Below are 140,801 nucleotides of genomic sequence, written 5' to 3'. Positions count from 1 at the left end.
GGAGCATGTAGCCCAGGGGTGTAGGTAGGTAAAGAACTGGGTTTTGAGGGAAAGTTTGAAGCTTAACACTGGGAAAGATGCAATGAAAAAGAACTGCCATTCCTTTCTGGAACTCCCAGAATTACTACACTTGTATTAATTCAGTTTACACTGTACCTAAGGATTAATGGCACATTTGTCCAAATCTTAGGAGAAGTGCAGTGTGGTCTCACTGAGCTTTACTCTCAAGAAAATATGTATAGGTGTATAGGATTGCAGCCTAAAGTTACTATATGTACTTCTCCAGCTGGCACCTATCACTATATTATACAAAGAGAAAATATGGAGTGACATTTACACAATGAAAACCTTGTATGTACTATTTATGAATAAAGAGAGGGAAACGATTCCATTTACTCTTGCCACAGAGAGTTGGACACAGGAACTCCTAAGTCAATATCAAACTCTTGCTTCTCTGTGTGTGCACAGTAACAGCTAATCTGTGGAGTAATGTAAACCTATGAGGCCCAGAATTTCCTGGTTTTGCCAGGATTCTGGTTTTGCGCTCTTCCTTATTTGATATCTGAATAGCAGCCATCTAATCACACCTTTGTGTATTGTGTCAGGGAATTTCTATTTGGCAGGGAGGAGTAGAGGAGGCTGAAGATGTATCACATGTTTTACAGGTTACAGCCTGACTCTCTACATTGCCTCTTTGAAAGGTTTTCCCACACAGTTAGGTTGTACTATTTCCAGAAGTATTAAAAGCACGGTGAAACAGGTTTCTCATAGCCTCCCTGGTAATTGAAATTTGGTGGCGGGGGGAGACAGTGATCTTGGAAAGTATCCTAAAATATCTGTGTCTTTGTAGAAATACTATTGAAGGGAAACTGGAGGATTAATAAATTGAATTTGATTTTTGATTGTTGAGCAAGAACTAGAAAACATAACAGGAGGGTGAAAGAGGATGTCAACTGGGAGATAATAAATAACTTGGTGGCTTACAAAAGGAAGGCAGTGGTACGGTTAAAAAAGGGTGAGGTAGACAGAGGGCATATTGGGATCTTGTGTGAGTTGCAGTAGATCTGCATGGGTTTCCAATTCCCAATTGTTTAACGATAGCAACAGCAAAATGACTTTTCCAGCTCAGTTAGACTGCTGAAATGAAGAAAAGTTGTAGTAACTAGGAGTGGACTCTGGTGCAAAAGAAAGTAAGCTCTTTTCTAGTAGTCCTGTGCATGCAAACAACCGTTTTATGTCTCTTGCACCTGACTCTGGTTGGTAATCTTTTGATTCTAGGAAGAGACAAAATAGTTCAGCAAGCCTGAACTCTGCCCACCTCTGAGTTAATCAAGCTAATAATTTCCTACAAATGTTAGTACCACTGCTACTGTCATCAGTCTTTGAAAAACACATCTACCTTTGCCAAGTGCTTTGTTGAAATAACTATGGATGAGGTTGCATCACAGCTTAAGCTGTGTGAGATTTGCGTCACACCTTGAAATGGGTGGGATACCCTTTTCTGCTTTGAGCAGTGAATAAATCTTTATTTACATGGCTGGTGTGGTGCTTTTTAGATAGTTGTGAGTATTACTACTGCTGGAAGTGTGCGTTGATGTGATGTTTTGGACCACAACTCCCATCCTCTTGCAATTTAATTTAGGTGATAGCAAGTAGAACAGGAAAACTGAGGGCATTTATTCCTTCACAAATCCTGCTTTTCTGCTTGAAAAATTGCTCAAGGCACTTAACAATTGTGTTTGCGTGTTTTTAAGTGATTATACAACTTTTTTAAAAAAAAATACACAATCGAAACAGACAGGCAGCAGGGCAGATAAACAAGCCAAACATAACAGAATAATAAACTTGACTAGATTTCTTCTATCTTCACACTATGAGACTGGAACATCAGTCTTAATTAAAAAAAAAATGCATTCTGGTTCAGGAGAAGCTTTCGAAATAATTAAATAAGTGAAGGGTTCTGTTCTCAAAGAAATGGATACCCTGCCCCCCCCCCCCCGATTTTCTTTTATGGCCTGCTTCAACAACTTTTGACAATGTGAAGGGGAAAGTTGTAATTCTCTGCAAAGTACTTGCGAGTGAGGTCTGGCGTTGGAAACACTGAACTAGAGAGAGGTTTGAACAAACAGAACTATGTTTACATTGATGGGTGTAGACCATGGGTAGGTAAACTAAGGCCCGGGGGCCAGATCCGGCCCAATCGCCTTCTAAATCCGGCCCGCGGACAGTCCGGGAATCAGTGTGTTTTTACATGAGTAGACTGCCCTTTTATTTATAACGCATCTCTGGGTTTTTTGTAGGGCCTGCCTGGTGTTTTTACATGAGTAGAATGTGTGCTTCTATTTAAAATGCATCTCTGGGCTATTTGTGGGGCTTAGGAATTCGTTCGTATTTTTTCCCCAAAATATAGTGCGGCGCCCCACAAGGTCTGAGGGACAGTGGACCGGACTCCTGCTGAAAAAGTTTGCTGACCCTTGGTGTAGGCCAATGTGGTTGGTGCATGTGCTGACTAGCCTTTATTCATACCCTGAAGCATTGTGAGGAATTTAAATGGTGACTCCAAGCTGCCCCGAGGTTGGGGCAAAGTTTTTCAACCTTTTTTGGGTCCACAGCTCCCTTGACCAACTACATTCCTTCTGCAACACCCCTATGGGGCTCAGGAGCTCAGTTATGTCACCCCTTGCCTGCAGAGCCAGCAGCCCTCTCACCCATTTTCAAATACTCTCCCTTGTAGAGTGTTCCCTCAGCCTCCTCTCCTTGGGAGTCCTCTGGGCAGCCACTGCTGCCGCCCCCGGTCTCTGAGCTGCCTCCCCTGCCCCAAAGAGAGGTGCCTCCTCACATTGCCCCACAGAGGCCTGGAAAGTACCCCCTGGCCAGCCCCAGAGGCACCATTCGCCTGGGAAGCTTGTAGCCAGGGCTGCTGCAACAAACAGCCCCACAAGACTTTGGGAGGCAGAGACGCAAGAGGGCATCAGAGGAAGGGAGGGAAGAAAAGAGGGACAGAGACCAGGGTTGCCCGCAGCACCCTTGATCATCATTCAAGGCACCCCAGGGTGCCACAGCACCCTGGTTGAAAACCACTGGGTTAGGGGAGCACTGATGATACAGCTCACCACTAGGTAACTCCATTGGTTGGCTGGTGAGTGTTCAACTGATGTAGGATGGGCCCAGGGGCTGAAACCGTGCCAAAGACCCAGTCAATGCTGCAGCCAGCCCAGATTTAGCCTATTATTATAAGGTGGGCAAACACATGCACCGCACTCACAGTACCTTTACATTCAAGGTTTTATCTTCTAATCTGAATCATCACAGTTCCGATTTTAATTCCTAACCCATAAGGCTTAAATGTTTGTAGTGCAATCCTATGCATGCCTGCTCAGGAATAAGTTCTGTTGAGTTCAGTAGGACTAGCCATAAGTGTGTTCAAGGTTGCAGGCTTTCAGCCTTAGTTTTTTAAAAGTCTCCCTTGGCTAATTTGTTCTGTTGCCCAGTAGTTTCTACAAATAGGAAGGTTTCCAGCGTAAAACCCCTGTGTTAAAACCTGAGCCCATTGCTTTTTGCCATCATATCCACCCCCTCAAAAAACCATTGGTAAAATATTTCTTACATTGTTTTTGACAAGGTTATAGATATTTAATATTTACCCCCAAAATTATACTGCTGAATATAATAAAAGTGCACCACATCCTCTGCTGCTGAGCAAAACTCCATTCATTTTGGTCTTTCATGTACCATGCACTGTTCTAAAGGAGCAAATGAGGTTATCAACCTGCGTCTTAGAAACATTTTGTAGTTGTCCATTTCCACAGACACACAGCAGGGTTAAACCTTATGTTGAAAGTTTCTATGTTCGTAAATATTTAGCGTATATAAAGTGCTTCGTGAAATTCAGTCTCTGTTTTGAAGATCTTTCGCCTGAGATTTCTTATCTAGAGGAAACACGATATTTAAATAAATATCTCCAAACAGGCTGCGCTTTGCAGCGTGCTTAACAGTGAGTGGTTTATTGTTTCAGTGGAATGCGTAGAGTATTGCTAGTTACACAATTTCTGACACGTCACTTGTCTTATAGGCAGTGTTAGGTACAGCATAGCATTGAAGGTGCTTTTCTGTGTGCAAGGTACTTAAGTGTCCACATGAGGAATCAGTCTTTTGGAGTCACCTCTTTGACTTAGAAAAACGTTTTCCCTACAAGAAAATGAAATCATTTTGCATATGCTACAAAGCTTGGTGTTTGCTGAAGAAGAACGACAGCAAGCAAAATTGGCATATAGCAAGCTGATGCTACACAAAACTTGGAAATCTAGTGCTTTCTTCTAAGATAGCTTGGGAAGAAAATGTGGCATGGAACTTATCAACTGATACCTGATGGGTCATTCTTCTCCAGCAAGGTTGACTGAATAATTCTATGTGCCTAACATTTCAGTTTATGAAATGGCAGCTAACGGAGAGAAGATTATACTTGAAGTTAGTATATCTCTATGGTTTGTTTTGGTTTTTTTAACCATTTTCTACCGTATATGTTTTTATTAAGAATGCTCTTACGAAAATATATAACAGTGCTGAATATGTTGGGGTTTTCTTGTTGGCTGAACTCTTAATGGGGGTGAGGATCCAAAGAGCGACTTCTGGTATGCCAAAGGAATTAGGTATGTCAGATAAATTTTTTTGGGCCCACCCTTCAAATAATAGATCTGCATGCTATATTGCAAACCACTTTTGAAAATCCCCTTAGTTTCAAAAGTGGTTTGTATGTGGCATAGTTGTTTTTCTCTTTGATTACCATAAGCCCAAAATCTACTTGAACATGCAGAATTAGTCCTGAGCCATTTAAGGCTTTATAGGTCAAAACCAGCACTTTGAATTGGGCCCAGAGACTAATTGGTAGCCAGTGCAGTCGAACCAGGATCAGTGTAATATGCTCAAACCGTCTTGCTCCGGTGAGCAACCTGGCCGCTGAATTCTGCACCAGCTGAAGTTTCCGAACCATCTTCAGAGGCAGCCCTACGTATAACGCATTGCAGTAATCTAACCTTGAGGTTATCAGAGCATAGACAACAGTAGTTGGGCTATCCCTGTCCAGATAACTGGGCCATCAGCCGAAGCTGGTTTGACATAAAAGTTGAGAAACTTGTCGTTCAGGAGAAACAGCCACCTGTCTTCTGTTGGACTTGTTTATTAGGCCATAGTTAGCAGCTCGTATGTTAAGGTAGTTCATGAAAATTTAAATTGGTATTTCTTTCTGGCTTGTATTTTATTTAGTTGTTCAGATGTTATACAAATATAAAATGTGTGCAGGAGAATTCTAAGAACAGTTAGACGTGTCCTTTTCACTTCCAAGACATTTGTGCAAAACTAAAAATGCTGCTCAGTGTGAAATACGTCTGTCTTTGAATTGAAATGTTACAAATGTACAAATTCATTTATGCCTTGCCCCATCCCAGAGTGTCAGGATGCCTTACAATATTGTAACTCCTCCTTCCTGTGGGCTTATTCCTATCTTATTCCCTTACAGCTATTTCTTCTAATCCTTGAACAGTTTTTTTTAAATCGTTCTCATTCCCTTTTGTCCTAGTCAGATTAGCATTTCTTCACCTAAGTTTCCATAAGCAACTCATACAGTTTCATGAAATAACGCTTTCTGAGCTCTCCCGCTTTCATTTGACACTGAAATCAAGGCTGGGTCTGTTCCCAAATCACCCTCTTCTTGGGTACCAGGCATCCATTAGGTTCCTAAATGTGGCATCATCTACAATAGAAAAGGTGTAAAGAAAAGGTGAAATTGGTCACAGATGCAATGGAAAGTCACCTAGCTGTAAACTTCCTTCCTTCCTTCTAGTCTTAGTGACAGCTACTACCACTTTGTGGTATAATCCTCTATCCCAAACTTTGGTTTTCAGCTCTAAATCCACATTGCTCCGGAAAACTTAAGGCAAGAACCCATCAGATATTTTTCTTTGAAATGTCATTGGGAAATAAGCATTGTGGGACATTAAGTTCACATTTGACTAAGACTGCAGTATTCAGTTGATCGATATATTAATCAGTTTAAAAAAAACCTTTTGGTCAAGAAAAAAGTTGCTGGTTATCTGGGCAGCAGATTAAAAAAAACTTTATTATTTTAATATTTGCTTAGAAATACTGAGTTTTACATATATATCTCAAATCAATTTACAAAACTTAGTAAAAACCATTAAGAACAGTGTAAAAAAATAAGAAAAGATGGATTTAAAAGACAATACAAAACAGACAGCCCTGGCAGAGATCTGTTCAGCCAACTGGGAAAGCTTGTTGGAGCAAAAAGGCATTTTAATTGCTTCCGGAAAGTACAAATAGTGGGAGGCATTTATCGCATCTGGGATTTCTTCTCTGGGTTACCAAAATAAGAGGCTATTCAGCATCCTTGACTGGCTAGCAAGTAATAGGAGCTTGCTGAAGAGGTAGCACCTGACCTTTTTATGCCTTCATAATTTCCTGCCCTCCGAGCCAATGTGGACAGGGCAGGTTGAGGGGTTGAACAGCTTGGGCGAACATCTATTATTATTATTATTATTATTATTATTATTATTATTATTATTATTATTATATTTATACCCCACCCAATTGACTGGGTTGCCCCAGCCACTTCATGCGATGTTAACCATATAATTAGTTATATAATAACTTCCTGTGGCTTTATGGTATGGCTTTATGTTTTTGTTGCTGTAAACTGCTTTGCTGTATAAATATTTATGATACAACGGTATACATTTTTTTAAAAAAAGGAATACGTAAATACCTTTATGAGGGCCGACGAAAATGTCACAACATTTTGGCAAGCTTGCTCTTTGTAAGGTGAAAAAAGCTGGTTTAATGCTAAGTGAAGGATGTCAGCTGGAGACAAAATAAGAAAGGAAGCGGTATGGGAGGGGAAATTATGGACATATGTTGGCAACAGGAGCAGGAAACCTGATTTTAAGAAATTGTATTAAATTTAAGTAATTTGGTTTGATTTGTTATAATTTGGAAAAATAATTAAAATAATTAAAACCTTTTGGCAAGCTTGTGAGTTCTGCACAACTCTTCATCAAACATGGATGGGGGGGGGTGGAATGAGAAAAGTTTTGTGGGGTTTTTTTAAATACAAAAAATTGTGATATTAGAGCCATAAGGTCAGAGGTGTAAGCTCTGTTCCGAGATAAAGATGGCAGCCAGAATAAGTTTCTCTCAGGTGCTACACCCCAAAGAGCAATAGCTCTCTATTGTGGGATGATAAATCCTGACATGTAACTCAGATCTGCCCTGTACCTTGAACAAAACAATCAGATTCCAAGATAAGTAGAAAGCAGAAGTAAAGAAAAACAGGGGCGTCTTTATCTTGGTGAAATTGGAGATTAAGTTTGAATAATGTACTAGTTAAGAGAGAAGCAAAATAGTGCAGTATAGCCTAGTTGCCGATGAAGATGTAACCCTCAAAAGTCAAAGTGTTTGTATCCTGAATCAGGATACAAATACAAATCAGGTTGTGTCCAACTAAATTCTACTCAAATCAGACCCATTGAAATTAATTGGGAGTGGGTTCCTTTTATCATCTGATCATGCAGTTGTAAACATTAGCTAATTGGCACTGAAGGCAGCCAAGTTAGTGTTCCTGGCCTTCCAGGATAGTATCGCAGGTCTTTTCATTCCTTTGTGTACCATGTCTCCAAAGGCCTGCGTTGATCCCCAGAGAAACTTAAATTTTGTTCTGCTGCAACAGGACGCCAGCAAGGTCATTGTCAAAGTATAGATGCCTTTGACAACCTTTCGAGTAATCTGTAGAAGTTACCTCAGCAGACTGAGGGGCCTATTTGGCGAGCCTGAGAGTGGATTCCTCTCCCTCATTGATTCCAGCAGATTAAATTTGGATATAGTTGTCCATGGCCCCCAGCCTGGCTCCGACAATTTGTATAGCTTTATTGTGTATTAAGGGCACGATATTTGTATAGCTTTATTGTGTATTAATGGCAACCCTGATAAAGTCTACATTGGGGGGGGGGGGGAGTACGCTCCAAAATCTGCTAGTTTAACAGTATGCTCCTGTTAGTATGGAACTACATGAGACAACGTCAGGCCCAAATATTCATGCGCACACAGCACTCTAGTAAAGTTGTATGTCAGACCCTCAAAGTGTCCCTATTTTCCAGGGACAGTCCTGGATTTACAGAAGTTTTCTAATTTGATCCTGGAATGTCCTACTTTTCCTTAGGACATCCTTATGGAGGGTATGGATATGCCCCCCCCTCCCAGGAATAAGTAACCTTACAACCTTTAGAAGATATCTGAAGGTAGCCCTGTATAGAGATTATTTTTTTAAAAAAAAAAGTTTAATGTTTTATTATGTTTTCATATATGTTGGAAGCCTCCCAGAGTGGCTGGGGCAACCCAGTCAGATGGGTGGCGTATGATGATACTACTACTACTACTACTACTACTACTGATGATTGATGATGGAATAAGGTAAAGGTAAAGGGACCCCTGACCATTAGGTCCAGTCGTGGCCGACTCTGGGGTTGCGACGCTCATCTCACTTTCTTGGCCGAGGGAGCCGGTGTACAGCTTCCGGGTCATGTGGCCAGCAGCCTCTGGTGAACCAGAGCAGCGCACGGAAATGCCATTTACCTTCCCGCCGGAGCGGTACCTATTTATCTACTTGCACTTGATGTGCTTTCAAACTGCTAGGTTGGCAGGAGCAGGGACTGAGCAACGGGAGCTCACCCCGTCGTGGAGATTCGAACCGCTGACCTTCTGATCGGCAAGTCCTAGGCTCTGTGGTTTAACCCACAGAGTCACCCGCGTCCCTGATGATGGAATAGGGCACCTGTATTTTCAGTGGAGAAATGTTGGAGGGTATGGTATGTGTGTAAATGTGACTTCCAGTGGGGGGAAAGAAAGGCGCTGAAACCTTCAGATACAGAAGAATAGCCGCCAGCTCTTGAAAAATCATGATGAAATTCTAAAGGTGTGTAAAAGAGTAGGTTGGAGTTTCCTTTTACACAGTTCTGACTTTCTAAGCAGCTTTTGCTATGCCCCATTTTCAAATGGGGAACCTGTGGCCAGACCAATGTTCTTGGACTACAACTCACATCAGCCCCATAGGGAAGGATGATGGGAACTGTAGTCTAAGTTCCCTATTCCTGCTTTGACATTCAGTGCTTGGTCTTTTCCATAGCTTTCACCAGCAGTGGAATTCTTCACTGCCACACAGACTGTTTTGTTCCAGCAGGCTTTGTATTAGCGTTGGCATTTGAAGTGGACTCTGTTACTTCCTTGCTGTGCTACTTTGATTGTTTTATTGCATGATGAATGTTGTTGGCTGCACTGAATACTACTTTAGTAAGTGGAAAGGCAGGTTATAAATAAGAATCACCCATCTGTTAGTTAATTTGTAAAATAAACATCCCATGTAACATGGGGTGGTTTTTTAACTACCTGCTGATTTGTGAGTATTTAGTTTAAGAAGCCACATTTGTTTTTCTTAACTGTCTTCAAAATGCTTCCTGCTTTTGAGTAGCTTGAAGTTTTAATTGGGAATTGACAGGCGGCTCAAAGAAAAACCCACTGAGCAATAGTCCTTAAAGCAAGTGGCAACAGCCAAAGTAAGCAAAAACAAGGTATTGTTCTGTTGCATTGGCTCAGCACTGCCACTATAGACCATTTGTTCTACCTGTAATGCAGTGGCTTCATTTTAAAAAACTTGGTTCGTTACTCCTTGACTTCAGAGACTTCTTTTTGTACTGAAAGCAATTCCTAAACAGGCTTCAATATATTATTTTACTCAGTAGTCCCTGTTTTACATTTGATATATATGTTTTCTGTTCTTTTTTTCCTCAGGAAAGCGATAGTCAAGCGATGTCTACCAACTTAAAATACCTTTCCTTGGGGATTTTAGTCTTCCAGACAACTAGCTTGGTTTTGACCATGCGGTATTCAAGGACACTGAAAGAAGAAGGACCTCGTTATCTATCGTCGACTGCAGTGGTTATTGCTGAGCTTTTGAAGATCACAGCCTGTATTTTGTTGGTTTACAAAGACAGCAGTAGGTGTCTGCTATTTGTTTGTTTGTTTATAATGAGGGGGTTAATACTTTTTTCAATACAAGGTGGGACCTTTAGCAAAATATTGCATTGTATCCTCCCTCCTAAATGAAATGTTCCTGTTCAGTGTTGCAGGAACTCGTCTTCCTAAAAAAAGAAAACTCCACTCTTCTTCTCACACCTACCTATCTTTTGTTTCCCCAACTGTATTCCACAACTACTGAGCATGCTTAGACCTCATTGGGCTGGGGGTTTTTTTTTGGGGGGGGAGCAGTTTGACCTCTTAATCTTGTTTGTGCGTGTGTAAAAAAAACCAAAAAATTCCACGTCTTGTAAACCTTAGGTTTTCCCATCCACAATTATAATATTCTTCTTGTTTTTGCTACAATTCTGTTGCCACAATTCTGTTTTTGCTACAGTTCTGTTACCACTCATCACCTGAATTAACTATTAGAAATGTACGGAATTGTATTTTGGACACAGCAACAACTTCTTCATTTTGCTGCCAGTGTTCCTAGTGCTGAAGAGATGAGTTAGATGTCTTCATCAGCAGGAACTAGATATTGCTATATCTTAATCGGGACAAACCATTGTCAGCTTTGCACAGTTATGCAATGAAGACGCCGCAGAAAACCCATTGCTGTAAATGGACATTAACTACATAGCTATGCAAATTTTTGCTTAGGAATGTCATGTTTAAAAACAAAGCTCTAAAAGTTTTTAGCAAAAAAGCTCATTATAATTAATAGGCCACACTAATCTGTTTCTAAACTTACAAGGAATTTATTATCCTCTCTTTTTGCATAGAGTGCAATTTACGATCTCTGAACAGAGTGTTGCATGATGAAATCCTTAATAAGCCTATGGAGACACTTAAACTGGCTATTCCTTCTGGGATTTACACACTACAGAATAATCTCCTGTATGTTGCCTTGTCAAACCTAGATGCAGCCACTTACCAGGTATGGTATGCTTTTGAGGAGTTTGCTGTTGCTTGTTTGTCTGTTTGTTTTTAAAATTGTGCACACAAATAATGAATCATTAATCAAAAGTCATCTTGATTTGGTCTTTTCAGGTCACGTATCAGCTGAAAATTCTTACCACTGCGTTATTTTCTGTGTCCATGCTCAGTAAGAAATTAGGTGTGTATCAATGGCTTTCATTAGTGATTTTGATGGCTGGAGTTGCATTTGTACAGGTAAATATTAACATAAACATACTCCTGAATATTAAAAGTGTAGATCTTATTTGCTTTACTTCTTAATACCTGGGGTAATATCCAGTGCTTTAAAAAAATAAAAATGTTTAGGGGTACTTTCATTATCCTACTCATATTAAAATACTGCCCCTCAATGAGGCCAAATTTAGATTCACAAAATGTTTAGGGGTATGAGTACCCTTGCATCTCCGTAGAAAAAAAGCACTGGTAGTATCCAATGAAGGACTTTTGGCCTCACAGTGGAACATCCCTTCTTTCTCTCCCTCTGTGCCCCCTAAATCTGTTCTGGAAGGATTGTTTTTTTATTGATATGTATAAATGAGAGAATAGGGGTGGAATCCTTATTAAATGTTGATTCCCAGATCAGTTTATCCATTAACTGCAGATGCTGTCAGCTGAGAAATGAGACAATACAGAGTACAGTGGTACCTTGGGTTAAGAACTTAATTCATTCTGGAGGTCTGTTCTTAACCTGAAACTGTTCTTAACCTGAAGCACTACTTTAGCTAATGGGGCCTCCTGCTGCTACAGCGCCACCGCCACCACGCGATTTCTGTCCTCATCCTGAAGCAAAGTTCTTAACCTGAGGTACTATTTCTGGGTTAGCGGAGTCTGTAACTTGAAGCGTCTGTAACCCGAGGTACCACTGTACAAGACACAAAATCATAGCCCCAGTAAAATATCAAAGAAGATCCAAGAGACTTTAAAACATTTAAATATTTGGGCACTTGCTTGGTAATAAATGTATTGGTACCTTCTAGGAACATGTTCAGAAGGGTGTTTTAAGATTGGCCAGGAAGGAGTCTCATAATAAGATATATTGTGTGTTCTCTATTCTGCTGATAAAAACTGTTGTAAAAGAACACATGAAGGATAGTTTTGACATGTTGCCTACGGACTGAGCCCCACTAATAATGGTGTTTCTTTCCGGGATCATGCACATTTGCACAGTCTTCCTAAGCCAACGTTTGGCTTGGCGTGTTGTGTGAAGCAGATCAATAGGTGCAACAGAACCTCGGGATCCATTTCATGTGTTTGAACTTGGTTGCAGTGAAGTTGGGCAAACTCTTTTCTCTGTGTTCGTGTCAAAAAATCCATAATTGGATAGTAAAGGTAAAGGGACCCCTGACCATTAGGTCCAGTCGTGGCCGACTCTGGGGTTGCAGCGCTCATCTCGCTTTACTGGCTGAGGGAGCCGGCGTTTGTCCACAGACAGCTTCCGGGTCATGTGGCCAGCATGACTAAGCCGCTTCTGGCGAACCAGAGCAGCGCACGGAAACGCCGTTTACCTTCCCGCCAGGGCGGTACCTGTTTATCTACTTGCACTTTGACGTGTTTTCGAACTGCAAGGTTGGAAGGAGCTGGGACAGAGCAATGGGAGCTCACCCCGTCGCAGGATTTGAACCGCTGACCTTCTGATCGGCAAGTCCTAGGCTCTGTGGTTTAACCCACAGCGCCACCCGCATCCCCCATAATTGGATATTAAATGGCAAAAGAGGAATAAAGAAATAGAACACAATTGCAATCAGCTCTTTTGTCAATAAACGTCCCTCCCTGGATCTCTGCTTGTGATTCACTCATATATACCTTCAGGGTGCACTGAACTCCTGATTAATTGAACAGTGATAAGCAGATGGTGATGCTGCAGAGCAAAATGGGCCAAATGTTCACAACTCTTTTGGGCACTGTTTAATAATCTTGTTATTTTGGAAGGAAGTAGCAGAATAAATACTGTCCTAAACATATTTCACATGTTCAATTTATGCATGCTGTTCTGGGATACGATCCTGAGATATAGGCCATGTCACCAGTAAATGTACCTAGCTCTTTAGGGGCACCACTTACAAAACATAGAATTCAGTGCTCCCAGTGTTGAGCATCTGTTGAAGGACTTGCTGGATTAGTTTTTGTTGTTGTTGTTATTTCCTGCACATTTGGCTGGGGTTCCCCAGCAACTCTGGGCAGCTCACAGCATATATAAAACATTAAAAACTTCCTGATACAGGGCTGCCTTCAGATGTCTTCTAAAAGTTGTGTAGTTTTTTATGTCCTTGACATCTGAAGGGAGGGCATTCCACAGGGAGGGCGCCACTACTGAGAAGGCCCTCTACCTGGTTAGGTAACACACAAACAGCATTTAATAAAATAGTAAACCTGAAAAACCCCAAAATGCTTCAGAAGACTGGGTTAAGAACTAGATGTGTTTATTAGCATGCGTTATAGCACAGTTCTGTTTGTGTTTGTTTGGAAACATGGCTCTCTGTATTCAGTAAGGCTTAGTCTCAGGTAAACATGCTTAACGTTGCAAATGTGCAGCCCAGTCCAAAGCATGTTTTCTCGGAAGTCACAATTAAGTGTCCACAGGGATGCAACCTTGAACTACCAGCACATGCACACTTATATGAGAGTTTGTCTCACTGAGATACGTGGGACTGGCTTCTGCATAAACATCAGGGCAGCCTGAATATGTTTAGAGCCACAAACCAAAAAGTTGCCCAAACAAAATGGTGGGCATTAATTTGGGTGGAAATATTTATATTTTTTAAATGTGAAGGACTATGCCTAGGCATGGGATGCGGGTGGTGCTGTGGGTTAAACCAGAGCCTAGGACTTGCCGATCAGAAGGTTGGCGGTTCGAATCCCCGCGACGAGGTGAGCTCCTGTTGCTCAGTCCCTGCTCCTGCCAACCTAGCAGTTCGAAAGCACATCAAAGTGCAAGTAGATAAATAGGTACCGGTCCGGCGGGAAGGTAAACGGCGTTTCCGTGCGCTGCTCTGGTTCGCCAGAAGCGGCTTAGTCATGCTGGCCACATGATCCGGAAGCTGTACGCCGGTTCCCTTGGCCAATAAAGCGAGATGAGCGCTGCAAGCCCAGAGTCGGTCACGACTGGACCTAACGGTCAGGGGTCCCTTTACCTTTACCTTTATGCCTAGGCATGCAACTTTTAAAGGGACTTATTAAAAACCCAATTCTATTGTCAGTACAGTTTGATTCACTGCAAACTTGGAATGCCATCAATAGCTGCTCATGGGTATAAAGATGTGAATAAGGACTAAACAAGAGCTGGATGGGAAATGTTTCTGGTATTTCATTGCCTCTTTTCGCTTCTTGTCAGCAAGAACAAAGCACAAACTTCTGCCCTACGTTAAATTCTATTTGGCAACCTGTTGTACGATATTAATATACATGTTTTATTTTGCTCGTTTCGTTTAGTGGCCATCAGATTCACAAGAAGCAGCCACTAAAGAACTCTCAGCAGGATCACAATTTGTAGGCCTTATGGCAGTACTCATAGCCTGCTTTTCAAGTGGATTTGCTGGAGTATATTTTGAGAAAATCTTGAAAGAAACAAAACAGTCAGTATGGATCAGGAACATTCAGCTGGGTGAGTCTTGTTTCGAGAGAAACACAGAACGGAGATTCAGATTTCCAGCAGAATCTAATCAGAGTACCTCAACATGCTTTTGTGTAATTAAATTGTTACAGAAGCATATGCCAAATTTGCCATTAACTTTGCTAACAGGAACTCTATAAACGCTGCATCCTGTTCGGAATACAATTGTTGTTCATTTAACGTCTGAGTCAGCTTGTTTTGTTTGATTTGATATCATCTAATGGGTGCTAAATACGGTGGCTGAGATCCAAACCACAGTGCAACTAAAATTCTCTTTTAGGGGATTTTTTAATGCTTTGTCATTTTCCACGAGGGTCCTCTGTTTAAAGATTACAAAGTCAAACACTCCGTCTGAAGTGTCGCAAGTTCACAGGCAAAACTAAGATAAGACTTTGGATCCTGGCTCATGTATTGTACTAGAACTAGATTAAATTTGACTACGTGTTTCCAATTTAAAGCATAATCCTAATGTGGCAGTTATTTATGCTATGCCTTTATTTTAAAAATAAACTGGAAATATCAAGTTTCCCTGCAAACATTTTCTTGATGAATATTTAAATCCCTCCTCCTGTGTCTGTAACAGAATTGTGTAATAAAAACACACATGAATTCCTTTTGTTTAAAACAAAATATATCATTTCTCAACAACTGATTACAGGATTATGGACTGCCATTTTAAAAATATGATTGCATGTATATTTGTAGAGATATATTATGAACCTGTAGAAAAGCTCCTCTCCAGTTCATAGGTTAGATCTGAATTGACTGTACAATTGTGCTATGAGACCTCATGTTAGCAGTTGAATCCATCCTTATTAATTTTGCTAATTGCCTTTCTCCTAAATGCACTCAAGGCAGCATTGAAAAATCCAGTATTGGTTACACAATAAAATAACTATAACAGTAAAATGTAACTGCAATTTTTTTAAAAGCACAGGAAAATAGAAATGCATTTACAGTATGATTGCATTTTGCAAGAGGGTTTGGTTCCAAGGGTTCAGCGGACACAGAAAAACGCATATATATTGAAATTGTTAGAACTGACCCCACGCGAGCATCCCTGACATTCTGGAACCCATGCACCGAGAAAGACAGAGAATTTTAAAGCAGAGGCTCATATTTTTATTCTGTTTATTTATTTTAAACTGTATACGCCAGCTTTCTTCACAAGCAACAATTGGCGCACCACTTTCCTGTAACAAATTGCTCCCAAAGCAAATAATAATAATAATAATAATAATAATAATAATAATAATACCCTGCCCATCTCGCTGGAGTTCTCCAGCCACTCTGGGCAGCTTCCAACAAAGATTAAAAATACATTAAAACATTAGTCATTAAAAACTTCCCTAAACAGGGCTGCCTTCAGATGTCTTCTAAACGTCAGATAGTTGATTATCTCTTTGACATCTGATGGGAGGGCGTTCCACAGGGCGGGTGCCACTACCAAGAAGGCCCTCTGCCTGGTTCCCTGTAACTTCACTTCTTGCAGTGAGGGAACTGCTAGAAGGCCCTCAGCGCTGGACCTCAGTGTCTGGGCAGAATGATGGGGGTGAAGACGCTCCTTCGTGTATATAAAACAGAAAAGCAATGATTGATAAAATAGTTTGCAGCTAATAAAAATGCAAAAACGTAGGCTCAAAATGAAGAACTCCGTAGCTTCAGAGCAAAATAGTCTTTTCAAAAGGGGAAACTCTTAAAAGTGACAGACTCACAAATTAAAAGCTTGCTTTAATAAATACATTTTCAAATCTAAGGGGAAAGGCATTCCTTTTGACAGATAGGCTGTGAGCATGTTGTTTAGGGCTTTAAATATCATAATATCCTGCTCTGGGTGGGCGCCAGTTTCAACTGTCGCGGGCTGAACACCATGCCCAGGGTGGCGAGCAGTTATGTTCCAGCAGCCAGCTGGCATAAATTCCCTGGCAAGCCACATTGCAGGGCAGAACAGCCTACCAAGTCTAAAGCTCAAACTGCCCAATCATGGGCAATCAATAGGGTGACGCTTGGTTGGTGGACCTGGGCGAGGGAGTTCCCACTCTGGTCTGGCGGCTAAGGATAAAAAATCATAACAAAGGCCTTGAACAGGAGAGGCAGCCAGTTTACTTTCTACCTATGTCCAGCACCTGCCAGTAAACGGACAGAACTTTATACTAGTTGTAAACACCAGGACATGATTTGGGATTCCCCACATGGAGCACATTAATTGACGCAGGAGGGGACCAACCTGCGTTTCTACATTCAGGTGAATTAAGAGAGTTTCTTCTTTTATGTTTGCCGTTCATTTCACTGTGCTTTAAAAAATCCGTCTCGTCTTTTAAAGGATTTTTTGGCAGCATATTTGGCTTGATGGGCGTCTACATTTATGATGGGGAACTTGTATCGAAGAATGGATTTTTTCAAGGTTACAACCAGCTCACCTGGATAGTCGTCATTCTGCAGGTAATGCATCCAGAATTACATTTTACACAAAAACCAGCAGAGCTTATTCTCTCGCAGGATAAACATGTCAGTTTTCTGGGATAAGTACTGCTGCATCTTATTGAGGAGGGTCAATTATCTTTACAGTGGTACCTTGGGTTAAGTACTTAATTCGTTCCGGAGGTCCGTTTTTAACCTGAAACTGTTCTTAACCTGAAACACCACTTTAGCTAATGGAGCCTCCTGCTGCCGCCGTGCCGCTGGAGCACGATTTCTGTTCTTATTCTGAAGCAAAGTTCTTAACCTGAAGCACTATTTCTGGGTTAGCAGGGTATGTAACCTGAAGCGTATGTAACCTGAAGCATATGTAACCCGAGGTACCACTGTGTTCAGTTCAATTACTAGTTTAAAATACTTTGACTTATTAAACAGCCCCCCCCCAATCAGACATTATTTTTCCTAAACTGAAATATACGTAAGTTGGCAAATTCCACCACCAAATCAAACTTCTAACACAAAGCATAATGTCTCTTCTAAGACGGTGCCTTTTGTGACATGTGCAGGTGTCATCTTATAAGAGTTTCATTTTTTACTTCAGATTATTCATATGCAGATTTAATTGACAAAACCCCAATTAATCAACTAACTTTTCTTCATTCAGTTGACAGCCCTATTATTAATGTAATATAATTTTGAACTTCCTCACCCTACATTATGGGTAAGCAAACTAAGGCCCGGGGGCCGGGTGTGGCCCAATTGCCGCCTAAATCCGGCCTGTGGACGCTCTGGGGATCAACGTGTTTTTACATGAGTAGAATGTGTCCTTTTATTTAAAATGCATCTCTGAGTTATTTGTGGAGCATAGGAATTTGTCCTTCTCCCCCAAAATATAGTCCGGCCCCCCACAAGGTCTGAGGGACAGTGGACTGGCCCCCAGCTAAAAAAGTTTGCTGACCCCTGCCCTACATGTTAGTGTTAACAAATACCTATTTATTGCAATACTTACAAAAGCCCTAGGGGAGGTGCCGTCTTTGAAAAGACAGCCTTCCATTTTCTTTGCATGGTAAGGAAGGCCTCTTCTTTGAAGTTTTCAAATATGATGACAACTTACTTTTCAATGTTTTGTCAGGCACTTGGAGGCCTTGTCATAGCTGCTGTTATAAAATATGCAGACAACATTTTAAAAGGATTTGCAACATCTTTGTCTATTATACTGTCAACATTAATCTCATACTTCTGGCTGCAAGATTTTGTCCCTACAAGGTAAGAGTACGTTATATAAATAACTTGAAATTTGCGTCTCAATTGATTTTAAGTAAATTTAACTGCTTAGGTTAGTACACACTCTAAATACTTTGCAATAGGATGCAGCCTTTGTATTTTATCGTGGAGAATGGTGGTTGTTATGCGGATTACAAAATATAGATTCTAGGTATGTCTTTGAGTTAACATCTTACATCAAAAACCTGACAGTACCTAACTATCGAAGGCTTTTCACCAAAGCCAGACTGAATGTCTTCCCCTCTGCAGTGCTGGATGGTAGGTTGAGAGGAGTTCCCTACCAGGACAGACTTTGCTCGTGTGCTCAAGACATCGATTCCATAAATCATATTTTGTTACATTGTGCGAAGTATGAGCAGGCCAGGGCTGAACTGATACTACCCTTGCTGGTGCCTTTCCCGGGAAAGTCAGAGGCTCACTATGTCAGGTTCCTACTGGAAGACCGGACAAAAGCCAGAACGTTGGCAGTGGCAAAGTTTTTATCGGTGGTTGCAAGAACAAATGAGCCCTATAGTCCAAACAAAGTGCTTGATTAACCTGGAGGTAGGCTGTATGAACTCTGTATTGATTTGTAATGTTTTGTTGGTCTCTGGACCGTAATAAAGTTTGTTGTTGTTGTTGATTCTAGTCGGAGTCTATCAAAGGTTATAATATGCACATTTTTGGTCGCTTGTGTCACTATTTCAGTACCTTTTCACATGCTTCTTTCTAACCGACTCAGTTTTTATGCCTGAATTGCACTGATTTACTTCATTAAACTGACTAGACTGTTCTTGGTGTTAAGCTAGACATAAACTCTGCAGTTCTTGTGTAGTCTGGTGATGCACATTTTTTAAAAGTTAAGACCGAATTGCTGGGACATGAGTCTTATCATGACCACAGCCTTCAGGGAGAGGAGATATAACCCTTCTCTCCCCAGCAACATGACGAACCCCCTGCTCCTGCAAATGTCGCAACTCATTTCCCTCCATGTTGCGATTCCAATAAAAATTGCTCCCCCAGTTTATTATTAATTAGTTAATTTTTTTGAAAAAGAAAAACTCCAAGCATGGCTGTTAACTATGCAACTGAAATATTTTTTAATTTGGACCTTAATTTCAGTGGGTTTATTCTGAGCCAAACATACTACTTTTCGTTTCCGCTAAGATCAACATATGCAAAGAGTAATGGTCACAGTGTTTTACTTTTTAGGGAAGGAAATATGAAATTAAGGCATTTTAGACTACTTCCATATTAATCTGGACTCAAATATTTTTTCAGGGTGATTCTTTGAAATAGGTGGCATATATCTTTATGTAAAACCATACAGTGGTGCCTCGCAAGACAAAAAGAATCCGTCCCGCGAGTCTCTTCGTCTTGCATTTTTTTCGTCTTGCGAAGCAAGCCCATTAGCGGATTAGCGCTATTAGCGGCTTAGCGGGCTTAGCGGATCAGCTGATAAGCGGCTTAGCGGCTTAGCGGATCAGCTGTTAAGCGGCTTAGCGGCTTAGCGGCTTAGCGGATCAGCTGTTAAGCGGCTTAGCGGATCAGCTGATAAGCGGCTTAGCGGCTTGGGAAAAGGGGGGCGGAGGGAAAAAACCCTGCAGAAACTCGCAAGACAAAAATGAAGCAAGCCCATAGGAAATTCGTTTTGCGAAGCACCTCCAAAACGGAAAACCCTTTCGTCTAGCGGGTTTTCCGTCTTGCGAGGCATTCGTCTTGCGGGGCACCACTGTATTATGAATTTGTGTCCCCCCCCCCAAAAAAAACCTTCTTTGTGAGTTTCATTGAATACAGAGGAACTTGATTACAAGTACATATGGTTCAGATAGCAACTGTAAGACATTTAAAAGAGCTCTACCTCTTTCCCCCTCAAAAAAAATATCTCTGTATCTGCTGTTCCTGATTTTGTTTAGTGTTTAAATCTGAGGTGCTATCCGCAAGATCTACAATAAGTAAAGTTACAGTTCAACCAGAAGCCCATTATTAATAGCTCAAACATTAACTCAGATAAGGAAAATGATCAAATTCAGTATGCCAGAGTGCAAAACACCTAGCTGAGTCGGCTTTGGTTTGCTACTAATTTTCACTGGTATATAACATTCAAGTAACACAGTCATACCTTGGTTCTCGAACAGAATGCGTTCCGGGAGACCGTTCGACTCCCAGAACTGTTCGAAAACCAAGATGCGGCTTCTGATTGGCTGCAGGAGTATCTTGCAGCCAATCGGAAGCTGTGGAAGGCACACTGGACGTTCGGCTTCTGAAAATTGTTCGAAAACCTGAACACTCACTTCTGGTTTTTGATTGTTCGGGAGTTCCAAGGTGTTTGGCAACCAAGGTAGGACTGTATATATTTTTGAAACCAATATTCACCATCTGTTGCTGGACTAATGTTGGGCATCCTGAGTTCAAATTCAGTACATACTCAGGTACAGTGGTACCTCGGGTTAAGAACTTACAGTGGTGCCCCGCAAGACGAATGCCTCGCAAGACGAAAAACTCGCTAGACGAAAGGGTTTTCCGTTTTTTGAGTCGTTCCGCAAGACGAATTTCCCTATGGGCTTGCTTCGCAAGACGAAACGTCTTACGAGTTCTTGCGAGTTTGTTTCCTTTTTCTTAAAGCCGCTAAGCCGCTAATAGCCGTGCTTCGCAAGACGAAAAAACCGCAAGACGAAGAGACTCGCGGAACGGATTAATTTCGTCTTGCGAGGCACCACTGTAATTCGTTCTGGAGGTCCATTCTTAACCTGAAACTGTTCTTAACCTGAAGCACCACTTTAGCTAATGGGGCCTCCCGCTGCTGCTGCGCCGCTGCTGCACGATTTCTGTTCTCATCCTGAAGCAAAGTTCTTAACCCGAGGTACTATTTCTGGGTTAGCTGAATCTGTAACCTGAAGCGTCTGTAACCCGAGGTACTACTGTATCAGTATTTGCCTAGCAATTGTAATCAAACTGTAAACGAACTAAACAACTAAACTAAACAGTGGGGATTAGGTGTTTTTCAGAAAGTTTAATGGTGATTAGACACACAAATGGCATGCCCATTTAAAGCCCTCCAAAGCCTCACCCAGCAGGGTCAACATAGATTAGGCTTTTATTGATGGAGATTGTTGCCCATCTATCTGCTCCAAGTTCCATGGTCCAGCCACTTCTTGTGCAGATTCTTTTCCACTGCTGAACTGTGCCAGTTCTGTTCATCAGATGTGAAAAGCTCAATTTGATGTCATTCAGTGTGAGCAAGTCTGAGTCCTGTTTTTCCTCATGGAAAAGCAGTTCCTTCAGCAAAAGTGTTTTTGTGAAAACCTCTTTGGGGATTTTTGCAAGCCCCGAATCAGTGACTTTGTCTGCTTGTATGACTATCACTGGTGTGTCAGGATTTCTGTTTAGAGAACTGCTATGGCAACCAAACTGCTGCGCTATCCTTACAAGCATACAATATTGTCTCCCGTTTATGATGGAGGGAGGAAGATTTTGGGCCTAAAGTTTCTTGCTGCTCAGCTGCAATTTCATGTGCTCTATCAGGTAAGAACAGGGGCGATCGACACGTTACACCATCTGGTAGAATGAAGAAAAGATCTATCATCTTCTCCTTTAGAATGGGAGCCAGGGAACAAGGAGGGCACTATTGATAGTGCACCTGCAACGGTTTCCCTTGTTTGACACTCAGGATTGTAGCTCAGTAACAGAGTAGTACATGCTTTTGATGCAATGATCTCTATTACAATCCTTGATGGTGTAACGTGTTGATCACCCCTGTTCTTACCTGAAGGCTGTGCCAGTGGCGTAGCATGGGTTGTCAGCACCCGGGGCAAGGCAAGTAATTTGCGCCCCCTAACCCTCGCTCTCTCTCCGCACCGCATGGCACTCCTGGCACCCCCCCTCCACAGTGGGCGGCGACCCGCCGGCTCGGATCGGATTCGCACAGCCAGCACTGCAGTGAGAGAGAGAGAGAGAGAAAGAGAGAGAGAGAGAGAGAGAGAGAGAGAGCGCCAGGTAGGGGCAGAGAGCTGCGATTGCGAGCACCCCCCCCATGTTGCACCCGGTGCGGCCGGCCCCCCTGCACCCCCCACGCTACGCCACTGGGCTGTGCTACAGCACATGAAATTGCAGCTGAGGAGCAAGAAACTTTAGGCCAAAAATCTTCCTTCCTCCATCATAAACGGGAGCCAATATTGTACAGTGGTACCTCGGGTTACATACACTTCAGGTTACAGACTCTGCTAACCCATAAATAGTACCTTGGGTTAAGAACTTTGCTTCAGGATGAGAACAGAAATCGTGCTCCGGCAGCGTGGCGGCAGTGGGAGGCTCCATTAGCTAAAGTGGTGCTTCAGGTTAAGAACAGTTTCAGGTTAAGAACGGAACTCCGGAACGAATTAAGTACTTAACCCGAGGTACCACTGTATGCTTGTAAGGATAGCGCAGCAGTTTTGTTGCCATAGCAGTTCTCTACAGAAATCCTGACACGCCAGTGATAGTCATACAAGCAGACGAAGTCACTGATTTGGGGCTTGCAAAAATCCCCAATCCTCAGAGGTTTTCACAAAAACACTTTTGCTGAAGGAACTGCTTTTCCACCAGGAAAAACAGGACTCAGACTTGCTCACACTGAATGACATCAGATTGAGCTTTTCAGGTAGGATTCGGAAAAACCATTTATACCATTTATAAAACCCTGCTCCTGCCAGTCATTGATTGAGCTGGACGAGCCAACAGTTTGATTCTCCATTGAGCAGCTTCTTATGTTCCCAAGTTGAACATAAGTTGATTAGAATCTTTCCTTTCCTTATTTGCATACTTTTAAGAGAGAATATTAAAACACCAGCAGTGCGTTCAGTCAGAAACGGAAGAAAAATATTTAACTCCAATAGAAATATCTTAGAGCAGGTACATACTTGCCTGAATTTTGAAAGCCCACTCTTTTGATGGCCACAATTTTTTGATACCCTGAATTTTGATGCACACTTTTTCAGCCATTTTGAACCCCGCAGCCTACATATTGGACTTCTCAGTCTAAGCCACTGCCTTCCATGCCTGTGGAAGTATCCAAAGCAAAATAATGGCTTTTTTGTCCAATTCTCTCTCAGACAACATCATGAGACTTTAACAGTAACCATTTGCAAGCTGGGAAGTTCTGTCGTGTTGCCGTGCAAAAGTCTCATATTTGCTCACTGCATCTATTTAATAAGGCGCTATTTTATTTTATTGTTCCAGCTCCTTTGCAGACCTCTGTATGTGTCCTGGTGTTTCATTATATGACCAGGTTAAGAGAAAAGCCAGATATCTACTTGTAAAAAGAATGGGGAAATGGGAAAAGCAAAACTAACGAACATTTTGGTCATGAAATAAATACACTGAAGTAAATGATATCCAGTTTATGAATGTATATGGTCTTAAGTCTCTCTCTCCCCCCTCCCCTCTTTTTCACTTTCAGTGTTTTTTTCCTTGGAGCCGTTCTTGTAATAGCTGCTACATTCCTATACGGTTATGATCCAAAGCCTGCGGGGAATCCTATTAAAGCGTAGCAGATTCTTCAGTGCCAGCCCTTTTTTTTGCAAAAACTGTGCATTAAGGACCTCAAAATAATTATATGGAGGACCACCAAGCACTGGAATGGAAGAGTTTACATGGTATCTGAAGAATGACAACATATTAAAATAATGGTTTATGGGAGACCAAACTACAGAAAGACAGAAAACAGTATGTACCTCTGGAAACGAAGGAAGTCCTAGAACAAAACTTGAAGGGAACACGTTGCACCTAATACCTACAGTTAGAAATGCTTCCTGCTTGAACTCTGAGGTTAAATCAGAATTATTTACTGTATTTGACAGCTGCAGAAATTCCCTATGCACTCTTCTTGCAAGAGCACATGACATTTGTTGAATCATACCTTTTTTTCTTTTCTTTTTTTGCAAATTGACTGTTTCATCTTAGTATGTTTTTTTTTTAAACTTGCTGTATATTTGTAATGATCAAATCAAAGTGAAATAAGACTTGGTGCAACCATGGCGTTTCTGATTTGGTATTCCGATTTAAACCCCTGCAAAGTAGGATTGAATCGTTCTCATTTCAGACATTTTAAATAATTATATAGAAAGCTGAACAAGTAAACAGAAATTGGTGTTGGGAAACATATTTATACACATTTCTTACGGTCACGAGAAACCTTTTTGATAAGATTCCCAGAGAGGAAGAATTTGAATCCACAAATAATAAAAAGGATTAATCAGAAGTGTTGTAGGGTTCAGGTCACAACGTACGCTGCTGCAGCACTACCACTGAGTCTGACCAAAGGCTTCGTAAAATCAAATTGAAGAGGCATAGCTACCGTGCTTTCATTCAACAAAAGGCTATGATAGAGTGCCAGAGTTGGCACCAGATATGGATGTGTGTGTTCAAAGAGCAAATCCTTTTTATATAAAGATATAAAAGCAAAAAAAAAAAAAATCTTGTAATTACCTTACAGTGCATTTCATTGCTTCAAAATTTAATTTGAAAATATTTTAAACTGTATTTTTAAAATTAGCCATGGAAATGTTTAAAGGTATTATCGTTCCTTTTGGAGCCATGGTGATATCATGTGAATATACTGTATTATATTACAGAGCTTTAAAAAAACACACACACACTTAAGAATTATGTAACTGAGAGTGGTTTTTGTCCAGTCTTGTGAGGAATACATGCTAACTGTATTAATATTGATAACATTATTGTGCAATGGGTATAGGGCATCATTTCTTCTGGTACGAGGGATTGCCAAAGAATCTTCTTTCCTTCATCCTGGAATGGCTGGGCAAACCTTCTTGGAACACTTGTTACGGCTTAATATTGTGGGCAAATCTGGTGTTAAACTGCTTACGGTAACATATCAAAAGTAAGGAAATGTCTACAAAACACCCCACTTACACATCTGTGTAACAACCATGGTTCTTCTTGCCTTCTGCCCCAACATGTTTATAATAATAATAATAATAATAATAATAATAATAATAATAATAATAATAATTTATTATCTATACCCCGCCCATCTGGCTGGGTTTTCCCAGCCACTCTGGGCGGCTTCCAACAAAAGATTAAAAATACATTAAAACATCAGTCATTAAAAACTTCCCTAAACAGGGCTGCCTTTGGATGTCTTCTAAACGTCAGATAGTTGTTTATTTCTTTGACATCTGATGGGAGGGCGTTCCACAGATGTCAAAGAAATAAATGTCAAAGAAATGAATAGATGTTTCTGTGATGCTGCTAGGAGCCTCAGAGCACTCTTGTGATTCTCACAGCTACAATTCTATGGGTTCTTCGTGGGGAGCTATGAGTTACATTAATTTAATGTTCCTTTGCTCCAGAATTAGTCTATTAAAATATTTCAGAGCATAATCCCATGCATTTCTGCTCAGGTGCAAGTTCCCATTACATTCAGTGGGACTTTCTCCCAGGTAAGTGTGTATGGGATTGAAATCTCAAGTCCGTTAAGTCAAACCTAATCAAAGTGTCAGGTTAGTGCACAGCTTGCTTGCTTTTTTACGGTAAAGAATTAATTTACAGACGGTGCATTAATGATCGCTTTTCTGCAGCGTTTCCACTGGTAACGGTTCAAAGTGAAAGTAATTTATATTCCAAACATTGGCATTAGCAAAGAAATAAAGTGTTTATGAAAATAAAGGAGCTTTTATTTTTATTTTTTCAAAATTGTAATGGTGATTTGACCAACCATATTTAACAAAAAATGCTATATCATTTTGACTATCCACCCGCATTTGTTTACCAACCTTGAACCTTGTTGTTTTAGTGTTACAAGGAGAAAATGGGAAAGTTTATCAGACTGTTGTAATACTGGCCGAAACTTCTCTCGAGAATATGTTATGTTGTATTGTGATCATGATTTCAGGCAGCGGAACCATGCATGTTTTGAAGAAATTCAACCCATTTGTGCAAGAAATCCAGTGCACATATTGTGGGATCTGTCACACAGAGGAGGTAGGTGTCATACTAACAGATAAATCATGGGTAGGCAAACTAAGGCCCAGGGGCTGGATCCGGCCCAATCGCCTTCTCAATCCGGCCCGCAGACGGTCCAGGAATCAGCGTGTTTTTACATGAGTAGAATGTGTCCTTTTATTTAAAGTGCATCTCTGGGTTATTTGTGGGGCATAGGAATTTGTCCATTTCCCCCTTCAAAATATAGTCTGGCCCCCCACAAGGTCTGAGGGACAGTGGACTGGCCCCCTGCTGAATAAGTTTGCTGACCCCCGAGATAAATGCTTTCTGAACATGTCTTCTTATAAGCAGAAATCTAGGGCAGAGGAGAATCGGTGTTTGGGGGTGGAGAGGATGCCTAACCCTTTCTACATCTTATCTCACAATGCAAAAGCTGCTCTCTCCCAGTGCCATTTCCTCACATCCTAACTTCTTCCAACATCATAACCTGACTGGGGTTGGGATGGGGAGAGAATAGCTTCAGACCTTAAAAAACTAGAAACAAATGAGAAGTCATGAAAGTCTTGCAGTGTTCCCATTTCCTGTACCATGAGCAATTTTCTAACAGTCCATGTTAAGTTGTGGGTGAACATATCAGACGACACAGCGATTCTTCAAACAGCTCTTGTTTATTCACAGGCCAGGACAGAACCGAACTGAAAGGCTCAGTCAGCCTGCTTATATAGAGCTCCAGTACAATGTAACTGTAACAATTTTCTAAAACTATCCAATCACTGAACGTCACTTTCGATCCCTTATTTGCATAACTACAGTATCCCCCTGCTGGCCCAGGATGAGAACTTCAGTACATAACAGTCCATATGTTATTCGGCCCTGCACCAAAGGCTTTTTTAATTAATTATAACCCTGCCCTTCACCAAATACTCCCAAGGTGGGTGGATGTTGTTGCCATCATCACTAATGTTTTAATTGCCTTCTACACCATCATCTCAAGGCGAGGTACAGTACAAACTGCAAACCTTTGAACACCAAAAGTTTTGTTTGAAAGCAAAACTAAAACAACACAAAATAGACGCATTTATCTAGCTGAGAGAGAAGGCTGTTGGAACAAAAATGTCTTCTGCTGTTTCTGGAAAATGCAGAGAGTGGGTTTCTGTTGTATCTTGACAGGAACGCTGTTCCACAGAGCAGGGATATCCATACTGAAATTGTGCAGAATGCAATACTAAAACCAACAAATACAAAAAATAAACAGCTGGAAAGTACTAAATACAAATGGTCATATGATAAAAACAACCAAGCGTTGCATTCAGACTGGAATTCAATACCTGCTTTCCTGGAAACAGGAAACTCCATAGAATGTACTTCTGAGTAGCCTTTATAGGATCACACTGCAAGATTTTAGAACTAGAAAGAACTATAAACACAACTAACATTTTTAAAAAAACAACAACTGGCCATTGTGAAGAAAATTAATTATTGAAGTTTAATCATCTCTCATGTTGGTGCAAGAGAGCTCAGGTTGGAAGCCGATGTTTTCCCTTAAATTCTATTTTGTTGTTGTTTAGTCATTTAGTCGTGTCCTTCTCTTCGTGACCCCATGGACCAGAGCATGCCAGGCACTCCTGTCTTCCACTGCCTCCCGCAGTTTGGTCAAACTCATGCTGGTAGCTTTGAGAACACTGTCCAACCATCTCTTCCCCTGTCGTCCTCTTCTCCTTGTGCCCTCCATCTTTCCCAACATCAGGGTCTTTTCCAGGGAGTCTTCTCTTCTCATGAGGTGGCCAAAGTATTGGAGCCTCAGCTTCAGGATCTGTCCTATTTTACGTTTTGCTTATTACAATGCTGCACTTGGAATTCATTCGTTTTTCCTCCCATGCTTGTTTGGATAAAACTACTAAGGAATTTGAGCTATCCCTGAATTCAGCATGGGCATGGAACAGAGTTACAGTAGGCATGAATTTCCCAGTATTGTTAGGATTCTCTTTAGTTCTTTGGGGGCTCTTGAATTGGACAAATTCAGGCATTCTCAGAGACATATTCATTCAGTTGAAATGGTAGCTGGTTGATAACTGGATAAGTTTATTTATCAAGGGGGTGGGTTCCTATTGCCCCTGCCCCCAACACAGTATTTCTCAGGAGACATTCTACTAGTCTTGATCATTTTGGCTATCTCATCTTGAAAATTCTTTTCTGTTGGGCGAACAGAGTGCTTGTTTATTTAGCAACCCTAATTCAGAGGATTAGCAAATCACTTTATATATAAAAAATCAATACAGCATATTTTAATCATTTTGACAGTATCCGCACCCCTCCCCCCGAAGCCCTAGGATGAAATTGGGCCTGTGATTAACTGAAATGCAGGACTCAACAGTTTGAGATTAAGCTGTTATCATTTTTAATTACTTGAATGTGCTTCACTTACATGGGAGAAAGATCCATTGAACCCAATAGGATTAATTTCTGAGGAGACAAGGATTGCTCTGTGATACGATATCTGAATCCTGTAATCTGAGGAAATAATTGGTACTACGGTGTTGAACAACCTCTGTAAGTAAGAATAAAAGTTTGGAAATGCTAAAATTGGCTGATGGAGGTGGGGAGAAGAATGACCTTAAAGGGCAATGTTAACAGTTCGGTGTCCACTGAATGCTGTTTAGCTGTTCCAATTGTCTTCACAGCAACCTTGCAAATACCTTTCTCACTATTAAATTCCATTTTACAGATGGGGAAAGTTTTGCCTAAAGTCACACTGTGCCATCCTGACTGGCAAGTGAACTGAACCTAGATCCCAGAACAAAATAGAAAATAGCTATCCCACCGCCCCAAAAAGCGCCAATTAAAACTAGTTAAATATCTGAAGCAGGTGCTCAGAGAACATGGCAGCGACGGCTTCAGATTTTTAAAATGGCACAATTAGATTCATTTTTAAAATGGAACAATCAGATTCATTCCATACATTGCTACCCTGCTCTGTATCCCCAAGTTTCCAGAGCAGCTCACCAATCCAAAAGAAATTAAAACCTAAAAAACCCACTAATGCAGCAAGTAATTGAAAACCAATACACTTTTCTAATCGCAGATGTAACGACTGCAATCTTCCATGATTCCACACTTTACAGATTAATTGAAACTCTTAGAAAAGTTATTGAAAAAAATCTGATGCTCCTACTGAGGAGTTTTGCTTGCCCTTATTATTACCCTTGCGCAGACGTTATTGGAGAATCATGCAATGAAGGAGAGGGGAAATAGCAAACATATCACTGGTTGAGTAAGAATGGATCCTCAGGGGACGCAGGTGGCGCTGTGGTCTAAACCACTGAGACTCTTGGGCTTGCTGATTGGAAGGTCTGTGGTTCGAATCCCCGCAACGGGGTGAGCTCCCATTGCTCTGTCCCAGCTCCTGCCAACCTAGCAGTTCGAAAGCACGTCAAAGTACAAGTAGATAAATAGGTACCACTCTGGCAGGAAGGTAAACGGTGTTTCCATGCACTGCTCTGGTTCACCAGAAGCGGCTTAGTCATGCTGGCCACATGACCCAGAAGCTGTACGCCAGCTCCCTCGGCCAATAAAGCGAGAGGAGCGCCGCAACCCCAGAGTTGGTCACAACTGGACCTAACGGTCAGGGGTCCCTTTACCTTTTAGATAAATAAGTACCGCTGCGACGGGAAGGTAAACAGCGTTTCCGTGCGCTCTGGCACTCGTTACGGTCCTCCGTGCACGGGTAGCGGTTTAGTCAAGCTGGCCACATGACCCGGAAAACTGTGGACAAACACCGGGTCCTTTGGCCTGAAAGCGAGATGAGCGCCGCAACCCCATAGTCACCTTTGACTGGACTTAACCATCCAGGGGTCCTTTACCTATATCATACATTACAATTAGGGGAACTGATTTATGCTGTAACATTTAAAAGCTTGCCAACACATGGTGGGAGCTAGCTAAACCATTCTTGCATAGGTGGGACAGCAGCAATAATAGTGAGCTAAGGACCCTTTATATACAGTTCCTTCCCACATGCCGGCATGCCTTTAAATGCTACAGCAGCACCATCTATGGGATAAACCTGCAGAAGAACAGCTCTCACACCACTGAAACACCCAGACTACCCAAGATGCCCTTGTTTGTAGTTTCTGCAGCCAAGAATTCACTAGTGTATTTGAAAGTAGTTTTGATATACTTAAATCAACCTTGCCAATGAATACCTCACTATGTCACACCCACATTATTTATAATGAGTGCAAATTTATTTTGGAAGCGTGCATGCATGCAGTAGGAATATTTCACTGTTGTATCTGATCATCTTAGGAATATGTTTTCCATACATATTAAACAAGCCAGAGCAATGGCTAGAGAAACAAAACAATAGCTACCTGCTGTTGATGTGAAGAATTATTGTGAGTAAGTTTAAACCTGGCATATGCAGCAGTAGCAAAAACGGAACACAACCAGGTTTCTTGGCTCATCGTTAAAGAGACCCACTGATGCAAAACTGAATTTGCTAAGCAGATTCATTGATTTCACTTATGACTGCTACCAGTCATCAGTCTCCCCTGTCACTTCTTTCTTTTGACATAATACCTGTTGTCAAAGTCCATTTTGGCAGATTTAGCTCTGGCACTGATTTAAACGGATAGTGGATTTGGATAAACAATACTGTACATGAATTGTATGTACATATACACAAAACTGGATACAGAACTTCCTATGAAAATAAAATTGAATTGTATTTGCTTGTAGGTTTTCTTGCATTCTAGGCTTAGCCAAAGAATAATTGTTCCCCTGCCAGTCATTTGCACACAGAAAGATGAACAATTTTTTTGTCCTTGCTTGTAAAAAGTATATTTTTACTGTGACCTGCTGCTGCTGTTTTGTCTCCCTTTAGAAAGTGGCCAGAATATTTGCTTTTTACATACTAGGATTTTTATGATGCTGGAGTTGTAGAAATGTAATTTGATGGCTACCGTTTGGAAGAATTTAAAGGCCTGATTTTGTTCACTTTTTAAAATAGATAAATCTTCCCTGATATTTATAATGCTGGACTGATTTCATGTTAGCAGCTGCTTCTATGCGAAAGAATGTTTGGATGAAAGATTTCATGCATGTGCTCTTGCATCAATCAATGATGATCCTTTTACCCTGATGAAACCCAAAGCTCTATGCATACTGAAGGAAATTTTGTACCTGCCAAGTCAGAATCCACTTAGGAGAGTCCTAAGTTCACAACCTGTGGTGCAAGCCCGGCCCCAATACAGTGGTACCTCAGGTTACATACGCTTCAGGTTACACACTCCGCTAACCCAGAAATAGTGCTTCAGGTTAAGAACTTTACCTCAGGATGAGAACAGAAATTGTGCGGCAGTGGCAGCAGTGGGAGGCCCCATTAGCTAAAGTGGTGCTTCAGGTTAAGAACAGTTTCAGGTTAAGAACGGACCTCCGGAACGAATTAAGTACTTAATCTGAGATACCACTGTATTGGTGATGATCTGCGGGGGGAAACCATTGAATTGGTAAAGTTCCAGGGAGCCAAATGGAGCTCCCTCTTCCCTAGTCACTTTTTTAGCACTGTAGGCTTCCACTGACTCCAAAAAAGTGGTAAGAACTCCCTTCCTCTGCCTCCATAGCTGCAGCTTGCTGATACATACAGCCAACCTCATTTCTGTCTTTAGAGAGCTTCCCTGCTCTAGACGGTATTTCTTTGGCAGACAGTAGTAAACTGCAATTGCATGACTGTTCAGCTCCACAAGCTCATTTGCAAAACAGATCATTGGTGTCAAGTTTGGGGGATTGGGAGTAAAACAGGTAGAAAAAAGGGGAAGGGTGGTCTAAGCTTTTTAAAAAAGTTTTGAGAAATTATTACTTGGGTGCCTGACCGATCTATGGCCCAACCTACACCTTATTAGTCACCTCCTGAAGCATTAATTTTATTCTCTTCACTTCCTCACCAGTAGGTAAGAGCGTGGGCTGAGGTTTAATCTTGTTCAGCTTCCAAAAGACAGAACACCAGTCCTGCTTCCCCTCAGGCCTTTCAGTTTATAATATGCATACGCAGCCACCTTCTGGAAGCTGCAGACAGGTAAGCAGCCTCTTTGCTCTGTCAAAACCTGTTGCGGCAGGTGCCTGTTATGAACCTTTCCCCTTCCCAAGGTGTAATATAATCTCAAAAATACAATCTCAGCGGCAGAGCATTGTGAAATTGTTGTAGGCAACTCGACAAGGATTTCAGTTGGTAAGGTGAAAATGAGTTTTACATTTGGGTCCAAAACCTGATGGGATAAAGATGAAAAGAAGGGAGATAATTTGGTAGACATCCTGTTTTAGAACCACAAGTTATCGGAATAATGGATGCCCTTTTCAGACTATTTAAAGAAATATTTTATGATGAATTTGAACAGGAGGGCCAGAAGAAGTAAATGAAGGAAACCCTTGTGAGCTATGAGGTCTCGCTTCCAAAGCATGCTTTCTGCTAATCTCAGTGTGCGTTTTCTGCTCTTGGCTTGCCTTCTTCCAAATGCATAGGCTAGACTACCCTGAAGTTAAGAACGTAAGAAGAGATTTCTGGATCAGGCCAGAGCCCCATCTAGACCAGCATCCTATTCTCACAGCGACCAACTGGACACCTATGCAGAGCACCCAAGCAGGACTTTGTTTTGTCTCTCCAGAGCCTTCCAATGAAGCAGAACATTGGATGCCCATGGGTTCTTCTGCTGTGAAAGAGGGAGATTTCTTTGTGTTTATCCTTCTTCATCCCACACGTGCTGTTATGTGCTTCTGTTATGTCATCTCTTGCTCACCTTTTCTCTAAATTAAAAAGCCCCAAATGCTGCAACCATTCTTCATAAGGAAGTTGTTTCAGTCCTTTGATCATTTTGGCTGCCCTTTTCTGACACTACCAAATCCTTTTTGAGGTGAGACATCTAGAACTGGACACAGTATTCCTAATGTCACCACGGCATAGATTTGTATAACAGCAGAACAGCCGTGGCAGTTTTATTTTATATTCCTTTCCTAATGATCCCTATAATTTGCCTTTTTCCTGGCCTCCACACACCAGGTTGACATCTGACCTATCCACTATGACCTCAAGGTCTTCCTAGTTTGTTCTGGTTGGGCTGTTCTTTCTTTCTTTCTTTCTTTCTTTCTTTCTTTCTTTCTAACAAAAAATTAAAACAAACTGATACAAAACAACCACAATAATTCCAAGGATCACGTCAAGAGAGGGGGAAAACGTATGTGAACGATGTGTCCTCATTACATGTGTTTGGAAAGAATATATCTATAAATGCCAAACATATAGGATCAATTACAACAGCAGACTTACAAAGTTGAAAATAACCTTCTTTAAACCTTGGAGACAGTCAACATGATACCTAAATAAATAAAAATCAGGAAGTTCAGTAAATATCTCAAAATAAATATAGAATAGAAGGTGGTCCAGGTTCTTCTGTTGAGGAATTAATGAAAGAAATGAATGGAGACCGGTTATCATAAAATTTATCTCTGGTAATATCACCCCTGACTTCTCCACAATGTTGTGTTGGTCTGTCTACAAGCACAACCTTCCAAACCCTATCATAGCAGTTTTGCACAGCTGAGTCTTACTCTTTACACACACTAAAAGCAAATATTTAAGACTGTAAGAAGAAAGTGTCCTTCCAATTTAAATTCGGGCCAGGGAGTGGGGAGAAGCCTGCCAAAGTTTGCAGAAGCTCTTTGGGCAACTCTGGCCTGCATGAAAGGTGGTGATGGATGAGCTCCACTTGGCTTGCTGCAGAAGTCACTTAAAAAAGAAAAAAGCTTTTCTAATAAATGTTTTTAAAATAACAACCCAATTCTGAGTCGTTAAGAAACCAACATCTTGACTATCCTTGGCAAGGGAGGGAAATAAATGGAATTGAGAAGGGCTCGCTTCCAGTATGAGAATCGCTGTGCATGTTGGTGAATGCTGTTTCCTGCTGGAGAGCATGAGATCTGTAGTTTCCCCTGCCTCCCAATCAGAGTAGGGAAGCAGAGAAAACTTCAAATCTCAGGTTCCTCATCAGGAACCTGATGTTTCATCACATAGGAGCTCATTTCCATTCAAGAGTGAGGCTTACTCTTTTCCTGTCTTGATGAGAAGCAAGCCCTTCTCATCACCAGTTCCTTCCTTCCAATCCTTTTCAAGGGTATTATGTTTGGTTGGAGGAGGGTATGGTGATGTGGACAGGATTGCAGTGGAAATGGAGACCATCCCTAGAATAAACTCTAAATTCTGATGCATCATAACTGAGGCTTTCCAAACTGGCAGATTTTTGTATTTCAGACTCCTCCAATTCCCTATTTGCCCTCATTTGGCAAATGGCAAAGGGCATCTCATGAGTTGCAGGCTAGTAGCAAGTAAAGTCCTGTGTGAAATAGGGCAGCTGAGCTGTAGAACTGCATCCATCCGTCTCTGTTCTCTGAAGTTTAGCCAGTGAGTTAAGCTTCATAAAGGACATTTTTCTACGAGTCACAAAGTGTGACATCTGTGTCAAATTCATTCTGCTGCTCCGTGTATCAGTTAAAGATTTATACTGCCAGTGTCTTTCATTTAAATGACTCTGAAAGCAGTAGGGTTGCATAGGGCCTATGGGAGTTAGTGCATGTATTGACCAGGAGGGTCAATAAACCCAGTGTGCAAGAACTGGCTTAATGTGCCCCACTGTGAGAGAGGGGGAAAAATAATAATGGAAGAATGAAATACATTAATGTACACTTCGTAGTTCCCTTTTTATTGCACAATGTAAATATAACCCAATGTACTATATTTACCAGACAAAGTGTAAACATACAGTATCTTTAAAAAATAATAAAAAAGTGTTGTTACATTCATAGCAGAACAGGACATCTACACCTGAACCAAATGGGTGTGATTTGTATACTGTTGGATGCTCCCTTAATCTCCTAGTGGTGTGAGATTCCAGGAGCTTATACAGGGTTTGTATTTTGTTTTGGAATGAAACACAGTGAAGTGGTGTCTTTACAACCTGAGCCTTAACAGAGGGGTTCACAGCATTGACATCCCAAAAGGGTCTTGTTTCTCCCAGCCTTGGATTCAAGCACCAATTGAGTATTTTACCTCGTTGACATTCCAGCTTGCAACTTTACGTCGACTTTCTGGCTCACTTGGCACAAACTCAATTCTAAACTCTGGCTTCCCTCTGATTTGAAATTTTGTATCTAGCACGGAGCCCCCTTCGCTTTGCTCTCTTAATGGCCCATTCCCCTGGCTATTACCTGAACACAATAAGCCAGCCTGCCTTGATTAGCTCTGAACACTTGCTGAGTCCAGGGATTAGGTGTCGGGCAGTCAGTTTAACACCCCAAGCTTGATTCCAACACTTACTGGATCGAGGAATAGAGGGGTCTGGCACCCCCAAATGCATAACTTTAGGTTGTACCTAATTAAACCATTTAATTCAGTACTGTGTAGGTTGTACCCAATTAAGCCATACTTGGAATAGAGCTACTGAAATAACAGAATCATAGAATTAAGTCCAAATGAATAGATTTAAAGCCATTGGTTTTAAATGGGTCTACTTACAGGGCACTCCACCAAAATAGATATGATTATGATTTCAGATTATTGTTGTTTTATCTCATTTAAAGGCCTGCACATACCACCCACTTATAAAAAAGGCAGTTTATTATTATTTTAGGACATTGGTACTCCTGCTTTTCATCCAAAACATACAATCGCGGGAAAGCAAAATCAGGAACCAATTCTTCAAACTGGAACTCTGAATTATTATTTATTATTATGATTATCATTTGAATTTATATACCGCCCTATACCTAGAAGTCTGGCGGTTCACAGAAAAAGATCACAGTATATAAAATATAAAAGCAATAATAATGATAAAATAAGACCGCAGCCTCATTTTAACTTATGAAATCTTGGTACATTCTTGCCTACAGAGCTAGAAAAGGGAAGAGTGACGCGCCGCCCTCACGAGGCTCCTTCCTGTCACGCCCTGCTCCGCCAGTCACGTAGCCCCGCCCACCCCAGCGACGCTCGCGTCCCGTCGCGTGAACCTCTCGAAGGTTGGGCGGGGCTGGCTCGAAAATTAGCGTCGACGAAAGCGATTGGCTCCCTTCCGCCGCCCTGTGTTGGAAGGGGGTGGAGTTAGGGGCGAGGCCCCCGGGGCTCACGTGCAGGGTCCCCTGACCAATCGGGTGATCGCGTGATGTGAGTCTCTGTTGCCGGCGCCGCAGTTGTTGTTCCCCTTCCGCCCCGCCCTCCCCTCCTCCCTCCCCTCCTCCCCTCTCCAAGATGGCGGCGCCGGCGGGTGCCTGAGAGGGAGGCTTTCGCCGCGCGGAGGAAGCAAGGTCCCGGCCGCTGCCGGGAGAGGAAGACGCGACGCCTCCGCCCCGAGCCCCTCTCGCTGCCCAGCCCGCCCTTCCCTCGGCCCTCCAGGACGATGGTAAAATGACCCAGGCGGGGAAGAAGAAGAAAAGGGCCGCCAACCGCAGCATCCTGCTGGCCAAGAAGATCATCATTAAGGACGGCGGCACGGTGAGGGGGGGCGGCTCCGAGGGGCCCTGAGGGGAGCGCAGCCCTGAGGGGACCGGGGCGCGGGGGGGGGGTGCCCCGCGAGACCCCCTCAGTACCAGGCAGGCCTCCCGCCCGCGTGCTTCGGGCCCAGGTGCCGCCGCCTGCCCGCCCAACGAGTTTGGTGGGTCGCCTTGAACTGAAGGCGGAATGGGTCAACTGCCCCGGTTTGACCGAGGGCGGGGGGGGGGGGCTTTCTATTTTTGGTTCTGCTTGGTGAAATGTTCAGGGTGGCTTTTGAAAGGAGCTTGGTTGACTGCACTTTTCCTAGAGAGTGAGTTTGCCTTCCGCCGTCCTTTGGTCCCGAGTGGGTTTGGGGTTCCCGTTACACTAAACCAGCTTGTCACACAATAGGCTCCCTAAAAGGTGTGTCCCTCTTCAGGGACAAAATTTGTAATCGGGCCTCGTGAGGAAGGTGCATTTCAGGTGGGGAGAATGGGGGGAGGGGAGCACAGCTTCCTCGCTCTTTTCTCTGCTGTCCTGTATATCATTAGAGGGGCTTCTGGTTCAGAAATCTTTATAGATATACTATATGCTATACACACACACACACACACACACACACACACACACACACACTATTCTGGAAAGCGTGGAAGGAAAAGGGCATGTCCTTCTTTTGATTCACAAACATATGTTTTCTCTGAGATCTCCTGGCTGGTGCAGAAATCACTGGCTTTATTCTGGGCGGACCTGTTGTGCTTCCATAGTGATGGACACTTCTGAGCTGCTCGAATTCACTATTTGAAGGAAAGATCCACCCGGAGATTGCAAATTCTATTTAGCATAGTCAGGTGTTTTTGTTAAAGGAAACTGCTGTGGTTTCACCTGTGCATCACCTCCAGCTGGTGTAGGATGCCTGCTCTGTACTACGCTATATTAAATATATGGCTGTTTCAGCAATGTGTGCTGATGAAGTAATCTTGATTTGAATGTTTCACGGTATGCAGGCATGTCCCTGTTTTCATCCCTGAAACTTTTTTGGGGGGAGGGGAACGCAAAATTAATGTCTGTACAGCTTTCTCTGTCACAAGATGTAGAGCACTTTTCAAAGGCATTTGTAATTTTGCAAGGATGCTGAGGTTTCTGTGTAATAGATCATTTTCTTGGCAACTAGTATTTCTAGTTCAGTCTTGCCAGTCCCCCAGATGGTATGCTGGCACATCCACTTTTACCCTTGGATTGGCAGTTTGAACAAGAGCTTTGGCCTAGGGGGCTTCAATTGCTGAACTTAGTTTTAATTTCTATGCTTTGCCATTTACAGCATGTCACACCCATACCTTCACACACCCTGTTTATGAGCTACTTATGTACATCTCTTGCTAATGGATAGCTTCATGCTTTAAATGTATTTTCTGCGTGGAGATCATCTTGTCATAGACACATGAACACACACTGTGTTTCCTTCTCTAGAGCCATCAAGTAACAGATGCACAATTATCTTCTTGTACTCTACTGGTCAAGCTTGTGATTGCAATTTTTACATTTTTAACACTATGGTTGGAATCCAGCTTTGCCTGTTCTTGTTATGTATTTAAGGCAGGGGTGGTTAACCTGTGATCCCCTAAATGTTGTTAGACTTCTAAACTCATCAACCTTAGCCTGCATGACAGGTAACGGGGGATGGGAGGAGTTGAAGTCCAGCAGCAACTGGCTGGAAAGATTAGCCACCTATAGTTTATGGACTTGAGCAAAGAGAGAGTGAGTTTATGGCAGAGAACTGATAATAGCCTATTGATGTTTGATTTGAGTTTGGCTTGACTTTCCTGCTCGGTTATGAATTCAGAGTTGTTTTGCATTTAACACATTCTGTGGTCGCACCAATGTTTTCCATAATTCACACATAAAATGTGAACAGTACATATGTCAAACTGTAAAACGTGTAGAACCGTGAATAGATATGCTTCAAAAAGTTTTGGCCAATTAGGAACACACACATCAGGGAACCTGAGTCTTTGGGGACAGGCCTCTTGTTTACATTCTTCATGTCACCGCTCTTGGTGTGAGCAGCTATTCTGGATTCTGCTGTTGAGTTGGTTGGTTGGTTTTTGCAGATGTGCTCTTCACAGTTCTGCACATGAGAAAGTCATGCATGTTTCTTTATGTGCAGGAAAATGTTTTGTGCAAATTGACAATGAAGAGCTTTGACTCAGAGTTCTGAATACCATAATCCTGTTAGTCAAACTCATGTGTTATCAATTTACACAGTTATTTATGATGGTTCAAATGAATGACACTTTTCACTGAAGGAACAAAGCTTAGAAGATACATTTTCTTAAATGAATTCTGAGTTTCCCGTTTTTAAAGGGGGAATAATAGTACAGAATTGTTGAAGATAAAGCATTTCAATATTTTTGCAATTCCACACCACAATTCTTACTTGCAGTTAACTGTATTTTCAGCTTATCGCCATTGCCATGTTCATTTTATTTATATCCTATATATTTTCAGAAGATTACTCTTATGTTGTTAATAGTGCTTAAAGTAGGTAGAGCACCTGTTGCAGCCTCACTTGCTTGTAAAATTCACTGTCCTTTTTAAAAAACATGCTTGTCAATGCTCTGTCCATTTCTCTACTTAGGAAGGCACACAGTCTGTATATCTTGATTATTCTTGTTCAGGTAACTTGTTCCAATGTAGTTTAGCTTTTTTAAAATTGAGTGGGATCTGCTGTACCAATAGAAAAGGGACACAGGCGGAGACACTGTATTCATGTTATGGTAGAAACTATTAAAGCACAAAGCTACTCCCTTGAATGTTTAACACCACCTACATAATTATTGTTAAAATTGCTAAGTAGTCAGCACAGGTGGTGTGTTGTCTTGTGCTGCACTGTATAGAGCAGTTTTGAGAGAGTGGCCTTTGCTAACCTGGTGCCCCCCCCCCATGTTTTAGACTACTGCTGGCCACAGGAGGTGTATGTCCCAAACCTGTGGAGGGCACCAGGTTAGTGAAGACTGTGAATGGAGGGTTGACTTCTTATCCAACAGTTGTTCACTTTCTGGGGACTCCCTCTGCGAACTGCCTGTGCTTTCAAGGAGAGACTGCTTCATATTTTTGAGGTTGGTTATGTTGAAACTAAGTTGATAAAGGATGTATATTTCTTAGTAGCCTTGAGTTCTGATTTAATAGGTGATGTCTCATTTCCTGACTTTGATTCAGTGGGTATCTCCTTACAACTTAAAGTGAAACTTTTCTTCCTCCAGCTCTTGCTCAATTCCTCCCCTTTATTACAAATTACTCTTGCAAATGCTCACACTAGAAAACAAATATTTTAGGTTTCATAGTTGTCACTTTCACCCTCCTCATTGCAGGTCAGATTTCTAAGTTCCAGTTCAACATAAATGTATGTGAAACTTCAAAACATAGGGTGCCTTATAAATTACTCCAGAAATCTGTACTTGAAATCTTGTTGCCCTGGGGATTACTCCCCTTGATCCTTGAAGGCGCTTCAGTAATAGGTCAGTACTTGTGTGGCCTTTTTATTGCTAAGAAAGGAGTTGGCAATTGTGACCTAATGCTCTTCTCCAGCAGGAGAGTAGGTACGCTGTTGCAGACAAGTCACCTCTTTCATCCTTAAAGGGATGACTGAGACACCTGCAGCACTGCCTATTAGAAGACATGAGGCAGGGTTGTCACAGCTTCCCAAGGCACATGCCCTAGCTTGGCGATAGATTCAGACCCCTGAATCACTACTTAAAGAATCTCAGGTAGTAGAGGCAGGAAAATCCTCTGCCTTAGACTTTGGTAAGCTACTGATAGTGGTGGTTCACATGAATCACCAAATCATTTTGGGGCATTAGGTGGAAGAGATTATCTGAACCTTCAGGCTCACATTCTGCCGCAAAGCCAGGCAGTCAGTAAATCACACACTTCAAAACTGGAGAGAACTGTGTATTAGCAAAGCACTATTTTCACAGACTGTACAGTTTCAGCACAGCATCTTACTTCATGAAATGAGTTGCTGAGGCTAAAAGTTCCTCCCTCCCCACAGCCAACTATGTCTTCTCTCCAGTGCTTCTTGCAAGCAATTGGAGACTGCCCCTGTGTGCAGCTTGTCTTTCCTCCTCTTTCATGCCTCATCTGGTTCTGGAAGCCTGGGTGAAGAGAGGAGCTTGAGGAGGGGGAGACACCCGCGATTCTTCACCAGCCTGTCTCATCTCTGTCTCCTGGCCACCTTTCTGCCTCTGATTCTGGACTTTTCTCTGCCACAGACTCTCCCCGCTCACTAAACCCCATTTCCAGTTTCTGACACCACCTCCCTCTGACCGCTCATGTCACCCCACCACCATTCCCCATGCTTTGAGCCTTTTTCCCTTGGTGGTTCCCCAGTTGGTTCATCCTACCACTCCTTTGCGTCCAAGCAGTCCATGACACATGGTCCCTTCCATCATGCACCACAATTGCCTACTTCTATTCTTGGGTTAATCTCAAAGGAAGAGAGGTAATGGCCACACAGAAGAGTAGGAAGAAGCGTACAATACTGAGGCTTGTGCACGTAACGTCAAACCTTGGTTTAGCATGGGAATCGAACGGACTCCCAGAACGGATTAAGTTTGACAACCAACGTACCACTGTATGTATAGTCTAAAACATCTGGAGGACACCTGTTTGGAGAAAGCTGAACTAGACAGACGTGACGTTTTGACTCATGGCTTAACATGCATAGGCTATACACTCTACAAACCACAGCTACTGGGTTAATATTGCATCTGAACCAGGGATGGTGGTTTGTTTTGCTCCAAAAAAACATGGCGGATAAGCAAAAAACAAACTTTTTCTTATCCTTGTGGTTCGGATGGAACATGAAGGCAGGGCTCGTGGTTTGTTTCTCTCCAGTGCAAGTAGGGAGAGGGGCAAAATGAGCATGATCAGTGCACACATGGCAAATCATGGTTTAAAACACATATTAAGGCAACTTCATGTATTCATATGTAGGAAGAACAATATTGCTTCATCACAGTGCATTTTCCCCCTTGGATAAGGAGTGCTGTCGTGCTCTTTCCAGCCCAGAGTAAGATTGTTGTGAAGAATGAGGAGGTGCTGTTACTACTTTACACCCTCAAGGGAAGCATGTAATTGCCCTTCTGTGCTGATTGTACATAATGGTATAGTTGTTACGATGTGTTTGGTGCTCTGTGGTCTTCAGCTGCATATTTAATGCCCGGGTGCCTTCATGAGAAGTTGCAGAATTGCTTGTAAACATAGCTGACTTTTCTATCTGCATATAAAAGCAGTGTGGTCAGTCAGATGCTCTTATAAATGGATGTTTCTGTGTGGGTGTTTTCAAGCATCACTAAGAACTGTAAAATATGTCTGGAGGAAAACGTACATAAGTGACAAAGTTCTGACTTGTTTTCCTGTTCCATAATGTGAATTAACACTACTCAAGAAAATGTCAATGCAAAAAAGTTTAAGTAAGTAAAGAAAGGAATACTGCCCCCCCCAAAGGAAGTAACATTAATTCAGTGCCATTCATCTTTGTTGTACTTCCCCGTTTGTAATATTCAGTTGATTCCGACTCTGTTCATACCACCATTTTAAGGAAGCATGCTATACAGCTCCTGGGTGTGACAGGATGTGGTTAAGCATTTGATTGTATTTGAAAGTGCTCTAGAATTTTAGAAATGTGAAGTTGTGTGATGCTACTGCAGCTTGAGTACTGTTGTTTTTAAGAAGTTTCTACACTCCATGTTTTAATCCTTTGCAGCAGATTCTTAACTTTTTTCCAAGTCTGTTATGAGTAATTACCGTATTTTTCGCACCATAGGACGCACCGGACAATAGGACGCACCTTGTTTAAGAGGGGGGAAAACAAGAAAAAAAAATTCACCCCCTCTCTGCCCAGCGCCCCTTCAGCGAAGCGGCAGGAGGCGTTGCGCAGAGAGGGGGAGAATTTTCCCCTTTTGTTTTCCCCCTCTAAAACAAGTTGCCGTTTAAGGTGCGTTCAGTCGCCTTCAGGCGGCTACCTTGGAAGCCTGGAGAGGGGTCGGTGCACACCGACCCCTCTCCTCTCCAGGCTTCAGGTTCCTTTCGACCTGCTCCTTGGGGCTGGCGGGGGGGAAGCCCACCACCAGCCCCAAAGAGCAGGTTGAGGAGAAACGGAAAGGCGCACAGCGGAGAGGCTCCTACCATAGCCGCACGTCACCTCTCCAGTTGGGAGAGGGTCGCGGAGGGCTTCATTAGCCCCGCGCGCGCTCTCCCGGTTGGAGAGGTGACGCGCGGCTATAGAGGCTCCTGCCATAGCCGCGCGTCACCTCTCCAGCTGGGAGAGGGTCGCGGGGGGCTTCTTTGGCCCCGCGCGCGCTCTCCCGGTTGGAGAGGTGACGTGCGGCTATAGAGGCTCCTGCCATAGCCGCGCGTCACCTCTCCAGTTGGGAGAGGGTCGCGGAGGGCTTCTTTAGCCCCGCGCGCGCTCTCCCGGTTGGAGAGGTGACGCGCGGCTATAGAGGCTCCTGCCATAGCCGCGCGTCACCTCTCCAGCTGGGAGAGGGTCGCGGAGGGCTTCTTTAGCCCCGCGCGCGCTCTCCCGGTTGGAGAGGTGACGCGCGGCTATAGAGGCTCCTACCATAGCCGCGCGTCACCTCTCCAGCTGGGAGAGGGTCGTGGGGGGCTTCTTTAGTCCCACGCGCACTCTACCGTTTGGAGAGGTGACGCGCGGCTATAGAGGCTCCTGCCATAGCCGCGCGTCACCTCTCCAGTTGGGAGAGGGTCGCGGAGGGCTTCTTTAGCCCCGCGCACGCTCTCCCGGTTGGAGAGGTGACACGCGGCTATAGAGGCTCCTGCCATAGCCGCGCGTCACCTCTCCAGTTGGGAGAGGGTCGCGGAGGGCTTCTTTGGTGACGCGCGGCTATAGAGGCTCCTGCCATAGCCGCGCGTCACCTCTCCAGTTGGGAGAGGGTCGCGGAGGGCTTCTTTAGCCCCGCGCACGCTCTCCCGGTTGGAGAGGTGACGCGCGGCTATAGAGGCTCCTGCCATAGCCGCGCGTCACCTCTCCAGCTGGGAGAGGGTCGCGGGGGGCTTCTTTGGCCCCGCGCGTGCTCTCCCGGTTGGAGAGTTGACGTGCGGCTATAGAGGCTCCTGCCATAGCCGCCCGTCACCTCTCCAGCTGGGAGAGGGTCGCGGAGGGCTTCTTTAGCCCCGCGCGCGCGCTCTCCCGGTTGGAGAGGTGACGCACGGCTATAGAGGCTCCTGCCACAGCCGCGCGTTACCTCTCCAACTGGGAGAGGGTCGTGGGGCTATGGCTTCTTCGCTCCATAGGACGCACACACATTTCCCCTTCATTTTTGAAGGGGGAAAAGTGCGTCCTATAGAGCGAAAAATACGGTACAAGGAATTGAGGCACTGCTCCTGTTTATACCTTCCCTTTCCCCTCCATCTGCCACTGTTCCATCATGTCCTTATGGGAAAAGGATGAAATCCTGAAGGTAGCTGCAGATGAAATCTTCCCCTCTGTTGGCTTGGCTGGGAAAGCGTATCAGCATGAGTTGGCTGCTGCTGGTCTGAGTGCTATAGATGTGTCACAATGCCATAAAAGAGGCAGTGTACAGATGCAGGAGCCTTAACAATTTTATGTAAGGAAATGCCACAACACCTTGGCTGCTGCCACTCTCAGTGTGTGTACACTTGGGTGTCCAATTTTTTGGGGTGGCTTTGGTGTCTCACCAAAAACATTTCCTCTGAACATGCCCCTATTTTGGGGGAGTGGGAGATAGCCAGTGTGAAGGAATACAACTTGATCTATTTGAAGTGGGGTTTTTTAATGCCAGAGTGGTTGATTTCTGGTTTAAGTGGTGGTTCTGAACAAGAGGCTCAAAAATTCAGCCTAATAAACTCCAAGTACAAAATGAAACCCAAAGTTAAAGGGAGGAGAGACAAGAAAAGAAGAAAAATGGGGAATCAGAAACTGAAGCAACCAGCTACTCCCCTTCTAATTGGCTGAAAGGTTGGGAGGGAAAGTGAATCTTTTGCATATAAGTAAAGCTGCTAAATAGGAAATTATTGTTTGTGTGTGTGTGAGAGAGAGAGAGGGAGGGAGGGAGGGAGAGAGAGAGAGAGAGAGAGAGAGAGAGAGAGAGAGATGAAACAATATGAAAGTTAGAGATCATTTTTGGAGCTCAGTAAAAAATGGGGAAATGATTAATTTCCCTCCATTCTCTCTCACATTGCAGCTGGCAAGGGGTGGCGGAGGCATGCAGACTTTTTCTGCCTCCCAGCCAGGTGATCATCTATCTTAGCTTGATGAACAAGACTGTCAAACCCTCCAGTTACATTTCTTCCGCCTCCCCCAGCTTTCTGTAGTTACAGAAAGAATGCAAGCATAGATGCATCAGTGCCAGGAGCTCCTCTGGAGAAATGTTGAAGCATTCTGGCCGTTACAACTCTTGGCAGGGTATTGTTTTTCCACGCATGAGTTTTGATGCAAAATTCAGCTCAGTTTGGGACCAAAAAAAATATAAAATAAAATAGTGCTACACTAAAACATTCCTTTTTGGTTTTGTGTGTACTGTAGTACAAAGGTGTAAACTGTGCTGTAAGATTTGTACTCATTCTTGGCTTAATTCTGTTTGAGGAGTAATTGAATTCCTGTGGCAGTTAAGGTTTTTAGCATCGACCTTTCCATGCCCTCAAACACGTATTGCACTTGTAATCCCAATTAAATGTGGTCTCCTGCAGAGTTATTGGGAGAGAAATAGTAAGTAAGAGAACCAAAATGAGCCCACTACATGATTGTCTCTGGGTGTAGTGCCCAACAATTAAGCCGCTGGCTTAACAGTAGTATGCTCTATATTGAAGAGTTTTCGCTACAGTAAGGCATTTAACCTTAACATCCATTTTAGCAAAGGGCTGTGGCAGTTTTCCAATACATTTATGCAATTAATGGCCACACTTGAAAACTTGGATACTCTCATTTTGATTTGTTCAAGCAATACTATGGCTGCATGTTACTTTGTCATTGATACATTTTCATGGATAGTGGGTTTTGCATGAAGGTATGCAAATTCTTTGCAAAAGGAAGAACTAGCACACTTTTAAGTTGAGAGGATTAATTGGGGAAACACCGATCTAGTAATGTAAAAAGGTAAAGGTACCCCTGCCCGTACGGGCCAGTCGTGTCCGACTCTAGGGTTGTGCGCCCATCTCACTTAAGAGGCCAGGGGCCAGCGCTGTCCGGAGACACTTCCAGGTCACGTGGCCAGCGTGACAAGCTGCATCTGGCGAGCCAGCGCAGCACACGGAAACGCCGTTTACCTTCCCGCTAGTAAGCGGTCCCTATTTATCTACTTGCACCCAGGGGTGCTTTCGAACTGCTAGGTTGGCAGGCGCTGGGACCGAGCAACGGGAGCACACCCCGCCGCGGGGATTCAAACCGCCGACCTTTCGATCGGCAAGTCCTAGGCACTGAGGCTTTTACCCACAGCGCCACCCGCGTCCCTCTAGTAATGTAGGGATAGGTAACTGGAACATGTTTTATTGTCATGAATGTCACTTTACCTGAGAGAATAGAGGACCAGTATTCAAACCTATAGTGGAATCATATAAGAGTCAAAATAGATTTTCATAATGGAAATGAAAACACTTACTGAAAAATTGTATGACTAGTTTGATGCATTCAGACTGTGTTTTTTCCATTACATGCGCATGGAGAGTTGAGTCTTGGGCTCATGCACTTTCTCCACTCACACATGGGGGTTTCCTAAAGTGGCTTCCTGTTAGCCAGCAAGCCATCGGTTTTCCATTTTGTCTGAATACCTGTCCTTAATTTGCCCTTAATCAAGGATCCTAGCATACATTTTGTTCCTCCTTTAAGAGCAAACTATAATTGGCCCAACCCCAATATGTCCTTGTGCATGAATGTGACAAACTTTTATCTTGTCAACAAGCAAGGTCACTTTATAAATCTCTCCTGGTTGGGTGGGTGGGTAGAATACCTGAGACATAAGTTCTATGCATGCATGCAAGCAACTGCAAACTGTAATTTGCCATTATGTCTAAATGCAGTTTGGGTGTCTTTCATTCCCTTGAGTTGTAACATCTGTTTTCACCCCCTGTGGCAGGAGTGCCTCTCTGTATGCTGTCGAACTGCAAGTCTTATCTTCCCTAACCATTGGTACTGCTGGCTGGGGCTGATGAGAGTTAAAGTTCAGCAGCATCTGGGGCCACAGTTAACCACCTCTTCCCTATTGTTTGCTAGTGAGGAAATTATATGTGACTGGTTGGGCTATATGTAGTAACAATTATATTTCTTTCTTTCAGCCTCAAGGAATAGGCTCACCTAGTGTCTATCATGCTGTGATAGTAATATTTTTGGAATTCTTTGCATGGGGGCTTCTGACAGCACCTACCTTAGTGGTAAGTGATTTTTTTTTAAATTACTGTATTTTAACAAGGGATTAGACCTGACTCCCACTCCTCTCTCTGCTTCCTCCCTTCCTTGGCGCTTAAAGCTGGTTAGTAAACTGACATTAAATCACAGCTCCCTGTTTTGGAATAGCTGAGGTTTGATTGAATCAGCAAGCAAATATTTAGGAGGAGGCGGAGTGAGATGGGTTACTCATTCTTGCTGCTAAACTACAGTTTAGCAAGTTGGGGATTGTGCATCTGTATCATGCATAAAACAGTGCATGGTTATTTGGAAATACGCAACAGAGTAAACAGTTATTGACATCAGATCAATGTGTTCAGTCTTGGCATGACTGGCAGGTTATGTGCATGGCTGTATGAGAGAGCCCTTCCCCTTAAGCAGACATTAAGATGACTTAATGCACGCTAAAAGCAAATTCTGAATATATTCTTAAGTGTTCTATTGTGGTTTATTGCTATTTCTGTATCTGGCAAAATGCTGTTATTGATGGTAATATGTAACTGAAATGGGGCGGTTTGTGTTCAAGGGACATAGTGTGACTGGGATATTTGTTCTCAAGTAAATGTTCTGTTCTCAGTTAAATATTCATGTAATCCAAGTAAACTGGCTTGTCTTGCATTTGAAAGGTAAAAATAAACAGTCTTTGAACATACAATTTTAGCTTTGTAATAAGAGGAGGAAGTGATTGCATTATTTCATTGCTAACTTTCTGAAGTATGGAAAGCCTAAAACAATCCAGCAGAGGCTGTGTTTCTGTAAATTCAGTTTCAAAACACACACCCATTTAGAATTCCCTAGGGCAGCTCTGCTCTGATTTCTTTCACCTTCCCCTTTTTTGATGCAGTGTGAATCTGTCTTGGCCAGAAACATGCTAGCAACGTCTGGCTTGCATGTGGATAGGTGGCTTTGAATTTTGTGATATCTTCAGGGAAAGATTCCTTCGCCAGTTCTAACTCTGCAGCATGCACACTATCCATGCCTTCTGTCTCTTCAGACTTCTTTTCTCCTAGCTCACCCCTCAGTAAGAGTCAAACTTTCCTTCTCAGTGCCTCATGATATAAATGTGAGCACAATTCCAAATTCTCTATGCAGAAAAAGCAAACAACTGCAAATAGTGCAGTGTATGCAAATATGATAATGGAGGTAGTAAACAAATTGCTGACCATCAATGTTCCTGTGTTTGCATGGTCATTGTAGCTTATTGTGTGCTGTTATGTAATGACAGAAAAAAACTGCACTTGGTACCAGAATAATTTATACTAGCTCTCTAAAACCTTTGACTGATTACTTGCACTTTTTTTTAATTGTGTAAAAATGGAAATAGAAATTGGTGTTAAACATGATATAGGAAATTATTGGATATAATATTTCAAATACTCTTAAAACTGCTCTTCTGTGTATACTAAACTCAGAAGTAGTACTTACAGAAGTGCAGTTAGCTTGCCAGTCCATTAACATCTGGCAAGTTTATACATTGTCCAACCCTCAAAAGGAAAAATCTTTCAAAGAATGGACAGAATATATGGGAATTTTTCCTAATGACCAAATTAATGCATGAACTTTAAACAACCAGCAAACAGGCAGATTTAAAGAGAGAGACGCCTTTTTAAAAAATTAATATTTGGAATAACAAAATTAATTACAATTTAATACTACATAATTCTTTTCCACCATATGATGCTATATCATGATGTTCATGTTTCTTCAGGGTAATCATATTTTTTTCTTTTGATACATTAGATATTTATTTTCTTTAATATAATTAGAACCTTAAGAAAGTCGTAATCACATTTTATATTAGTTTGATACACTATTTGCATTTTTAAAAAAGTAAAGTATAAGTGTGTCTGCATTATCTCAATTCGCATATGCAGAAACCTAGAAACTGTCTCTTTAAAAAAAGAGGCATAGTATCTCAAAAGTCAGGGCAAAAGTAAGCTACTGATGGTAGTGTTGCCGCACTGCCAAGTAATACCATGTCACACTGGGATTTCTGACAAATGTGGGCATGGATACATCAGCAGTTGCAATGGTCTTTTATGGTAGAAACAGTTCCCATGTTGAGTGATACAGTTGTATCGCATCAGAACGCTGCAGGTATTGCAGGCCCTTAGCTGTAGAACGTCATTCTTCTCCCTCTTCCTTTTTTCTTAGAAAAATCACATAACAAATGGTGATTAGCTTTTTACAGTATTGGCAGTAGTGAGCATTTTCTGCTATGAAGGGAAGTGATTCTGTCTCAGTAAACTGTGGTGGTGGTAATGGAGGCTAAGGACTTTGAAACTTTTTAATGCTTAAATAGAGTATTCATACTCTTAGGTGTCCTTCATTAATATGTCACATGCATAATTGTTTCACAGGTTTTGCACGAAACCTTTCCCAAACATACATTTTTAATGAATGGCCTAATCCAAGGAGTAAAGGTAAGACCAGCCTAGTTTTTAAATGTTTTCTATTGAGGTGTATGATTCATTCATAAATCAAATGCCTGCAAATTAGACCTGAATGGTTCAATTATTCCACCTTGTTCTAGTCAAGTTCAGGATTATACCTGATGTTGTGAATTTAGGGTGAGATCAAACACGATAAGCCAAAAGTTAGACTGCATTTAATTCTTTGTTCCCTCTACGTATTTCATATCATTCCTTTAAGAATCCTCTCAAAACTCTAGGAAGATCATAGCCTTCAGTTCAAGATATGGTGTTACTAAATTCCTGTAGTGACAGGGATTCCTAATGTTCTAGTTCAATCTTGAAGTGAAGACATGTTATTAACCCAGGCCTTTTAAACAACTTGTGTGTGTAGAATATAGGCTCAGTTTTATGATTCCTGTTTTCTTTATCAAAAAGAAGAAGTCTGTAATGCATTTGTAATCATTTTTGTGAGCCACTCATATAACATATTTTTGAGCGAGTATTTATTTGGAACGTGCTGAAGTCCAAACAGTTTTTTCCTGCCTGGTTATCTGCTGGTGATTTGTTCTCACCTAGTAAACCACAGTGTATAAGCCTGCTTTATATCACACAAAAAGGCTTTTGCAATGCCGACCTCCAAAACTGGCACTGTAGGGCTGCCTGTGTTTTTGGTGGGCTAAGAGACATCCATATGAGCCCTATCCTGCACTTTGTGTCATATGCATCCTATTAACTGAATATGCTTGCTGTAGAGTACTGAGTCATTTCAAGGAAGGGGCAGATTATCTTTTTGTTTAAAAGTAGGCTTTAGATGAATGTATTTTTTTAAAAAAGGCTTTAGATCAGTGTTTCCTAAATTTGGGGTTTTTTCAGACTACAACTCCCATCATCCCTAGCTAGCAAGACCAGTGGTGAGGGGTGAGGGGAATTGTAGTCCGAAAACAGCTAGAGACCCAAGTTTGGGTAGCACTGCTTTAAATGAATGTATCAGGATGTGAAACCTTTCAGCTCTTCCTTTTGCCTTCAGTGTGTGCCTTGTCCTTCACTTAAGCATTTGTTTTCACTTCCCAGGGCTTACTGTCTTTCCTGAGCGCCCCTTTGATTGGGGCTCTGTCTGACGTTTGGGGCCGAAAATCCTTCCTGCTGCTAACAGTATTTTTTACCTGTGCACCAATTCCACTAATGAAGATCAGTCCATGGTTAGTGTCCCCTTTTAAAGTTTGTCTGTAAACGTCTCTCATGTTAGTCTTGTGTGCTTGGTTTTCATTATAAGGAAGGCACACTTGGCAAATCCACATTGTGATCGACTCCCGCCCAGAAACCAATGTCCCTACTGTGGAAGGACGTGTGGATCCAGAATTGGCCTCCACAGTCACTTACGGACTCATTGTTAAAACCGTGTTTATGGAAGACAATCTTTCTCGGCTACGAATGATCACCAAAGAAGAAGACGGCAAAATGTCAAAACTTGAACTGTGTTTTGTGCAAAGCTAGATGGTGCTTGTTAGCAGAGTGCCAGCTCACTTAGCAATGAATGCATTGTGAATGACATAGACAAGCTGTCCTTGGCTGCTCTCCTTGTTTTGCTCTCAGGCAGTGCTGGAGACCAACATTGCCTTTTGGTATGCTTTAGGCTTTCCTGCAGTCCCTAGGCTTTATTGAAGCAGAGATTTGGCTCATGGGACTCTGCAATTTCTTGTTCCTCAGGTTTTTAGACAAGAACGAGCCCTATAGAGTTTTTGGCGTAGAGCGTCTCTCTGGAATGACCAGTTATATGTCATTTTTTGCTTCTCCTTTTCTGCTGAAACATTCACTTTTTATGACTCGAGGACGTTCACTCTGACAAAGTATGCCAAATGCACCTATTCAATGTGCTTAACATAACCCATGTTTTTCTTTCTGTGTGCATTGTATGGGCTTAACTAAAAAGCAGTTTACAGATACTTTGAATAAATAAAACAAATATGAAAGCTTTTTAAATCTAATATATTGTGGAAAGGTTTGTCAAAAAATGCTGCCTTTTACTCAGTTGTTGTTGTTGTTCTTAGTAATTTAGTTGTGTCCGACTCTTTGTGACCCCATGGACCAGAGCACGCCAGGCACTCCTGTCTTCCACTGCCTCCCGCAGTTTGGTCAAATTTACTCAGTGGTCCTCTGTTTTAATATTTATTTGAAAAATTGGCTGTATTTCTCCAGCCCAGGCTAGGATTTTTCTTGTTAATTGCAACTACCTTTAAGAAACTATTACTGTGGTTTTTTGTATTCCTAGGTGGTACTTTGCTGTTATATCTGTCTCTGGAGTCTTTGCAGTGACCTTTTCAGTGGTGTTTGCCTATGTAGCAGATATAACCCAAGAACATGAAAGGAGCATGGCGTATGGCTTGGTATGTGTGTAGTTTATCTGAATGTTTTAAACACAACAGTCGTTAGTAATTAGAATTCTTTTAATGTGAGTTGTAACACGTTACAGGAAGTACATGCACCTAATTGGGTTCCTCTTGGTTAGCATCCTACAGTCCTGGCTTCCTGTTCCTATTTATCAGAAGAATCTTTATATCTTCTGTATTGCGAAAGAACTATCTATTGCTACTCTTACTCATAACTTTAAGTCATTCTTCCTTTACCTAACATCCAACAGTTGCTATAGGAAAATCATGATCATTAAGTCTATAAATTATCAAAACTTATGGTGATGTTTTGTGTTAAATGCTTTCTATTTCTCTGTCAACTTTCTTGAATCCTTCTTGGCATTAGAAAGAGAGGATGTGGTTACTCACCGAAAATATTATCCCTGTTATCATTCATAGGTTTCGGCAACTTTTGCTGCGAGTTTAGTTACCAGTCCTGCCATTGGTGCCTACCTGGGTCGTGTGTATGGAGACAGCCTGGTTGTGGTCCTGGCTACAGCTATTGCATTGCTGGATATTTGCTTTATCCTTGTTGCTGTACCTGAATCATTGCCAGAAAAGATGAGGCCTGCGTCGTGGGGAGCACCCATTTCTTGGGAACAAGCTGACCCATTTGCGGTAATAATGTATTTAAACGTTTGGTACAGAGGGTGCTGTGGTGTGCTTTGAAACTCCTGAGTTTTTATTAATGTGTAACAGTAAATGTTTTGTTGAGCATGTCTGTACCAGAATTTCACCCCACTGCTTTTTGCAATTGGTTGCTTAGCTAATGTTTTAGGAGGCTGTGGAGTGGCCCAATTTCAAAACACGCAAACACACTTGGTCTGCGGCTAGATGCCTGGCTGGTCTATATTTCCATACAATTTCCTTACTTAGTCTCTCTTTCCAGAGTCACACTTGTAGGTCTAGGCAGGATTCTTCTTTAGCCAGTTAGCTGTCCCCAACTGCCTTAAGAAACTACAGTCGTACCTTGGAAGTCAAAATGGAATCTGTTCTGCAAGTCTGTTTGACTTCCAAAATGTTCAGAAACCAAAGCACGGCTTCTGATTGGTTGCAGGAAGCTCCTGCAGCCAATTGGAAGCCGCAGAAGCCGTTCCGGGTTTGCGCCATTCGGGAGCCAAAACGTTTGACTTACAAGGCATTCGGGATCCAAGGTTCAACTTTACAGTCAAACCTCTTCTTACGTCCGCCTCCGCTTGTATCCATTTTGCCCAACGTCCTCAGCAAACCCGGAAGTAACCAGCGGATTTGCTGCCGTTAGCACATGCGCAGGAACGGCGATCGCCATTCGCACATGCACAGAAGCGGACAGTCGCCACCTGCGCACAACGGCGCCTCTCCCAGCAACCCGTTTCGACTTCAGGACAGGCCTCTGGAACGGATTGTGGTCATGAGTAGAGGTTCCACTGTATATGGAAGTTCCCATCCAAGTGGAACAGGCTCACTAACTACTCTAAAAATGTTTGGGGCAGTGTCAGGACACAAAAGAACTTGGGCTCCAACATGAGCACATTCTTGAAGAGGAATGAATAGCTATGGGGTGGGTACCGTGTGTCCCAGCTGAAGTGGCTACACCAGAACTGAATTCTGTCCATCTATTAAATGGGCAGGGAAAGAAATTCAGCTGTAGGAGAAAAGCTCAGTCCTTGCTGGCCTCCTTGCTTTTTATGAAGTTTCAGAATGGAGACATGAAAGTAATAAACCAATTTCTGAAAATCCCTTTCTTTGCTTCAGACTATATATGTCCATGTGATTAGAGAGGATTTAGCTTTGATGGGGATATAGCCCTTCAAAACCTTATTGTGTCCTGGAGAAATTGTAGAGAGAGGGAAAATACGGCTGGGTTGGGGGATGCACACATTCCCTACCCTAATTGCCCACCCAGGATAAGGCATTAGTTGTTCATCCAAGTCAGTTTTTCTCCGTCTCTGTTTATTTCAAACTCTCTTCAACATTCTGTGGCTCCTGAACGGCAGTGGACTTTCAAGTCTTTGTTGGGCGGTTTCAGGTTTTCTTTTCCTTTTAAAATTTACTCATCTTTTATCCTGCGTTCCTGGGGAGATCTCTTCATGTATGCAGAAATCCCTCCTTATTTGTGGCCCTGTTCACTGTCCTCCCACGAGGCAAGGAACATTTATTTATTTTATTGTGCTTGAATGCCATCTTTTTCTCCCAAGGAGCTCAAAGTGGCATGCATGGTTCTCCCCTTCCCCGGTCTCCTTTAAACCCCACAACAACCCTGTGAGGTAGGTGAGGCTGAGAGGCAGTAACTGGCTCAAAGTCACCCAGTGGCCTTCATGACCAAGTGGGGATTTGAACCCTCCTTTCCCAGGTCCCAGTCCAACACACTAACCACTACATCACATGGGCTCTATAAATGATACTTGACCATTTCCCTTTCCCCCTCTTGTTCTAGTCATTGAAGAAAGTTGGTCAGGATTCCATAGTGCTGCTAATCTGCATAACAGTCTTTCTCTCATACCTCCCTGAGGCAGGACAGTATTCCAGCTTTTTCTTGTACCTCAGACAGGTAAGCATTTGCCTAATTATTTTGAATGTGGAATATTAATTGACAGAAATGAGGGGTGATCAAGCCGGAACGACTTGATGATAGATTCATTTGCTAGGACTTGTCAGCTTTGCCCGAAGGGGGCAAATCACTTTTTATTCTGTGGTGTGTGGAATCATTTGCATTGCTTAAAAGCACATTCACTTTCTGCTGAAGAACTGACTGAAACTCAGGCCTCTGTACCATTGTAAAGTTAAAGGGACCCCTGACTGTTAAGTCCAGTCGCGGACAACTGGGGTTGTGGCTCTCATCTCGCTTTACAGGTCGAGGGAGTCGGCGTTTGTCCGCAGACACTTTTTGCTGGTCATGTGGGCAGCATAACTAAGCCGCTTCTGGTGAACCAGAGCAGCACACGGAAACGCCTTTTACCTTCCCGCCGGAGCAGTACCTATTTATCTACTTGCACTTTGACGTGCTTTTGAACTGCTAGGTTGGCAGGAGCTGGGACCGAACAACAGGGAGCGCTCACCCTGTCGCGGGGATTCGAACTGCTGACCTTCTGATTGGCAAGCCCTAGGCTCTGTGGTTTAGACCACAGCACACCTGTACCATTGTAGGGACATTTTTAAAAATTGCCCTGCCTTGAAATTGAGTTGGCTAGCTAGTTTCAGTATTTTATTAAATGAAAGATTTTAGTTAGGTAACATTATGTGAACTGAGCACAGTTCGACACGCTCATCTATGCTTAAAGTAAAAATGATCCAATGATTTTTTATTTATCCTTTAGATAATGAGATTTTCACCAGAAAGTGTTGCAGCATTTATAGCAGTCCTTGGGATTCTCTCCATTGTTGCCCAGGTAACTATAACTGACAATCATGGTTTGCTGCAGAGATTCTGTTAGCAGAATATCTTCAAGAACAGAGGTGGTTGGGCTGTCACTGGTGATTAGCTAAGTAAGGCACTAAAGTTTTCATGTTAGGGCACTGATGTTTAAACTATAATCTGTGGAGCCACAGCAAAAATAAGATGAAAACGAAGGGCTTCCCAGTACAAATGATACATAAAGTTCAACTTCTACACTCCAGTACAACTTTACTAAATGTGTGTGATGAAAGCAAACAATAGTTGTTACTTTTATTTTCCACTTGCCCCCCCCCCCCATCATGTTCCCAGTCTCCTGCTTTGTAGAAATCAGATGCCTGGGTCACTGAGAACTAACCCAGGATTTTCTGTAGCTAGTGCTTTTTTAAATCTCTGAGGTGTCCTGGGTGTTTCGAATAACCATATACTGCATTAACTAAAATATTGGCATTTTCCTCCCCTCAGACAATAGTTTTGAGTTTACTTATGAGGTCAATTGGAAACAAAAACACCATCCTGTTGGGCCTGGGATTTCAAATACTGCAACTTGCGTGGTATGGCTTTGGCTCAGAACCTTGGTAAGTAACGTTTTCAATCTGTTGCTTTTTTGTTTATTTATTGGCAGAATCCTGTTCTTTATTTAGAAGACTCCTTAAAATATATGCTATGTGACTCATAAATCTCTCTCTCTTTTTGCTTTCATTCACAGTATTGGAAAGTGTATGTTCTAAAGATGTGCAATGATGATTGTCATAATGCCTCTGTTCTGAGCTACACATTTAGGGAGATATACAGTGGTTAAAGGGACGAGGGTGGCACTGTGGGTTAAACCATAGAGCCTAGGACTTGCCAATCAGAAGGTCGGTGGTTCAAATCCCCGCGACGGGGTGAGCTCCCATTGCTCGGTCCCTGCTCCTGCCAACCTAGCAGTTCGAAAGCACGTCAAAGTGCAAGTAGATAAATAGGTACCGCTCTGGCAGGAAGGTAAACGGCGTTTCCGTGCGCTGCTCTGGTTCGCCAGAAGCGGCTTAGTCATGCTGGCCACGACCCGGAAGCTATACGCCGGCTCCCTCAGCCAATAAAGCGAGATGAGCGCCGCAACCCGAGTCGGTCATGACTGGACCTAATGGTCAGGGGTCCCTTTACCTTTACCTTTACAATGGTTAAATCTGAGTACACCCATCCAAATGCATGGGTTGTATCTGATTAAATCATATTGTAATGCTAGAACCCGTGGCCATGCACTAAAGCTGAAGGTGGCACAATTCAATACAGACAAAAGAAGGTATAGAACCATAGAATTGTAGAGTTGGAAGGGATCCTAAGGATCATCCAACCGTCTGCATTGCAGGAATCTCAACACGCAGTTGCCCATCCAATTTGAAACCATGCAAGACCCTGCTTAGTTTGCAAATATACTAGCAGTTTCACACCGCAGTTAAACAGCCACAGTACTGTAGTGATGATCGTCAACTTGCACAGCTTTAGAAGGGGTTTAGACAAATTCATGGAAGATAAGGCTGTCACTGACTACTAGGCATGGGTATATATATTTCAGGATCAGAGGCAGTATTCCTCCGAATTCCATTGCTCATAACTTGCTTGTGGGCTTCTCAAAGGCATCTGATTGTGGGAAGAGGAGGTGGACTAGATGGAACTTTGATCTGATCCAGGAAGGCTGTTCTTTGAAAGCAATGGGTTGTCATGACTTAAGCCTTTTGATTTGATGTGGTCTACTGAGAGTATGACTTTCTGGGGCTGCAGCCTTTAATGACTGCAGAGAAGTGTAACAAGCTGTTGTTTTCCGATGTCTTCTATGTAGATTTTACATACATTATTCAAGCTATTTTGTTGCTCGTTTTTGCAGTATTAGCACTGATGACATCTTTTTGCTAATAATAATAATAATAAGGCACGTTCTTGTCATACAAATGGCTGATTTCTCTGCAGTATTATGTGATTTCGAGCTGAAATTCTCAGAGGTGATTCTGACAAATTTATCCATTCCAATTTCAACTTTTTTCCAGGATGATGTGGGCAGCAGGGGCTGTTGCTGCCATGTCTAGCATCACGTTTCCAGCCGTCAGTGCACTTGTTTCGCGAACTGCTGATGCTGATCAACAGGGTAGGCACTTCATAAGACAAGACACATGAAGTGGAAAATTCTTGGAACCAATAAATGGCTTTATTTTTTTAGAAGTACATTGAGTACTAGTAAAAAGTGATCAAAATATCTTTAGCAGTCTCGGGATTGTGGGGAGACAGTTTCCAGATAAGGCAGGCAAATATTTGTTAAGCACACAGTAGCCTTTTTTTTTTATCATGGCCCCAGTAGAGAAAACTGTTAGCCTGTAGCTGATTCTTTTCTTGTTTTCTAGGTGTCGTTCAAGGAATGATAACAGGAATTAGAGGCCTCTGCAATGGCTTGGGACCAGCACTTTATGGTTTTATATTCTACATTTTCCATGTAGAATTGAATGAAATTCCAGTGACTCAGAATGATCTGGGAGATAATGTAGCCACACAGCACCATTCGCAGCAGGTATTGTCTTCAGCATTTCTGTATATTTTAACAGGGGAGGGCAGACACTTCACTGCTTGCATACAAGTACCTCTTAGGTGTATATGTGGTGGTAGACTTTGCTTAATGTGTGACTTGTCCTAAAGAGTCATTTCAGAAACAGAATTTGTGACGGTTGCTCTAAAAAGTATCTTCTCTGGTACATGATAGCAGAGGTTGCGAGTTCCAAGCTTACAGCATGGGTAGCCTGTGTGATACCATACAGGTGTCATCATCCCTGTCCATCGTTCATGCTGACTGGACTGATGGGAGCTGGGAGTCCACAACATTTAGAATGTACTGTACCTTGTACCTGGCTTAGAATATCTGATCCTCAAAATGGCTTAATATATCACTACATGGAATTCATCACTACATGGAAATACTAAAGGCTATTTGTTTCACCATTCTTGAGTTAAAAAAATAATACTTCACATCTGTCCACAGCTGGAAAATCATTTTGTTAACTGTGTCATACCTTGCCTGCTGCAGTTTTGGCTGTTGGAAAGGGGAGTGAGGCGCAAGTGCATAGTGCTTTTGCAGTATCTGGAGAAAACCCATATGCAGCTTAAGACCGATTTCTGATTGATAAATGCAATGGCATTCAAGGGTAAATCCAGAATTTTGCCAACAAAGATTTTGTATTACTTTTGCCAGCAAACTACTGTGTGAACATTTTATTCTTGCAAGTCCAATGCTTGGTGCAGAATAATAATAATAATAATAATAATAATAATAATAATAATAATAATAATAATAATGCATAGAGTAGCCATCATCTCTACTTCGAATGATATATATGGGATTACCTGTTGTGTTTGGCATTCTCAAATATCTGGAGCAGTTTTGTAGTTTGGTTTTAAATATGCCACACAGCCGGGGGTGAAATGATAGGTTATTGTTTGCGTTTAGTGGTTCAAAGTCCAGTGCCCTCTAATCGTTTAGGGAGGAAGGGTGGGGAAAAAACTTTGCAACTCTGTTGGCCCAGTGTCCAGTCTTTGCTGCACTAACATCTGGCGTAAGATAATCTAAAGGGGAAACGCAATTCAAACTAAAAGTGGTGGTTTCTTTTGTTAAGCTTCTCTTGTGCTTTTCCTTGCAGAACTCCATCATTCCTGGTCCCCCATTCCTGTTTGGAGCATGCTCTGTATTACTGGCTCTGCTTGTTGCCTTGTTTATTCCCGAACACACCAACTTAAATGGTCGATCGAGCAACTGGAAAAAGCACTGCGGTGGCCACGGTCACCCGCACAGTCCACAGGCCCCTGGAGAGGCCAAGGAACCTTTATTACAAGACACAAATGTATGACAACAAAACTCAAGGACTCCTAGAGCGAGTTTCTTACTCTCTTTTCCCCCCCACCTGCAGTTCTGGATGCACATTCCATTTCCATTGAAAGTGTCGTTTCTTAAGGTGGTCTTAAGAAATTTTATCTCTTTGCATGAAAATTGTAAGAACCACAAACAGGAAGTGGAAAATCCTCCAAAGAAGTTACAACTTAAATTATTTGATTTTTGATTTTTTTTTTTTTACCCTCTAGGATTTTTTGCCATAATGTCCTAGTGAAAAAAAACAAAAACTTATTAAATCTTTTCATCTTAATTTTGAAACTAAATTATATATATTCAAGGTATCGGCATGTGTTCTTGCATCAGTTTCTGGAAGGTGTTAAGCTTTATTCTCTTCATGTTGGTCTCAATGAGACATACTAGCAGGACTTGGGTACCCATTTATTTTAACTGTAAAATCTTGGGTCAGACGAATTCAAAGCCTTAATGTAGATGCACTTGACCAAGAAAAGTGAACTGGGTTGACCTTGGACTGTCAAATCAGTGTCTGGCAGGCTTTCCTTATTTTTACTAACACAATCATGTGTTGAACACACATCCTGAACAGTACACACTCCTTTAAGTGCATTATTCTGCTAATTCTTTCATTCTTTTAATTAAGTATATATCAGTATGTAGTACTTAAAACTAGTGGGTAGCGTGAGCCTAAAAGATTTTATTACTGGCTCCAGAACTCTACCTTCCTAAATACAATTTGATACCACTATGCTTTGGATGTTTTGCATAAGGACCTCAACACTTGAACACACAAACTCAACTCTAAGCTGATAGCCTTGAAGACGTTGGTGTGGTCTATGCTGGATTGCCACTTCTGTTACTGGTCAGCGACGGTAGCTTTTTAAGTACAGAGCTAAAGCCAAATGGCAGTTGATCTGCCTTCTCTGGCTCTGTTGTTATTTGTGAATGAAGTCTGCGGAGAGAGAGAGTGAGTGGCGACTGGTAAGTAGCCCTGCCTAGTAATAGAGGTGGCAATCCTTGCGCTATAGTGGCCTTTCAGGACTGTCACAAGTAACACTTCAGAGCCAAGGATTAGTCCTGCCGTTTCAGGACCACAGTACAGGAGAGAGCTTTATACAATTACTGATGTGAATTTCTCTAAAAATGTATATTTTTGTGTCCGGTTGTATTATTTAAGTGTTCCTTTGTATAAAACGTGTATAAAGTATTGTATAGTTCAAAATGTTTTCATCTTGTACTGTGGTTATTGCTTAGCTTTTTTAATGCACCACGGTTGACTAAAAGCTGGAAAAAATATGTAAATACACTGTTAATAAAGTTGAATATTTTAGTGATTTTTTAAAAAAACAAATTACTTGAAACAAGACTATATGCCATGTGTGTAGATGAGCTTATGCCTTTCTCATGGTAACACTGCTTCTTCTATGTACTCACAGATATTCTTTACTACTTAAAGGCATCACCAGCCTGTGCTTTGTATGAGACACCAGGAAGAGGTAAACATATTCTATAAGGTGTAGTATCCAGTGGTGACTATGTATTAATAGAAAATAATCTGCCAGCAGAATTGGGGGGGGGGGGATTTGGCAATCCCCTCTTAAATCTGCTTTAGACGGTTGTCGGAGCACTTGGTGAGGGGATAGATGGAATACTGTAGAAATAATTCCTTACTGGCTAAATAAAAGGGTGTTTTTCGAATTTGGCTCTTGTAAAACTTCTATAGGAGCAAAATATATCTACATAGCACCAACTGGATTTAGCTTTTAAGATTTCTGCCTTTGGCTATATAAAGAATTAATCAACATAGTTCCAGAAGGCAATCTTATTAGGTAATGTTCAGTTTTTTGGCCTTGGCTTCAGCCAGTAATGTCAGTAACAATTTTCTTTCTATACAGTTAGTGGAGGAGTTATAGGAGTAAGACAATTTCGTATAAGATAACTGTAGAATTGAAACTTGAAATGCTTTTAGTGGGCAGCTCCTCCACTTGAGACAGTAGTGGGAAAGCACTAGCGTAGTACTGCAAGCACACAACTGGGCATTTATATTTACACCTTTGCTGTAGTTGTTTGGTCCTAGGCAGGACTGGTGCATCTTGCCAGTTACTCTTAGCCTCATTTTGTAATTTCCCTGTGGAAAAACTTAACAGTTGAATGGGTAGAATTATGGAGGTAGATAAGGCTTAAGGAGGTGACTTGGGGGAAAGGCTCATCTGCCTGGCAATCCCTGGTGTTTCCAGTACAGCTGGAAAAAGCTATCTCAAACTCTCGGGGATGGAGCAGTGATCTGACTCAATAAGGCATTTAAGCTTAAAAATTGACAGTGCTGCTCCCTTGCCCTATAACATCTGAGAAAAGACATGCTTTCTCTACTGGCAGAAAAACTGCAAAATTTCTGTTCTGGAATACAAGGAGTAGGGCAGAAATCAAATGCACTGATGTAAGATCTAAAAATCCGTGTCCTTCAAGTGAAGGCTAGGCAAATCTTGCCTATTGGACTGGTGTTATCTCCTGTTTCTGTGTACCCCAGGCTCTGAGCTTTCATTTAGAAAGCAAGGTATGGGGCAAAATGTGCAGGTACCTATGAAGTGAGAATGAGTGTGTTATGGCTGCCTTGTATATTTTTCCTGGTACTGAGGAATGCATGCTGTTGCTATTAGCAACATGTCACGATGCATGAAGGTAAAAATCCATGTTGTATTGATCTCCCACAATCAGGACCAACAGGATATAGCTGTCTTCCCAGGGTAACAAAGTTGCTAGAAGTAGCTCTTTCATACTGTGTTTTGCCATGTCCCCACCCCATGGCAGCCCCAGCACTCTCAAAGTTGGAAATGTGCCCACTAGTTCAAAAAAAGGTTAGTGACCCGTCTTCTATAGCATGGAACAGATGTAATATGGGCAGATGCTGATTTTCTGCAACAGTCTCTTTTAAGAACATTCGCTATCCTGTGTCATATTTGTTGAGAAGTCAGACCCATGTAAGCCTTTGTAGGACTGTAGCCTTAATACCATGCAACCCTTAGCTTTTGTCAGTTGACAAAATTAAATGTTTGCATCTTCTCTTAAGAGTCAAAATTTATAGATTAATTCCACCAGCAATATTTGTTTCATTTTATTTGAAAATTTACTGAAACGAGCATTTAGATACATGTGAACATGCATTCTGATTAAAAGACAAATGTACAAATTTTACACTGCAAGGAATGATTCTGCCATACATGTTCAAATAATTTGTATTTACACACCTGTAACAATATACAAAAAGCCCATGTGCTAAAAAAGCAAGCCACTCATAAGTGGGTAACAACCTACTATATTAGCCACCTTTAAGAGACTTGAATATCATGACTGCTAACAGCTAAAGAAATGACACTTCAATTTTGAAATCACGCATGTAGAGTTTCCAATATAAATCAGTGAGACTGATAAAAAATAACATGCTTTGCAAAAATCTTACACTGCTGCTATTTAGAATAGAGAAGTGTAATCACAACCCACTGATATTAATAGGTCTTGCACTGGGCATTAATCACCCACCATCAAGTATTCTGAAATTCCATAGCTTTTGGGAGAATCAGAATAGTGCTTATATATCGTACTGATTGCAGTAGCAATGTAAAGGCCTCAAAATCATTTTGAAGGATTGCTGATTTTCATTGATTTTACAAAAGTTGTTTGTTATAGGTATGCACCAGTTTTATGTAATGTAAGACTTCTTAAATCATGCCACTATACATTGACTGCAACATTTTACAACTTAAAAACTGACATCCTAAGATTAAAATAATTTGAAAAGCAGCAAAATTATCCTTTGTTGTGATTCAAATGTTGAACAGTCACTTAGAATGTTAAAGATACTCTGATATTATACTACAGACCATTAAGATATAAAAAGTTGATATATTTCAAAATTAAATGAAAATAAGAGTTTGCTGTAAGGCTGAATTCACCTGGCAAATCTAATTTAAGACTGCTGCATTTGGTATTCAACCATGTCCAGTAATGCCTCCTGAACCCTGGTAAGAACTAGACACACTTGCTTACTATTAGGAATCTTGGTGGATTTTTGCACTGCTCAATGTCCCACTGAAATTAGTGGAACGCTACCAAATTACTTCTATTTAGGAGCAATGAAAAATAAATTTGCAAGATTGCAAAATAAACCTGGAGCAGCTTATTTACTTTTCTCCCTGTAAAGTTAGGAAAGGTTCAAAACGTTTATAAAGAGTGCCACCATCTGGTCAAATAAGCAACAGACAATATTTAGTTTGACATGGTAAGTAGGACATTTTGGCACTTCCGAAAGCCTCAAAAGTGTTGCATAGAATGACTGGATGAGCTCATCCTTGGTAAAATTTGAATTTAAATGTAACCAGGAGCTGGTAGCGATGACCTGAAGAGTCACAGCTGAAGTGCATAGTAACTTTGACAAGCTTTAAAATAAAGAAAAGGCTCCAAGGCTTCAAAGATGAGTTTTTACCTCTGAGGTCCATATCCAAGAAGAAACATGTAGCGCAGAGAATTCAGCCTGGGAGAGAAATTGCAAACCTTTCTTCCCGTTAGTGCACTTTGATAATAATTGATACAAAATTGCTCAATCACTCATTTGGGTCCTTACAATGTTGGAAGTCTTGTTAGGAAATTTCTGTAATTCACATTACAATGTAAGCAGACCAAAAAACTAGCTCTTGTTATCTCTCAGATATTTCATTGCTTACTAAATGAGTTTATGTTGACGCTTTACAGGGGAGATAATCATAAAAAGAATTGCAACTGCTGATAAGCGTTTTACCATGGCAAATATGTTGTCCACTACCCAGGGAAGTAAGCAGAGGGTCTGGAAGGTGCTGCAGATTTGGCTGGTATTTGTGTTTTTATCAAGGCAGTTGACTTCAGGTGTCCTAATAATGGGGAAAAGAATCTTAAATGAACAGCTTCAGAAGATTTCAAAAAGTTTTAGAGCAACTTCTCACATTTTAAGTTTAATGCACATGCATGCTTGCCCACCTGTGTTGTGAGATGTGTTTTGGCTGAGCCTTCGTAAAGGAATGCTGTCTTCTCTTTTCTTCAAATATTTTGCTTCCAATCCCATGTTTTCACCACTAAATCAGAAGAAAGATACTTAATAAGAAGAAACCATTTCAGTTTGCCACACTCAAAGAATGTTTCTAAGTTCACTAAGCTGGGGTTTCATAAGATCTTCAAATAATACATTTTATGGTCTCCTAAAATACTGCTTTCTTTAGAAGAAGTCAAAACTCTCCAGATGGTGTTGGGGATGGTCAGAGTTGTAGTCCAACCTGCTGGCTGGTGCTGATGGGAGTCCCAACAACATATTGAGGGCCACAAGTTAGACATTTCTTCAGGAACACTCAGACATGTAGCCTGTTTTGGACTGCCTTAGTCAAAGAAGTATTATTTGTACCTTGCCTTTCCACCAAGGAACTAAAGATAAGGGTCATGGCTCTTCTATGTTTTATCTACCGGGACATAACAGCCCAGTGAGGTAGATTAGGCTGTGAGAGACTGACTAGCCCAAGGTCACCCAGTAAGCTTGGCCAAGTGGAGATTTGAACCTGGGTCTCCCCAGCCAGCGTCCAAGGTCTGCAATGCCTAGGCAACACGATGACCATGTACATACGCAATAAATACTGTATTTTTTGCCCTATAGGACGCACTTTTCCCCCTCCAAAAGTGAGGGGGAAATGTGTGTGCGTCCTATGGGGCGAATGCAGGCTTTCGCTGAAGCCTGGAGAGCGAGAGGGGCCCGTGCGCACCAACCCCTCTCGCTCTCCAGGCTTCAGGAAGCTATCCGCAAGCCTTGGAGCCCGCGGGAGTTCCCGCCGGGCTCCCAAGGCTTGCGGATAGCAGCCTTTTCTGGGGGCTGGGGGAAGCTCGGGCTTCCCCCACCCCAGCCCCACACCTGGGGTGGAAATAAATTTTTTTTTTCTTTATTCCCCCCCCCAAAAAAACACCTAGGTGCGCCCTATGGGCCGGTGCGCCCTATAGGGTGAAAAATACGGTAATCTTTATAGAATTCCTTCAAACCATAACAAGTACAAAATCTTTAGTCTCAAAGTCTATGAAAATCTTTAAATGAAGCGAGGTACCAGACTTTGTACGATGAAAGGTAAGCTGTGAAGCTTTGTGTATTCAGCAAATATGATGTCCAACACTGAACAGTGCTTCCGGATATTGACTACTGTTTCATAGAATTCTTCATCGGCGTGGTGGGAGGATATAGAATTGCTTCATAAACCCATCTTTCGAATGCATGTATGTAAATATCAAATGCTGTGGAACAGTGCTCATGTAATAGTTTCCATGGTCCGGCAGCAGCTTTTGGGTTCTACTCAAATCAAGCCCATTGTCAGGGAGGGGCTACAGCTGGGAAGAGTCATATTGCTCACTGCTAGAGCATATGCTTTCCATGCAGAAAATCCCTGGTTCAGTTCCTGGGTATTTCCACTTAAAGGGATCAGGTAGCAACTGATAGGAAAGGCATCTGATGGAGAACCAGTGCCAGACATAGTAAGTAGATCAATGATTCACATAACACAGTATTAATTCCGCATAAAGCAGCTATACATGTTTAAGGGAAGTCAGATTGAATTCCGCAAGGGATTCATCTCATTCAGCTGATAATTAAAAAGTATGCATATCAAAATGACTGCATGTACGCAGCTTCACCTATACTTTGGATTCAAGTAGCATCACAGAATACTTTTGCATCCTCTCTGAACATCACATTCACTTGCTGGATCCCGCCACTTTTGATATGCCCAGTGTGGCCAGAGGAAAACAGACCAATGCATCGCCATGTTGCCCTTTAGTCTCTGTCACTCTGTTATGGACGGTATTTTGATAGTTATCATAAATGGGTTCAGTCATACTGAATAGCTTCTCCACGAAAAGGAATCAGATGAAAAAGATCAGGCATACCTGTGTATAAAATCCCAAGAGATTTATCTCAAGGGTCCCTTGTGCACATTCCTCCCACTCAAAATTAAAAATAATACTGCTGGTGTTACTCTTGGGGTGTGGGCAGGAGAATACTTTCGTTTTTTTCTAATCGGTCATCTAAAACATGTCTGAGGATCCGTTTTCAGTCAAAGGCCACATTCCTTCAGGGATAATATGATGGGAGACACATTCAGGATGTAGATTCCTGCTTTCCTTCCTTCCTTCCTTGCCACTCCTTTTCTCTCCCCACATCCTGCAGACTGCCAGCAGAAGGACAATCACTCTTGCCAAAGGACTTTGTGCCATCCATTTTGGCACCCCTTTCCTCTCTTCTGGCAACCTCCACCCATGCATAATTAGGCCAGGGCCACCGATGGACCACTCCTCAACTAAAAGCACAAGTACTCACTTCTCTTTATTCGTTGGGTGATTTGTCATCAGAGGAATCCCTGGCTGCGAATCCGAACATCTGTTGGTCTCTTGAGGCTGCACATTGAACTGAACCTGCTGGAGACAGAAATTTTTTCACACACTCACATTTCTATGTCTAGGCTTTAATTATACATTAAAGAATGCCAAGAAGAGTTATCCTAAAATCTGGTTCATACGCACAACACTAAAACTTAATTTAAGCCGCTAAGGCATAAACCTTAGGCTTCCACACTCCCAGTATTTTGTTGAAATTATAAAGGAGGGCAGTTGTGAAAATTAATTTCACTTTATATACCTGCAAAAAGGAGAGGCTAAGAGATTTCAACAACTTAAGAGGGGAAAGAGTTGTTCCTGAGGGATGAGGTTTGCCAAAACAGTGACAGGGTAATTTTTTTGTTCATTAAAAAGTACTTCTTTTAGTTCTGCTGCCAAAGGTAGCAGTTTCTCCATATGAGAACTTGAAGCTCAGTCCTTGTTACACATATTCTTAAAGCCTGTATTCTGGGTGCGCAGCAGCTTATAATGCTAACTTGGAAAGATGCAATAGAATATAAAATTATATATTTGGGTGCCTGCCTTTTGTCCTGAAGTTTGCTGGTTGATGCTTTTGACAGCCACTGTATCTGGGAAACTTTGAAAAGGCAGCAAAGGGGAAATGGGGTAGCCTAGTCCCGAGTTCAAAAATGGAATTCTGCTATCAACCTGCAAAAGAAAATTAAAATTATAAAGCCAGAGCAACAACAGCACACTATTAGTTCCAAAGCTCCTTTCATACCTTTCCTCTTTTTTGTATTTAAAAGCAAACACATCCAAAATTAAACTATACTAATAATTTATATAGTACTTCATAATTTGTACTGTACTCTTTCCATTTGAAAACAAATTCCTCTGTTTGTATCTTAATGGTAGTGGATATTGGGTATAAGCACTTCCTTCTCTCCCAGTATGTGTAGAAATTAACACTACAGGAGAAGGAAAGGACCAGAAGGACCATACAAAAATTCATAAGGACATTACTATTACCATACTGTGAGGCGAAATGCCAGTTCTTGGAGTGGTACCACTAGGACTAGTAGACGTTCCTGACACTTCTTGCTTCCTTGTCATCTGAATTTCATTCAGCTGCTTGTTTAGCCATGTGATGACTACAAAGAAAAAATGTGCACCAAGTATTTCACTTTTCAGGACTTTTATCGGCTCTTTTAAATCTAAACCATAGCTCAGTATACTGCTGGACAGCCATACACAAATAATTCACAGTGCTATCCTATGAATGTCTACACTGAAGTCAGTCCATCAAGTTCAACATGCTTGGGTGTAGGACTGCAGTCTCAGTTTTGTCGTATATTAACTTAGAGACTGAAAAACCTAGTCAGTACTCTGCGATAGCCTTACACAATAGATGGGAAGTGGGGAAATTACAATCAGGAATTATTTATTAAAAATTAAAATTACACATAATGAAGTTGCAGAAGAGAGAAGGAAACAAAAGGGGAGGAATAAATATGGCAGCTCCAGAAATTCTTCTTTAGGTTCCAGCTGCCAAACAGAATTCTTAGTCTTTGCACAATAATATTTACATGCTTGCACTTCCTTAACAGAAAGCTGATCAACTGCTACATATCTAAGAACATAGAATTTGTAGACCCACGAAAGTGAGATTATGTCTCAAACCACCATCAATTGTTAGGATTAGATATTAGTGGCTAATGCAAGAATCTCATATACACACACCGTTTTCATTGGTTTTGAGAAGATGCTTGCTTTCCTCCAGCTTCTGTACTGTTGCTTCCAATTGTTCCTGCAACTTGCACACCTGAAATGTTTTAACATAGGGGTCAGCAAAGTTTTTCAGCAGCGGGCCGGTCCACTGTCCCTCACACCTTGTGGGGGGCTGGACTATTTATTTATTTTTTTGGGGGGGGAGAAATGAACGAATTCCTATGCCCCACAAATATCCCAGAGATGCATATTTAATAAAAGGGCACATTCTACTCATGTAAAAACATGCTGATTCCTGCACGGCCCGCAGGCCAGATTTAGAAGGCGATTGGGCCAGATCCGACCCCCGGGCCTTAGTTTGCCTACCTATGTTTTAACACTATCAGTCCATAGCAGCTTAATCGGCAACGCCAAAGCTTACTTTAAAAGCAAAGTGTATTAAGTCTATTGAAAAGCTCGTACTGACGGTATTTCCACCACACCATAGAATTGGTCTGTCAATCGTATGTACAGGGATTATGCAAAATGGTTCAAGTCAGAGACCTAGCATGAACTGACATAGCATGACTTTAAAGTTAAGCATCTTTAAAAAAAACAAAAACAAAAAAACACACACACAAAAAACACTTTCTGGATAGAAACCTGACCCTTAAATTACCTCTTGCTCTTTTGCTCGGAGAGAACTTTCTGCTTCCTGTAGATCCTTTTGTTCTTTCTGCAGTTTTCCTTCTTTTTCAGCCAAGAGTTTTTCTTGCTGAATTGTTACTGTATTTTTCAGCTTCAATTTGCTCATTAGAGTCTTTACATCGCCTTGCAATTTCTTTATTATCTCATTGGCCTAATAAACAACCGCATAATTTTAAATTAAGAACACATGAAGTCAAATAATCATCAAAAAGGTCAATAACGTGTTTTGAACAAACCTTAAGGAGTTCAGATGATAGTGACTTTAGTGTTGTTTCCAGATTTCCTATTTGAATTTGTTTCTTTTCTATATTTTTTTCCAGGTTTACCTTTTAAAAGAGCATATAGTGTATTAGGGAGGTTTTGATTTGCCAAGAAATATTCACATGGATCAGTTGCTTAAAGTAACAAGAACACTAGTTCTGAAATTCCTATTCTGTAATGTAAAATGCTAGCAATTTCTGAAAAGCCCATCACATCCAAAAATGCTTATTTATATTACTATAGTTACTACAGCATGGTGAAATATATAACTTTTTAAAAAGTCAATACATTGTAGTATTGCCTACACTTTCTAAATATAGCCATACTCCAGAGATCTTTGTGTGCCCAGCAGCTTTTGGATTTGTTTCTCTAATGGGAATGTCCCATGTCACACAGCATATTGAGGAGCACAACACTTATGTTGTATCAAATAGGAAGTAAAGTAGATCGGGCATGAGGAACCCCTGCTATGCACCGATAAGCAGCTTTTTGGATTGTAGCTCATGTTCTTTCATTTCAGCATGCAATTCTCCATGTGTTAAAGTACTGCTGTATTCTAGAAAGTAAAATTAAGAACCTTTTGCTCATGTGTTGCATCCGATACTTCTTTTGCCCTAGTAACCAGATCCTCCTTGCTTTTGACCTCCTGTTCTAAAACAGCAACTCGAGTCTGCAGCTGATTGACTAGTTTTTCCTTTTCATGGCATTCAGCATCTAGGGTAGCATTCTCTCGACGTAGAGACAGAACTTCCTGGTTTGCTCTCTGGCATTCCTATGTGGTTGAAGAAATATTTTACAAGCATTTTAACAAAAATGTTGCTGGCAAAAATTCATGCTTTGTTTCATGCTTGACAGAAGTTAAGCATATTCTATAAAAACAAAACAAAAAACTTGTTTTCGATACATAACTGGCAATATTTAGTATATTTGTATGAGTGACTGGAAACTATCAAATTGTCTCCCAACATAGATCTTAATAGTTGAATATTACTTACATCTTCTATGCCAGACAATTTCGCTTTAAGTTCTCTGACTGTCGAATCGCCTTTGTATCTCCTTTCCATTAGCTCCTTGTTGACATTTTCCAATTCCTTCAACCTATTCTGCAGCTGCTGCACTGTTTTCTGATGCAAGCTTTCCAGATCCCTTTTCTGTTGCTCATTCTGTTGTTGATATTGTGCTTGTGCCTGCAAAGAAAAGCAATTACTTGAGCAACTACTAAAGGCATAAGGATTCTGCTAGATGTATATAGGCTTCTCTTTACACACCTGCAGAGCTTTCTCCTTCTCATTTGTCAGTTCCTGGGTATATTTGTTGGTTAGAGATGCTGTTTTGGATGCCAATTCATTTCTCAGCTTGTCCAATTCCCTGCTCTTTTCCGACAAGCTCTAAATATGAGAAAATAAAAATACTAAGATGGTCAGCTTGCATGTAATTGAAGGGTTTTAATCAATACTATGCCAGTGCTTTATAAAATGGTTACAGGCAGGTTATCCTATTACAAACACATCCCTCTGCAAAGACTAGCCTACAGAACATTTCCCACATCATAGCTATCCCAGAAAAAAAGTAATTGCTTTGCACTTTACATCCTTATATAGACACACATAATTCTTCTGTTTTTACAGAAGCCTATAGCACCTTAAACACTAAAACTTAAGTGTAATATGAGCTTTTACAGCTGAGCCTACCCTTAACCTCCCATGCATCTGGTGAAACAGGCTTTTGCCTATTTTAGCACAAGCTGCAATAAGTTTGTTACACTTCAAGGAGCCAGAGAACTCTGTCGATTTTGCTTCAGCCATCTAATGCAGCTATTCTTAAATCTTTTCCTCTCCTCCTGTACTGAATTCTCAGCAAGAAGGCATATCACAGATCCTAAATTTAGACACAGTATTTATACAATGAATTCAATAAAATAAAGACAATAATCTTCATTTTCTGTTAATCCCACCCCTCAAAACACAATTTCATAGGGAGCCTTTGGGCTTATTCTTTTAGCCCCAACACCTTAGTGCAACAAATTGAATTGCATGTTCTTTCCCTGCCCTGCCCACACCTCCATTTCCTCCCTTCCCTCTGTTGTTTGGCTATGTCTGACTTTGATTTGAGTGCCCCTTGGGGTAAGGATCTGTCAGACTTTCTCTCTCTAAAAGGGTCAGGTACAAAAAGGTCATTAAGTAAACACAATACAGTAATTAAATAATAGAAGGAGTCGAACACTGCTCAAGCAGACTTCGATTTGTGCAATGGGTTCCTATCCTCTCTGCAGCCCCCCAATGTACTCCAAAAATCTGTTCCAGAGGGGTTGTCATTTTAAAGACATGCAGGGGAGAGGGTAAAGAATCAGAGAATTGCAGAGGGTCATATAGTCCAAAGCAGGAATCTCAACTAGAGGAAGGTGATGCCCCAGTGCTTACAGTGGAAGTTTTGCTCACACAACAGATAACATTGTACACAACCCAACACAGGGTGGATTTTTTTAACATTAATTTTCTACCATTTGACCCACAGTGGAATTCTACTCTTACCTGCTGGGCATAGTTCAGCTGTCTTGTAAGGTCCTCGTCTGTTTTTCTAAGTTTCTGTTCCAGCAGCAATTTTTCTTCCTAGGTACAGTTGACAGCTTTGTCGGTCAATGCAACCCTTTCCAGTTCTTGAAATCATTAAACCTACAATCCTAAACATTCTCATGCGTAGGACTGCACTGCTATTCAGCACATCAGATACAAACTCACTCCTGTTACAGGAGTTGGGCTACTTAATTATTAGGTGCTTTTCCATAGGTCTGATTCTGAAAGATGCACTGGCCTCGTTTGCATATCACATTAAACCATAGTTAAAATGAAGTATGGTTTAATGTGAATGAACAGCATGTTGGTGCACACTGCTGAACTCACAAGTGCTTTGCTTTTACTCCGCTGCGCTACAAGGAAACAAACACAGGCCTGAGGCTTCTTTCCCTCAAACAAATCACGAGTGGTAAGCCAAGAACAAAGCTTGGATTCAATTCATAGTTTGGCTGGAGAGAAACAAACCAAAACCCAAGTCCAGATGACGATAAGCCAGAACGTAACTTGTTCCTGGCAGTGCAGCAGGAGCACCTGCAATTTCACATTAAACCGTACTTTATTTCAACATTGGTTTAATGTGATGTGTGAACTTTCAATTGTAAAATATAGAAAACTTATGTCAAGGTGGCCTTGTTACACCACTGTCATGAAAAGAAAAGCAGAGTATGCCAGACCACACAGCAGGACACACCCCACAACTTTGTATTTTGCTTCCTCATTTAGACAAAGTGACCCAAGCTAGTCGCTATGCCGAAAGATCCGAAAGTGTAACCCAAAACATACAACTGAAATCTTAGTTTTACCTTAACGCATTTCAAACAGGTTGCCAGAAACTTCTTGATTTCTGCATCATTTCCGGGTAGGAATTTCAGTGATAAGTGTGTGAGGTGTTTAAATGGGTTTGTCTCGACCACGTTTAAAAAAGCAGGAGTGTGATCTAAATTAGGGCCTGATGAAACCAGGTGCAGCAAAAACCTAAAAAGAATAAGAACACATTAAAAATTGACTTGCTAGCTGGGTCTCTCAGCACATGACACACATATCCTTATGGAAGGGTAGCCTGGTACAAAGGAAATAACTCTTCCAATTCCACTGCCATCCCATCAGTGTGTTAATCCACCGATCATTACAAATACTGGCTACTTCCTCTGCCCACTGGTAGCAGTGTGGATCAATGCAGGTGCAACAACCTTTTCCTAAGCAGTCTGCAAGCCTTATTTAAAAAGCCAGCAACCATCTTTTGGAAGTAGCTCATGAAAAGGCAAAGGAAATGGAATAAGGAAGCAGCTGGGGGGGGGGGGGGAGGCACACTGCACTATAACAGAGTATTAGATGGACTGGGCAGAGTTTGTACTTGGCCTCTAACTCTATTGCAGCAAGAGGTATGTGTTCTCCACTTAAAGGGTGTCAACAACCCCAACTAGCACTCCTAGAGTCAAGTCAAAGCAAAATATAATTGATAGATTTATATGGAATAATTCAACACAGAGCTAAGCAGATTGCTCTGGCAGCACAAACATTTCTCCTTGCCTAATAATAATAATAATAATTTATTTCTACCTCACTCATCTGGCTGGGTTTCCCCAGCCACTCCGGGCGGCTTCCAGCAAAAGATTAAAAATACATTAAAACATCAGTCATTAAAAACTTCCCTAAACAGGGCTGCCTTCAGATGACTTCTAAATGTCACAAGGTAAAGGGACCCCTGACCGTTAAGTCCAGTCATGGACGACTCTGGGGTTGCGGCGCTCATCTCGCTTTACAGGCCAAAGGAGCCGGTGTTTGTCTGCAGACAGTTTTTCTGGGTCATGTGGCCAGCATGACTAAGCCGCTTCTGGCAAACAAGAGCAGCACACGGAAATGCCATTTACCTTCCCGCCGGAGCAGTACCTATTTATCTACTTGCACTTGACGTCCTTTTGAACTGCTAGGTAGGCAGGTGCTGGGACCGAACAACGGGAGCTCACCCCGTTGCGGGGATTCGAAACGCCGACCTTCCGATTGGCAAACCCTAGGCTCAGTGGTTTAGACCACAGTGCCACCCACATCCCATATCAAAATGTCATAGTTGTTTATTTCTTTGACATCTGATGGGAGGGTGTTCCACAAGACAGGCGCCACTACTGAGAAGGCCCTCTGCCTGGTTCCCTATAACTTCGCTTCTCGCAGTGACAGGACCACCAGAAGGCCTTCGGCGCTGGACCTCAGTGTCTGGGCAGAACGATGGAGGTGGAGACGCTCCTTCAGGTATACTGGCCCGAGGCCGTTTAGGGCTTTAAAGGTCAGTACCAACACTTTGCGACAGAGGACGAGATGGATGGATAGTGTTTTCGAGGTTACCAGCATGAGTTTGACCAAACTGCGGGAGGTAGTGGAGGACAGAGGTGCCTGGTCCATGGGGTCACGAAGAGTCGGACACGACTAAACAACAACAACAACAACACCAACACTTTGAATTGTGCTCGGAACAATGGGACAGTCAGCTCTCTCCTCCTCCAGCTCACTGTTCTAGCAGATCTCCTGCCCCCTCCCCATGTCAATTTGGGAGAGGGCATGGGGACAGGAGAGTGGGTAAGCCCACTTGTGCAGGCTTCCATTAGCTGAATCCTGCCCATAGGTTTTGCATTGCCCATTTTTGTTGTTACCGAACGTGAGATTTCAAATGGTGCTAATAAAATAAATAAGTGCTTTAGACACAGTCTCCTTGAATCCTACTTTTGTTGTTTGTATTACTTGTTTTAAAGAAAACATAGACTACTGCTTAAGCGTTACTAACCTTGGGATGTCTTTATTTTGTTCTTGGATACAATGTTGAAGGAGGTCTATAAATCGCTGAGGAAAAGCAGAAAAATCTACCAGAAGGCTCTGCTGGAGTTTTAAACTAAATAAAAAGAAAGAGTATAATAAATATGTATTCTTATATACTATTTGTTACTAAAATCATAGAATTGTAGAGTTGGAAAGGACTTGAGGGTCATCTGGTCCAACACCAGGAATCTTAATTAGATCATACATGGCAGATGGCCATCCAACCTCTGCTTAAAAACCTCCAAGGAAGGAGAGCCCAACAGGTCTTGTGGGAGTCTGTTCCACTGTCAAACAGCTCTTAGTGTCAGAAAGATATTCTTGATGTTTAGTTGTAATCTCCTTTTTCCTTCTGAGATATGCAAGTCATTAGGCACATAGGAACAATGTTCATAATAATCATTAGCTAAAACGCAGCTACTCAAACTTTTATCTTAAGCATTTTCTAATCAGAACTTGGCAACTTACCTTTGAAAATCTTCCTCAGAAATAACAAGATTGTATAGAAAGAAGGGGTCAGAATCGTCAGTTAGACGAACAACTAAATCCTAGAAGACAATAGTTTGGAGAAATTTATTACAGCTTCACAATTCTTTCGGAGTCACGCATTCAGTGGCTTTGTCTGCACACTGCACTATATGTAACAGTTTGTTTTAACTATGGATTGCTTTCAATTTATTTAAATACTTCCATATCCCCTTTGATTAAGAAAATAATCTCAAGGTGGTTCACAATCAAACACTAAAAATACAATAAAAACAAAAAATTCAGGAGCAAAAAAAGTTAAGAAAAAAATCAATATGCTGATATTAATGGTTAGCAAAAACCTGAAGTAGTAGCATGTTTTCAGCAACCACTGCTAACCAAGAGTAGGTGTTTGCCTTATCTCAAGGGAGACTGTTTCACTGGCAGGGTACCACAACAAAAAGGCCTTTTTCTTGGCTGTCACAAGATGAGCTGCAAACCTAGTACAGTGGTGCCCCGCAAGACGAATGCCTCGCAAGACGAAAAACTCGCTAGACGAAAGGGTTTTCCGTTTTTGAGTCGTTCCGCAAGACGAATTTCCCTATGGGCTTGCTTTGCAAGACAAAACGTCTTGCGAGTTCTTGCGAGTTTGTTTCCTTTTTCTTAAAGCCGCTAAGCCGTTAATAGCCGCTAAGCCGGTAATAGCCGCTAAGCCGCTAATAGCAGTGCTTCGCAAGATGAAAAAACCGCAAAACGAAGAGACTCGCGGAACGGATTAATTTCGTCTTGCGAGGCACCACTGTAACAAACCTGGGTTACCACTCATAATTTGTCTGGAGAAAGACAAATAACAAGGCTGAGTTTAGATTACATGCTAAGCAAAACCATGGCTTAACTGACAGAAGGAAGAGGACAGCAGGAGGAACAAAGTGTGCACAATCCAATCTCCAGCAGTCTGCTTGTTCATCCTAAACCATTGTTCAGCTTAGCATTACATGCAAACCAGCTCAAAGTAGTAACAAAGTGGAAAACAATCCACGGGTACTCTGCTAGGCTTGGACATTCAAACAAACCATGCCTTAGTGTTACCCATGCATCTTGTAACTGCTGAATGCATCTATACAACAGATGATACCACAGCACAATAACATAGAAATATTAACCCTAAAAACAATGCTTATTCATAATGTTCCACAAGAAACTGTACAGCAGTGCCTACAAGAAGGATGGGGACTTGTGGACCTCCATATATTGTTGAACTACATCATCCCTGTCCATTGTCCATGCCCCAGCCTTTAGGGTATTGTTTATACTTAGGAAATGTCTCAGGAAACACAGTGTGTGTTTGGGGGCGGGGGGGGGGGAAGACTACTAATCCCCAGAAATCTATTACTTCTTACAAGGCTACTGTTCATGGAATCAAATCTGTTTGGTGCTAGCTGTTTTATCGATGAGCCTACTTTGTGTTAGTAAACATGATCATATGAAGAAGCAACTAAAGGAGTGCAAAACCAACACATGACAAGCAAAGTACAAACCTTTCTATGAATGGGATTTGTTGTTGATTGCAGCTCAATATTCACACGAACGTTTATTCGCCTGCAAAACAGACATGTGATTCCATCTTTATTCTTCATTTTACTAAATGAAATATTTTATACTTCAGGTAAAATTGCTATCTAAACCATTCATTTATACACACATCACTAATCCTAAAACCAATCCACTAATATGGAGTGGTATGCAACCAAGTTTTACTTACAGTAGACACATTGAAATTAATGGACTTTATAGTCATTTTTGTTACTTTCAATGGGTTTACTCTAAGTGAACCTTAGTTTCATACCACCCATTGTTTAGTTAATAACAACAAGCCCACTCATTGAGTGTGGATCCTTATGAAGCCAAAACAGTACAAGTTATTAGCAGGCTACATATCATTTCCAATAGGGATGCAGGGGAGGGGGGGGGGACGGGGACGACTCAAAACAGCCCAATGCAGATTGTGCATGATCAGTGAGCACAAGATGCCGAGCAACTGTTGCGGCAGCAGTGACGGTGAGGAGTGGTACCTTGGTTTACTAACTTAATCCGTTCCGGAAGTCCGTTCTTAAACCAAAGTGTTCTTAAACCAAGGTGTGTTTTCCCATAGTTGTGGGGACTCAATTTACAAATGGAACACACTCAGCAGAAAGCGGAACATGTTCTGCTTCCAAGGCAAAGTTCACAAACCAAAACACCTACTTCCGGGTTTGCAGTGTTCTTAATCCAAGTTGTTCATAAACTAATCTGTTCTTAAACCAAGGAACCACTGAATCCTGGAAAATGACAAGGCTGACTAGAATCCTGAACACAAGCACTCCACACTACAGCATTGTTACAGGTTCCATTTGTATAGACAATTTGCAGCACAAATAAGAAATAAACAGAAACTTACTAAGTCATGCTTGTTGCGTGCAATTCATTCTAGAATCTAAATTGATTAGTGCATGATCCCGTTTTTAATTCTAAAATGCTGTAACAAAATACTGATTCCATATAATATAGGCCAAAAAGGGCGGGGGGGGAGCTCTATCTATTCAAAAAATAGTTTGCACCAAGTTGCACAGCATTCTTAAAAATTATGGGCTTCCTGCACTTAATGACTCAGTAACAGTGTGATTTTTACTATGTATGTTTCCTTGGAACTTAAGTCCTACTGTATTGAACAGGACTTGCTTCCTAGCAATAGCTTTTTAGAATTGCAACGGGACTTACTTTTAAGCAAGCAAGCATGGCTCAAATTTTGCGCTCCACCAAGTTCAAATGCAGGTGTGCTCAAGTTTGAAAGGCCATCGGAGCTGGACCTCAGTGTCCGGGCTGAACAATGTGGGTGGAGACGCTCCTTCAGGTACACTGGGCCGAGGTCGCTTAGGGCTTTAAAGGTCAGCACCCAGCACTTTGCATTGCGCTCGGAAACGTACGTATTCTATTTACAAGTCAATAAAAAATACTTAACTAAAAGTAGAAAGCATCGAAAGATTTTGACAGATTTTTGTGAGAACTCGGGGTCGAAATGAAGTAATTTAAAACAACTGTTGTCTGGACGGTTTCATTCCCCATCTGCTAGACAGAGGATGATGACAGGTGGGGGGTGTCCTAAAAAAAGGTAAAGGTACCCCTGCCCATACGGGCCAGTCTTGACAGACTCTAGGGTTGTGCGCCCATCTCACTCTATAGGCCGGGGGCCAGCGCTGTCCGCAGACACTTCCGGGTCACGTGGCCAGCGTGACATCGCTGCTCTGGCGAGCCAGCGCAGCACACAGAACGCTGTTTACCTTCCCGCTAGTAAGCGGTCCCTATTTATCTACTTGCACCCGGGGGTGCTTTCAAACTGCTAGGTTGGCAGGCGCTGGGACCGAGCGACAGGAGCGCACCCTGCTGCGGGGATTCGAACTGCCGACCGCTCGATCGGCAAGTCCTAGGCGCTGAGGCTTTAACCCACAGCGCCACCCGCGTCCCAAGGGGAGTGTCCTACCCCCCCCAAAAAAACAAATCCTGGCTACGCCCATGCTCACAACCCTGTTAAAAGGTGCCAGTCTATATGCTCAAGGTTACCTTTATATGCTTTAAAGTTGGAAGTCTATATGCTCATGGTTACCTTTGCATGTATTTGCATACACACACACACACACACACACACACACACACACACACAGAGAGAGACGGATTTAGGTTTGATGAGACCCTAAGCTACTGAAAGTACTGTAATGGGGCCCTTTATATGTCCAGCTGTCCTTTGTCAACAACAAATTGTCGCTGTTTTTTGTGTTGAATATATGCTATATGGTAATTTATGGACCTGGTCCATGGGGTAACGAAGAGTCGGACACGACTAAACAACAGCAGATTTATGGACCTAATAGATATCTAAAGCCATTTGCGCATAACAAAATATGTACTTTATCAAAGCAATTGATACTAGAAATGGGCAAACCACTGATATTTTAGGGAGCAGGCTAGCAGGTGGGGCCCATTACTTACATCATAGGCGCCTACACTGTTGTTGATATATGTAGGTTTTATTTTATTTGTTTTTTATCTTATATTCTGGAAATGTACACCCAGGTTTTTTTCCCTTTAATTTTTTGGGGACCCCCAAGAGAGTGGGGCCCTAAGCTATAGCTTGTTTAGCTTATACGTAAATCCGACACAACACACACACACACACAATGATGGCGCCAACATGCTGGGAAGGGGATGAATTCGGGCAAAAGACCCCTAAGGCTCAGGTGCGGCGCCTGGCTCCTCCTCCCCACTGAACTCAGTTGGACCACAAACACACGCAGGTTCCCGAGTCCGTTGCTCCCGAGCCTCGCAGCGCTTTAACACCCGCAACGCACGACATTTATCTGCAAGCTCGAAAGGGGGTTGTTTGAAAAGCCTGACACGCGTCTTCCCAGCCCGCCAGAGTTCGTGTTACGACCAGTCTCTGAAAAAGCCCCCCCCCAAAAAAACCTTGATAAACCCCCTCAAAAGCGGCCAGACTACAGAAAGCCGGAGCATGTTAGGTCCGAGGGTCTTGCGCTGGAGAAGTGGGGGGCAAGCGGCCGGTTTTGCCCCCACCTCAAGGGCCCCTCCGTCTCCCCGGGTCCCGCCAGGGGACGAGCCAACCGCCCGCCTGCTGCGACGGAGATAGGGCGGCCCTTCAAGCAATGGAGGGAGTGGGGAGAAGAAAGCCCCCCCCCCCGTAGGCCATTGTGAGGGGAGACACGGAAAACGTCTCCCTTTGCGGGGAAGCCGCGCCTCGCCGCTCACCTCTCCTCGCAGCCCTGGCACTTGGCCTGCACCGGCACCAACTGACTGAACAGGCTCTCGGCGGCCGCCATCTTGCGCTTTGAGTTTGGCGCCGGCCTCCCGCGGGGCGGAGAAAAGAGGGAAGGAGGCCTCTCGGGGGCGAGCGGCGCAGGCGGAGGAGGAGGAGGCAAGATGGCGGCGGAGGCTGCCGCGCCGGTCTCCCCTCAGCCGGGCCGCTGCGCCTATTTCGTGGCGCGGAAAAGGCGCTTCTGCAAAATGGTGCCGGCCCGGGGCAAGCGCTTCTGCGGCGAGCACGGAGGCCGTGAGGTAGTCGCTTTGGAGGCGGAGGGCGGGGAGGAAAGAGAGAGAGAAATGGCCGCAGCTGGAGCTCGTTTCTCACCAGGCGACGTGGAGGCAGAGGGAGAGATTGGCAAATAGCTAGTTCGCTTTCGTTCTAATAAACAATGACAAAAAAAAAAACACCCCACCATCAAATGACCAAAATAAAAACCACGCCGTCAATAAGAACACCCTTCGTTCCAGAAACGAGGAAATGCGCTTTGCACGTGCTCAGAGGCACGGTGGTCTGTTGCGACAGATCCACCACATGTTCAGTAGTTGCAGATTCCTCGTGGCTTCGTTTATTTCCATGCTGGATGAAGTCGTCATCTGATGCAACACACACATATGCTTAGTTCTTCTTTAAATTAATATTTATAGTGGACGACTTGTAGGTAGTGTATCATTCCCAGGAGGAAAAACCCACACACGCCCTATAAAACTGAAATCTGAAATTCTGTGCAATGTAATCCTTTACTCAGTTGGGAAAGCAGGAGACTCTTAATCTCAGGGTTGTGTGTTGGAGTTGGGCAAAAGCTTCCCCGCATTATAGGGGGTTGGACTAGATGACCCTCAGGGTTCCTTCCAACTCTACAGTTCTATGATGGCATTTTACGCAAAATTAAGACCTATTGACTTCAATGGGACTTGCAGCCAGGTTAATGTGTATATAGGACAGCAGTCTGAAACAGGTCATAAAATAAAAAAGCTTTCTCTTTTACACATGCTTTTAAGTACAGTAAAACTTGTTCCCAGGTAATGTTTTAAGGGTTTGAGTGCAAACTGCACACCCCATTCTATGAAAGCCAGTTTTGATTTTGTATTCCGTAGCGGGGTGCTAAATGCAGTTTAGAGGACATGGTCAAGTCCACTGATCTCACTGGGGCCACTCTCTGTATAACATATAACAATACAATCCATTGACTGCTAAAGTAAACACACAGTTTTAAAGTTAAAACTTTTTTTGCCACCCAGGAAGAAAATGGCAGGAAAAGAATTCCATGCCCTTTGGATCCGAAACAGTAAGCATGCTTAATAGATGTTTGCACGCTAACTTTTTGTTTTGAGAACAGTGAACACTGCTGCTAGTTTTCTTTCTGTTTCTGCTTTTAGTACTGTATATGAAGATCAGCTACAAAAACACTTGAAAAAGTGTAATTCAAGAGAGAAGCCAAAACCTGTAAGTGTACATCTAATGAATTAAACAGGGTTTTTAATGGTGTCTCTTAAGCAAAACTGCCTTCTGCAGTGATGTTACTGCCATTCTTCCTTCTGATGGTTCTCCAGTAAGATAAAATCTATGTGGCTTTGTTTGGGTGGTGTTTTTATTACAGTTATGCAGACATGGTTTATGGAGTGCTGGGTTCTCTTCAAACTATGGATATAAAAGTCTAAGGCAGGATGCTCTAAAGAGGTGGCCACTAAAGTTTAAAACAGGGGAATAAGAAGAATGGCATCAAAAGAAAAATGGAAAGGGGATGGAGAAGGAAGTCTTTCAGTGAACCTTTTAATGAAAGGCTAGGTAAAACCATATAAACATACTGAAAAAGTATTGTATGTTGTCCTGCCATAATTAGATTTTAACATGATATTTGTTCCACAATTTAATTAAGGTCTACTATTCTCAAGATATTAATGCAGGACTGAAAGATACGACAGAGTTGCCAGAAGAGCAGGTGAATGATTAAATTTTAATATATGATGTTTGTTGCAAATGATAGTTGCAATATGTTCTCTGGTGCAAGGATACTGCCTCTTGTAAGTGCACATTTCCTTGTGTGTCAGTCATGGTTCTGCAGCAAGATTTATTAGCCTAGAAGACAATCCAAGGGGTTTAAACATTGATCTTAGCTTACCCGTATCTTAAACCTCAGTATAGAAAAAGCTGTTTCTTTGGTTTTGGACAGAATCATATGCTGCTGATCATTTGAGGCACCACACCCAAAGGGCCGTTGTTCAGATGACTGCATCCATCTTCTTATATGTGCTGTTATCTTCTTCATCCATTGTTGCTGTGGCTGCCTCTGCTGAAAAAGCCTAATCCTATGCCTTTTTGCTCAGGAATATATCCCTCTGAAATCATTGGAGCTTATTTCCGTGTAGATGCATGTAGGACAGGACTGCAGGTGCTTATGAATCACACCAGGCAGGATCCACTGATACCATAAACAGCTATATATACGGCATATTAAAAAAAGAGCACCAGATAGGATGTAACTGACAGTTGCCCAGACAACCAAGTTTCTAGATGTGTGTTCACATTTACTAGGTACAATGAGAAACATCAGGCTCTCCTCGAGGCTTTCCATTCACTTCAATTCTCCCAGACTGGGAGAATTGCACCATTATTGCTTCTGCATTCAATTTCCTTTTATTCTCCTTTGTCTAGTCACTACATTTCCTAATTGGAGAGAATTTGAGGATCATGCCCGGGGGATCCGTACATGATCCCTTCTTCTTGGTGATCAGCACCAGTCTAAGGGCAGGTTCACCTTGTTTGAATCAGATCAAATTTAATACTGTATGTGTGTGTGTGTGTGTGTGTGTGTGTGTAGGCTAACCTTTTCTTTTATAAACAGAGAAAAGAATAAACTTTGTATAAGTTTCCTTTTGTGTACCCTTCAGCAGGTACCGATTTCTGCGCTGTCTAAAGAAGAGTTGGAGGACTTAATTAGAAAGCTAAGAAGAGCAAGTAACTGTGAGTCTGTTTTATTTTTATAAGAGATTACGTTGGTTGTTGAGGAAATAGAGTAGAAATAATCCTAATGGTCAAAGCCTAATGTTTTTAGAATACAGTAGCACCTCGGCTTACATTACCCTTGGGTAATGTAAACTTCGGGTTGTGAAAGTGGCAAACCTGGAAGTGTTTCGCCGCGCACGCATGCACAGAACCACTCTACTGCGCACATGCACAGAAGCGGTCCTTCCGGTTGTGGAAACCTCGGGATCCGACCCGAGCTCCAGAACGGATCCCGTCCGCAACCAGAGGTACCACTGTATGTAAGAATGGAACTAGAAAACCTTTAAACACCGACTGTTTAAAATATTTTTGCTGTTCAAAATTGTGTACTCTCATATGGTTAGTAACTTGGTCACAGGAGGGGACAGTGTAGTGGGTTGATGGTGCTCACCTGGCACCTCTGGTCAGTTGTGTTGCTGCTGTTTGCAAGAGATGGAGGGGCAAGGAGGCGGGGGCATTGCTATGGTGCAACTGCATTGACAGGGGTGCAGGATGTGCTGCATAAATGAGTTGGGCCCATGTTTCCTCTTTCCCCCTCTCCATAAGCAGCAGTGGCACTACCTGTCGAGGTTGGGAGTTACAGAGCCCCATCATGCCATCCATTATCCTTGCGTCTACAAGATGTATTTACCTGGAAGGAGGTTCTTTGTGACTGCCTCAGTTGAAACTCAGGCAAGGGATAATAATGCTTTTCCTCTTCAGGTATAAATTATGTACTTAAGGACCAAATCCTCTCTCACCAAGCTTTACAAGAGGCCTTGAATGACCCCCAAAATGGAGATGTGGCTTTTAAGCATTTGAAACAACAGGTGAGTACTCTTACTGGTAAATAATGACTTTAGCAAAACTTTCTTTTAAGTTTCTGATTGATTTGTAGACTCTACAGTTTTTTCTTAAGATGTCGGGTTAAGCACTGGCAGCATTACCTGGAAATGTCTTGGAAGTGTTAGCAATTACAGATGTGTGTGTGTGTGTGTGTGTGTGTGTGTGTGTGTATGCATGTTATGTGCTTTATGGAGCTTTCATTCACATTTGTTTGTGCTGAGTTTGGACATGAAATGAATCCGTGAAATTCTTTAAAAAGTAGATGCCAAAAGAAAATGCTCATATATTAGGTAAGCAGCAATCAAAAATAGGTTTGGCTACAGTTTCACCAAGCTTTTTGGTCTGTGGGTATGCATTTGCAAAGCAAAGGAACTGTTGTGGGTGCAACACACACACCACAACCTGTTCTGTTGGCTACACTGCTTTCAAGCCTAATTTCAGCAAGAAGAAGGGTCTATGTGGATGGCAGGAAGGGTCTCTGTGGGTGCATGTGCCTGTGGGTGCCACATAGATGACCCCCCCCCCCCCGGCCTGGAATTATCAGAATATGCTCAAAATAACAAAATTAGAAGTAGCATTTTAGTAGGTGCTATGGAAAATTCTTCTGATTGTTACATTGATGATATTAGAGAGAATTGATTTTGCTGGGCTGATAAATAATCTTTCGACATCTATAGGCTTCTATATTAGGTAACATGGAAAGACTACATTTGCTTGAACCTGGCAACTGTTTTGTTGAATTTGGAGCGGGACGAGGAAAGCTGTCCCACTGGGTGGATATAGCCTTACAAGATTCTAAAGATGTGCATTTTCTTCTTGTTGAAAGAGCAACTACTAGGTTCAAGGTAAGGCAATATTACAAGCCTTATAACCCACCCACCCCCCAGGGGAAGCCAACTCATGGGTTTTTTGTTTCTGTTTTTTGTGTGTGTGTGTTTTACAAAAAATAAGTTTATCAATAAAAAAGTAAGGCCAAATCTAAACTTGTCTGTTTTAAAGTCTTGCCAATAACAACATTGCAGCAGGAAAAAAAATACTGAAATTGTTACTGAACATTTTTTATTTCATTTGTGAAATATAACTGGAATTTGCCAAGTAGCTTTTTTAGGAGGCAATTACTTCATAAAACTTTCTTGTTGTTTTTTCACAGGTAGATGGTAAGCATAGAAAAAATTGCTTTGAAAGGCTTCAAGTCGATATCCAGCATTTGTGTTTAAGTAAGTTGCTTATTCATTTAACATATGCTTCAGTTTGACAGTAATCATTCTTTATGAACTCTGTGAAAGACAGTGCAGAAAAAAACCCTGGTGATTTTAGAAACAGTTAAAGCAGGATCAGTCCTACTAAACTGAGATTTGAGAACAAGTGGTGCAAGAGCTAGAGAACAGGATTTCAGTGGCAAGATTTTATATACTGTTAGGTATATAAATACAACTTTTCAAATCCATTACTAGACACTCCCCATTTGTATTCCTTAAGAGTTAATAATCACAAAGCAGGTCAGATACACAAATCAATCAGAGTGTTTTGGTTTCATGTGCATTACTCTACACATTCGGATTGCCATCAGTGAACTAACTTCAGATTAGTCCTCTGTATATTATTTTTAGAATATTTGTTTGTGGCCAAATGCAATGCACTGAAAAACTTGAAGGCACTGTATCCAAGTGCAGTGGTACCTCGGTATTCAAACGCAATCCGTTCTGGAAGACCGTTCAACTTCCGAAACGTTCGAAAACTGAGGTGCAAAGAGCGGTCTGCCAATTAAATAGAGAAAATTGTGAAAAACAACAGATACACACAGCGGAAGCCGTTAGACTTCCAAGGCGCATTTGAAAACGGAAGCATTTACTTCCGGGTTTTTGGCGTTCGAAAACCGAAACGTTCAGCGACGGAGACGTCCGAAAACCGAGGTACCACTGTATAAAACTTGATACATTTGACTAGGAATGTGTGTTTGAATTGTTTGGCATTGGAAGAGGGCTATTGCCTTCACATCCTTATTTCTTATGGGTTTCCCAGAGCTGGCTTCAAAAGAGCTTGTGAGATGGGCTTTTGATTTGATTTACTTATGTTGTTAGATTTGATACTCTTATGTCCTACTGTGCTCTTTTTTTGGTAATCTTTCTTTTAAAAACCTTTCATCACAGTGTCTCTGGCTGCTCTGTGGTTGGACCAACATGTAATTTGTATGTAAAAGCGTACGATTTTCAGTTTTGATTTTCTTCTGATTGCTTGATGCACGTGTGTGTCTGCAGCAGTCAGAAACATGCTGGCTGGGGTTCTCTCTTTCAGATAAGGTCCCCGTTCTTGTGAAAGAGAAGCTGCCTGTGATAGGAATTGGAAAACATGTTTGTGGTGCGGCAACAGGTACAAGACTGTCCTAGTTGGTGAAGAGAGAGGTGTTTGAACTATACAGTGAGAAGTTATCGCTGATTAAAATCACACAAGCCCAAAGGGTCACATGACTTGGCGCAGGCTTTGACTTTATTCTGAGAATCAGTATGTCGTCATCTCTCCTTGGTATATAGCTGAACACGTTGCATCTGCTTAAAAATATTCACGGAAATACAATGTAAGGCCTTGTTTCCCAAACTTGGGTCTCCAACTGTTTTCGAACTACAATTCCCATTATCCCTATCTCGCTCGCTAGGGATGGTGAGAGTTGTCGTCCAAAAACAGCTGGGGACAAGTTTGGGAAACACTGCTAAGGTAACAAAATAAAGGAGATTAAGGCAAGTTAATAGAACTTACCAAACCCTTTCATAAATAATTGTTGTACTTATTAAGCTGCAAGCCTTCTTACACTTAACTTGGGAGTTGGAGTCCTATTTTGTTGGGCTTCTAAGTAGGAATATAGCTTGAAAATGTTGCACCATAAATATGGCACAGCGAACAAAGTTTTTTTAACTGTTGTGGATGGAATCAGGTGAAAAGATGGTGTAGACATCAGAAGAACATGACCAAGATGACATAAATGTTACAAGTTATACATTATTTCTATTGCTCTTTGAAGCAGCCAAAGTTCAAACAATACTTTTGTGTTCACAGATCTTGCTTTGAGATGCTTAGTTGAAACATACGCAAAACTCTGCAAAGGTGAGAAGGAGAGCCCTGCACCTAAACGCTTTAAGAGCAATGAAACCAGCATAACTTCTAATAATTCTGGTGAATTGCATAGCAAGCCTATAGCAGACAGCTGGAGCCCTGTGGCTGGGGTTGTTATTGCCCTGTGTTGCCATCATAGATGTGACTGGAAGCATTACGTAGGCCAAGACTTCTTCACAAAAGTAGGACTTGGGGCGATGGAATTCAATTATTTTAAAAGGATGACAAGCTGGGCCACTTGTGGCATGAGAGAAACTGAGAGGAAAAGCTATGCAACTCATACAAAGAATGAAGAACAGAGCAATGAGACAGAAGAAGATGACCAAGATGAATACAATGTGGATAGCCTGCAAGGGTATGTGATCCTTTTCAGCACAACAGATTATTGAAATAAATAGATTTTAACGTTCTGCATTTGATAGTCATTCAGATATGTAAATTAGGAGTATTATTTTCCCTTCCCAAATGTATTTTGTAATTTGTTGCAACCTACCACAGAGCCTAGGACTTGTCAATCAGAAGGTCGGCGGTTCGAATCCCCGCGACGGGGTGAGCTCCCGTTGCTCGGCCCCTGCTCCTGCCAACCTAGCAGTTCAAAAGCATGTCAAAGTGCAAGTAGATAAATAGGTACTGCTCCGGTGGGAAGGTAAACGGCGTTTCCGTGTGCTGCTCTGGTTCGCCAGAAGTGGCTTAGTCATGCTGGCCACATGACCCGGAAGCTGTACGCCGGCTCCCTCGGCCAATAAAGCGACATGAGCGGCACAACCCCAGAGTCGGCCACGACTGGACCTAATGGTCAGGGTTCCCTTTACCTTTACCTTACAAGATGTTAAAGTAGATCCAAGTCCACAAACGTAAATTTGTTGGTCTTTAAGGTACTGCATGACTTTTAAGGAATTCTTAAGTCACCCATTTACATTGCAATGTTCTAAATCTGATGTTCTGATGAGATGTTACAATTGCTGTATTTAAAAATATTTTTTCCTTCTGGTTTTAGGCTGTTAACCACTGAGGACCGAAAGCAGATAGGTCAGCTTTGCAAACTGTTGATTGATCATGGTCGGATCGAATATTTACAGCAGAGAGGCTATGAAGCTGTGTTGCAGCACTATACAGATCTCAGCGTGTCCTTAGAAAATGTACTTCTGACAGCTGTGCCATGTCAGTCTTCATTAACCCCCTCAACTGCTTAAAAGCGAGAGGACTTTAGAAAAAACTGGACACACAGTCTGCAGAACATGTCTCCTCTTCTAACATCCAGTATAGAGCTTACCAAATAGCTAGAGGTTTTTATACCCTCCTCTGGATCCAGAAGAAAGGAAACATCAACTTAGTCTTCTTCACTGAGAGAACTTCTGGCTTTGTTTGGAAGACATATTCTTGTGAACTTCCAGCAGCAGTGAAAACTCAGACTGGCAAAGATTTCTTTTTACTTTTCATTGACAGCAGCACCAGCTAGCATACCACCTTCCATGTTTTCTGAAAGAGAAAATATTTAATGGAAGAAATCTACATGCCAAGAAACTTACATTAAAAAAAATAATGCTGGCAACTTATTTATAATCCTGTCTGTTCACCATACCTTTTTGAAAGGTTTTTTAAAAACACGTTTTTATACTCTTTGCATTATGTGCTTGCATAGAATTAAAGTACTTAGCTGAAGCCTGTGGAGTATTCTATTTTCCTGCTAATGGACTGTAAATTAAATTATACCTTATATGTAACACATAGTTTACTTTTTCATATGTTTATGGTTTTTTCTTCTTCTTTTAAAATAGCAGCTAGAGGCTCCCACATCAGAACTGGGATTTCATTGCACTGAGAGTGAGCATTGAACCCTTTCTCCTGTGCAGTGAAAACCCTTATTTCTGAAGCTGCAATTTGCCTCAAGAAGGGGTGATTTTTCACCAGAGCTTTCATAGCTGTTTCCCCTTAGAAAATCGTACGCTACAGGGGGGTGAGGCAGGAAAAATTAGATAGCACATGCAAACATGCTGACAAATCCAGTAATATATTAGTGTTTCCCAGCCTGCCTTGACAGCCCAGAGAGAAATGCCTTTGTTATTTGTTAAAAGTAGCGCCAACAATCTTAAGAAGGAATATATTTCCACCCTGAGGAAGAATAAAGATTAGAAAGCAAAAAAATTACAAGGTTGCATCACATGAAAATATGCCCTTAGCATTTGGTCACTGAATTCAAATATAACTTTTATTTTAATGGTATAAAGATACCTTTTCTGCTGAGCGACTCCTGAATGTATGCGTGCATGAACTGAATGCCATACAGTTCCTGTTCTTCTTCTTCTTCAGGATTCTCACAAGGGGGTAGTGTTACCTCCAGCTTCAGTGGATTGTCTCTGAAGTTGACGAATCTAGTAATGCATTAGAGAGAAATTCAAAAAGCAAGAGCTGTTTCAGGCCTTAAAATCTAATCCTCAGGTGAAATGGTTTGCAGCGAAGTTTACTGGAGTAGTATGTGCTCTTTGAAACCTTATTAGACCACTTCCTCCACAATATTAAGGCAGCAGTGTGGTTTTGTGTGTCTGCCTATGAATATGAACATTGCAGGCACAGCGATTGCTTTCCTCTCACCTCAGCTCCGTCATGTCCTTTAGGCAAGCAGGAATATCTTGGAGCTTGTTGCTGGTAAGGACAAGCGTGCTCAGATTTTTCAGGTTACAAATGGATTCGGGTAAATGAGTTATTTCATTCCTTTGGAGCCACAAAGTATGTAGGTTTTCAGCTCTGTGAAGTCAAGCAGATACCTTAATTATGAAGAAAACCACTTGGCTATATATACACATTTCTCTACCCCCTGTAATTTTTCATTGTGGTGGTAGTAATGAAGGCTGAGCATGGAGTGCTATGAGCAATTTCTCTGTGGTATTCAATTACGGAATCTCTGGCAGCTAGCTGAGGATAAACACTGTATTTTTCACTCCATAAGACACTTTTTTCTTCGTAAAAAGTAAGGGGAAATGTCTGTGCGTCTTATGGAGTGAATGCGTGGTCCCTGGAGCCAAATTGCCCAGGGGCAAAAAGCAGATCATGCTTGCTTTTTTTTTTTGCTTTTTTTTTTGAAAGAGGGAAGTGGGTGTTGAAACAAAGCCGCTGATCGGCAAGCGATCTGGAGTGAGATAAGGGACGCTAGCAATGAAGGAGGCTGCCTGGGAGTGGGGAGGTAAAGACAGCAAACTTGCAAGGAGAGGAGACAGGAAGACTAAAGCAATGAGGAGAGAAATTAGAAGAAAAGGAAGAGCAAAAAACTGTTCCAGCTCAGGAAAAGACACTAAGGCAAACAAGAGGAAAGGGAGTGTTGAAAGGAAGCAGCTGATCGGTAAGGGATTGGGGAGGGAGATAAGGGCGCTAGAGATAAAGGAGGCTGCCTGAGGCGGGGGAGGTAAAAGCCCATGGATCCTCAGGATTTTTACATTGGGTCACACCAAATTTACCATCAGATCACATAGCATGTCCATGGCTACAACCTGCACCAAAAAAAACGCGCACCCACTGTTTCATGGGGCTGCAATGGTGCAAAAACGTGGTTACAAAGCACGGATCCATATGGATCCCTAGGATTTTTGCATTAGGTAAAGGTAAAGGGACCCCTGACCATTAGGTCCAGTTGTGGCCGACTCTGGGGTTGCGATGCTCATCTCGCTTTATTGGCCGAGGGAGCCGGCGTATAGCTTCCGGGTCATGTGGCCAGCATGACCAAACCGCTTCTGGCGAACCAGAGCAGCGCACGGAAACGCCGTTTACTTTCCCACTGGAGCGGTACCTATTTATCTACTTGCACTTTGACATACTTTCGAACTGCTAGGTTGGCAGGAGCAGGGACCGAGCAACAGGAGCTCACCCCGTCGCGGGGATTCAAACCGCCGACCTTCTGATCGGCAAGTCCTAGCCTCTGTGGTTTAACCCACAGCGCCACCCGCGTCCCCTGGGTCACCCCAAATTCAGCATCAGATCACATAGCGTGTCCATGGCTACAGCCTGCACCAAAAAAATTACGCACCCACCGTTGCCTGGGGCCGCAATGGCGCAAAGACGTGGTTACAAAGCATGGATCCACATGGATTCTCAGGATTTTTGCATTGGGCTACCCCAAACTCACAATCAAATCACATGTCTGTCGCCACAGCATGAACCACAGAAATCATACATCCACGGTTTCGTTCAGAATATATTTTTTCCCTTGTTTTCCTCCTCTAAAAACTAGGTGCATCTTATGGTCAGGTGCGTCTTACGGAGCGAAAAATACAGTATCTGCCTGAGATCTTGAAGAGGTGGTGCTTGTCAGGGCTGACAATATCAAAGCATTATTTTGAATTGGTGGAGGGTAAACCCTTGCAATAGTAAATAACTATAGCATTTCCAGGGGAGAATATGGCCCCCCAAAGTCAGACAGTCATGCCAAAATGGTTTTGTCATTCACCTATGATCCTCATCAATGTATGAGCCTGAACTGCTAGCTTGGTTTGCACACCCTTATATTTAAGGACTCACCTGGTAGTCGTAGGCATTCAGAATTTAATGCATGTAACTGAATAGGCTGGTAGAGAAAGGATGGGCAACTTGGTTTCTCTGCTGGCTGCAGAGGAAACAAAGCCTGTTCTGTCCCACGACCAGCAAGGACTTGTTTGCTTTAGGATAAATGGTACAATAATACAGCTTGCCTATACTGCAATATATTTCAGTTTTTACTATCTGGGGAACAAGACATTTCATTTCAGTAAACTTTGATTGTTACCAATAAATACTGGAAAGCAGCAGGAATTTCCCCAAGGTTTGTTATTTACCTGTCCAGATCCCCAGGGATTTCTGTAATTTTGTTGCTCCCCAAGTCTAACCATTCCAGGTTTGGCATATCCAGGATGACTGATGGGAAGGTGGTGAACTGATTCATACTCAGATCTAGGTGATAAAGCTTCTTCATGTTGCTGAGCTGGTAAAAACGCATAAGTATCTCAGTGATAACAACTTTATGAAGCATGCCGTGGGCTATAAACACTGAGGAAGCGTTGGATCCAATTTTGGGCTCTCCTGTGCAATAAACCAGTAGTGCCTGTCCCTATCCCCCACCCCATGAGGTGGGAGAGATCACAGGAGATACCTGGACATAACTCATGTTGCTTCTGTCATCTTTAATCCATCCTCCCCATTGATCTTTGAAAGGAAAGCAGAAGTCTAGGGTCCTAAGCATTGTACCACGTGTGCAGGACTTAGCTCAGCAGGTATCGGGAGCGAGCAAGCAGTAAACCACACCATGCAAGTTGGAGTTAATGCTTTATTAGCAAGAACGCAGTCTGCACAGATGTGGCAGAGAGGCCTCATGAGCACAGCAGCTCATCCCTGGTATGTCTTGCCCCATGGTTCAGTTGCCAAGATTGAAAGTTCCTGCTTCCCCTCCTTTCTAGGGTTTTCCCAAGCAATTGGAGACTGCCTGTGTGAAGCAAATCTCTCCTCTGCCCTTTTCATGCCTCTCTTGGTTCTGGGAGAGGAGGGAGAGACTCTCCGAGGACCTTCTGGCAGTTCCCTCACTGCAAGAAGTGTGGTTACAGGGAAGAAGAAGAGTTTGGAATTGATATCCCGCTTTATCACTACCCGAAGGAGTCTCAAAGCGGTTAACATTGTCCTTTCCCTTCCTCCCCCACACCAAACACTCTGTGAGGTGAGTGAGGCTGAGAGACTTCAGAGAAGTGTGACTGGCCCAAGGTCACCCAGCAGCTGCATGTGGAGGAGCGGGGAAGCGAACCCAGTTCACCAGATTACAGTGGTGCCCCGCAAGACGAATGCCTTGCAAGACGAAAAACTCGCTAGACGAAAGGGTTTTCCGTTTTTTGAGTCGTTCCGCAAGACGAATTTCCCTATGGGCTTGCTTCGCAAGACGAAACGTCTTGCGAGTTCTTGCGAGTTTGTTTCCTTTTTCTTAAAGCCGCTAAGCCGTTAATAGCCGCTAAGCCGTTAATAGCCGCTAAGCCGCTAATAGCCGCTAAGCCGCTAATAGCCGCTAAGCCGCTAATAGCCGTGCTTCGCAAGACGAAAAAACCGCAAGACGAAGAGACTCGCGGAACGGATTAATTTCGTCTTGCGAGGCACCACTGTACGAGTCTAGCACTCTTAACCACTACACCACACTGGGAACCAGGCAGAGGGCCTTCTCGGTAGTAGCACCCGTGCTGTGGAACGCCCTCCCATCAGATGTCAAGGAAATAAACAACTATCTGACTTTTGGAAGACATCTGAAGGCAGCCCTGTTTAGGGAAGTTTTTTATTGTTGGATGTTTTATTGTGTTTTTAATATTCCGTTGGGAGCCTCCCAGAGTGGCTGGGAAAACCCAGCCAGATTGGCGGGGTATAAATAATTATTATTATTATTATTATTATTGTTGTTGTTGTTATTATGGCTCTTCACCAGCCTGACTCATCTCTGCATCTTGGACTCCTTCACTAGCTTCTTGATTCTGGACTTCTCTCTGACACAGACTCTCCCAGCTCACTAAACCCTGTTACCTCCTCAGCTTCCAACACCTCCTCTTCCCAGTCTTCTCCTTCAGCCCACTAAAACATCCTCCCACCACCACTCCCCGGGCTCTGAGCCTTCTTCCCTTGGTGGTTCCCCAACTGCTTCCTCCCACCTGTGTCCAACGAGGCCATAGACAAAGGTCTGACCTTACTTGTGCCATTGCCAGCTAAGCTCAGCCACCTACTTGAGAAGAATCATATCTAAATCAGTGGCACCAGGGCTATGTGTCGGATATAGTCAGGCAGGCAGCTTACTCTTGAATCTAGTCCAGTATACAATACTGTAAGAAAGATGAACCACAACAAAGGGCCTGCAGAGCAGGTGTCTGAGTGACCAGTGGGATATGCTTGTTCAATAAATAAATCGGCCCTGTTTCTATAGCAATGGCTCGTTTGTTCTCTTTCTCCGTTTGACTTTGTATAATAAGCACATAAGCCTGCGGGTGTTGTGCAAACAGTGTGAAAGGGCCAACACAGAGTCCCAAGATATTTTGGTAGAGTGACAAGGGAAAACCAAGCCTGAGAATTTCTGCAAGGAAATGTAACACACAAACGGCTGCAGAGCGAGCTAGGCAGAGCCCTGTCAAACATTACAAAACGGAACGAGGAAGTAGAAGCATGAGTAACCTCTCTGGAAATAATGAATCTCCTTGCAATAAAATCAAGAGGATAATAAACAAATCATTAGCGCTGCCCCCTTGAACCGCTTTGGCTGCAACATTTAGGATACTGTCCTAAGCATGCTTACTAAGGAAGAATCTCCATTCAACACAGTGGGGCTTACTCCCGAGTAAACGTGCATAGGCTCGTGCTGTTGTGTCCTATGCCATCTTATAACAGGCTTCCCACCGTCTCACAAATACAAAAGGAAAATCTCTTTCTACTGTGGAACATGCATGCATCATCTTTTAAAATTTTGTTTCTCCTTCAGAACTATTGTTCTACGTGGTGATGCATGCAGTTAAAAAAGGTAAAGGTACCCCTGCCCGTACGGGCCAGTCTTGACAGACTCTAGGGTTGTGCGCCCATCTCACTCAAGAGGCCGGGGGCCAGCGCTGTCCGGAGACACTTCCGGGTCACGTGGCCAGCGTGACATCGCTGCTCTGGCGAGCCAGAGCCGCACACGGAAACGCCGTTTACCTTCCCGCTAGTGAGCGGTCCCTATTTATCTACTTGCACCCGGGAGTGCTTTCGAACTGCTAGGTTGGCAGGCGCTGGGACCGAACAACGGGAGCGCACCCCGCCGCGGGGATTCGAACCGCCGACCTTTTGATCGGCAAGCCCTAGGCGCTGAGGCTTTTACCCACAGCGCCACCCACGTCCCGATGCATGCAGTTAACCAATGGTAAATCAGTTAATCAACCGATATTCCTTTAATCGGTCAACAGTCCTAATTGTACAATGGAATGTGATACTAGGGGATAGCTCAAAATGGCAGCCCTCGCACCAGATCTTTGGGATCTGTCGTTGAGCTAACTATTGTGCAGTAGTGTCTTTATGAGAACTGGCATACCCACATGGCGTTGTACATGCAGCTACTGCAATTTTGACCATTAAAAGGCTTCCGCAATTGGGTGAACTGTGACAGTTACATTAAATCCACTCTCACAAGTGGTGTCTCCATGTTGGTGCCACCTGGTTGCAAGGGAAGGGAAGGGCTAAGTTGGCACATGGTGAAGGAATAGATTCCACATTGGTTACACTGGTATAAAATGGTAATCGTAAGCAAGTCCCTTGTCCCCCTTGGGATCAAAGAAACAGAGAGAATATGGTCTTTCCAAACCTGATGGGGAAGGTCACAGATGTCTCTGTTCACTGCCAGCTCCAGTCTTTCTAAGCTGACACAGTTGCTTAGCTCTTTAGGAACAGATTTAATTTTATTGTAACTGAGGATCAGCTCTTGGAGATTTGACAACTGGCCTGCAAAAGTTACGAATGAAACAAAAATGGGTGATAATGTTCACTTGTTAAAAGCTTATTTTCCAACAAATAGCTCTCAGTTTGCATTTCTTAGTGCAGAAAGTATTGATCTGATGTGCAGATATCTTTCCTATTCTAATTCATTCAAGAGGGTTCTGGAAGCTTCTCCGTATGAAAGAAGCTTAATGTTGTTTGGGTTATACCTTCTGGGAAGCTGGTTTGAACTGCTTCTCTTATCTCTTCCAATTAAGGTCATGCTGACTATAAATATAGGCCAGAAGGAGCCTGGGTTTTACTTTCTTTCTCTTTCTATTTCTCTTCCTTCTGGTGTGGTGTTCTGTACATAGCATGCTTAGTGCTAAGGTTTAGCCTTATTATGAGTTAAGTTTATAAGGTTTTGTAAGCGCTGCAACTGGATTTCTTATGGACTGTGCCAATCCGGAATGTACTGGATTTGTGACCATTATGCTCATTTGCCGTCAGCACAAGTAAAGCTCTGCTGGATGAAGTACTATTGCCTCTGGTCTGGGGTTTTTTGGGAAATTCTGCTACATGTTTTAAGGCAGGCATGTCCAAAGTCTGTTTCGGGGGCCTAATTCAGCCCACCAGTCAATTTAATCCAGCCCCCATGGCAGTATCTGTCCTGGGGTAAAATCTTAAAAAACCTCAGGAACCTCAATCCTAAAAAAACCTCAATAACTTTGGGGGTAAAATTGTAAAAAAAGCTGAACAACTTTGGTCGGCCCTCACACATGTTCACTTCATCAAATCTGGCCCTCTTTGAAAAAAGTTCAGGCACCCCTGTTTTAAGGTTTTCCTCCACACGTACAACAATAGCATCCTCTGGAAAAAACCCAGATGAAGACATCAAGAAGGTGGATGCTTTGGAGGGGCCATCTCTGATAGATTTTGAAGGCTCTCTCAATTTTATCTTCAAGACTGTGGAAGTGTTGAGTTGGGTCCACCTCCACAGAGACCATACAGGAAGGCCCTCTCTGTAGGAAGCTATTCCAACAGGAATCCCAATTTATTATTACTTTATCTGACTTGTATACCACTTTATATTTCAAGCAACCTCAGAATTATTTACGTTTCAGCAAAAATCAACAGACGGTGCATTTTAAGCAAACAGTAGTACCTCGGGTTACAGACGCTTCAGGTTACAGACTCCGTTAACCCAGAAATAGTACCTCAGGTTAAGAACTTTGCTTCAGGATGAGAACAGAAATTGTGCAGCGGTGGCGGGAGGCCCCATTGGCTAAAGTGGTACCTCAGGTTAAGAATGGACCTCCAGAACGAATTAAGTTCTTAACCCGAGGTACCACTGTATTCTTTTTGACGGGATAAATGTTGCTGTGCAAATTCCTGCTTTCCTGATTCAGAAGCAACTACAAGATTTCATGGTTCAACTCACCGATTTCCCTAGGAATTTCTGCAATGGAATTTCGAGACAGATCTAGAACAATGAGACTCTGAAAGCGACCGATGAATTGAGGAATTTTAACCAGACCAGTTCTGTGAAGTTGCCATTCCTGGAGGTGGTTCAGTTTCAGTAAGCAAGAAGGCAGAGTCTAAATTTGCATGAGACGAAACAAGAGGGAGATGTCACTTATCATGCCAGATGAACAATGACAATAATCCAATCAGTTTGGTGCCAAATAAGACCAGGAACCAATGCAGAACATATATAGCAAATGAACGGGTACTAAGAGATTTTTGTTCATGCCTATGTAGTTTTGACACCTTTAATAATCCAGTAGAAAAAATATGGGTAAAAACACTGTTTACAATTTCCAAGATTCGGGGGCGGGGGGAATAAAAATAGTAAGCATTCAGTATGCTAACATAGACCGGATTTCAATACTGTATATTAAAGTCTATAAAATGCCAGAGAGCTCAACTTCAACCCAAACACTCATTACCCACCACTCTCTGTATAATAACTACACTTGTAGTCATTGTACATTGTTTGCCATATTTATTTATTTTATTTATTGGATTTATATGCCACCCTATAGGTTTCAGGACGGACGCAGGTGGCGCTGTGGGTTAAACCACAGTGCCTAGGACTTGCTGATCGGAAGGTCGGCAGTTCAAATCCCCGCAACGGGCTGAGCTCCTGTTGCTCGGTCCCTGCTTCTGCCAACCTAACAGTTCAAAAGCACGTCAAAGTGCAAGTAGATAAATAGGTACTGCTCCAGCGGGAAGGTAAACGGCGTTTCCGTGTGCTGCTCTGGTTCACCAGAAACGGCTTAGTCATGCTGGCCACATGACCTGGAAGTTGCACGCTGGCTCCCTCAGCCAATAAAGCGAGATGAGCGCCGCAACCCCAGAGTCGGTCATGACTGGACCTAATGGTCAGGGGTCCCTTTACCTTTACCTATAGGTCTCAGGGCAGCTCACAGAACAAAATCAGAATATAAAACCACATAGCATATTGTTATGAGTCCAGCAACTAATGGGCAACCAGTGGCTTAACGAAAGGGAAGAATTGTTATTTGATGGCTTAATCTCTCTCCCTCTTGCTCTTGGGCTGTCTCACCCATCAGGTTTTGGGGAAGGTGTTGTGATTCTGATTGTCACTTTCCTCTGGCTCAAGAGACTCCAGCTTAGAAGCCCAACTGCAACCCGTCTCCTCCATCCCATTGGACCCAATGACTGCCGAAGCAGGCTGAGAGGAAGGTATTCCTCACACCGAAGATGAGACTCGCTATTGAAACAGAGCGATGGCTCCTATTCCAGGCTGAGGGGGACTGTCGCTGAAGCAACATCAGAGCTCTGCTCTCATGAAGTCTTCAGCCTGAGCCTAGCATGGAGCTGTCTAGGGTACTCCTCTGCTTGGCTGAAGTCAGCATTCACAGCAGAATAGGACAGAGAGACCATTAGAAGCAATCTGCAGCTCGAGGGCATAAGATGGAGAGAGAATGAAACTGGAAGCTGGGTTAGGGAGCTGCGGGGAGCTCAGCGCTGTTGATGTGGGAATCTGATGCAGGATTAGTGACTGTGCTTCCTACTTTGGGAAGCCTGTGTATTTCTAATGTGCTGTGCTTCTGTATATAAAAAAATGATATTATAGAGACACACATCTCTAAGCATGCACACTAATCCAAAATAAAGGAAGCCTTTGTAGCATTGTCCCTGGAGCTCTTCTCCTCCAAGACAGGAGCATATAACAATAGAATAAATCAGTTTTACCCAACATGGCACCCTCTAGATGTTTTGGACTACAATTCCCATCAGGCTCATCCAGCATGGACAATTGTCAGGGATGATGGGAGTTGTAGTCCATAATATTGGCACAGCTTGGATTAAACTGATGAAGTGGAGCACTGAAGCCAGGATAACAATGTGAAATGTTTTGTTAGCAGCACCACGCAAACAATACCTTCCATTCTTCTTGTTCAATCTTTAAAACAGCCCTTCCATCTTCTGTGATAACTTTTTCTTTGAGCTTGGCCAAACTGACTCTCTCTTCCCAAACAAGCGTCAGCCTAGAAAAAGGTTGTAACATATTTAATATATAGAAGGGCTTTTTCTGTGATGAGGCCCTGGCTCTCTGTCTTCCATATTATTAGTTTTCAGACATCAACCGAAGATATTTTGAATTACCTAAAGTATTACAGTTTGATAACAAGATGCTTAATCCTCAGAAGCAATATGAGTTCCATTGTTTTTGAAATTTAATTTTTACCTCATACACGTTTTGATTGATGTTTGGTGCATTTTGCTTTGTGCTTGCTGTCTATTGCCATAAGCTCCTTTGGAGTATCAGGGTATTCATAAATACCCTAAATAAACCAGCAGATCAGGCCTTCAAAGGAGATAGTTCAACTTAATATGTTGCTCCCAATGAAGCTAGGAAATCAATTTCTAAATTGTTTTTTTTTTTTGAAAACTCAAGTCGTATTGACAACCTACCTCTCTGCAGACCTCTGACTGAATGCCTTTTGCTTTCGAAGCTCTTCGCTTATTTTCTGGATCCTGACTTCCCAAAGTGCCTTAACAGCTGTAAACGTGCCGACACAAACTGACGTTTCAGTCATGGCCCTTCCACCTCCCGGTTCAGTGTCTGGTTTCATTTTTCTGCATCACCGTCGCATACAGGGGCGTCACACATAAAAGAGGAAAACCTGGCGAGACCTTCAGTGTTAAGAATCGTTGATCCCTGCTAACTTTCAGTAATAATAATAAAAAACAATGCACAATGAAAGTGAGGGGGTTCCACAGCCTCCTTTGCAGGCCTATGTAGTCAAGCAGACCAAAAGAGGAGAGGCGAGTTATTTATTTATTTTGGACAAAGCCAATCTCACAATTGCTCAGCCGTTTCAAAAGCCTGCTCCCATTTTTAGCCACAAAGCAAACAGATCAACAAATCCGTTGGTAATGCATTCACCTCAGGCGTTTTAACGGAAGCATTTTGTAATGGCTTACCTCAATTATTTCCTGGTTTTCCATGACTCCCCGATTCCTGTGTGACAACAGAAGTCGGCCGCAAACCCTGAATGCTTTGCTAAAGCCATTTACAACCTTTGTACCAACTATGGAAGAGTGAAATGCAACGCCTGACGAGTTCTAATTTTAACCCACGACGCTGGCCGGGAATAGTAAGTATTGCTGTGACCAGGTGTCACAGCCCTCTGAAGTATTTCCCCAATTTTGAATCCCTTTCTGCTTTTCAGAACTTGTCGTTGTGTTCCTACGAGTCAAAGAAAACTCAGCTGCTTTGTACAAAAAAAGAGTTCTACTATATTGCTACTATAATACAGCTCTGATTATGATTGGGGACACGAATCTAAATCCATGAGGAATCCTGGATAGAAGAACTGACAATTTGGGTATATAACAGCAGCTATTTTTTTAGTAAACAATAATGGGGAACAGCCAGAAATGCTTGAGCAGTTTATTATAAAGTTCCTGGCAGTAACTTCTCTCTCTCAATCCGCCTTCTCCTTTCTTATCTTTGGCCAGAATTGGAGCAAGGTCACCCCTCCAGAGAGCGTGAACCCTGCCAGATTTCAGAAGGATAGCTGCAGAGACAAGGGTAGACATTATAGTTTTTGGATGAATGAAGAAGTAATCACTTAATCTTCCCTAGTGTACTGTGGGCAGTTCTGTGAGTATGAGAGGTGATCCTGCAAAATTGCAAATAAATCCAGAGGTTTATGTACTCAGCATCTTTAAAGGTGATTCTGGGATGAGAAGAACAATAAGGGGGGCACTTTTTACCAGCCAGGGCTGGCAGTCACAAAGGAGGTCTCTCTTCTCCCTCCACAATGAGGGAAAGTCCCTTAAGCTTAGAGATCTAAGTTTTGCTCTCTGTCCTAAGTACTGGGACTGAAATGCACAGGTAAAAAATTAGAACTGACCCTTCAGTCACAATGGGGCCCTTTATATGTCCAGCTGTCCTTTGTGAACAACAATTTGCCGCTGTTTTTTGTGTTGAATATATGCTATATGGGAATTTATGGACCTAATAGGTATCTAAAGCCATTTGCAAATAACAAAATATGCATTTTATCAGAGTAATTGTTGAACTGAAATACGATTAAGAAGTATATTAATAGTGAAATAATCATTAAGCTCTAACTTAAAATGATATTTTATTCATAACAAACTTAATAATGCAAACACATTGGCATTTGGCAATAAAAAAAGTTCCTTTAGAAACACAATTTACAAAGACTCATAATTTTTTGGGGGGGCAAGAGAGTGGGGCCCCAAGCTACAGCTTGTTTAGCTTATACGTAAATCCTGGCTGTTGTAAACATTATTATGATTTGCTGCAGTGAAAGGAAGTGAGGAGGGAAACAGAAAAATTGGCATTACCCAGCCAGATTCTTGCAAAATCTCTCGGTCTTCCACTACTTCTGATATTCCCACTCATTACTGTCCATTTCTTCCTGTAGCTTTATCTTGCCACAAAGCCACTTTTCCTCTGGGATCTGAATTTACATCCACTTTTTGATCCAGTCTATGTGTCAGCATGCAGGTAAAAAGGAGGCCGAATGCTGTTGGCACTACGGAAAATCTTTAAAGAAACAAGTTTCTGCGGATGAACTCAATCGGTTGCTTTCATGCGACGAGACAAATGGTGTGTATTCGGGACCTTGTGGATTTATGTTCTTGGTGGATTTAAAGCCACAAAATACCCTCAGATAAAAGTCTCAAATCACAAAGGTTGTAATAAAAGATTTATTCAAGAATAGAAAACAATTTAAAAGAAATGTTAAGACAGTATATAGTAATTGTTTTTTAATCGGAAAAGGTGAGTACAAAATTCCTCACAGATCTATATGAGACTTGAGTATTATTTCACATCTTTAGGTTTCTAAATCTCAGATATTTTACCTCAACTTTCTTCTCACAGATGACAAGAGTGTTTTTTTATTAAAAAATAAACATATACGATTTAAGAGTTTGTAGGGATGTTTAACCAAATAACTTTCACAATGAGGATACAGTACAATATTGTTTGAAAATATGCTGTGCGTGCAATACTAAGCTTCTGTCAAGCATCTTGAGCGTATGATCATTTCCCATATGATTTTTAGAAGCTTATTTTATTTTCTTTCTTTAAAGTGCCTTTTAGTTTCTGTCACGTACAGCCTTTAATCCGGCACGCTCACTTTTAAGGTCACTTTAAATCTCCCTAAACAGTTGTGCATTTGTGTATTGCTTGTTTCAAACCCCTTTCTGCTTGCATCTCAGGTTTTCGCTGTTCTGAAGTCCAGTCCACAATTGCACAATAGAGTTAGAATAGCCTTCCGAGCAGATTTGGGAGACGGTATGGGAGGCAATTCCTATGCACACAGCGACTTAACTGGATACAATTCTTCGGCTCTAAATGCACGTGCAGAAAAAGGGATCATGAACTCCAGCGGTGCTGTGGAAAATCCTCAGGCGAAACCACTTAACAGTTGATGCAGTGTCTCTTCAAAGTATTCATTTCATGTAAACGGGCAAACACCTTTCTGCTGTATGCCTTTACTTCCTACTTAACAGCCTCCTTTCCAAACCTAGGCATGCACTCATGTGGAGAAACTTAACGCAGGAATTGGCCATTGGCAAATTTTATTATTGCGCTGGCTCAAAATGTGCCTCTCTGATCACAGGAAGTGATGTCAGCTATGTCTATCTGTGGTTGCTTGCTTCATAAATTACATGTGTCCACACCAGAGGTGCCAGCTTGCGAGGGCGATGGGCTGATGTCACACATGATGTCAGAGCATCTGGAGGAACCGGGGCAGAGTAGGACATGGCAGCCACATGGCTTCAAGAGCCAGTGGCGGCTCCTCCTTCTCCCGCTGCCGTTAGCAGGGGGCTATTTGGACCCTCCTTCCCCTCCGTAGCAGGAAGAGGAGGAGGAACTGGTTACGGAAGCTGCACCACGCTCAGACCTCCTCCTGTTTTTTGGACATTGGGCCCCCCAAAATATTGGGGGGTGTCCCCCCAAAGGGCTGGGCCCCCAGGAGCCTGTGCCCCTGGTTCACAGCAGCATGCGGAGGACAGCGAAATAAACAAATGTATTGTGCAAACTATCCTTTGGGCACCTCTGTTACATTCCTTACATTCATTAGATTTCACACAAAATACCTTCCATACCATCTTGATACAGAGCACCAATAACTGTCCAAAGTCAACGTACTTGGGATTCTGAAGAAACTCCATTTTGCATGAGTTTCATTTATGGCTCCTTAGCTAAGCTGTGCCCTGTTATGAGCTTCAAACTTTACTCCTATTGGACATATTTCCATTTGCCGACAGTTCCTTCACATATTACAGAAATTAATTTAGGCAGAAGGGACATTTGGAAAAGAAACGTTAGCATCAATAACCAATGAAAGGCCATCCTCGTGTATTTAATAAAATAAGCAATAAAAGCATTTTATTTGAACATGATTTGTGCGTTTGTTGCATCAGAAACTTGGTAACATCCCTTTTATTTTGTGAAAGAGAAAACCCTGTTTCCAATCAAATTCTGAGAAAAGATTAATCTACCAACAGCAGAAGCAGTTAAAAAATAAATGCTAGTAACCTTCATCTGGCAATGTCAGTGTAGTGGAATACGGCCTGTTATCAACATAGATTTCTCAATGCCGCACCAAAGAGCCAAAGTATGACAGTCTGGTATGACGGTCTCTAGCCTAATAATTTACAAACTAACCTACTCAGCCCGACAAAATGTAACAGCTAATCAGTACACTGACCGGTGATCAGAAAGGCCTATTGATCACACCTTGTAAGTGATCACACAATTCACACACTGAATTGTGAAATGTAGTATTTAAGGACACTTGCTAGCATAGCTAGCTTGATAGCAGTTTCAAAATTTAAACGATGCATCCATGCATTAGTCCTCTTTATTTTAGATCCAGCAGCATGAAAGCAGGATTCTCCAAGTAAGATTTCCACAAGTTGGAAAAACGGGACATGGTAGCACCGTCGATAATTCTGTGATCGGCCGACCAGCTCACATTCATTATCTGTGCTTTAAATATTTCACCTTTCGCATTAAACCGAGGAAGGCCCTAAAAAATCCAGGAAGAAAAGGAGAGAATGCTAATGGAGTATTATTAATACATCAGAACTCTCTAACACCTTTGGCTATTGCCCTGGATACGCAAGAGGCCCTGAAATTAGTCGGATGAGAGAGTTTCCCCTCTTGACTCTGAAAGCTTGCCTCACAAAACTGAACTGAGCAGACAGCAAATCTGCAGTTGAGGAAAATGCTCGTATTTCAAGTTACTTTTACAGCACAATCCTGTGCATATTTGCTCAAAACCAATTCCTACTATGGGGCTTACGCCTTAGGAAGTATGTTTGGGGCTGTAGGCTTATTGAGCAATCCAAACCCCATCCCCTACTGTGGGGCTTTGTGGAGAAAGTGCTCATCCACAGCCCTGACTCTTCATGGTGACTGCAGCAGGACAATGCGCCTTTGTGAAACAGAAGCAAGACTGGTTCAAAATCTGGCCACTCCTCACAATCAGAACACTCTGTTTGAGTTTTCACTGCCCCTAGGTAAAAACCAACAAACGCTTGCAGAGCGTCGTGACCAGTGCTTTTTTTCTAAAAAAATGTTTAGGGGTACTCTCATTTTCCTCCTCGTATTGAAATACTGCACCTCAATGAGGCCAAACTTAAGATTCACAAAATGTTTAGGGGTATGCATACCCCTGCGTCCCCCAGAAAAAAAAGCACACCGGTCGTGACAATGCATTCAAAAACGTATGGGAGTGATCAATACTGAATCAATACTGAAATTGTAGGTTTATCATTCAGAATCAACATACTTGTATTTTCCCAAGAGCGCCAATAGCTACTTCAGGAGGAAGAATTACGGGTTTTGCATAGGTACCGCCAATCTGGAAAATAAAAAAATAAAATAAACAAGCATTTTTTCTGATGACATCTGTATTGGGTGATCTTTAATCTGGGGGAAACAATTCCCCCCTTCCCAGCCCATGGGTGAAGCTGTGCATGTTGAGTTGTTTGCTATGTGTGCTCGCACGTACAGCGGTACCTCGGGTTAAGAACTTAATTCGTTCTGGAGGTCTGTTCTTAACCTGAAACTGTTCTTAACCTGAAGCACCACTTTAGCTAATGGGGCCTCCTGCTGCCGTTGTGCCGCCGCTGCACGATTTCTGTTCTCATCCTGAAGCAAAGTTCTTAACCCGAGTTAATATTTCTGGGTTAGCGGAGTCTGTAAACTGAAGCATATGTAACCTGGGGTACCACTGTACATAACACCATTACTCTTCATGGGGGGGGGCCCATACCACTCTCTCATATTCCAAACGCCCTGCGAGGAAGAGAAGCAACAGCAGACTGCAAGGTCAATGGACGCCTTCGCCATCTCCACTTGTAGCTGTTTTCGCCACCCCTCCTCCACCCACCACAGAGACCATCAGGCCCACTGCCCTGTGATGAAGTCCAACAGGACTATCTACTTTGGCAGTGGTGGGTATCATCTAAGCCAGGCATGGGGAACCCAATCCCTCCCAGATGTTGTTGGGATTCCAGCTCCCCTCAGTCCTAAGCATGGCCGATGGGCCAGGGATGATGGGAGTTGCTAGCCTGATATAATTATCCATCTGTGGGAGCCTTTTTCAGCTTAAAAGTAGGGCATTTACATAACTGAATATTCATTCATCTAACCCCCTGTCCTCCCAGGGGCTTAGTCCCCAAAGCTAGACCAGTTTCTCCCTCCCCCTATGGGGTAATAGTTTGTGGTCTGGTTGTATTTAAAACAATATGGCTAGGTATGTTTCTAGAGTTGGATTTTAAAGGCTGTTCAAACTCACTGTGCCAATGTTGGAGAGTGTGAATGTTCCCCCGGTGAGGTCGCTTGTTCCCAGCTGATTCGCAGACCCCAGGCTCTGCAGGCGATTTAATTCTGAAGCGACCTCATATACACTGCAGGCCTGGACATTCTTCACATTTGGGACAACTAGGCCTTGCCCTGTATCCATAGCAACTCCAATGTTGTGAGAAGCCTAGAATGAATGAATATATAAAAAATATTCATCTTTGTTTTGGACCAAACAGAATTTCTCTTCAAGATGTAAGAAGGCATGACCAATATATTCTCCCTTTCCTGCTCCACAATTGGACTTCAATTCATGCAATGCTAGATGCAGCCCAGTACTGTCAACTGAGCCGGAAAGACATGGGTTCAAATTCCAAGTCTACCAGCAAAAGCTCAAAGGGTGGCTCTTGGGTGGATTGCTCTCTCCCTCAGGCTGACTTGCAGGGGTGTTGAGGAAAAGATGGGGTTGGGGGGGAACCACGTACGCTGCTCTGAACTCCTGAGAGATGTAACACTGGGATAAAATACAGGACTTTAATTTAAACCCCCCCCCCCAAAAAAAAACCCATGCAAGCTGCAAACTGCTGTTGACGTACTCCCATAAGCACCCTGCTTGCTTGCAGTACAAACTATAATTTCCTGTATCTTGTTGGCATCAATCATGAGAGACAATGGAGTGCGCCTCCACAGGTGAAGTCAAACCACTGCGTTAGCAGCACCCGAGTGAGCACCCTGGGATGCGAGCCTGGCTAGTGTGGATGGAGGTCCTGGGCTGCTCAGACAAGAAGATGTTGTTGCCTCACTGATGCAGTCCAAAGCAATACGTTTGGCACCAGCTTGGCTGCAGGGGTTGCCAAAAGGAGGCCTCTAAGACGCCATCCAACCGCCTTAGGAACTCTATTCCAGATTTGTGTTGGGTTTACTCCTTAGCCTTTTCTTCTCCTGAAGATATCCTGCAAGGCAGTGGAGGTTTAGGACCAGAGTTTTCCTTCATCATCATCATCATCATCATCATCATCATCATCATTTTTAATTTGTATACCGCCTTTCTATCTTACAATACTCAAGGGGGTTTACCAGTTGAAGAAACAAAAAATGTACATAACAATCTATTGCAATACAAAAATGTGATAATAAAACATAACTTTAAAATAGCCTATATCAAAAAAGTAACATTCAACAATCAATTAGAATAGTATAAAATAACAATATCAACATATAAAAGTTAAACAGAAATCCACTCAACAGTTACAATAATATCTAAACTATAATCAATAAAACAAGGGCAAGACACAGTACATAAAATAATACAATACACACTGAGAAGCAGAGGGTAGAGCAAGGCAGGTGCTTGCCTGATGGAGGCAGGTCTTGCCTGATGGAGTCTCTCCCCTCCTCAACGGGCTCCCTTTTTAGGTTGATGAGCCCCATCTGCCCCCCATGCAGAAACTGTCTTCTCATCCCCTATTGGTCTCGTCCGCTCAATCCACTGGAGCCTGTCTTTTCATGCAGGGGAAGTCTTTAACCTCAAGAGTCTGAGGCCTATCGGCTCCCCTCACCTGGTTTAGCCAGCCAGTCAAAGCCATTCCCAGGGTGTGGCTACTATCACATGCTGACAACTTTGAGGAGCCACAGGTGAGAGCCGAGTGTGTGGGAGGACCCCAAGGTGGACAAACTACCCCACAAGGAGCACAACATGTCCCCCACCAGAGGTACTACCCCTCCCCTAACACCCCCTCCCCGTATCTAATCATCATAAAACAGAGCTGGATCTCCCTTAAGAATGTGACAGGAATGTCAATGTACAAACCTTGTAAGTGATGTTTTGGCAGTTTTCATCCAGCGAAGCGTTGAGGATCGGATAATGTAATAAGGCTAAAGAAGCGGCCTGTTAAATATTTTTCAAGAAAGACAAATGTGATTATTCTAGTAGCCAGAGCCAAGAGGCCGCATGCTTCAGAAATTGTGCAACATAGCTTCTGCATACATGTACATAGGGAGATAGTGGTAGAGCATCCGTTTTTCATGTAGAAAGCTCCAGCATCTCCAGGTAACCCTGTGAGAGATACCTGTCCAAAACCCTGGAGAGACACTACCCATCGGTGCAGACTTTACTGAGCAAGATGGACCAATGGACTGACTCAGTTTAAAGAAGCTTCTTGTGTTCCCAAGGGCTTTTGATTGAACAGAGGTGCCTACTAATGCAAGAGGAGGGGATTTTATTTTTTTGCCAATTCTCCTTTCTCACTTCCGTCCTGTTCCGGCACGTCCCCCAACTCAGTGGAGCTGATGGGGGAAGAGGGAATGGGCAGAAATCATCTTCCCCTCCTCTTCCAATAGCAAATGCCTCTGCTGGATCAAATGCCCTTCTGTGAGCTGGATTCCACCACACACACACACACACACACACACACACACTCCTCATTTAAATAAATGTGCTTAAAAGCCCATCGGCTTTTCTTTATCTAGCATTTCACTGGAAATGTCTCCAGTCAGAGTAAGTAATTTCTGGTATTCGATGGAAAAAATTATTGGATGGAAGATCCTTTTTGTTAATTACAACATTATTGTGAACCATCCTGAGATCTTTTGATGAATTAAATACTAACATCAACAACTTCTGAGGCACCCCAACACAAAGAATTGCATTTTGAAAGAGGACCATGACTACGCCTCATACTTTTCAAAATATTTTGAGAAGCATGAAAAAAAAGCAAGTTTTTTTTTAAAAAAGGTCAGTCTATGGTTGCAGCCAAGCATACGTGCAAAACTAAATATGTTGTCGGTGTAACAGCCTGTAAGAAGGAGTGCTGTCTACCAATTAAAGGACTCTTATTATTTATTTTATAGATTTCTGTACTGACTGTCCACTAAAATCACCAGGACATATACATTAATTATCTCCCTTGAAACTTATTACAATTTGATGCATTTGCATCTTATCAAAACTACTGTACGGACAGCTTGAGCTTCTTACAAACCCCTCTCGTTTTGCACATTAGCAAAGCCTGCTGGTTCCGCCTCACCTTTAAGAAGAAAGGCATGAAGGTGAGCTTAATTCCACGTTCGAGCGCTACAGGTTTCAGCTCCTCTCTCAGCCGGACAAGTTGCGTGAGATCAATCTCGTCGCAATAACCGAAGTGAGGAATTTTCAGCGCTGCAGACATGGTTTTCACCATGACCTTCTGGAATCCTGGAAATAAGGGGGAGAAGAAGAAAAACGACGCCCAGTGATGTCCAGGTTTCCTGCCTTGCTTTCCATCTTCCTTCAAATTTATTTAACAAAATTTATATGCCACTTAACTGACGACGATGACAACCTCAGACATAGGCATCAAAACTATTAAAGGTAAAGGGTAAAGGGACCCCTGACCATTAGGTCCAGTCGTGGCCAACTCTGGAGTTGCGGCACTCATTTCGCTTTATTGGCCAAGGGAGCCGGTGTACAGCTTCCGGGTCATGTGGCCAGCATGACTAAGCTGCTTCTGGCAAATCAGAGCAGCGCATGAAAATGACGTTTACCTTCCCGCCGGAGCAGTACCTATTGATCTACTTGCACCGGCGTGCTTTCGAAATGCTAGGTTGGCAGGAGCAGGGCCCGAGCAACGGGAGCTCACCCCGTCGCAGGGATTCGAACCGCCAACCTTCTGATTGGCAAGTCCTAGGCTCTGTGCTTTAACCAACAGTGCCACCCGCGTCCTATCAAAACTATTAAAAAGGCTAAATATAGCAGATGGGACTACAGTAAGCCATAGGAGAAACTCGGGGGGGGGGGAGGGAACCTTATGAGAAAATACCTTCTTATTTATTTGCAGAAGACTGCAGTACAGTAAGAATGTATTTGCCCAATGAACAGATTACTGCATCCAAGGCTGTTGTACTGTTGAGGCTAAGTAGGTGCAGACTTTATCAATGCCTGGGTGGGAGACGTTTTGAGAATGATGTGTGGCCATATCTATGGTTTGGTTACCCAGAGTACCAGGGTAACCAGAAAATACACTATGTTGGCACTGCACCACAACAGGGTGTTGTTCTCCCCTGCCCTGTTGCATGGAGATGTCACTGGATGCCAAGGCTTAGAAGTCTTACCAAGACTGTGTCTGGATTAATTTTCCAGGAGTCAGGAAGATAATCTGGTGATTCCTGATTAATATAAGAATAGATGGGAGCGGGGAGCAGACCTGCCAGTCTTTGGAAGCTTCCATAAGTATCAGTGCCTGAATGAGCTCTCTCAAAAATTCTGCATTGCCATTTTCCTGGATTCATCTCTAATTGTAACAAAAAATTGCAGCACATTCCTCAACATCCTACTGGCATTACAAGTGGAAAAACACCAGCAGTGTGCTTCGCTATGAATGCAGAAACAAATATTCATGTTTTACTTGTTCAGTTGCCCTTTACAAATATTTTACACATGCTGCTCTATATTAGATCCTCAGGAGGTTTCATTAATGTATTTACCTGAAATGGCCACTGTTTTATCTTTCTGTGAAATTACGACGGGTTTGGAAATGGGCAGAGGGATTCTTGGCGTCTTTGGCTTATCTGCTGCAGCCTTCGGTGTTGGCGGCGGCGCGACAATTTCAGGTTTTGGCGATAGAGGTAAAATAGCTCCCGTCTGTTTGGCCAAGTAATTGAGAATGTCTTCTTTGAGGATACGGTTATCTTTTCCTGTTCCAACAACTTCACTCAGTTTAATCTGAAAGATAAGAGCACAAGCTAAAGAATTCTGGATATAGGGCATGAGTAGAGGAAACGCGTCGTTTTTATTGAAATGGCAAAAGAAAATGCGAGAGAAGGCAGGCAAGTTACCGTATTTTCCGCCCTATAGGACGCGCTTTTCCCCCTCCAAAAACGAAGGGGAAATGTGTGTGCGTCCTAAGGGGCGAATGCAGGCTTCAGGAAGCTATCCGCAAGCCTTGCAAGCCCGGTGGGAGTTCCTGGGCGTGCCCCGGGCTTCGGTTCCCCGGACCTGGTCTGAAGGCTGGCGGCGGGGAGAAGAGCGCTTCTCCCCTCTGCCAGCCCCACAAGCTCTGGGGACAGCGGGGAGGCGCAGCGCCATGGCAGGCTTTTCTGCTGTGCCGCAAGTTTGGGGGTGACCGAGCCAGCGAGACACTGAGGTGGCCGGCCAGCTCCGCCCTCCTGCGTGCCTGGGACTGGGCAACCTGGGGGGGGGGGGGCTGGGCGGATCTTTGCACCCCGAAGCTGCATATGCTTAAGACAGCCCTGTTTAGACCACAGCGCCACCTGCGTCCCTGTATTTCCTGTACTGGCAGTGGGCACCTTCCAAGTCTGATTCTACAGCAGATGGGACTAGGCTGCCTGCCTCAAACTTTAAACTCCCAGTTTGTGTTTCCAGGAACTTCTTGAGGATGGAGCAGGCTGCTTCGGGGCTTCTTCCAAGGTTCTCCCGATTGTGGGAGCGGCATGAGGGGTTTCTCCTGATGACATGGGACTCAGCACATCTCCCGCACAAAAGAGGCTCGCCATTGTGTGCCATTATGGGTAAGGGCGCCGGACTGTGTGCAAAGTCACACGTATCGTATATCACTAAGAGACTCTTGTGTTCTAACGGAACTATTCCGCACAAGAAGTGAATGGCTTCAAAATTCTTGACGCTAGCCATGCAAGCCACTTCATCAAGTCACGAGTGTTGCAACACAGTCCTTAGAAGCCTCTCCATGCTCCATGGTGTCTCTCAGCCCACATTAATCCCCAGCAAGCCTCTCCACTGCGTTTGACATAATATAGCATGTGGTGGGTGGAGCTTGCCGTAATGCCCAGCCCACAATATGGGAGATGGGGCAATAACATACAGGAAGGCAATGTACCACCTTCAGCCACCAAGAAGTTACCTACTCCTGACACGAAGCATCAAACCTTCTGGTCGGCCTTTACATTAGCACAATCACCGCGTTAGCCATTACGTTAGCACAGCTTGCGAATGCATTACACCGGGCCTTGCAAAAGAGATCAACCGCAAGGCAGCCCGCTTCAGTGAAAAGGGAACGCACATTGTTTTCCATGGCAAGGCGGCGGACGGCAGGAGTTGCCAAGGTTTTGTGGCCTTTGATCTCCTGGTGGGTCTGCTCTTCGTGAGACACGGCAGGGGTTTCGACCACGTCCTCTTCGGGAGCGACATCTGCAGGTTGGACGCAAAGGGGTTAACTTTAAAACGCAGCAGTGAAAGCGGCTTTCAAGGGAAAAGAGAATGTGGGTCCAGTGACAAAGCTGCCAGTTTATTTCGTTTAAGCTTTGGCACATGTGAGATGAAACCGTTTGCGTGTTTAGATTACGGCATGGTGGTTCCTTCCTTCACACATGGCTGGAGTGATGTGGGACAACACCCCAAGGGAGGGAGTTTCCAAGTTGCCCTCAGCCTGCCCTCGTCTCTGGCCAGGGTGCAAAGATATACAGTGGTACCTCGGGTTAAGTACTTAATTCGTTCTGGAGGTCCGTTCTTAACCTGAAACTGTTCTTAACCTGAGGTACCACTTTAGCTTATGGGGCCTCCTGCTGCCGCTGCGTCGTCGGAGCACGATTTCTGTTCTCATCCTGAAGCAAAGTTCTTAACCTGAGGTAATATTTCTGGGTTAGCGGAGTCTGTAACCTGAAGCATATGTAACCTGAAGCGTATATAACCCGAGGTACCACTGTATACAATTAGCTCCATGCATTCAATGGGACTTTAGGCTTGTGGCTCTGCAGCAACGGTGCATCATAGCAAAGCAGACAGCTAACGGCTTTTGAGACATCCCAAAGCAGTTTGCGACGTGGACTGGGTTTGTAGGTACAGGAATCCAGGGTTTCCCACTTTCAGAAGGAGCTGCAGTCTTGTGTGCGCCTAACTCCCCTCTCCTCGTCTTCTGCATGCCAGCAGGACAAGATCGGATGCTTCTGATTTTAAACCACTGTGACGTACAAATGGAGGGAACTATGCTTTTGGTTCTGAGAACAAGCTAGGACCTGAAAGTATGGTTTGAACCTGCCTTATTTTCACCAACCAGAATTTAACCAGGCCAGAATTTCCCAGGTTTCAGATGCCCTAGTGGTTTCTATAAAATGCAAGGCAGAAGCTTCCAACCTGCTCCTTTGGCCTGCAAAAGAGGAAGAAGGGGAGAAGATGCAAGCCCAAGACTTGTATATGGCCAACAAGAAATAAGAACCCGAGTCTGCTGCTCAAAGCCCTTGTACACACTTGAAATGGTTCTCTGAATCCTGACTTCTGTTTATAACGTAACTGAGTGACTAGGCTCTAAAAATGAATTGAGAAGTGCATAAAACTCCCCCCACCCCCCGCCTAGTGAAGAACCTCCTGCAACTTGCAAAGCACTTGGAAACAAGAACTGGTTTTATTTTTTTTAAATCCCCATTTACCTATTTCACATTTGATTCTATGAGACTAATACAGACATCCTGACAGAATGATGAAATCCATCGACGTTACCTTTCAAGGCAGCTGTTTCTATATCCACTAGTGGTTTCCCCACATGGGCAATTTCGTCTAAGTTGTAATGGAGTTTTCTAATGACGCCATCGTAACGGCTGGTGATGGTGACAGAGGCTTTATCACTTTGGACTTCACAGATGCTGTCAAACTGGGAGACGACATCGCCTTCTTTTACATACCTAAGAGAAAAGAAAGACCTGCGTAACATACATGGCAGAGAAGCCGGAGGGTTATCAAAGAACAATGGGACAATCGGCACCTATCCTTTTTTAATGCTATTCTTTCAATAAGACGGTGTGCTCCAAATAGGTGCTGCAGGTAGAACCATGGGAAATATGGCAGAAATGGGTTGGCAGCATTGAGTAAAATCACGGTTTGCTGATGTTTCAGGAAAGGAGCTGCTTTTCCTCACCTTCCATCCAATTGCTGTGGCAACCTTGATTTATGTGGGGCCCCTAGCATAGCTCAGCACCCCCCCCCCCCAAACTGCCAATGCACACTCAGTTTTATGTTTCCTGGCACAGTGTGTAGAAAGCCCCTCTGGTTGAAAGAGCTTGTTCAAGGAAGTGGTTAAGGTCCACCTTCTCATCCTTCTCTAATTCTAGCCAATTGGTTGGTTCCTTATGTCTCATTGTTATCTTCCATGGATACAGAAAGATATTTCCAAAGTTATGTGGAAGTATTCTTTAGTCAGGGATGCGGGTGGCGCTGTGGGTTAAACCACAGAGCCTAGGGTTTGCCGATCAGAAGGTCGGTGGTTTGAATCCCCGCAACGGGGTGAGCTCCCCTTGCCTGGTCCCTGCTCCTGCCAACCTAGCAGTTCAAAAGCACATCAAAGTGCAAGTAGATAAATAGGTACCGCTCCGGTGGGAAGGTAAACGGCGTTTCTGTGCACTGCTCCGGTTCACCAGAAGCAGCTTAGTCATGCTGGCTACATGACCGGGAAGCTGTACGCTGGCTCCCTCGGCCAATAAAGTGAGATGAGCACCGCAACCCCACAGTCGTCCGCAACTGGACCTAATGGTCAGGGGTCCCTTTACCTTTACTATTCTTTAGTCGGATGCATGCAGAATGTGACCTCAAATATGAGGGACCATTTCTCCCCATAATGGGCCATGTGCCAGTCACTGTCAGAAATGGGGCTCTGCTCTATATGGCTCAATCCTTGCCAGATGACAACAGTGATGGCTAGGAGCAGAACTTTAACCTGCAGACTGAAAGCTTTGGAGTGCTCTACCTATCAATGTCCTTTTCTTTGTATGTGTATTTTGTGAAGGGCCTCTTGACACAATGCGATTCCTGCCTTAACACAACTCGAACATCCTTTCCTACCCTATTCCAACTTGTCAGGAAATTGCAAGGCGAAGGGAGCCCTGTGGCACGAAGTGAGTGAACCTACCATTCTTTCACCGTCACCTCCGTAATCCCTTCTCCAATATCAGAGAGCTTGAACTGGACAATTTGGCCATGTGACACTTGGAGGGGGAAAGACAAGGGAACAAATGTCAAACAAAACAACAGAACAGCAGCATGGAGTAGCTCTATGTACAAACTATACAATTCTTACATTACATTAGAGTCAGGTCCCAACAACTGCTAATTAGAAGTGCAATACTATCCCCACTTTCTAACCTCTTTATTACATTTAAATCTCAATCTTCTTCACTTGTGGAATCAAGTTGGGGTACACAGGATTCTCAGGCAGTCTCCCATCAGCCTTGCTTAGTTCCAGGCGTTTATTTATGTAGATATTTATAAACCTCACTTTCCTAAAGTATATTAAAGGAGGCTCAATGCACACAAAACATAATAAACCCACTCCCATAAAACCCAAGCAGAAATATCAATAAAACATCATCAGCAGGTACTGGTGGGTTAAAATTCTGATTGTGAAGACCCATCTGAACAATTTTCAGAAGATGTGAAAAAAGGCAGGGACAGTGCCTGCCAAACCTTCAGTGGCAGGCAGTTCCGCAGGGCAGGGCTTGCTCCACGAAATACTTGGTCTCTAGTGAACGCATGGGGAACCACCAGCAGTGCCCCATCAGAGGATCTCAGTAATTTGAGGAGGAGTGAAAACTATCAGATGGTCCTTAAGATACTTTGGGTCCATGTTTTGGGCTCTGTGAATTAACTATGTATTGCTGCATCATTTACCTCAAGACTGTGTTCAGTGACGCTTACTGCAGAATGGAGTGCTTCAGGGTTTCAGCTACTCCATCCTATTCAAATTCCACTACCAGTTTTTCCCTCCTATCCTCTCTTAGTCAGCATTTCATGGCCACTGAGCACACCAGTCTTCTCTGAGCTATTTGGGACTCTTCCACCACGCATGAGGTTTGTTCCTCCTCACCTCTCTTTTAGGTTTTTTGGCTTTTTGCAAACCTTGGGATTTCCCCAAGTATGCTGATACCCAGTGGCTTCCACAACAGACTGAATTTGGGAGGGCAGTGCCCCATTTGCCCTAATGGGACACCATTCACTGTCCATGGCTCCATTTTGGCTGCCATTTTGGCTATGTAAGTCCTGGCACTTGGAGAATTGAGATTGCTCCAAGTATATGTGTTGATCCTTCCTTGTTTGCTTGCCTCTCTTTGGAGTGACAAGAACTCCTAATAAAATAAAACAATTTCATGTGTGAAAGAAACTCACCAATAGTTGTTCTGAACAATCGGTGTGGATTTCGATACCTCCATGAGGGCTTGTCAAGCCCACAATTGTATTTTGCCTTAAGCGAACGGAAGTTACTGTACAATCTAATATGGTGGACGCAGAGCTGGCAAAGGAAACAAAAAACAAGCCTTAGAGACAAGCACGACTGAAATCGCCACTTATTCTCTTCTTTCAATTTGTCAGAAGTGCACAGAAGCAACTTATTATTGGGGGAGAAAAATGACAATTAAAGTCAGCAGATGTTATCATTTGCATCTTACTCATTGTTATTAATTGCTTTGTTTCAGAAGGCAAATTCTGCCATATTGTGTGTTCATTGGAAGTTAACAAAAAAGTGAAGATTTGTCGTCAAAATCCTGAGGGGCCTGTATAGAAGAAATGTAAACAACCATATTAAAAACTACCATCAGATTCCCCTAGCTCTGGGCTGTGGGTTTTGGAGTCAACATGGAGCTCTGTATAAACAGAAGCTGCCCCCTTCTCTTCAGTTTTGGGCAATATCAGGAAACGTACGTCCGCAGTGCATCTATGGACCATGCTCCAGCACTGAAGAGGTAGCCATTTTGTATCTTACAAGCTCATCAGAGCTTTGAAGAGATGACCAAGAAAAAAACCACATCAGCAATCTGTCTGAGCTATGGTCCCAATCACTACAATATTGTTTACCAAAATCACAACTAGATTAATGCTGCAATTAGGTCAAAATCAGCAGTGAGAAGGTGCAACTGATTAGCTTCCATAGGTGCTTACTTACTTACTTAGGGCACAGATACGTAATCTTATTGTCAATGTTATTCTCACTGGATGTAAACTGCATGTATTTGCTTATTACTTTCTTAGTGAAATAGTGGGAAGGGAGGGAGAATTCCTATGCCGATGTTCTCAAGCTGTGGAGGAATGCAAAGGAGCAGGTGCGCTGCAGAAGATCTTCTTTTGAGAAGCTGGAAGGATGCTCAGCCACAGAAATGCATCAGGTCCCATCCACCCATCAATGGTGGGAGGAGTTACAGAGGGTGTCCTGCTCCCAAGTCCAGTTTTGAAGTCATTAGGACAGTGAGAGCGCATCTGCAGAATAATCTACAAGGCACCGTTTTTCCATTTCAAAAACGGCACAATACTCAAAGAGTTGTTCTTTTGCACAGCTTCCCAAAAGAGATCAAGATGCCTTAGAATCAACCAAAAATGGTTTAAAACAAAAGTTAACTCCTGGGATTCCTAATAAGGAAGTGTAGCAAGTCCCGCAAAGTACCTCAAGCATTTCACATAGTAAAAACTGAGCAATAATCTTCTTGGCAAGTCCAGGAAAGAGGAGACCTGTGTGGGAAAGTTGGTTTAAATGTGGTACCTTTAACTCCGATTAAGAATATTCAAACTCTCTTCCCTCCTATACTAGGAAGAAATTTACAGGACCATCAGAACGTCATTCCATGTTATTGCTTCTTCTGCAATGCTTCCCTAATGGTAGCCCATTATGGGGGAGGGGGGAGTATTGCCGGACAAAAAAACAGGCCTGAACATTTGGGGTATAAAGAGTTACAGGATTCCAGCAGGACGCTAAGGGACTTGCACTGACTAGAAATGGAGTAGTATGTCCACTCCAAAAACATTTGCAAGTGTAAACAGTATTGGTAGTGTGGTCATGTATAACCACCCCAATACCATCATTAGCACCCATGAATAAAGTACTGAAATTGGCAATTTCAGTGTCCATCATCAGCGTATTAACTACTTTCTGAAGTAAACTTCTGCCAAACTTTTTACACAATCTGAACTCAAAGTAGACTGCAGCAGCATCTCAACTCACAAATCCTGCAAACCGCACGCAAACTTGCACCAGACATTAAATGAAATCAAAACGCCGCACCAAGATCCACACAGCAGGGTTGTTCTCATTCCCAATCCTTTACACTGGGATTAGGTATCGGACTATCATAAATAGCCGCAGCTCACAGTGGAATTCAAGGGAATTATCAAAGAAGCTTAGACTTAACTAAGCACATGCATATCGTTTACCAATTCAAGTTATCAAGTTCTGACTGTATGCCAGATTAATCTGCATGTGCATAGATAAGAATCAAGTGAAGGATGTACTTGCAGTTAGTCCCCTGCGGCGCAGTGGGTCTGGCTGTTAACCAGGAGGTTGGTGGTTCGAGACCATCCAGGGATGGCTGCAGGCAGGACCCTACATTGCAGGGGTGGGACTGGATGACCTTCGGGGTCCCTTCCAACTCTATATCAGTTTAACAAAAGTTTGCTAGCTTGAATACGTTGTAAAATACCCGTTCAGTGTTCATCACAAATGGAGAAGACACACATAGAATCTAATCATCATCCACAAATGTCAGGTCAAGAGTCCCTCGGTGGGTTCACAAAGGACAGGCCACTAGACAAATGGCAGGAGGTCCTGTGACAAGATCTGAAGTTTGGACTTGGGTGGCAGGAGGGATATGGGTGGCGCTGTGGTCTAAACCACTGAGCCTAGGGCCTGCTGATCGGAAGGTTGGTGGTTCGAATTCCCATGACGGGGTGAGCTCCCGTCCCAGCTCCTGCCAACCTAGTAGTTCGAAGGCATGTCAAAGTACAAGTAGATAAATAGGTACCACTCCGGCGGGAAGCGTTTCCGTGCACTGCTCTGGTTTGGCCAGAAGCGGCTTAGTCATGCTGGCCACATGACCCGGAAAGTGTCTGCGGTCAAATGCCGGCTCCCTCGGCCAGTAAAGCGAGATGAGCGCCGCAACCCCAGAGTCGTTTGCAACTGGACTTAACTGTCAGGGGTCCTTTACCTTTTTTACTATATGTATAGACTACCTGGGGACCATACATAAGCTGCCCTGAGTTCTTCAGAGGACTAAGTGCAAAACATAAACAACTTGACATTTTTTGACAATAATTTCCTGGGTTTTTGTTTTTCACATTTCTAAATATTCATCATGTAACCTCAGGCAGCATACATGGGGCTTCCAAGATGTCTCTCAGACCTAAACTCAGTAGAATGGGGCCTTGCCTGTCTTCAAACCACCAGTATTTGTCCCAACATCTGAGACCTACCCAGAGGTATGCTGCCTTGGAAGCTCCCTCAAGCCACCAGCACTAACAGTGATTGGAAAACATCTTTCATTAACAAATCAGTTTAAAACTGCTGTTGTTTTCAAAAGCCTTATATACAAATAGGAATGTGGCAGAGCAGATTTTATACTGGGAAGTTTCAGAGAGCTAAGACTGCAAAAATGGGCAAGACAGCAGCAGCGGTAGGGGGTGTTGAATTCTTCAATTTCCAAAACCTGAGGAGTGCTTAACAAGTTGTAAGGCAAAAGATATTTCGGTTACATCAATATTTAGCTTTGTTGGCTAAGCAAAACGTGCAACAAATTGCGCAGAAACCATTAAAAAGGATTGGTGGTATATATGTTGTTATTCTTATTCCCTATCGCCTTACATTCTCAGATGGTAAGATTAACACGATTTCAGTTCTGCAAAACTAGTTTATGTGCTTTTTTAAAAAATGGGACGCAGATCTACCAAGCCAAATGCAGTCCAGTCACAAAAATAAGAGCAGATTTGAATCCCTCGCACCTCAAAAACGTATTTTAAAGACCCTGCTCATGGGAGAAATCTGCAAAATTTTAGTTCAACCTCCCTAATATGACACGCTCTACCTACTGCAGCAGCAGAGATCTCTTAAGGTGTTACCGACAGGGGCGCTTTTGGGAGGAGGAGGATCGACCACAGTTCCCCACTTTTGACGACCCTGATTCAGGTGACCCTTCAGATCCTTGCAAGCCGCCTTGAGCAACCATATGGCGGGCAACCAAGGCGCTCAAAGACCCGCAATCACTGGCAGATTTCAAGGCAAGGTCCTCTCAGATCTCTTGCTTTCCACAGAGGAGGATCGCTGGGGCGCGGGATCGACTGAGGAGCTGCTCTTAACCCACCCACCCCTAACCTCCCCCCACTCGCCCATTTCTCATGGGCTTCACTGCACTGCCCCCTTACCAGGCGCCCCGTCGCCTTGTAAAAGCTCCTCAGCCCCACGGCTGCCGCCATCTTATTCCGGGGGAGGGAAGACAAGAGAGAGGAGAGACCCTCGCCTCCCCACCCCTCCCACCTGGCAGCCAATGGGATCGCACGATTGGCGCCCGGTAGCCAATTAGACGTTGAAGGCTGCCCCCGCCCCCTTGAAGGTCTGTTTCTCTCTCTCTCCAATGAATGGTTGAGAGAGGGAGGTGCTTAGCTTGGAAGGTAAAGCGAGATTCCTCTATGGAGAGCCGCAAGCAGCCGAGCGGCACAGAGCTCTTCGGCAGCCCACGAAGCCGGGTATATATTTTAGAAATATATGGAAGGTTTTAACAACGCATTTGGATGGCATGCATACTTATGGTATGATAAGGTTAAGATTAATAAGGCCTTTAAGAACCATATTGTCAGGAAAGCAGTATTTAATGTCTGGACAAGATACAAAGACTTACTGGAGAATAAAACTCCGAGGTGGCTGTCACCCTTGGAGGCTAAGGCCAGAAAAAGAGCCAATATGGAGGCCAACTGGCCAAAGTATTGGGAGATATTAGAAAGAGATGGAGACAATTGGAAATTGCAGAGTTTAGAGAAAATGAAAGATAAAGTGCGAGACTGGTTACACTATGCTCAGATTAAAGAAGTGTTTAAGAATGATAAAAAGTTAGGATTCCAGGTGGAGAAATCGAAGTTGGAAACAGAACTGTTAGAACCTAAGACTAAAGTGCTTTCAAAAATGTATAATTTGCTGCTGAAATGGAACACACAAGACGAAATGGTTAAGTCGGCTATGATAAAGTGGGCACAGGATATTGGGCATAATATTATGTTTGAAGACTGGGAAAGGTTGTGGACCACTGGGCTGAACTTCACTGCATGTAATGCTTTGAAGGAAAATGTAATGAAAATGATATACAGATGGTACATGACCCCAGTTAAATTGGCCAAAATATACCATTCGTCTGATAATAAATGTTGGAAATGTAAGAAAAATGAAGGAACATTCTTTCACCTCTGGTGGACTTGCCCTAGAGTGAAGGCCTTCTGGGAGATGATTTATAATGAGTTGAAAAAGGTGTTTAAGTATACCTTTACCAAGAAACCAGAGGCCTTCCTCTTGGGCATTGTTGGCCAGAATGTGTTAAAGAAGGACAGAACATTTTTCATGTATGCAACAACGGCAGCAAGGATACTGATCGCCAAGAATTGGAAAACTCAAGATTTACCCACTCTGGAAGAATGGCAGATGCAGCTGATGGACTATATGCAACTAGCTGAGATGACTGGCAGAATCCGAGACCTGGGAGAAGAGAGGGTTGAAGAAGACTGGAAGAAATTTAAGACTTATTTACAAAAGTACTGTAACTTGGCTGAATGTTGACAGGGATGCAAGAGCAGAAATAATTGTCTATCACTAAATTAGATTTAAGTTCAACTATACTTCAATGATTGAATTTAAGATTACGAACAAAAAGATAATTTGCTTGGAAATAATTTTATAACGATGTAAGTGGGTGCGGGAGGTGTGAGGGAGTCCAAAGTAGTAATGAAAGGATGCTAAATAACCAATGTTGTTTTATTAAATATGCTTTTGTATTGAAAAACCTTTATAAAAATATATTTTAAATATATATATATATATTTTAGAAAAAACAGGCTTCTGCCTATGGCAGTGTTGTGGCATCACTAACACACACACACACACCCCTTGCTCATATGCAAATATACATATGTATGTCTCTGTTTAACCTACCTCACAGGGTTATTGTGGAGAGTGTGGGGGGAGAAAGAACCTCTTGCCAACAAAGGTCCGTATAGTTAAAGCCATGGTTTTCCCAGTAGTGATGTATGGAGGTGAGAGCTGGACCATAAAGAAGGCTGATCGCCGAAGAATTGATGCTTTTGAATTATGGTGCTGGAGGAGACTCTTGAGAGTCCCATGGACTGCAAGAAGATCAGACCTATCCATTCTGAAGGAAGTCAGCCCTGAGTGCTCACTGGAAGGACAGATCCTGAAGCTGAGGCTCCAATACTTTGGCCACCTCATGAGAAGAGAAGACTCCCTGGAAAAGACCCTGATGTTGGGAAAGATGGAGGGCACAAGGAGAAGGGGGCGACAGAGGACGAGATGGTTGGACGGTGTTCTCGAAGCTACCAGCATGAGTTTGACCAAACTGTGGGAGGCAGTGGAAGACAGGAGTGCCTGGCTTGCTCTGGTCCATGGGGTCACGAAGAGTCGGACACGACTAAAGGACAACAAAAATTAGAATCACAGAATTGTAGAGTTGGAAGGAACCACACGGATCATCTGATCTTGCAATGCAAGTAAGGAACAGTGTTTCCGCACTGCCGTATACCCTGTTCAGGGCTGGCCCAAGACATTTTGGCACCCGAGGCGAACCCCTCCCTGCCATGGGGAACAAGGGGTGAATCAAGATCTACATCGGGGAACAAAGATCTGCCTTGGGATCTGCTGCCCCTGTGGATTGTGCCACCCTTCTTGCCTTACCTTCTTGCCTCAAGAGTGGGGTCGGCCGGATCCTATTGCTGCTCAAACTGAATACTGTAAAAGATAGTCGAAGCACACTTAGGAAAGAGTACGCTGCGGTATTTGTTCTAGCATTTTAACCTTTTGCACGCACTGGTTGCAAATTGTTTTTGATCTTCCCGTTTTACCTTTTTGTGTGTGCAAATTTGTTTGTTCACAAGCGGCGTCTGGAATTTTATGGCACATAAATGAAATTACATGAAATTTATAAATGGAATTTATTCTACGGCGTTTTGACAAGCTGCCGTCTGTTTCCAGTGGCAGTTGCGCGGAGCTCATCATTCCAGTCCAAACCCCTTGCAGCACAGGAAACTTTCGCCCCGCGGTGCGGAACTCGAACCCACGACCCTGAGATCAAAAAAGAAAATAAATCCCCTGCGCTCTGGGAAGGATCTTACGCATTTTTCGGTTTCAATAAAAGCAAAAGGCCTGTCGGTAGATAAGAGAAGCCAAATCCCACCAGGGTGGGAGACGCGCTTCGTAAGCCGCTCCGCAGCTCCGCGGAAAGGGCGGCTGCGCTGCTTTCCCTGTGCGCCTGCTCCGCGCTCCTCCAACCCGAGCCCGGCGGAGGCGGCGCTTCAGCCGAGCCTGCGACTTCCCTTCCTCGCTGGCGGCGGCCTGGAGCAAAGGGCGGGTGTGCCGGCGTCTCCTCCTCGCTCAGGTCCGCAGGCTCCGGGGCTCAGATCCTCGACGGCGGCTTCCGATCATGGGCGATCCACAGCCGGTGGAGATCGACGGCGGCATCATGGAAGGGGTGAGCTGGGGATTACCCGCGGGGCCGGCTGCCTTTCTCGGGGTTCATAGCCGCCATGGACCTGAATGAATGGGTTTTTTTTTGGGGGGGGGGGACCGGACCGGCCTCCAGGTAGATCAGAGTTGCATTCTTGGATATTGTGGGGGGAGCGTCTCCCCTTCGATCCCCTGCCGTGGAGCCGCATAACCCCTTGCTTGGTTTCCCCAACGGGAATGCCAAACTGCTTGTGTTTACCTTTCTCCTTACCCCACCCAGGTTACTTATAATAGCTGCAGCCCCGCTCGGTGGGGCTTGCTTCTGAATAGAACTGTAGAGTTGGAAGGGGTCACTAGAGTCATCTAGCCCCCCCACCCTGCAATGCAGGAATCTCAGCGAAAGCAGCTGTGACAGATGGCCATCCAACCTCTGCTAAAAATACGTCCAGGAAAGGAGAGCCCACTACATGGGTAGGCAAACTAAGGCCCCGGGGGCCGGATCTGGCCCAAACGCCTTCTAAATCCAGCCCACGGACGATCCAGGAATCAGCGTGTTTTTACATGAGTAGAATGTGTCCTTTTATTTAATGCATCTCTGAGTTATTTCTGGGGCCTGCCTGGTGTTTTTTACATGAATAGAATGTGTGCTTTTATTTAAAATGCACCTCTGGGTTATTTGTGGGGCCATAGGAATTTGTTCATTCCCCCCACAAAAAATATAGTTTGGGCCCCCACAAGGTCTGAGGGACAATGAACCGGCCCCCTGTTGAAAAATTTGCTGACCCCTGGCCCACCACCTTCCGTTCCACTGTAGAACAGCTTCTTCCTCTCAAGAGAGTTTTTCCTGATGTTTAGTCTCCTTTCTTGTAACTTGAAGTTGCTGGTTCGAGTCCTGCTCTCCAGATCAGGAGAATACTGCCAAATTTTGCCCTTGCTCAGGGTGCCGTATTACCAAAGTCCGCCCCTGGTTAGTAGTCCACCTTGCAGGTGTGCTGCTGCAAGTCGTATTTATGACAAAAATCAGAAAGCGCTTTAAAAGCAAGGTGCAGTCAAAGGAATATAGGCGGCTGCCTTATAAGAAGCCAGACCATTGGCCATGTAGCTCTGAAGTGTTGGCACAGACTGGCAGTAGCGCTTCAGGGTTTCAGGCATGGATCTGTCCTAGGCCTACCCTGAGACCCCAGGGATTCAGCATGCGGTTGTTTGCATACAAAGCAGGTCTTCTGCCACTGACTTACGCAGCAATGAAACTGCTAGCACACTTGCAAAGCTAGACAGTATGGTTTCAAATTGGCCACATGTTGAGATTCCTGCCTTGCAGGGGGTTGGACTAGATGACCCTGGGGAGCCCTTCTGACTCCACAATTCTGTTATTCTATGGCCTTTCCCCGGAGACCTCTGCCTACCCACCTGGGTACCCAGTGGGACTTGTGTCCGCATGCATACAAATAGACTGGGTAACTGCAATATCAGGACAGTACTTAATTTCTGGAAAGAGGAGCAGGCTGCCTGGAAACAGAGTGACGAGGCTGTACCTGCATGACAGTCACTTCTATCTTTTTTTCCTTCAATTTTTTTAACTGATTTTCCAAAATTTAAAAACAAACATAAATCTTAACTGTACTTAATCCAATCTTAGTAACATTGTTAAGTGACTTCCTCGAATCCCCCCTGGCTGAGTTTCAGTGTATATCATTGTAACAGTTTTCCAAAACAAATTTCTCATAAAATTAACTTAATCACTTAACATCTTTCTTTCTTTTCATTTTAACTTTAAACATATTATTCTATAACATCACATATTCAAGTCCTAAGCCTATCGGGTATTTGCAAGTATTTGTATTTAAATTATCTTAGCATATTTAACTAAATAGTCTTTGAATTTCATCCATTCCTCCTGGTACTCCTCCTCCTTCTGGTCGCGGACTCTTCCGGTCAGGTCGGCTAGCTCCGAAAAATCCATCATCTTCATCTGCCATTCCTCCACTGTCGGGACTTCTTGTGTTTTCCAATTCTTGGCTAACAAAATTCTAGCTGCAGTTGTGGCATACAAAAACAATCTAACATCTTTCTTGGGCAATTCCAAACCTGTTATTCCAAGAAGAAAGGCCTATGGTTTCTTAATAAATGTATATTTCAACATTTTTTTCAATTCATTATAAATCTTCTCCCAGAAGTCTTTCACCTTGGGGGGCAGGTCCACCACATATGATAAAAGGTACCCTCTTTCTGGCATACATTTCTGGCATAAATTATCATTATTATGATATATCTTTGCTAATTTTACAGGGGTTATGTACCATCTATACATCATTTTCATAATGTTTGTATCTGTAGCAAGTATTTGATCCTCTCTTTTCCTTTCAGGGTGGCCAGATCCTGCGCGTCACCACAGCTCTGAGCTGCCTCTGCGGTACGCCCTTACATGTGAAAAATATCCGAGCCGGCAGGAGTCAGCCTGGCCTTAGGTAAGTCCAGGAGAACAGTTGTCAAAGCGGTTTGCTTTAGGAGAGGCGTTGGGGAACCTCGTTGCCCCCAACCTGGCAGGCCAACTTTGATAGGACAGCCCACCTGTCAATCACCTGACCCCAATCATCAAGGACCACCCTGCTGAGAGCCTGAGGGTCCTTCTCCTGCCTCTATCTACCTGACCCAGGGTGGGGCCTGACAGGCTTCATAAGGACTGGTGTTACTACCCAGCAGAGAGTACTGCTTTTTCTGTTAAATTGATTTTAAATTGGTTTTTTAAAATGTCCTTTTCAATCATTTTTAAAAGTGATTTAACTGTTTTTAACATACACCCTCTGCTGTTTTAAAATGTGTTTGGGGGGAGGGTTGTTGGGTTGTGGTTGTTTTTGTTTGATTGTGTGCTTCGTGGTTTTGTGTAGTGATTTTATCCTGTGAACTGCCCTGAGGCCAATGGGTATAGGACGGTATATAAATTCAAATAATAATAGATAACACTTGGGGAGATAACCTGTGACTCTTCAGCTATTTATTTTATTTATTGCTAGACTACAACTCCCATCCTCCCTGACCTTTAGCTGCACTGATGGTTGATTGGAATCCACAGTTTGGAAGCCCACAGAGTCCCCAGACCTTTTCTAGGGCAAGATTCTCCCCGACACGCTCGTTTTCTATGTGTAGGAATCTTTTGTTGTTCTTAAGTAAAGGTAAAGGGACCCCTGACCATTAGGCCCAGTCGTGACCGACTCTGGGGTTGCGGCGCTCATCTCGCTTTTTTGGCCGAGGGAGCTGGCGTACAGCTTCCGGGTCATGTGGCCAGCATGACTAAGCCGTTTCTGGTGAACCAGAGCAGCACACGGAAACGCCGTTTACCTTCCCACCGGAGCAGTACCTATTTATCTACTTGCAGTTTGACGTGCTTTTGAACTGCTAGGTGGGCAGGAGCAGGGACTGAGCAATGGGAGCTCACCCTGCCGCGGGGATTTGAACCGCCGACCTTCTGATTAGCAAGTCCTAGGCTCTGTGGTTTAACCCACAGCGCCACCCGCGTTGTTCTTGCTGGGTAGCATTCAGTCATATGAGCCTCTGCTTGCAGCCGGAAATCCCTTAGCCCCCCTGTACAGACTTAGCATCTCTTCTGTGTGCTAGCAGTGATTGAGGTCTCATGTGCACTGTGAATTTAAAGCATTATCGTGCTACTTTGGACAGTCAGGGCTTCTCCCAAAGAATTCTGGGAGCTGTTAGGAGACCCCCCTCACAGAGCTACGATTTCCAGGGTGCTTTAGCAACCAATCCCTCTTTCCAGGGAATTCTGCAGCTGTGATAGCACTGGTTTCCTCTTTCCCTGCAAGATGATTGCTGCTATGACCACTAACTTTCTTGGGCAGGGACAATGGCTGCTCACCCTGAGCTTGCAGGCAAGTTACTGCTTGCACCTCTGGTGTACTGAGAAGTTTGCACCGGACATGCAAAAATCTAGTATTCTTTGCTACGTGAGTGCATACGCAGGCTTTGCTTCTGTTCTAACTCAGTCCTCTTGACTTGAAGGCCTCAGCACCTGTCAGGATTGAAAATGGTTCGCGACCTTTGCAACGGGCAGATGGAAGGTGGAGAAATTGGATCGACCGAAGTCACTTTCGTGCCAGGGAAGATCCAGGGTGGAACCCATGTTGCGGATACCAAAACAGCGGGGTATATCTCTGCGACTTCTTTGGGTGCTGATGTAGCAATTGTCTTTAAGCGTTCAAGAGAAATTGTACATAACAGAATGAAAGAAAATGGATCCAGGATTGACAAGACACCGTACCGGCTTAAAATGCCGATCGGTTGTGTTTTTTCTTGCTGCCTTCCAGGTCAAATTTGACTTTCCTTGTATGCACAAGTTGCTGTGTATAGATGTTACCTTCTGCAGGTCCACACCCTCAGTTGGCGATGTCTTTGCCAGACATAATTGTCCAGTTGGTTTCTCCCTCCTGGAAATCCAGAAGGAAAATGAAATGTACTCAAATGTACCGTACCTGGGGCTCTCTGCCACATGCACCTTGGTTTTTATATTTCGCCAAGTTGCCTCCTTGCACAATCTTTATTAGTAAAGCAGATGTGAAACTGGTGGCAAAAGAAATTCGTGGAAAGGGATGCCATGTTTGAGTTAGATTGAAGCTGTCTTGGGGAAAACTGCATCAAAATGCAGTGTTTCACCAGAAACTTCAAGATACCTCTGGATCTTGAAGTGGATTTAAAAAACAGCAACAGGAGTGCACTGGAGTCATAATAAATAGTAATGTTCATAGCTTTTCTTCGCAAACTCTGAACACTGGGGCTGTCTTTTTGAAGCTTTGTTAACTGGGTCGTTTAGCAAACAGATTTTCTGTGAGCTCGGTGGTGTGTGTGTTTTAAAGTATAACCCTTTTGTAAGGTTGATCTCTGTCACTGGTAGATAGTGTGAGATGTAATCCGTTGGAGCAGTCAAATACAACATTCCTTGTTTCCCTAGAGTGGACACAGACAGGGGGATGTTACTCCAGCCAGTATAACTTCCTGTTACACCTGGTCTGGAGCATCCTCCCCCTACATGTGACCAGGTAGGTGGCCGTGACCCTTGCAGACCCCACAACAGGTCCAGTCACGCAGCCATCTTCCTCTTCTACCCTTTTGCCTTCTTGACGGACGGCCCTGCCAGGAGCACATGGGATGAATCCCCATATGGGATGAATCCACACCTTTTTCTGTAACTGTAACTACAAGCCAAAGCTTTCCTTCAGGGATCATACTGTGAACTGAATGTAAGTAAACTTCTTGTTACTTTTAAGGAAAGACTGTTGTGTCTTTATTCTTTTGAGAGGGATCAAAGGGGACTTACCAGGAATAAATCCAGTCTGGGCATGCCAGACTGGGTTGCTTAGCTAAAGAGATTCAAACGAATCTGCAAACCACCTTCCTGCTGTATAAGGCAGGCATGTTCAAAGTGTGGCCCGGGGGCCTAATCTGGTCTGCCGATCGGTTTAATCTGGCCCCTGTGGCAGGTAATTTCCTGGTGTAAAATCCTAAAAGAAGGTCAAAAACTTCAGTCATAAATTAAAGGTCAACAACTTTGGTCGGCCCTCACGCATGTTCACTTCATCAAATCTGGCCATCATTGAAAAAAGTTTGGACAACCCTGGTATAAGGGGAATGTGATTTGCTATTTGACTCACTAGCGTGAGTGAAGGAAGGATAATATTTAACAACAACAACAACAACAACAACAACAACAACAACAACAACAATTTATTATTTGTACCCCGCCTATCTGGCTGGGTTTCCCCAGCCACTCTGGGCGGCTTCCATCAAAGATTAAAAATACATTAAAATGTCACACATTAAAAAACTTCCCTGAACAGGGCTGCCTTCAGATGTCTTCTAAATGTCAGGTAGTTGTTTATCTCTTTGACATCCGATGGGAGGGCGTTCCACAGGGCAGGCACCACTACCGAGAAGGCCCTCTGCCTGGTTCCCTGTAGCTTTGCTTCTTGCAGTGAGGGAACCGCCGGAAGGCCCTCTCCTATAACCCCTCTACTTTCCACAACATTCCCACAGATAGAAAATTGCATCTGGGAGTTTGGGAATCCCCATTGGCTCCAGTCCCTCCGTAATAAATAACACATTCTGTTTATGTCTCATTCCCGTTGCAGGAGTGTCTGCCTGCTGATGCAAGTTGCAATGCCCTGTGTGCTCTTTGCAGCCTCTCCATCGGAGCTTCGTTTGAAAGGTGGCACCAATGCAGAGATGGCTCCCCAGATTGACTATACGGTGATGGTAAGTTGACCTTTCCATCTTTGCAGCCCAAGTCAGTCCTTTGCTTCATTAGACTTTGGCAACAACGTTACACAAGAAAGCTACATCCGAAATAGATTGCCACCAAACGGTTAAGTGGACCTAAATTCCAGAAAGTGGAGATAAAGCCACAAAAAGTTACTAGTCCTTAGTTTTCCACATCCACCTGCTTTGGCGTTGTGGCATGTTGTTGGCAGGAAGGAGGAAAGAATAAATTTGTTTTTGGTAGCTTCCCTGACAAGACTACTTGAATGGTCTGATGCTGCAGCTAAGATGGCATGGCTCTGAGTAGTCCTTTGTCAGGCAGATGTCAGATTTGTTGTTGTTGTTTAGTCGTTTAGTTGTGTCCGACTCTTCATGACCCCATGGACCAGAGCACGCCAGGCACTCCTGTCTTCCACTGCCTCCCACAGTTTGGTCAAACTCATGCTGGTAGCTTCGAGAACACTGTCCAACCATCTCGTCCTCTGTTGTCCCCTTCTCCTTGTGCCCTCCATCTTTCCCAACATCAGGGTCTTTTCCAGGGAGTCTTCTCTTCTCATGAGGTGGCCAAAGTATTGGAGCCTCAGCTTCAGGATCTGTCCTTCCAGTGAGCACTCAGGGCTGATTTCCTTCGGAATGGAGAGGTTTGATCTCCTTGCAGTCCATGGGACTCTCAAGAGTCTCTTCCAGCATCATAATTCAAAAGCATCAATTCTTCGGTGATCAGCCTTCTTTATGGTCCAGCTGTCACTTCCATACATCACTACTGGGAAAACCACAGCTTTTACTATACGGACCTTTGTTGGCAAGGTGATGTCTCTACTTTTTAAGATGCTGTCTAGGTTTGTCATTGCTAGGTTTGTCAGAGCAATGACAAACCTAGATGTCAGACAGTCCCATATAAAGGCAGATTATTTCTTTTATGTAGGCAGATTTATTTCCTTTAACTATAATAAACGTGTCTTTGTCTTATCACTTGGAAATAATTCTCACTTGTCACAGGTGACTATGTGAATGCTTGTCTACCAGCCTGTTCACTTTTTGAAACCATTCATTCAGGTGCTATAAATTCTTATTTGTTGAAACAAATGGGATTGTAGAAGTAGCACAGTACGCCTGTCTTCAGAATTGTGGTTCCTTCAGAATTTTCATTGCAGTTCATTTCCTTGAAAGGCATGCTTCAGAAGAATGCAACTTCAAACCATGGATTATTTAACTTAACTGGAGTTTGTTTTAAAGCAAGGTATACGTAATGACAAACCAGGATTTGTGGAAACTAAAAGTCAGCACTGCCCATTGACTCAGTTCAGACATAATGTCAAACCATGATTTTTCATTGTGATTTCTCTGTCATGTGCAAGTCTTTTTCTAGTGTGCAGCAAGCCATAGCTTGCTTTGCCTGATTGCAGGAAACTGATTTGCAAAAACTTTATTTTGCCTGCAAGCCACAATCAAACTGTGGTTTCAGATAATAGTTTGTGAATAAACAATGATTTGTGCAAATCAACGTTTTCTGCATTCAGACAAAGTAGAAGCAGCTGCTTTTAATCTACCTCTCCATCACCGTTGCCATGTGCAAATGAAAGGGAAGAGGGATTGTGAGAGTCCAAGACTTGTTTTTACCCTGTGAACTGCCCTGAGATCTCATGATGATAATAATTTGTTATAAATAATAATAAGTAATGAAACATTAATGATTGAATTAAGTCACTACGTTACTAGCAATTTTGTTTGTTTGACTTGTTGCTTTTTACCCAAAGGTTTCCAAGTAAACGTTTAAAAACATAAATACATCATGCCATTAAAAGAATTCATGCAAATTAACTAGTCGTCATTTCTAGCTAGCTATCTTTCTATCGCTATATATGCAGAGCTTTTTTTTCAGCCAGAACTTGCTGGAACTCAGTTCTGGTACCTCTCAGTTGGGCGCCATTGCCATTCTAAGAGATCAAGGGATGTGTTCATGGTGAGTTTCAGCCCCTCTTTTTCCAGAAAAATAGCACTGTATCTGTGTATTATATATGCACAAAACAACCTCCCATAGCAATGACCGAAGTGTGTGCTTTGGCAGCACACAAGTCAAAAACAACAACATTCTTTTGACACTCTGACAGGGTGATAAGAAGGAATATTTTGCTCACTAAAATATGTATGTATCTGTGTTTTTCAGCAAATGTATTTACTCTCCAGGTCTTCAAACCAATGGTTGAGAAGTTTAATTTGACCCTGGACTGCGATATAAAAAGGAGGTAGGTCTCAGGCTCTTCTTTTTGCGACTGTGAGGAGGAGATTGGAAGCTTTTAAATAACTGCAGTTTGACATTGTGTTTGAACCTTGAACTGTGCTTAAATAAGCCAGCCATAAACTCTAGTTTTTATTTGACTTGTTTCTTCGTTGCCATGACAGGAACATTACCTGGCCCATAACCTGCTGTTTCTTGACAGGGGCTACTACCCCAAGGGGGGCGGTGAAGTGATCATACGGATGTCGCCTGTTAAACAGTTGAGCCCAATCGACTTAACCGACCGCGGCACCGTGACCAAGATACACGGAAGAGCCTTCGTAGCTGGAGCTCTGCCAGTCAAAGTGAGCCTGTCCTCATATTTTTAGGGCATGTCATTTTAGGGGGCAAAACTCAAATTTTCGCAAATTTCTTTCCGTGAGGGGGGTCACAAAGCTTTTGGGTGTGAGGCATTCAAATCTGCTCTTTATTTTTTTGGGAATGGACAACTCTCAGCTTGGTAAGTCCAGCTCATTAACTGCTTTTGTAAAACCAAGGTATTTTACTGTTACCTTCTGGAAATGTCAGTTAATGCTAAATAGATTACAGTGGTACCTCGGGTTACATACGCTTCAGGTTACAGACTCCACTAACCCAGAAATAGTACCTCAGGTTAAGAACTTTGCTTCAGGATGAGAACAGAAATCACACGGCGGCAGCAGGATGCCCCATTAGCTAAAGTGGTGCTTCAGGTTAAGAACAGTTTCAGGTTAAGAATGGACCTCCGGAACGAATTAAGTACGTAACCAGAGGTACCACTGTATATATCAATCTTATGTTTTATTACTAACTGCAAGTACAGTGGTACCTTGGAAGTCACACAGAATCCGTTCTGGAAGCCCGTTCGACTTCCAAAATGTTCAGAAACCAAGGCATGGCTTCCGATTGGCTGCAAGAAGCTCCTGCAGCCTATCGGAAGCTGCATTGGACATTCAGATTCCAAATAACGTTCGCAAACCAGAACACTCATTTCTGGGGTTTGCTGAGTCCGGGAGCCAAAACGTTCGACTCGCAAGGCATTCGGTATCCAAGGTACGACTGTACTTGGCAATCGTTTTTAATGATTTCTGTGCAATTCGACACACATTTTACTTGCCAAGCAGAACCAAATTGCATTAATTTAACCAAAACATCTTTGTCAAAATATTATAACTTTGTAGCACCCCTTCTTTTGGTGATCTGTCAGTTGAAAAATTAAATGCACCCTCATGGGGGAAATGCATGTGTTCTGCTGCACATGGTGAATTAAAAAAATGTGCAGCTTCTTTCTTTCCAGCATGTCAGTGAATTTGTAACACATATGTATGCAGGTGCCCACACATATTTTGTTATAGAACCAGAAGGAGAAGGACCATAGTTTTTATGGGGGTGTCTCAGGTGCTATCACTGGCACCTTTGGTTTAAAGAAAGAATGGGGGGCAAGTGATAAGCAAGGCCCCTGCCAGAGACTCTGGGGGAGCTGATGTTGGTGAATCAGCCTGACCTGGAATAATGTATCTTCCAGGGTCTCGTTTTTGTGACATCGGAATAGCACCTCTTTCTAAATATGCAGAGGAACCTAATCCAGGTATAGCCAGCCAATGGGGTGCCCCGCAGACATTATAGGACTCTAACTCCCATCAGCCCCAATGGTCAGGAATGATGGGAGTTGCAGTCCAACAAATTTTGGGAAGGCATTGCATTGGCTACCCCTGAACCTACAATGTATAAAAAGGTAAAGGGACCCCTGACCATTAGGTCCAGTCGTGACCGACTCTGGGGTTGCAGCGCTCCTCTCACTTTATTGGCCGAGGGAGCCGGCGTTTGTCCGCAGACACTTTTTCCGGGTCATGTAGCCAGCATGACTAAGCCGCTTCTGGCCAAACCAGAACAGGGCATGGAAATGACGTTTACCTTCCCGCTGGAGCAGTACCTATTTATCTACTTGCACTTTGATGTGCTTTTGAACTGCTAGGTTGGCAGGAGCTGGGACCGAGCAACGGGAGCTCAGCCCGTCGCAGGGATTCGAACCGCCAACCTTCTGATCGGCAAGTCCTAGGCTCTGTGGTTTAACCCACAGTGCCACCCATGTCCCTCCTACAATGTATAGATGCTGTCTAATAGGCAAGCGTTTACCAAGCAGTAAAATGCTTTGTGTGTAAGAGACACTTTAGCAAGCCAGGTGTTTGTGCGTCAACCTGCCGAGGAGTAAGGAGAATTTTATCACCCGTTTTGTATGATAGAAGCCTTTTCCTACGTAGGAACTTCAGCCTGTGGTGGAAAGCTCTTCTGTCGAGGTTTCAGTTGTTTTGACTTGTTTGATCTCGTCACGTTAGTTAGCAAAAGACATGGCGTCGGCAGCAGTGAGGTGCATCAGAAAGGAAATCCGAGACCTTGACGTCAACATTGAGGCCGTTCGAGAACCAGATAATGAGGCCTTTGGAACCGGAAGTGGAATAATGTGAGTGGGCTCAAATTGCAGGTTTCCGCACGCTCGCTATCCAGAAATTCACTTATCCGCACTTTAAAGCTTTCCAAAGGCTGTTTTCTATGCATAACTGTTCCAACATCTCACCCTGCCCCCTTCTGTTTAGAATTGTTGCAGAGACTTCCACAGGTTGCTTGCTGGCTGGATCATCGCTTGGTAAAAGAGGTGAGGATTTGGGCAAACAGGATTTTTAATTTATTTTTTAAAAAGCTTCCAATGGAAACTAATTTGGCTCTCTGACATGCTTCGTGGTGGTGTCTTATTTTATATTATCCATGTGCTGGGTAATTACGATGTAATAATTACAGTCACTAAAAGGCCACATTCTTGAGCTGCGGTAGCTAACCTTTTTTTTGCACCTAGATCACACAAGCACAAAACACCTGCCACGCATGCCCCACAGGTGTGTTAGGTTCTACCTGTGCTTCTCCTTCACGCAGGTAAAAATGCTGACAAAGTTGGAATCGAAGCCGCCGAGATGTTGCTTGGAAATCTTCGACACGGGGGAGCAGTGGACGATTATCTGCAAGACCAAGTAAGCATTTTGTGTAGAGCTGGGATGGCAAAGCTTTTGCCCTCCTAGCGTGGTTGGACTCAGCTGGTATGACCAATGGCCAGGGCAGAGGGGAATTGTGGTCCAGTAACATCTGCAAGGCCACAAGTTCCCTATGCTTGACACAGAGGTTCCCTCATATAAGCATAGCTGTCAATTTTTCCCTTTTCTTGCGAGGAATCCTATTCGGAATAAGGGAATTTCCCTTAAAAAAAGGGAAATGTTGACAGCTATGCATATAAGGAAACAAGAGTTTCACAAGGGCAGGTTGAGGCACCTCCCAAAACGAGAAGGGCAGATTATCAGGCTTGTCGGTGGTCTTGAAAGGGCTGCACTCTGGCACCTACCTGGGAGTAAGTCCCCTTGTGACACGGGTGGCACTGTGGTCCAAACCATCGAGCCTCTTGCGCTTGCTGATCAGAAGGTTGGTGGTTCGACTCCCCGCAACAGGGTGAGCTCCCGTTGCTCTGTCCCAGCTCCTGCCAACCTAGCAGTTTGAAAGCACACCAGTGCAAGTAGATAAATAGGTAGCACTGCAGCAGGAAGGTAAATGGCATTTCTGTGCGCTCTGGTTTCCATCACGGTGTCCCGTTGTGCCAGAAACGGTTTAGTCATGCTGGCCACATAACCCAGAAAGCTGTCAGTGGACAAACACCAGCTCCCTCAGCCTGAAAGCGAGGTGAGCGCCACAACCCCATAGTCGCCTTTGACTGGACTTAACCGTCCAGGGGTCCTTTACCTTTGCTGACTTCTGCAAAGACATAAATAGGATTTTATTGTGAGTTACGTGGGCAAGGAGTGTTACTTCAACTGGCTTTCTTTAGCTGCCATGGGAGTAAAGCTGCATCACGAATAATGATTTGTGTTTTTTTTCTTCCTGTCTCTTCTCAAGCTAATCATTTTCATGGCTTTAGCAAATGGCCGCTCCAGAGTGAAAACTGGACCAATTACTCTCCATACAAAAACTGCTATACATTTTGCAGAACAGCTGACAAAGGTGAGTGATACATGGTTTTCTTTTTTTTTTTTTAAAGGTCGGTTGATGAGTACACACTTCACAGACTTGCTTTCTCTAGTTACATATTTTCAGTAGTTTATGCTGCTGTTATGGAATAGCCTCCCTCAGGTGGGGGTCTAGCAAAGCCTCCTCAGATCTGTTCATATGACAAGTTTACTCACGCTTTTAACACCTCAAGTTTTAAACTGAACATTGTTTACTATCAGTTTTGTATTATTATTTTTTATTATTATTCTTATTATTATAGTATTTTATTTTCAGAGCCTGATTTTAATAAGCAAGCTCTTGCATGTCATGCAAACAATATACAGGTGGCTACACATGTGCATTTTAAAGACTACGTTAATAAACCCACTTTATGACACTTAAAATTATTTTCATTTGCAGGCTAAATTTACTGTGGCAAAATCAGAAGAGGACGTTTCCCCCAAGGATGCCTACATTATCGAGTGCCAAGGAGTTGGACTGCTAAACACCAATTTGTAGCTGCTGCTGTTTGTTGGAATGGTTTAATTATTATTATTTTGGCTTTGTTTTTGTTTTGCCTTTAAAAATATTGCTGACATCTTCAAGGGAGAAAAGTGTGATTAGTGTTAGGTTTGAATTAATTCTAATAAAGGACAGCCATTTTCGGCTCTCTAGATAATAAAGAGCCTATATGGCTGCTATTAAACACAGCAGATGAGCAGTATAGATCACAGCAGAGCGGGGAAAGCGATAGCTTCAGCTTTTAAAAACGGTCTTCTGTGATTCAGTCATTCTTGTCCCCTGTTGGGAGTTGATCATATGGAATCCATCACGTGCGTTGCAACAAAAATGTCGACAAAAAGTCATTTTCAGCCGTTTCTGTTCACATCTCTTTTTTTATTTCTGTAACCCTTTCTTGGACTTCACTACAGATAAAAATAAAACAGTCTCAACAGATGAAGATATTTGCTACTTATTACCAGTAAAAGGGCAGAGGTTTGCAAATAATACGGCGGGTCATTTTCTGACGGTGGCACCTGTATGACCTGGTTTGCATCATGTCACACTAAGCCACGCCATGGCTGCTAGAATAAGTGTGCAGGTTCCAGAAAGGGAGAATGTAGCTGCGTCACTGCTCCCTGTTCCTTTTACTGCTGCAAGCTTTGACTTAGTGCAGTCGCTCCCAAACTTGAAAACTGCCAAGGGTCTCACTCAGTATACCCGCTTAATGATATTTCTGCCTGTTGTAGCAATTTCAGTGCGCTGTGCTAGACACTGTATGCTTTATGATTGTGTTTTCGTTGCTCCTTTTCTTTCTTACATTGTATTTCTTGTAGCCCAGTTTGCGTTCCGCAGAATTCAAGCTGTAACGCAGCACAGTGCAAGAAAGAGAAGAAGCAATAAGAATGCCATTAAAAATCAGTGCGAATATTTAAGGCAGACATGCCACAAACCCTTTACACTTGGCACTCTCCCAGTCCTCTGCAATTTCTGGCTATTATTTTTTTAAAAAATATATAAAAATATTGAATATACATCTCTCCAGCATTGTCTGTACTTTGCCCCATGTGCAGAGTTGGAATTCAGAAGGCAGAGGTGGGCATAGTGATACTTGTTTTAATTTGATCAGTTACGTGGTGTTAGTACAACATGAGGGCCATGCTGAGGGGTGTATGTGTGTGTGTGTGTGTCTCCAAGTGTCCCTATTTTCCAGGGACAGTCCTGGATTTACAGAAGCTGTCTCAGTTTCTGATTTGATCCCAGAACGTCTCCCTTTCCCTTAGGACGTCCCTATTCTCATTGGAGAAATGTTGGAGGGTATGGTAAGATGTCTCTATTTTCATCAGAGGGTATGCAGTCATGTAACCCCCGAGCCAAGGAGATAAGTAACCAGTGCTTTTTTCCCCTGGGGGTACGCAGTACCAACACCTTTTTTCCCTAGAAGCACTGTAAATAACTATACAACCTTTAGAAGACATCTGAAGGCTGTCCTGTGTAGTTTTATTATGTTTATATATACAGTGGTACCTCAGGTTACATATGCTTCAGGTTACAGACTCCGGTAACCCAGAAAAAGTACCTCGGGTTAAGAACTTTGCTTCAGGATGAGAACAGAAATTGTGTGGCGGCAGCGGGAGGCCCCATTAGCTAAAGTGGTGCTTGAGGTTAAGAACAGTTTCAGGGTAATAATAATAATAATAATAATAATTTATCATTTGTACCCCGCCCACTCTGGGCGGCTTCCACAGAGACCAAAAATACACTAAAATGTCACACATTAAAAACTTCCCTGAACAGGGCTGCCTTAAGATGTCTTCTGAATGTCAGGTAGTTGTTTATCGCTTTGACATCTGATGGGAGGGCGTTCCACAGGGCGGGCACCACTACCGAGAAGGCCCTCTGCCTGGTTCCCTGTAGCTTTGCTTCTCGCAATGAGGGAACAAATTAAGTACTTAACCCAAGGTACCACTGTATGTTGGAAGCAGCCTAGGGTGGCTGAGGCAACCCAGTCACGCGAGGCATAAAGAATAAAATTATTACTATTTTTATTTTATGGAATAGGACGTCCCTATTTTCATCAGAGAAATGTTGGAGGGTATGTTGTGGTGTTTGTGTGTGTGTGTGTGTGTGTGTGTGTGTGTGTTGTTGATACTTTCACCCCTCTCATTGACGGAATCTCCTGATCTGATGTTTTGAGAAAGGAGGGGACGGAAACTGCTCTTCTCCTCTTCCACTCCTGACTGACTGCCTGACACTGTGTGTGGAGAGAGTCTTAACTATGTAATGACTAGATGGCTGACTGGGAGATGTAACCCTCATGCAAGCCAGTAGTTTGTTAGTTTGTAGTAGCTATTAGAAATAAATGGAGTTATGCTTCACAACTAGCTTTCGCGTTATTTATACTCTACATGAGTCTGGTGCTCACAGTGCACAGTTGCGAGTCCAGGATTGGAAGGTCTCCGAAAGTGCTCCTGTCGCCTAGCCCAGTCGGGGCAGAACCAGTTACTGAGCCCAGTCGCTGACATCGGTTGAAAGGCGTACTGACGTGTGTGTGAGAGAGAGATAATCTACCCTTTTAGCAGCAATAGGAAGCCCAACTGGGGCAAGGGAGGACTTCTTCTGTAGCAGGGCTTACATGACCAGGAGCTAAAATGGCACAATTCCAGGCAAATCTGCTTCCAGGAACTCTCCTGGTTTGTGCAGGTGTTAGCTGATTTTCACCTTGCGTTCCTGTCAGCCAGATAGCTTGTCTGTAATCCCTTTCCAAATGTGTCCCAATGTAGTGACAGAAGCTGGGGCGGGTTGATTTTCTTGTTAATCTCACAGCTGTTCAGCTGTATTTGTAATATTTGGAGTTTGTCTGAAGGGGGCAGCAGATAACTTATCAAACCCTATTAGTATCCCTCTTTTTTAAAAAACACAATCACAAGACTTTTCCCTTGAGTTTCTTGTGTTTTCCTCCCCTCCAAAAAAACAAAAAAAGGCCCTAATTTATCCATCGACTATTTGAGAAGCTTGAAAAAGTAACATGCATTCTTTGGGTATCTGCTTTCAAAGAAAATGGCACGAGTTCAATGACCAGAGAGTCAATGCCTTGAATCAAAAGTTTCCCATCTGTTGCTGCTACAACAGTACGTGGCCTTGAGCGAGTCTCTTCCAGCATCTACTCAGACCTGCATTACTAGTGCATTGTGACGGTTGCAGAAATCATCCATTGCAGAGTGGAAGTGTTATGACGAACGACAGAAGGTGTTGAATTGTGCTCCTAGGATAAAAGTGTCTTTGGTTTTATAGTTAGGCCACTTGGGTTCATGTCTGCCATGCTAACCAATCTGCCACATTGTGATATGAGTGATTTATTTACTTTGTGGGATTTGATATCAAATAGGCGTAAGTTTTCCATTTCCATTTTTTGCAAGATAGTAACTCCTGATGCAATTTTGTCCTTCTAAAGACCTATAAAGACTGGTTGCCAAGGTAGCTTAAGCTAAGGATTGGTTTGGGAATTCTTCTATTTTTTTATTATTACCTTTATATATATCACCTTTTTCTTCCAAGGAACTCAAGGTAATGTAGGTTCATCCACAATCCTGTTTGGTAGATTAAGCTGAGAGGCCGTGACTGGCCCAAGGTCACCCAGAAAGCTTCATGGCTGAGTGGGAATTCGAACCCTGGTCTCCCAGCTCCTAGTCTAACACTCTAACCCCGGGGTCAGCAAACTTTTTCAGCCGGGGACTGGTCCACTGTCCCTCAGACCTTGTGGGGGGGCGGACTATATTTTGGGGGGGAAATTGAACGAATTCCTATGGCCCCCACAAATCACCCAGAGATGCATTTTAAATAAAAAGGACACATTCTACTCATGTAAAAACATGCTGATTCCCAGACTGTCTGCGGGCCGAATTTAGAAGGCGATTGGGCCCGATCCGGCCCCCGGGCCTTAGTTTGCCTACTCATTCTCTAACCATTATGCCACAATGACTCTAGGGCAAGTGGGGCAGGGTATGTGGATCACAGACGCCCAATAATGTTCCTGCTGCCAGCTTGGGACAGGACACTTGCCCTCAGTCTTAGAAGCTCACAGGTTGTTGTTGGACCACTAAATAATAATAATAATAATAATCCCTTTGAAAATTTACAAACCTCTATACAATAGCACACCTAGGGCATTCTCTTGAGTATATGGAAACTGTTCCTTGTGGGGAGAGGTGGGGCTGTGCATCATTTCCTGCTTAGCCAGCCGGTTTCACTGAAAAGGGATTATGCCAATAATTGAATAGGAAGGCCAGCGTTGAGCTTAAAAATATATAGATATTTTGTACACTTCAAAGGGATAATCACATGATCCACACCAGATCTTCAGCTTGAAGTGAACCAGGACTGTTCTACATCTCCACAAATTACAGTTGAGCAGCAAGTACACTTTTTTTTGGTATTTTTGTAAATTCAGGGGTTTTTTTTGGAGGTGGGGTTTAGGCAGGAATGGGAGGAAAGAGAAATAAAAGAAGAGTGAAGCTGAGCTACTACCTCAGCAGTGCTAACCTACTGACAGGATAACCAGGGTAGCCAATGTGGTTCTCTCTCAGTATTATTATTATTA

At 43.1% G+C, this 140,801-nt stretch overlaps 7 protein-coding genes and 1 long non-coding RNA gene across 19 annotated transcripts in view; 5 read left to right on the top strand and 3 right to left on the bottom strand.

Moving 5' to 3' along the window:
- Positions 1-26,017, top strand: part of SLC35A3 (solute carrier family 35 member A3) — a 27,194-nt gene extending 1,177 nt beyond the window's left edge. The window contains exons 1-8 of one of the 2 annotated variants that reach the window (XM_077928441.1): positions 4,141-4,467; positions 9,853-10,057; positions 10,863-11,017; positions 11,131-11,253; positions 14,488-14,659; positions 16,992-17,110; positions 18,219-18,352; positions 23,787-26,017. In XM_077928441.1, coding sequence (XP_077784567.1) covers positions 4,435-4,467; positions 9,853-10,057; positions 10,863-11,017; positions 11,131-11,253; positions 14,488-14,659; positions 16,992-17,110; positions 18,219-18,352; positions 23,787-23,877 — 1,032 coding nt within the window. In that variant the 5' untranslated portion in view covers positions 4,141-4,434 and the 3' untranslated portion in view covers positions 23,878-26,017. Of the gene's footprint in view, positions 1-4,140; positions 4,468-9,852; positions 10,058-10,862; positions 11,018-11,130; positions 11,254-14,487; positions 14,660-16,991; positions 17,111-18,218; positions 18,353-23,786 lie in introns of those variants that run through there. The other variant, XM_028732685.2, reaches the window with a different exon arrangement.
- A 10,536-nt stretch (positions 26,018-36,553) lies between these two features.
- Positions 36,554-60,623, top strand: SLC71A1 (solute carrier family 71 member 1). Its single transcript, XM_028732684.2, has 12 exons — positions 36,554-36,824; positions 47,118-47,213; positions 49,587-49,649; positions 50,712-50,839; positions 51,910-52,024; positions 52,448-52,666; positions 54,465-54,578; positions 55,345-55,416; positions 55,887-55,999; positions 57,449-57,546; positions 57,800-57,963; positions 59,084-60,623. Exons 1-12 carry the CDS (start codon positions 36,738-36,740, stop codon positions 59,288-59,290), a joined length of 1,476 nt encoding a protein of 491 aa, XP_028588517.1. The 5' UTR covers positions 36,554-36,737; the 3' UTR covers positions 59,291-60,623.
- Positions 60,624-62,386: 1,763 nt separating this feature from the next.
- Positions 62,387-80,128, bottom strand: SASS6 (SAS-6 centriolar assembly protein). 2 transcript variants are annotated; one of them, XM_028732674.2, is made up of 17 exons: positions 79,995-80,128; positions 76,736-76,796; positions 75,201-75,280; positions 74,704-74,808; positions 72,731-72,902; positions 71,886-71,963; positions 70,623-70,742; positions 70,350-70,541; positions 69,932-70,126; positions 69,330-69,419; positions 69,065-69,244; positions 68,419-68,500; positions 67,708-67,829; positions 67,261-67,386; positions 66,662-66,759; positions 64,297-64,391; positions 62,387-64,190 (listed from the first exon to the last, which is right to left on the bottom strand). In XM_028732674.2, exons 1-17 carry the CDS (start codon positions 80,063-80,065, stop codon positions 64,102-64,104), a joined length of 1,956 nt encoding a protein of 651 aa, XP_028588507.2. In that variant the 5' UTR covers positions 80,066-80,128; the 3' UTR covers positions 62,387-64,101. The 2 variants fall into 2 exon arrangements, with proteins under 2 accessions (XP_028588507.2, XP_028588508.2); XM_028732675.2 differs by having other exon boundaries at positions 66,662-66,756.
- Positions 80,129-80,165: 37 nt separating this feature from the next.
- Positions 80,166-88,647, top strand: TRMT13 (tRNA methyltransferase 13). 7 transcript variants are annotated; one of them, XM_028732677.2, is made up of 11 exons: positions 80,166-80,300; positions 81,288-81,334; positions 81,426-81,492; positions 81,926-81,988; positions 82,941-83,010; positions 83,755-83,861; positions 84,555-84,722; positions 85,028-85,094; positions 86,173-86,247; positions 86,929-87,340; positions 87,983-88,647. In XM_028732677.2, the coding sequence occupies exons 1-11, from the start codon at positions 80,166-80,168 to the stop codon at positions 88,176-88,178; spliced, it is 1,407 nt and encodes a 468-aa protein (XP_028588510.2). In that variant the 3' UTR covers positions 88,179-88,647. The 7 variants fall into 7 exon arrangements, with proteins under 7 accessions (XP_028588510.2, XP_028588509.2, XP_077784561.1 ...); XM_028732676.2 differs by having other exon boundaries at positions 82,938-83,010; XM_077928435.1 differs by lacking the exon at positions 81,926-81,988.
- LRRC39 (leucine rich repeat containing 39) lies at positions 84,920-99,999 on the bottom strand. Of its 3 annotated transcripts, none has more exons than XM_077928439.1 (9): positions 99,865-99,999; positions 99,352-99,605; positions 98,819-98,924; positions 96,848-97,004; positions 95,297-95,433; positions 91,788-91,933; positions 89,578-89,730; positions 89,218-89,357; positions 84,920-88,464 (listed from the first exon to the last, which is right to left on the bottom strand). In XM_077928439.1, the coding sequence occupies exons 2-9, from the start codon at positions 99,510-99,512 to the stop codon at positions 88,415-88,417; spliced, it is 1,050 nt and encodes a 349-aa protein (XP_077784565.1). In that variant the 5' UTR covers positions 99,513-99,605; positions 99,865-99,999; the 3' UTR covers positions 84,920-88,414. The 3 variants fall into 3 exon arrangements, with proteins under 3 accessions (XP_077784565.1, XP_077784566.1, XP_028588515.2); XM_077928440.1 differs by having other exon boundaries at positions 99,352-99,601; positions 99,865-99,993; XM_028732682.2 differs by having other exon boundaries at positions 99,352-99,563; positions 99,865-99,965.
- Positions 99,897-103,327, top strand: LOC144327765 (uncharacterized). The gene is made up of 3 exons (XR_013392861.1): positions 99,897-100,037; positions 101,340-101,524; positions 102,142-103,327. It is a non-coding gene; the product is annotated as an uncharacterized LOC144327765 (long non-coding RNA).
- DBT (dihydrolipoamide branched chain transacylase E2) lies at positions 103,292-119,985 on the bottom strand. 2 transcript variants are annotated; one of them, XM_028732672.2, is made up of 11 exons: positions 119,859-119,985; positions 115,845-115,968; positions 114,592-114,667; positions 113,190-113,371; positions 111,757-111,884; positions 110,204-110,441; positions 108,769-108,935; positions 107,553-107,630; positions 105,738-105,929; positions 104,727-104,798; positions 103,292-103,961 (listed from the first exon to the last, which is right to left on the bottom strand). In XM_028732672.2, exons 1-11 carry the CDS (start codon positions 119,907-119,909, stop codon positions 103,794-103,796), a joined length of 1,476 nt encoding a protein of 491 aa, XP_028588505.2. In that variant the 5' UTR covers positions 119,910-119,985; the 3' UTR covers positions 103,292-103,793. The 2 variants fall into 2 exon arrangements, with proteins under 2 accessions (XP_028588505.2, XP_028588506.2); XM_028732673.2 differs by lacking the exon at positions 119,859-119,985 and adding an exon at positions 117,115-117,138.
- Positions 119,986-123,014: 3,029 nt separating this feature from the next.
- Positions 123,015-136,661, top strand: RTCA (RNA 3'-terminal phosphate cyclase). The gene is made up of 11 exons (XM_028732670.2): positions 123,015-123,178; positions 125,521-125,621; positions 127,168-127,311; positions 129,291-129,414; positions 131,605-131,663; positions 131,859-132,000; positions 134,011-134,135; positions 134,269-134,327; positions 134,603-134,697; positions 135,608-135,712; positions 136,121-136,661. Exons 1-11 carry the CDS (start codon positions 123,131-123,133, stop codon positions 136,217-136,219), a joined length of 1,101 nt encoding a protein of 366 aa, XP_028588503.2. The 5' UTR covers positions 123,015-123,130; the 3' UTR covers positions 136,220-136,661.
- Positions 136,662-140,801: the final 4,140 nt, after the last annotated feature.

This window comes from Podarcis muralis, chromosome 5 (genome assembly GCF_964188315.1).
Source record: "Podarcis muralis chromosome 5, rPodMur119.hap1.1, whole genome shotgun sequence".
Taxonomy (NCBI): domain Eukaryota; kingdom Metazoa; phylum Chordata; class Lepidosauria; order Squamata; family Lacertidae; genus Podarcis; species Podarcis muralis.
This window is presented reverse-complemented; position numbering and strand designations above follow the sequence as displayed.

What these genes read in the sequence shown, in the direction of transcription:
- SLC71A1 (XM_028732684.2), top strand. Translation starts at nt 36,738, where the DNA reads ATGACCCAGGCGGGGAAGAAGAAGAAAAGGGCCGCCAACCGCAGCATC. An exon ending in GCCTAATCCAAGGAGTAAAG is followed by an intron (nt 49,650 to 50,711) that starts GTAAGACCAGCC and finishes TTCACTTCCCAG; the next exon opens with GGCTTACTGTCTTTCCTGAG. An exon ending in TTTTCTTGTACCTCAGACAG is followed by an intron (nt 54,579 to 55,344) that starts GTAAGCATTTGC and finishes TTTATCCTTTAG; the next exon opens with ATAATGAGATTTTCACCAGA.
- SASS6 (XM_028732674.2), bottom strand. Translation starts at nt 80,065, where the DNA reads ATGGCGGCCGCCGAGAGCCTGTTCAGTCAGTTGGTGCCGGTGCAGGCC. An exon ending in TCTCAAAACCAATGAAAACG is followed by an intron (nt 67,830 to 68,418) that starts GTGTGTGTATAT and finishes TTTTCTTTGTAG; the next exon opens with TCATCACATGGCTAAACAAG. An exon ending in AAACACATCTCACAACACAG is followed by an intron (nt 64,191 to 64,296) that starts GTGGGCAAGCAT and finishes CCCCATTATTAG; the next exon opens with GACACCTGAAGTCAACTGCC.
- TRMT13 (XM_028732676.2), top strand. Translation starts at nt 80,166, where the DNA reads ATGGCGGCGGAGGCTGCCGCGCCGGTCTCCCCTCAGCCGGGCCGCTGC. An exon ending in GCGAGCACGGAGGCCGTGAG is followed by an intron (nt 80,301 to 81,287) that starts GTAGTCGCTTTG and finishes TTTGCCACCCAG; the next exon opens with GAAGAAAATGGCAGGAAAAG. An exon ending in GCTAAGAAGAGCAAGTAACT is followed by an intron (nt 83,011 to 83,754) that starts GTGAGTCTGTTT and finishes TTTCCTCTTCAG; the next exon opens with GTATAAATTATGTACTTAAG.
- LRRC39 (XM_077928439.1), bottom strand. Translation starts at nt 99,512, where the DNA reads ATGAAACCAGACACTGAACCGGGAGGTGGAAGGGCCATGACTGAAACG. An exon ending in AGAAATTCCTAGGGAAATCG is followed by an intron (nt 95,434 to 96,847) that starts GTGAGTTGAACC and finishes TAACTTTTGCAG; the next exon opens with GCCAGTTGTCAAATCTCCAA. An exon ending in ATCCCTGGGGATCTGGACAG is followed by an intron (nt 89,731 to 91,787) that starts GTAAATAACAAA and finishes TTGACTTCACAG; the next exon opens with AGCTGAAAACCTACATACTT.
- DBT (XM_028732672.2), bottom strand. Translation starts at nt 119,909, where the DNA reads ATGGCGGCAGCCGTGGGGCTGAGGAGCTTTTACAAGGCGACGGGGCGC. An exon ending in ATTGTTCAGAACAACTATTG is followed by an intron (nt 114,668 to 115,844) that starts GTGAGTTTCTTT and finishes TCCCCCTCCAAG; the next exon opens with TGTCACATGGCCAAATTGTC. An exon ending in GCCTTGCCATGGAAAACAAT is followed by an intron (nt 110,442 to 111,756) that starts GTGCGTTCCCTT and finishes CTTATCTTTCAG; the next exon opens with ATTAAACTGAGTGAAGTTGT.
- RTCA (XM_028732670.2), top strand. Translation starts at nt 123,131, where the DNA reads ATGGGCGATCCACAGCCGGTGGAGATCGACGGCGGCATCATGGAAGGG. An exon ending in AGGAGTCAGCCTGGCCTTAG is followed by an intron (nt 125,622 to 127,167) that starts GTAAGTCCAGGA and finishes CTTGACTTGAAG; the next exon opens with GCCTCAGCACCTGTCAGGAT. An exon ending in ATCATCGCTTGGTAAAAGAG is followed by an intron (nt 134,328 to 134,602) that starts GTGAGGATTTGG and finishes TCCTTCACGCAG; the next exon opens with GTAAAAATGCTGACAAAGTT.